The sequence below is a fragment of the Leptonotus elevatus genome, chromosome 1 (genome assembly GCF_054856555.1).
Source record: "Leptonotus elevatus isolate MCC_2025b chromosome 1, RoL_Lele_1.0, whole genome shotgun sequence".
Classification (NCBI taxonomy): domain Eukaryota; kingdom Metazoa; phylum Chordata; class Actinopteri; order Syngnathiformes; family Syngnathidae; genus Leptonotus; species Leptonotus elevatus.
In genome coordinates, this window is record NC_141239.1 from 16,618,692 (window position 1) to 16,762,870 (window position 144,179).

Genomic DNA, 144,179 nt, shown 5'->3' on the forward strand with positions numbered 1-144,179 from the left:
TGAAACCCTAACCCTAGTTTAAACCACTACTTTGCAACCCTAACCCTAGTTTAAACCCCTACTTTGCAACCCTAACCCTAGTTTAAAACCCTACTTTGAAACCCTAACCCTAGTTTAAACCCCTACTTTAGAACCCTAACCCTAGTTTAAACCCCTACTTTGCAACCCTAACCCTAGTTTAAAACATTACTTTGAAACCCTAACCCTAGTTTAAACCCCTACTTTAGAACCCTAACCCTAGGTTAAACCCTTTTTTGAAACCCTAACCCTAGTTTAAAACCCTACTTTGAAACCCTAACCCTAGTTTAAACCCCTACTTAGAAACCCTAACCCTAGGTTAAACCCCTACTTTGAAACCCTAACCCTAGTTTAATACCCTACTTTGAAACCCTAACCCTAGTTTAAAACCCTACTTTGAAACCCTAACCCTAGTTTAAACCCCTACTTAGAAACCCTAACCCTAGGTTAAACCCCTACTTTGAAACCCTAACCCTAGTTTAATACCCTACTTTGAAACCCTAACCCTAGTTTAAAACGCTTTTTTGAAACCCTAACCCTAGTTTAAAACCGTACTTTGAAACTCTAACCCTAGTTTAAAACCCTACTTTGAAACCCTAACCCTAGTTTAAACCCCTACTTTGAAACCCTAACCCTAGTTTAAAACCCTACTTTGAAACCCTAACCCTAGTTTAAAACCCTACTTTGAAACCATAACCCTAGTTTAAACCCCTACTTTGAAACCCTAACCTTAGTTTTAACCCCTACTTTGAAACCCTAACCCGAGTTTAAAACCCTACTTTGAAACCCTAACCCTAGTTTAAACCCCTACTTTGAAACCCTAACCCTAGGTTAAACCCCTACTTTGAAACCCTAACCCTAGTTTAAAACCCTACTTTGAAACCCTAATCCTAGTTTAAACCCCTACTTTGAAACCCTAACCCTAGTTTGAACCCCTACTTTGAAACCCTAACCCTAGTTTAAAACCCTACTTTGAAACCCTAACCCTAGTTTAAACCACTACTTTGAAACCCTAACCCTAGTTTAAACCACTACTTTGCAACCCTAACCCTAGTTTAAACCCCTACTTTGCAACCCTAACCCTAGTTTAAAACCCTACTTTGAAACCCTAACCCTAGTTTAAACCCCTACTTTAGAACCCTAACCCTAGGTTAAACCCCTTTTTTGAAACCCTAACCCTAGTTTAAAACCCTACTTTGAAACCCTAACCCTAGTTTAAACCCCTACTTAGAAACCCTAACCCTAGGTTAAACCCCTACTTTGAAACCCTAACCCTAGTTTAAAACCCTACTTTGAAACCCTAACCCTAGTTTAAAACCCTACTTTGAAACCCTAACCCTAGTTTAAACCCCTACTTTAGAACCCTAACCCTAGGTAAACCCCTTTTTTGAAACCGTAACCCTAGTTTAAAACCCTACTTTGAAACCCTAACCCTAGTTTAAACCCCTACTTTGAAACCCTAACCCTAGTGTAAACCACTACTTTGCAACCCTAACCCTAGTTTAAAACCCTACTTTGAAACCCAAACCCTAGTTTAAAACCCTACTTTGAAACTCTAACCCTAGTTTAAACCCCCTCTTTGAAACCCTAACCATAGTTTAAACCCCTACTTTGAAACCCTAACCCTAGTTTAAACCACTACTTTGCAACCCTAACCCTAGTTTAAAACCCTACTTTGCAACCCTAACCCTAGTTTAAAACCCTACTTTGAAACCCTAACCCTAGTTTGAAACCCAAACCCTAGTTTAAACCCCTACTTTAAAACCCTAACCCTAGTTTAAACCCCTACTTTGAAACCCTAACCCTAGTTTAAAACCCTACTTTTTAACTCTAACCCTAGTTTAAACCCCTACATTGAAACCCTAACCCTAGTTTAAACCCCTACTTTGAAACCCTAACCCGAGTTTAAACCACTACTTTGCAACCCTAACCCTAGTTTAAAACCCTACTTTGAAACCCTTACCCTAGTTTAAACCCCTACTTTGAAACCCTAACCCTAGTTTAAAACCCTTCTTTGAAACCCTTACCCTAGTTTAAACCTCTACTTTGAAACCCTAACCCTAGTTTTAATTCCTACTTTGAAACCCTAACCCTAGTTTAAACCCCTACTTTGAAACCCTAACCCTAGGTTAAACCCTTACTTTGAAACCCTAACATTAGTTTAAAACCCTACTTTGAAACCCTTACCCTAGTTTAAAACCCTACTTTGAAAACCTCACCCTAGTTTAAACCCCTACTTTGAAACCCTAACCCTAGTTTAAACCCCTACTTTGAAACCCTAACCCGAGTTTAAACCACTACTTTGCAACCATAACCCTAGTTTAAAACCCTACTTTGAAACCCTTACCCTAGTTTAAACCCCTACTTTGAAACCCTAACCCTAGTTTAAAACCCTTCTTTGAAACCTTTACCCTAGTTTAAAACCCTACTTTGAAACCCTTACCCTAGTTTAAAACCCTACTTTGAAACCCTAACCCTAGTTTGAAACCCTAACCCTAGTTTAAACCCCTACTTTAAAACCCTAACCCTAGTTTAAACCCCTACTTTGAAACCCTAACCCTAGTTTAAAACCCTACTTTGAAACCCTTACCCTAGTTTAAAACCCTACTTTGAAACCCAAACCCTAGTTTAAATTCCTACTTTGAAACCCTAACCCTAGTTTAAACCCCTACTTTGAAACCCTAACCCTAGGTTAAACCCCTACTTTGAAACCCTAACTCTAGTTTAAAACCCTACTTTGAAACCCTAACCCTAGTTTAAACCCCTACTTTGAAACCCTAACATTAGTTTAAAACCCTACTTTGAAACCCTTACCCTAGTTTAAATCCCTACTTTGAAACCCTAACCCTAGTTTGAAACCCTAACCCTAGTTTAAAACCCTACTTTGAAACCCTTAACCTAGTTTAAAATCCTACTTTAAAACCCTAACCCGAGTTTAAACCCCTACTTTGAAATCCTAACCCTAGTTTAAATCCCTACTTTGAAACCCTAACCCTAGTTTAAAACCCTACTTTGAATCCCTAACCCTAGTTTAAAACCCTACTTTGAAACCCTAATCCTAGTTTAAAACCCTACTTTGAAACCCTAACCCTAGTTTAAAACCCTACTTTTTAACTCTAACCCTAGTTTAAACCCCTACTTTGAAACCCTAACCCTAGTTTAAACCCCTACTTTGAAACCCTAACCCGAGTTTAAACCACTACTTTGCAACCCTAACCCTAGTTTAAAACCCTACTTTGAAACCCTTACCCTAGTTTAAACCCCTACTTTGAAACCCTAACCCTAGTTTAAAACCCTTCTTTGAAATCTTTACCCTAGTTTAAAACCCTACTTTGAAACCCTAACCCTAGTTTAAACCCCTACTTTAGAACCCTAACCCTAGGTTAAACCCCTACTTGGAAACCCTAACCCTAGGTTAAACCCCTACTTTGAAACCCTAACCCTAGTTTAAACCCCTACTTTGAAACCCTAACCCTAGTTTAAAGTTCTACTTTGAAACCCTAACCCTAGTTTAAACCCCTACTTTGAAACCCTAACCCTAGTTTAAAACCCTACTTTGAAACCATAACCCTAGTTTAAACCCCTACTTTGAAACCCTAACCTTAGTTTTAACCCCTACTTTGAAACCCTAACCTTAGGTTTAACCCCTACTTTGAAACCCTAACCCTAGTTTAAAACCCTACTTTGAAACCCTAACCCTGGTTTAAACCCCTACTTTGAAACCCTAACCCTAGGTTAAACCCCTACTTTGAAACCCTAACCCTAGTTTAAACCCCTACTTTGAAACCCTAATCCTGGTTTAAACCCCTACTTTGAAACCCTAACCCTAGTTTAAAGTTCTACTTTGAAACCCTAACCCTAGTTTAAACCCCTACTTTGAAACCCTAACCCTAGTTTAAAACCCTACTTTGAAACCATAACCCTAGTTTAAACCCCTACTTTGAAACCCTAACCTTAGTTTTAACCCCTACTTTGAAACCCTAACCTTAGGTTTAACCCCTACTTTGAAACCCTAACCCTAGTTTAAAACCCTACTTTGAAACCCTAACCCTTGTTTAAACCCCTACTTTGAAACCCTAACCCTAGGTTAAACCCCTACTTTGAAACCCTAACCTTAGTTTAAAACCCTCCTTTGAAACCCTAATCCTGGTTTAAACCCCTACTTTGAAACCCTAACCCTAGTTTAAAGTTCTACTTTGAAACCCTAACCCTAGTTTAAACCACTACTTTGAAACCCTAACCCGAGTTTAAAACCCTACTTTGAAACCCTAACCCTAGTTTAAACCACTACTTTGCAACCCTAACCCTAGTTTAAAACCCTACTTTGCAACCCTAACCCTAGTTTAAAACCCTACTTTGAAACCCTAACCCTAGTTTAAACCCCTACTTTAGAACCCTAACCCTAGTTTAAACCCCTACTTTGCAACCCTAACCCTAGTTTAAAACCCTACTTTGAAACCCTAACCCTAGTTTAAACCCCTACTTTAGAACCCTAACCCTAGGTTAAACCCCTTTTTTGAAACCCTAACCCTAGTTTAAAACCCTACTTTGAAACCCTAACCCTAGTTTAAACCCCTACTTAGAAACCCTAACCCTAGATTAAACCCCTACTTTGAAACCTTAACCCTAGTTTAATACCCTACTTTGAAACCCTAACCCTAGTTTAAAACGCTTTTTTGAAACCCTAACCCTAGTTTAAAACCGTACTTTGAAACTCTAACCCTAGTTTAAAACCCTACTTTGAATCCCTAACCCTAGTTTAAACCCCTACTTAGAAACCCTAACCCTAGTTTAAAACCCTACTTTGAAACCCTAACCCTAGTTTAAAACCCTACTTTGAAACCATAACCCTAGTTTAAACCCCTACTTTGAAACCCTAACCTTAGTTTTAACCCCTACTTTGAAACCCTAACCCGAGTTTAAAACCCTACTTTGAAACCCTAACCCTAGTTTAAACCCCTACTTTGAAACCCTAACCCTAGGTTAAACCCCTACTTTGAAACCCTAACCCTAGTTTAAAACCCTACTTTGAAACCCTAATCCTAGTTTAAACCCCTACTTTGAAACCCTAACCCTAGTTTAAACCCCTACTTTGCAACCCTAACCCTAGTTTAAAACCCTACTTTGAAACCCTAACCCTAGTTTAAACCCCTACTTTGAAACCCTAACCCTAGTTTAAACCACTACTTTGCAACCCTAACCCTAGTTTAAACCCCTACTTTGAAACCCTAACCCTAGTTTAAACCCCTACTTTAGAACCCTAACCCTAGGTTAAACCCCTTTTTTGAAACCCTGACCCTAGTTTAAAACCCTACTTTGAAACCCTAACCCTAGTTTAAACCCCTACTTAGAAACCCTAACCCTAGGTTAAACCCCTACTTTGAAACCCTAACCCTAGTTTAAAACCCTACTTTGAAACCCTAACCCTAGTTTAAAACCCTACTTTGAAACCCTAACCCTAGTTTAAACCCCTACTTTAGAACCCTAACCCTAGGTAAACCCCTTTTTTGAAACCCTAACCCTAGTTTAAAACCCTACTTTGAAACCCTAACCCTAGTTTAAACCCCTACTTTGAAACCCTAACCCTAGTGTAAACCACTACTTTGCAACCCTAACCCTAGTTTAAAACCCTACTTTGAAACCCAAACCCTAGTTTAAAACCCTTTTTTGAAACCCTAACCCTAGTTTAAAACCGTACTTTGAAACCCTAACCCAAGTTTAAAACCCTACTTTGAAACTCTAACCCTAGTTTAAACCCCCTCTTTGAAACCCTAACCATAGTTTAAACCCCTACTTTGAAACCCTAACCCTAGTTTAAACCACTACTTTGCAACCCTAACCCTAGTTTAAACCCCTACTTTGCAACCCTAACCCTAGTTTAAAACCCTACTTTGAAACCCTAACCCTAGTTTGAAACCCAAACCCTAGTTTAAACCCCTACTTTAAAACCCTAACCCTAGTTTGAACCCCTACTTTGAAACCCTAACCCTAGTTTAAAACCCTACTTTTTAACTCTAACCCTAGTTTAAACCCCTACTTTGAAACCCTAACCCTAGTTTAAACCCCTACTTTGAAACCCTAACCCGAGTTTAAACCACTACTTTGCAACCATAACCCTAGTTTAAAACCCTACTTTGAAACCCTTACCCTAGTTTAAACCCCTACTTTGAAACCCTAACCCTAGTTTAAAACCCTTCTTTGAAACCTTTACCCTAGTTTAAAACCCTACTTTGAAACCCTTACCCTAGTTTAAAACCCTACTTTGAAACCCTAACCCTAGTTTGAAACCCTAACCCTAGTTTAAACCCCTACTTTAAAACCCTAACCCTAGTTTAAACCCCTACTTTGAAACCCTAACCCTAGTTTAAAACCCTACTTTGAAACCCTTACCCTAGTTTAAAACCCTACTTTGAAAACCAAACCCTAGTTTAAATTCCTACTTTGAAACCCTAACCCTAGTTTAAACCCCTACTTTGAAACCCTAACCCTAGGTTAAACCCCTACTTTGAAACCCTAAACCTAGTTTAAACCCCTACTTTGAAACCCTAACATTAGTTTAAAACCCTACTTTGAAACCCTTACCCTAGTTTAAATCCCTACTTTGAAACCCTAACCCTAGTTTGAAACCCTAACCCTAGTTTAAAACCCTACTTTGAAACCCTTAACCTAGTTTAAAATCCTACTTTAAAACCCTAACCCGAGTTTAAACCCCTACTTTGAAACCCTAACCCTAGTTTAAATCCCTACTTTGAAACCCTAACCCTAGTTTAAAACCCTACTTTGAAACCCTAACCCTAGTTTAAAACCCTACTTTTTAACTCTAACCCTAGTTTAAACCCCTACTTTGAAACCCTAACCCTAGTTTAAACCCCTACTTTGAAACCCTAACCCGAGTTTAAACCACTACTTTGCAACCCTAACCCTAGTTTAAAACCCTACTTTGAAACCCTTACCCTAGTTTAAACCCCTACTTTGAAACCCTAACCCTAGTTTAAAACCCTTCTTTGAAATCTTTACCCTAGTTTAAAACCCCACTTTGAAACCCTAACCCTAGTTTAAACCCCTACTTTAGAACCCTAACCCTAGGTTAAACCCCTACTTAGAAACCTTAACCCTAGGTTAAACCCCTACTTTGAAACCCTAACCCTAGTTTAAACCCCTACTTTGAAACCCTAACCCTAGTTTAAAACCCTTTTTTGAAACCCTAACCCTAGTTTAAAACCGTACTTTGAAACCCTAACCCTAGTTTAAAACCCTACTTTGAAACTCTAACCCTAGATTAAACCCCTACTTTGAAACCCTAAACCTAGTTTAAACCCCTACTTTGAAACCCTAACCCTAGTTTGAACCCCTACTTTGCAACCCTAACCCTAGTTTAAAACCGTACTTTGAAACCCTAACCCTAGTTTAAAACCCTACTTTGAAACTCTAACCCTAGTTTAAACCCCTACTTTGTAACCCTTACCATAGTTTAAACCCCTACTTTGAAACCCTAACCCTATTTTAAACCACTACTTTGCAACCCTAACCCTAGTTTAAACCCCTACTTTGCAACCCTAACCCTAGTTTAAAATCCTACTTTGAAACCCTAACCCTAGTTTGAAACCCTAACCCTAGTTTAAACCCCTACTTTAAAACCCTTACCCTAGTTTAAACCCCTACTTTGAAACCCTAACCCTAGTTTAAAACCCTTCTTTGAAACCTTTACCCTAGTTTAAAACCCTACTTTGAAACCCTAACCCTAGTTTAAACCCCTACTTTAGAACCCTAACCCAAGTTTAAAACCCTACTTTGAAACCCTAACCCTAGTTTAAACCCCAACTTTGAAACCCTAACCCTAGTTTAAACCCCTACTTTAAAACCCTAACCCTAGTTTAAACCCCTACTTTAAAACCCTAACCCTAGTTTAAACCCCTACTTTGAAACCCTAACCCTAGTTTAAAACCCTACTTTGAAACCCTTACCCTAGTTTAAAACCCTACTTTGAAACCCTAACCCTAGTTTAAATTCCTACTTTGAAACCCTAACCATAGTTTAAACCCCTACTTTGAAACCCTAACCCTAGTTTAAACCCCTACTTTGAAACCCTAACATTAGTTTAAAACCCTACTTTGAAACCCTTACCCTAGTTTAAAACCCTACTTTGAAACCCTCACCCTAGTTTAAATCCCTACTTTGAAACCCTAACCCTAGTTTGAAACCCTAACCCTAGTTTAAAACCCTACTTTGAAACCCTAACCCTAGTTTAAATCCCTACTTTGAAACCCTAACCCTAGTTTAAAACCCTACTTTGAATCCCTAACCCTAGTTTAAAACCCTACTTTGAAACCCTAATCCTAGTTTAAAACCCTACTTTGAAACCCTAACCCTAGTTTAAAACCCTACTTTTTAACTCTCACCCTAGTTCAAACCCCTACTTTGAAACCCTAACCCTAGTTTAAAACCCTTCTTTGAAACCCTAACCCTACTTTAAAACCCTACTTTGAATCCCTAACCCTAGTTTAAAACCCTACTTTGAAACCCTAATCCTAGTTTAAAACCCTACTTTGAAACCCTAACCCTAGTTTAAAACCCTACTTTTTAACTCTCACCCTAGTTTAAACCCCTACTTTGAAACCCTAACCCTAGTTTAAAACCCTTCTTTGAAACCTTTACCCTAGTTTAAAACCCTACTTTGAAACCCTAAACCTAGTTTAAACCCCTACTTTAGAACCCTAACCCTAGGTTAAACCCCTTTTTTGAAACCCTAACCCTAGTTTAAAACCCTACTTTGAAACCCTAACCCTAGTTTAAACCCCTACTTAGAAACCCTAACCCTAGGTTAAACCCCTACTTTGAAACCCTAACCCTAGTTTAAAACCCTACTTTAAAACCCTAACCCTAGTTTAAAACCCTTTTTTGAACCCTAACCCTAGTTTAAAACCCTACTTTGAAACCCTAACCCTAGTTTAAACCCCTACTTTGAAACCCTAACCCTAGTTTAAACCACTACTTTGCAACCCTAACCCTAGTTTAAACCCCTACTTTGCAACCCTAACCCTAGTTTAAAACCCTACTTTGAAACCCTAACCCTAGTTTAAAACCCTTCCTTGAAACTTTTACCCTCGTTTAAAACCATACTTTGAAACCCTAACCCTAGTTTAAACCCCTACTTTAGGACCCTAACCCTAGGTTAAACCCCTACTTTGAAACCCTAACCCTAGTTTAAAACCCTACTTTGAAACCCTAACCCTAGTTTAAACCCCTACTTTGAAACCCTAACCCTAGTTTAAAGTTCTACTTTGAAACCCTAACCCTAGTTTAAACCCCTACTTTGAAACCCTAACCCTAGTTTAAAACCCTACTTTGAAACCATAACCCTAGTTTAAACCCCTACTTTGAGACCCTAACCCTAGTTTTAACCCCTACTTTGAAACCCTAACCTTAGGTTTAACCCCTACTTTGAAATCCTAACCCTAGTTTAAAACCCTACTTTGAAACCCTAACCCGAGTTTAAAACCCTACTTTGAAACCCTAACCCTAGTTTAAACCCCTACTTTGAAACCCTAACCCTAGGTTAAACCCTTACTTTGAAACCCTAACCCTAGTTTAAAACCCTACTTTGAAACCCTAATCCTAGTTTAAAACCCTACTTTGAAACCCTAACCATAGTTTAAACCCCTACTTTGAAACCCTAACCCTAGGTTAAACCCTTACTTTGAAACCCTAACACGAGTTTAAACCACTACTTTGCAACCCTAACCCTAGTTTAAAACCCTACTTTGAAACCCTTACCCTAGTTTAAACCCCTACTTTGAAACCCTAACCCTAGTTTAAAACCCTTCTTTGAAACCTTTACCCTAGTTTAAAACCCTACTTTGAAACCCTAACCCTAGTTTAAACCCCTACTTTAGAACCCTAACCCTAGGTTAAACCCCTTTTTTGAAACCCTAACCCTAGTTTAAAACCCTACTTTGAAACCCTAACCCTAGTTTAAACCCCTAATTAGAAACCCTAACCCTAGGTTAAACCCCTACTTTGAAACCCTAACCCTAGTTTAAAACCCTACTTTGAAACCCTAACCCTAGTTTAAAACCCTTTTTTGAAACCCTTACCCTAGTTTAAAACCGTACTTTGAAACCCTAACCCTAGTTTAAAACCCAACTTTGAAACTCTAACCCTAGTTTAAACCCCTACTTTGAAACCCTAACCCTAGTTTAAACCCCTACTTTGAAACACTAACCCAAGTTTAAACCATTACTTTGCAACCCTAACCCTAGTTTAAACCCCTACTTTGCAACCCTAACACTAGTTTAAAACCCTACTTTAAAACCCTAATCCTAGTTTAAAACCCTACTTTGAAACCCTAACCCTAGTTTAAAACCCTACTTTTTAACTCTCACCCTAGTTTAAACCCCTACTTTGAAACCCTAACCCTAGTTTAAAACCCTTCTTTGAAACCTTTACCCTGGTTTAAAACCCTACTTTGAAACCCTAAACCTAGTTTAAACCCCTACTTTAGAACCCTAACCCTAGGTTAAACCCCTTTTTTGAAACCCTAACCCTAGTTTAAAACCCTACTTTGAAACCCTAACCCTAGTTTAAACCCCTACTTAGAAACCCTAACCCTAGGTTAAACCCCTACTTTGAAATCCTAACCCTAGTTTAAAACCCTACTTTAAAACCCTAACCCTAGTTTAAAACCCTTTTTTGAACCCTAACCCTAGTTTAAAACCGTACTTTGAAACCCAAACCCTAGTTTAAAACCCTTCTTTGAAACTCTAACCCTAGTTTAAACCCCTACTTTGAAACCCTAACCCTAGTTTAAAACCCTTCTTTGAAACTTTTACCCTCGTTTAAAACCATACTTTGAAACCCTAACCCTAGTTTAAACCCCTACTTTAGGACCCTAACCCTAGGTTAAACCCCTACTTTGAAACCCTAACCCTAGTTTAAAACCCTACTTTGAAACCCTAACCCTAGGGTAAACCCTTACTTTGAAACCCTAACCCTAGTTTAAAACCCTACTTTGAAACCCTAACCCTAGGGTAAACCCTTACTTTGAAACCCTAACCCTAGTTTAAAACCCTACTTTGAAACCCTAATCCTAGTTTAAAACCCTACTTTGAAACCCTAACCCTAGGTTAAACCCTTACTTTAAAACCCTAACCCTAGGTTAAACCCTTACTTTGAAACCCTAACACGAGTTTAAACCACTACTTTGCAACCCTAACCCTAGTTTAAAACCCTACTTTGAAACCCTTACCCTAGTTTAAACCCCTACTTTGAAACCCTAACCCTAGTTTAAAACCCTTCTTTGAAACCTTTACCCTAGTTTAAAACCCTACTTTGAAACCCTAACCCTAGTTTAAACCCCTACTTTAGAACCCTAACCCTAGGTTAAACCCCTTTTTTGAAACCCTAACCCTAGTTTAAAACCCTACTTTGAAACCCTAACCCTAGTTTAAACCCCTAATTAGAAACCCTAACCCTAGGTTAAACCCCTACTTTGAAACCCTAACCCTAGTTTAAAACCCTACTTTGAAACCCTAACCCTAGTTTAAAACCCTTTTTTGAAACCCTTACCCTAGTTTAAAACCGTACTTTGAAACCCTAACCCTAGTTTAAAACCCAACTTTGAAACTCTAACCCTAGTTTAAACCCCTACTTTGAAACCCTAACCCTAGTTTAAACCCCTACTTTGAAACACTAACCCTAGTTTAAACCATTACTTTGCAACCCTAACCCTAGTTTAAACCCCTACTTTGCAACCCTAACACTAGTTTAAAACCCTACTTTGAAAACCTAACCCTAGTTTAAACCCCTACTTTAGAACCCTAACCCTAGGTTAAACCCCTTTTTTGAAACCCTAACCCTAGTTTAAAACCCTACTTTGAAACCCTTACCCTAGTTTAAACCCCTACTTTGAAACCCTAACCCTAGTTTAAACCCCTACTTTGAAACCCTAACCCGAGTTTAAACCACTACTTTGCAACCATAACCCTAGTTTAAAACCCTACTTTGAAACCCTTACCCTAGTTTAAACCCCTACTTTGAAACCCTAACCCTAGTTTAAAACCCTTCTTTGAAACCTTTACCCTAGTTTAAAACCCTACTTTGAAACCCTTACCCTAGTTTAAAACCCTACTTTGAAACCCTAACCCTAGTTTGAAACCCTAACCCTAGTTTAAACCCCTACTTTAAAACCCTAACCCTAGTTTAAACCCCTACTTTGAAACCCTAACCCTAGTTTAAAACCCTACTTTGAAAACCAAACCCTAGTTTAAATTCCTACTTTGAAACCCTAACCCTAGTTTAAACCCCTACTTTGAAACCCTAACCCTAGGTTAAACCCCTACTTTGAAACCCTAACCCTAGTTTAAACCCCTACTTTGAAACCCTAACATTAGTTTAAAACCCTACTTTGAAACCCTTACCCTAGTTTAAATCCCTACTTTGAAACCCTAACCCTAGTTTGAAACCCTAATCCTAGTTTAAAACCCTACTTTGAAACCCTTAACCTAGTTTAAAATACTACTTTAAAACCCTAACCCGAGTTTAAACCCCTACTTTGAAACCCTAACCCTAGTTTAAATCCCTACTTTGAAACCCTAACCCTAGTTTAAAACCCTACTTTGAATCCCTAACCCTAGTTTAAAACCCTACTTTGAAACCCTAATCCTAGTTTAAAACCCTACTTTGAAACCCTAACCCTAGTTTAAAACCCTACTTTTTAACTCTAACCCTAGTTTAAACCCCTACTTTGAAACCCTAACCCTAGTTTAAACCCCTACTTTGAAACCCTAACCCGAGTTTAAACCACTACTTTGCAACCCTAACCCTAGTTTAAAACCCTACTTTGAAACCCTTACCCTAGTTTAAACCCCTACTTTGAAACCCTAACCCTAGTTTAAAACCCTTCTTTGAAAACCTTTCCCTTGTTTAAAACCCTACTTTGAAACCCTAACCCTAGTTTAAACCCCTACTTTAGAACCCTAACCCTAGGTTAAACCCCTACTTAGAAACCCTAACCCTAGGTTAAACCCCTACTTTGAAACCCTAACCCTAGTTTAAACCCCTACTTTGAAACCCTAACCCTAGTTTAAAACCCTTTTTTGAAACCCTAACCCTAGTTTAAAACCGTACTTTGAAACCCTAACCCTAGTTTAAAACCCTACTTTGAAACTCTAACCCTAGATTAAACCCCTACTTTGAAACCCTAACCCTAGTTTAAACCCCTACTTTAAAACCCTAACCCTAGTTTGAACCCCTACTTTGCAACCCTAACCCTAGTTTAAAACCCTACTTTGAAACCCTAACCCTAGTTTAAACCCCTACTTTGAAACCCTAACCCTAGATTAAAACCCTTCTTTGAAACTTTTACCCTCGTTTAAAACCATACTTTGAAACCCTAACCCTAGTTTAAAACCCTACTTTGAAACCCTAACCCTAGTTTAAACCCCTACTTTGAAACCCTAACCCTAGTTTAAAGTTCTACTTTGAAACCCTAACCCTAGTTTAAACCCCTACTTTGAAACCCTAACCCTAGTTTAAAACCCTACTTTGAAACCATAACCCTAGTTTAAACCCCTACTTTGAAACCCTAACCTTAGTTTTAACCCCTACTTTGAAACCCTAACCTTAGGTTTAACCCCTACTTTGAAACCCTAACCCTAGTTTAAAACCCTACTTTGAAACCCTAACCCGAGTTTAAAACCCTACTTTGAAACCCTAACCCTGATTTAAACCCCTACTTTTAAACCCTAACCCTAGGTTAAACCCCTACTTTGAAACCCTAACCCTAGTTTAAAACCCTACTTTGAAACCCTAATCCTAGTTTAAACCCCTACTTTGAAACCCTAACCCTAGTTTAAAGTTCTACTTTGAAACCCTAACCCTAGTTTAAACCCCTACTTTGAAACCCTAACCCTAGTTTAAAACCCTACTTTGAAACCCTAACCCTAGTTTAAACCCCTACTTTGAAACCCTAACCCTAGTTTAAACCACTACTTTGCAACCCTAACCCTAGTTTAAACCCCTACTTTGCAACCCTAACCCTAGTTTAAAACCCTACTTTAAAACCCTAACCCTAGTTTAAAACCCTACTTTAGAACCCTAACCCTAGGTTAAACCCCTTTTTTGAAACCCTAACCCTAGTTTAAACCCCTACTTTAGAACCCTAACCCTAGTTTAAACCCCTACTTTGCAACCCTAACCCTAGTTTAAAACCCTACTTTAAAACCCTAACCCTAGTTTAAACCCCTACTTTAGAACCCTAACTCTAGTTTAAACCCCTACTTTGAAACCCTAACCCTAGTTTAAACCACTACTTTGCAACCCTAACCCTAGTTTAAACCCCTACTTTGCAACCCTAACCCTAGTTTAAAACCCTACTTTGAAACCCTAACCCTAGTTTAAACCCCTACTTTAGAACCCTAACCCTAGTTTAAACCCCTACTTTGCAACCCTAACCCTAGTTTAAACCCCTACTTTAGGACCCTAACCCTAGGTTAAACCCCTACTTTGAAACCCTAACCCTAGTTTAAAACCCTACTTTGAAACCCTAACCCTAGTTTAAACCCCTACTTTGAAACCCTAACCCTAGTTTAAACCCCTATTTAGAAACCCTAACCCTAGGTTAAACCCCTACTTTGAAACCCTAACCCTAGTTTAATACCCTACTTTGAAACCCTAACCCTAGTTTAAAACGCTTTATTGAAACCCTAACCCTAGTTTAAAACCGTACTTTGAAACTCTAACCCTAGTTTAAAACCCTACTTTGAAACCCTAACCCTAGTTTAAACCCCTACTTTGAAACCCTAACCCTAGTTTAAACCACTACTTTGCAACCCTAACCCTAGTTTAAAACCCTACTTTGAAACCCAAAACCCTAGTTTAAAACCCTTTTTTGAAACCCTAACCCTAGTTTAAAACCGTACTTTGAAACCCTAACCCTAGTTTAAAACCCTACTTTGAAACCCTAACCCTAATTTAAACCACTACTTTGCAACCCTAACCCTAGTTTAAACCCCTACTTTGCAACCCTAACCCTAGTTTAAAATCCTACTTTGAAACCCTAACCCTAGTTTGAAACCCTAACCCTAGTTTAAACCCCTACTTTAAAACCCTAACCCTAGTTTAAACCCCTACTTTGAAACCCTAACCCTAGTTTAAAACCCTACTTTTTAACTCTAACCCTAGTTTAAACCCCTACTTTGAAACCCTAACCCGAGTTTAAACCACTACTTTGCAACCCTAACCCTAGTTTAAAACCCTACTTTGAAACCCTTACCCTAGTTTAAACCCCTACTTTGAAACCCTAACCCTAGTTTAAAACCCTTCTTTGAAACCTTTACCCTAGTTTAAAACCCTACTTTGAAACCCTTACCCTAGTTTAAAACCCTACTTTGAAACCCTAACCCTAGTTTAAACCCCTACTTTAAAACCCTTATCCTAGTTTAAACCCCTACTTTGAAACCCTAACCCTAGTTTAAAACCCTACTTTGAAACCCTTACCCTAGTTTAAAACCCTACTTTGAAACCCTAACCCTAGTTTAAATTCCTACTTTGAAACCCTAACCCTAGTTTAAACCCCTACTTTGAAACCCTAACCCTAGGTTAAACCCCTACTTTGAAACCCTAACATTAGTTTAAAACCCTACTTTGAAACCCTTACCCTAGTTTAAAACCCTACTTTGAAACCCTCACCCTAGTTTAAATCCCTACTTTGAAACCCTAACCCTAGTTTGAAACCCTAACCCTAGTTTAAAACCCTACTTTGAAACCCTAACCCTAGTTTAAATCCCTACTTTGAAACCCTAACCCTAGTTTAAAACCCTACTTTGAATCCCTAACCCTAGTTTAAAACCGTACTTTGAAACCCTAATCCTAGTTTAAAACCCTACTTTGAAACCCTAACCCTAGTTTAAAACCCTACTTTTTAACTCTCACCCTAGTTTAAACCCCTACTTTGAAACCCTAACCCTAGTTTAAAACCCTTCTTTGAAACCCTAACCCTACTTTAAAACCCTACTTTGAATCCCTAACCCTAGTTTAAAACCCTACTTTGAAACCCTAATCCTAGTTTAAAACCCTACTTTGAAACCCTAACCCTAGTTTAAAACCCTACTTTTTAACTCTCACCCTAGTTTAAACCCCTACTTTGAAACCCTAACCCTAGTTTAAAACCCTTCTTTGAAACCTTTACCCTAGTTTAAAACCCTACTTTGAAACCCTAAACCTAGTTTAAACCCCTACTTTAGAACCCTAACCCTAGGTTAAACCCCTTTTTTGAAACCCTAACCCTAGTTTAAAACCCTACTTTGAAACCCTAACCCTAGTTTAAACCCCTACTTAGAAACCCTAACCCTAGGTTAAACCCCTACTTTGAAACCCTAACCCTAGTTTAAAACCCTACTTTAAAACCCTAACCCTAGTTTAAAACCCTTTTTTGAACCCTAACCCAAGTTTAAAACCGTACTTTGAAACCCTAACCCTAGTTTAAAACCCTTCTTTGAAACTCTAACCCTAGTTTAAACCCCTACTTTGAAACCCTAACCCTAGTTTAAAACCCTTCTTTGAAACTTTTACCCTCGTTTAAAACCATACTTTGAAACCCTAACCCTAGTTTAAACCCCTACTTTAGGACCCTAACCCTAGGTTAAACCCCTACTTTGAAACCCTAACCCTAGTTTAAAACCCTACTTTGAAACCCTAACCCTAGTTTAAACCCCTACTTTGAAACCCTAACCCTAGTTTAAAGTTCTACTTTGAAACCCTAACCCTAGTTTAAACCCCTACTTTGAAACCCTAACCCTAGTTTAAAACCCTACTTTGAAACCATAACCCTAGTTTAAACCCCTACTTTGAAACCCTAACCCTAGTTTTAACCCCTACTTTGAAACCCTAACCTTAGGTTTAACCCCTACTTTGAAATCCTAACCCTAGTTTAAAACCCTACTTTGAAACCCTAACCCGAGTTTAAAACCCTACTTTGAAACCCTAACCCTAGTTTAAACCCCTACTTTGAAACCCTAACCCTAGGTTAAACCCTTACTTTGAAACCCTAACCCTAGTTTAAAACCCTACTTTGAAACCCTAATCCTAGTTTAAAACCCTACTTTGAAACCCTAACCATAGTTTAAACCCCTACTTTGAAACCCTAACCCTAGGTTAAACCCTTACTTTGAAACCCTAACACGAGTTTAAACCACTACTTTGCAACCCTAACCCTAGTTTAAAACCCTACTTTGAAACCCTTACCCTAGTTTAAACCCCTACTTTGAAACCCTAACCCTAGTTTAAAACCCTTCTTTGAAACCTTTACCCTAGTTTAAAACCCTACTTTGAAACCCTAACCCTAGTTTAAACCCCTACTTTAGAACCCTAACCCTAGGTTAAACCCCTTTTTTGAAACCCTAACCCTAGTTTAAAACCCTACTTTGAAACCCTAACCATAGTTTAAACCCCTAATTAGAAACCCTAACCCTAGGTTAAACCCCTACTTTGAAACCCTAACCCTAGTTTAAAACCCTACTTTGAAACCCTAACCCTAGTTTAAAACCCTTTTTTGAAACCCTTACCCTAGTTTAAAACCGTACTTTGAAACCCTAACCCTAGTTTAAAACCCAACTTTGAAACTCTAACCCTAGTTTAAACCCCTACTTTGAAACCCTAACCCTAGTTTAAACCCCTACTTTGAAACACTAACCCTAGTTTAAACCATTACTTTGCAACCCTAACCCTAGTTTAAACCCCTACTTTGCAACCCTAACACTAGTTTAAAACCCTACTTTGAAAACCTAACCCTAGTTTAAACCCCTACTTTAGAACCCTAACCCAGGTTAAACCCCTTTTTTGAAACCCTAACCCTAGTTTAAAACCCTACTTTGAAACCCTTACCCTAGTTTAAACCCCTACTTTGAAACCCTAACCCTAGTTTAAACCCCTACTTTGAAACCCTAACCCGAGTTTAAACCACTACTTTGCAACCATAACCCTAGTTTAAAACCCTACTTTGAAACCCTTACCCTAGTTTAAACCCCTACTTTGAAACCCTAACCCTAGTTTAAAACCCTTCTTTGAAACCTTTACCCTAGTTTAAAACCCTACTTTGAAACCCTTACCCTAGTTTAAAACCCTACTTTGAAACCCTAACCCTAGTTTGAAACCCTAACCCTAGTTTAAACCCCTACTTTAAAACCCTAACCCTAGTTTAAACCCCTACTTTGAAACCCTAACCCTAGTTTAAAACCCTACTTTGAAACCCTTACCCTAGTTTAAAACCCTACTTTGAAAACCAAACCCTAGTTTAAATTCCTACTTTGAAACCCTAACCCTAGTTTAAACCCCTACTTTGAAACCCTAACCCTAGGTTAAACCCCTACTTTGAAACCCTAACCCTAGTTTAAACCCCTACTTTGAAACCCTAACATTAGTTTAAAACCCTACTTTGAAACCCTTACCCTAGTTTAAATCCCTACTTTGAAACCCTAACCCTAGTTTGAAACCCTAACCCTAGTTTAAAACCCTACTTTGAAACCCTTAACCTAGTTTAAAATCCTACTTTAAAACCCTAACCCGAGTTTAAACCCCTACTTTGAAACCCTAACCCTAGTTTAAATCCCTACTTTGAAACCCTAACCCTAGTTTAAAACCCTACTTTGAATCCCTAACCCTAGTTTAAAACCCTACTTTGAAACCCTAATCCTAGTTTAAAACCCTACTTTGAAACCCTAACCCTAGTTTAAAACCCTACTTTTTAACCCTAACCCTAGTTTAAACCCCTACTTTGAAACCCTAACCCTAGTTTAAACCCCTACTTTGAAACCCTAACCCGAGTTTAAACCACTACTTTGCAACCCTAACCCTAGTTTAAAACCCTACTTTGAAACCCTTACCCTAGTTTAAACCCCTACTTTGAAACCCTAACCCTAGTTTAAAACCCTTTTTTGAAACCCTAACCCTAGTTTAAAACCGTACTTTGAAACCCTAACCCTACTTTAAAACCCTACTTTGAAACCCTAATCCTAGTTTAAACCCCTACTTTGAAACCCTAACCCTAGTTTAAAGTTCTACTTTGAAACCCTAACCCTAGTTTAAACCCCTACTTTGAAACCCTAACCCTAGTTTAAAACCCTACTTTGAAACCCTAACCCTAGTTTAAACCCCTACTTTAAAACCCTAACCCTAGTTTAAACCACTACTTTGCAACCCTAACCCTAGTTTAAACCCCTACTTTGCAACCCTAACCCTAGTTTAAAACCCTACTTTAAAACCCTAACCCTAGTTTAAACCCCTACTTTAGAACCCTAACCCTAGGTTAAACCCCTTTTTTGAAACCCTAACCCTAGTTTAAACCCCTACTTTAGAACCCTAACCCTAGTTTAAACCCCTACTTTGCAACCCTAACCCTAGTTTAAAACCCTACTTTGAAACCCTAACCCTAGTTTAAACCCCTACTTTAGAACCCTAACTCTAGTTTAAACCCCTACTTTGAAACCCTAACCCTAGTTTAAACCACTACTTTGCAACCCTAACCCTAGTTTAAACCCCTACTTTGCAACCCTAACCCTAGTTTAAAACCCTACTTTGAAACCCTAACCCTAGTTTAAACCCCTACTTTAGAACCCTAACCCTAGTTTAAACCCCTACTTTGCAACCCTATCCCTAGTTTAAACCCCTACTTTAGGACCCTAACCCTAGGTTAAACCCCTACTTTGAAACCCTAACCCTAGTTTAAAACCCTACTTTGAAACCCTAACCCTAGTTTAAACCCCTACTTTGAAACCCTAACCCTAGTTTAAACCCCTATTTAGAAACCCTAACCCTAGGTTAAACCCCTACTTTGAAACCTTAACCCTAGTTTAATACCCTACTTTGAAACCCTAACCCTAGTTTAAAACGCTTTTTTGAAACCCTAACCCTAGTTTAAAACCGTACTTTGAAACTCTAACCCTAGTTTAAAACCCTACTTTGAAACCCTAACCCTAGTTTAAACCCCTACTTTGAAACCCTAACCCTAGTTTAAACCACTACTTTGCAACCCTAACCCTAGTTTAAAACCCTACTTTGAAACCCAAAACCCTAGTTTAAAACCCTTTTTTGAAACCCTAACCCTAGTTTAAAACCGTACTTTGAAACCCTAACCCTAGTTTAAAACCCTACTTTGAAACTCTAACCCTAGTTTAAACCCCTACTTTGTAACCCTAACCATAGTTTAAAACCCTACTTTGAAACCCTAACCCTAGTTTAAACCACTACTTTGCAACCCTAACCCTAGTTTAAACCCCTACTTTGCAACCCTAACCCTAGTTTAAAATCCTACTTTGAAACCCTAACCCTAGTTTGAAACCCTAACCCTAGTTTAAACCCCTACTTTAAAACCCTAACCCTAGTTTAAACCCCTACTTTGAAACCCTAACCCTAGTTTAAAACCCTACTTTTTAACTCTAACCCTAGTTTAAACCCCTACTTTGAAACCCTAACCCGAGTTTAAACCACTACTTTGCAACCCTAACCCTAGTTTAAAACCCTACTTTGAAACCCTTACCCTAGTTTAAACCCCTACTTTGAAACCCTAACCCTAGTTTAAAACCCTTCTTTGAAACCTTTACCCTAGTTTAAAACCCTACTTTGAAACCCTTACCCTAGTTTAAAACCCTACTTTGAAACCCTAACCCTAGTTTAAACCCCTACTTTAAAACCCTTATCCTAGTTTAAACCCCTACTTTGAAACCCTAACCCTAGTTTAAAACCCTACTTTGAAACCCTTACCCTAGTTTAAAACCCTACTTTGAAACCCTAACCCTAGTTTAAATTCCTACTTTGAAACCCTAACCCTAGTTTAAACCCCTACTTTGAAACCCTAACCCTAGGTTAAACCCCTACTTTGAAACCCTAACTTTAGTTTAAAACCCTACTTTGAAACCCTTACCCTAGTTTAAAACCCTACTTTGAAACCCTCACCCTAGTTTAAATCCCTACTTTGAAACCCTAACCCTAGTTTGAAACCCTAACCCTAGTTTAAAACCCTACTTTGAAACCCTAACCCTAGTTTAAATCCCTACTTTGAAACCCTAACCCTAGTTTAAAACCCTACTTTGAATCCCTAACCCTAGTTTAAAACCGTACTTTGAAACCCTAATCCTAGTTTAAAACCCTACTTTGAAACCCTAACCCTAGTTTAAAACCCTACTTTTTAACTCTCACCCTAGTTTAAACCCCTACTTTGAAACCCTAACCCTAGTTTAAAACCCTTCTTTGAAACCCTAACCCTACTTTAAAACCCTACTTTGAATCCCTAACCCTAGTTTAAAACCCTACTTTGAAACCCTAATCCTAGTTTAAAACCCTACTTTGAAACCCTAACCCTAGTTTAAAACCCTATTTTTAACTCTCACCCTAGTTTAAACCCCTACTTTGAAACCCAAACCCTAGTTTAAAACCCTTCTTTGAAACCTTTACCCTAGTTTAAAACCCTACTTTGAAACCCTAAACCTAGTTTAAACCCCTACTTTAGAACCCTAACCCTAGGTTAAACCCCTTTTTTGAAACCCTAACCCTAGTTTAAAACCCTACTTTGAAACCCTAACCCTAGTTTAAACCCCTACTTAGAAACCCTAACCCTAGGTTAAACCCCTACTTTGAAACCCTAACCCTAGTTTAAACCCCTACTTTGAAACCCTAACCCTAGTTTAAACCCCTACTTTGAAACCCTAACCCTAGTTTAAACCACTACTTTGCAACCCTAACCCTAGTTTAAACCCCTACTTTGCAACCCTAACCCTAGTTTAAACCCCTACTTTGCAACCCTAACCCTAGTTTAAAACCCTACTTTAAAACCCTAACCCTAGTTTAAACCCCTACTTTAGAACCCTAACCCTAGGTTAAACCCCTTTTTTGAAACCCTAACCCTAGTTTAAACCCCTACTTTAGAACCCTAACCCTAGTTTAAACCCCTACTTTGCAACCCTAACCCTAGTTTAAAACCCTACTTTGAAACCCTAACCCTAGTTTAAACCCCTACTTTAGAACCCTAACTCTAGTTTAAACCCCTACTTTGAAACCCTAACCCTAGTTTAAACCACTACTTTGCAACCCTAACCCTAGTTTAAACCCCTACTTTGCAACCCTAACCCTAGTTTAAAACCCTACTTTGAAACACTAACCCTAGTTTAAACCCCTACTTTAGAACCCTAACCCTAGTTTAAACCCCTACTTTGCAACCCTAACCCTAGTTTAAACCCCTACTTTAGGACCCTAACCCTAGGTTAAACCCCTACTTTGAAACCCTAACCCTAGTTTAAAACCCTACTTTGAAACCCTAACCCTAGTTTAAACCCCTACTTTGAAACCCTAACCCTAGTTTAAACCCCTATTTAGAAACCCTAACCCTAGGTTAAACCCCTACTTTGAAACCCTAACCCTAGTTTAATACCCTACTTTGAAACCCTAACCCTAGTTTAAAACGCTTTTTTGAAACCCTAACCCTAGTTTAAAACCGTACTTTGAAACTCTAACCCTAGTTTAAAACCCTACTTTGAAACCCTAACCCTAGTTTAAACCCCTACTTTGAAACCCTAACCCTAGTTTAAACCACTACTTTGCAACCCTAACCCTAGTTTAAAACCCTACTTTGAAACCCAAAACCCTAGTTTAAAACCCTTTTTTGAAACCCTAACCCTAGTTTAAACCCCTACTTTGTAACCCTAACCATAGTTTAAAACCCTACTTTGAAACCCTAACCCTAGTTTAAACCACTACTTTGCAACCCTAACCCTAGTTTAAACCCCTACTTTGCAACCCTAACCCTAGTTTAAAATCCTACTTTGAAACCCTAACCCTAGTTTGAAACCCTAACCATAGTTTAAACCCCTACTTTAAAACCCTAACCCTAGTTTAAACCCCTACTTTGAAACCCTAACCCTAGTTTAAAACCCTACTTTTTAACTCTAACCCTAGTTTAAACCCCTACTTTGAAACCCTAACCCGAGTTTAAACCACTACTTTGCAACCCTAACCCTAGTTTAAAACCCTTCTTTGAAACCTTTACCCTAGTTTAAAACCCTACTTTGAAACCCTTACCCTAGTTTAATACCCTACTTTGAAACCCTAACCCTAGTTTAAACCCCTACTTTAAAACCCTTATCCTAGTTTAAACCCCTACTTTGAAACCCTAACCCTAGTTTAAAACCCTACTTTGAAACCCTTACCCTAGTTTAAAACCCTACTTTGAAACCCTAACCCTAGTTTAAATTCCTACTTTGAAACCCTAACCCTAGTTTAAACCCCTACTTTGAAACCCTAACCCTAGGTTAAACCCCTACTTTGAAACCCTAACATTAGTTTAAAACCCTACTTTGAAACCCTTACCCTAGTTTAAAACCCTACTTTGAAACCCTCACCCTAGTTTAAATCCCTACTTTGAAACCCTAACCCTAGTTTGAAACCCTAACCCTAGTTTAAAACCCTACTTTGAAACCCTAACCCTAGTTTAAATCCCTACTTTGAAACCCTAACCCTAGTTTAAAACCCTACTTTGAATCCCTAACCCTAGTTTAAAACCGTACTTTGAAACCCTAATCCTAGTTTAAAACCCTACTTTGAAACCCTAACCCTAGTTTAAAACCCTACTTTTTAACTCTCACCCTAGTTTAAACCCCTACTTTGAAACCCTAACCCTAGTTTAAAACCCTTCTTTGAAACCCTAACCCTACTTTAAAACCCTACTTTGAATCCCTAACCCTAGTTTAAAACCCTACTTTGAAACCCTAATCCTAGTTTAAAACCCTACTTTGAAACCCTAACCCTAGTTTAAAACCCTACTTTTTAACTCTCACCCTAGTTTAAACCCCTACTTTGAAACCCTAACCCTAGTTTAAAACCCTAACCCTAGTTTAAAACCCTACTTTGAAACCCTAACCCTAGTTTAAATCCCTACTTTGAAACCCTAACCCTAGTTTAAAACCCTACTTTGAATCCCTAACCCTAGTTTAAAACCGTACTTTGAAACCCTAATCCTAGTTTAAAACCCTACTTTGAAACCCTAACCCTAGTTTAAAACCCTACTTTTTAACTCTCACCCTAGTTTAAACCCCTACTTTGAAACCCTAACCCTAGTTTAAAACCCTTCTTTGAAACCTTTACCCTAGTTTAAAACCCTACTTTGAAACCCTAAACCTAGTTTAAACCCCTACTTTAGAACCCTAACCCTAGGTTAAACCCCTTTTTTGAAACCCTAACCCTAGTTTAAAACCCTACTTTGAAACCCTAACCCTAGTTTAAACCCCTACTTAGAAACCCTAACCCTAGGTTAAACCCCTACTTTGAAACCCTAACCCTAGTTTAAAACCCTACTTTAAAACCCTGACCCTAGTTTAAAACCCTTTTTTGAACCCTAACCCTAGTTTAAAACCGTACTTTGAAACCCTAACCCTAGTTTAAAACCCTTCTTTGAAACTCTAACCCTAGTTTAAACTCCTACTTTGAAACCCTAACCCTAGTTTAAACCCCTACTTTGAAACCCTAACCCTAGTTTAAACCACTACTTTGCAACCCTAACCCTAGTTTAAACCCCTACTTTGCAACCCTAACCCTAGTTTAAAACCCTACTTTGAAACTCTAACCCTAGTTTAAACCCCTACTTTGAAACCCTAACCCTAGTTTAAAACCCTTCTTTGAAACTTTTACCCTCGTTTAAAACCATACTTTGAAACCCTAACCCTAGTTTAAACCCCTACTTTAGGACCCTAACCCTAGGTTAAACCCCTACTTTGAAACCCTAACCCTAGTTTAAAACCCTACTTTGAAACCCTAACCCTAGTTTAAACCCCTACTTTGAAACCCTAACCCTAGTTTAAAGTTCTACTTTGAAACCCTAACCCTAGTTTAAACCCCTACTTTGAAACCCTAACCCTAGTTTAAAACCCTACTTTGAAACCATAACCCTAGTTTAAACCCCTACTTTGAAACCCTAACCCTAGTTTTAACCCCTACTTTGAAACCCTAACCTTAGGTTTAACCCCTACTTTGAAATCCTAACCCTAGTTTAAAACCCTACTTTGAAACCCTAACCCGAGTTTAAAACCCTACTTTGAAACCCTAACCCTAGTTTAAACCCCTACTTTGAAACCCTAACCCTAGGTTAAACCCTTACTTTGAAACCCTAACCCTAGTTTAAAACCCTACTTTGAAACCCTAATCCTAGTTTAAAACCCTACTTTGAAACCCTAACCCTAGTTTAAATCCCTACTTTGAAACCCTAACCCTAGTTTAAAACCCTACTTTGAATCCCTAACCCTAGTTTAAAACCGTACTTTGAAACCCTAATCCTAGTTTAAAACCCTACTTTGAAACCCTAACCCTAGTTTAAAACCCTACTTTTTAACTCTCACCCTAGTTTAAACCCCTACTTTGAAACCCTAACCCTAGTTTAAAACCCTTCTTTGAAACCCTAACCCTACTTTAAAACCCTACTTTGAATCCCTAACCCTAGTTTAAAACCCTACTTTGAAACCCTAATCCTAGTTTAAAAATTTACTTTGAAACCCTAACCCTAGTTTAAAACCCTACTTTTTAACTCTCACCCTAGTTTAAACCCCTACTTTGAAACCCTAACCCTAGTTTAAAACCCTTCTTTGAAACCTTTACCCTAGTTTAAAACCCTACTTTGAAACCCTAAACCTAGTTTAAACCCCTACTTTAGAACCCTAACCCTAGGTTAAACCCCTTTTTTGAAACCCTAACCCTAGTTTAAAACCCTACTTTGAAACCCTAACCCTAGTTTAAACCCCTACTTAGAAACCCTAACCCTAGGTTAAACCCCTACTTTGAAACCCTAACCCTAGTTTAAAACCCTACTTTAAAACCCTAACCCTAGTTTAAAACCCTTTTTTGAACCCTAACCCTAGTTTAAAACCGTACTTTGAAACCCTAACCCTAGTTTAAAACCCTTCTTTGAAACTCTAACCCTAGTTTAAACTCCTACTTTGAAACCCTAACCCTAGTTTAAACCCCTACTTTGAAACCCTAACCCTAGTTTAAACCACTACTTTGCAACCCTAACCCTAGTTTAAACCCCTACTTTGCAACCCTAACCCTAGTTTAAAACCCTACTTTGAAACCCTAACCCTAGTTTAAACCCCTACTTTGAAACCCTAACCCTAGTTTAAAACCCTTCTTTGAAACTTTTACCCTCGTTTAAAACCATACTTTGAAACCCTAACCCTAGTTTAAACCCCTACTTTAGGACCCTAACCCTAGGTTAAACCCCTACTTTGAAACCCTAACCCTAGTTTAAAACCCTACTTTGAAACCCTAACCCTAGTTTAAACCCCTACTTTGAAACCCTAACCCTAGTTTAAAGTTCTACTTTGAAACCCTAACCCTAGTTTAAACCCCTACTTTGAAACCCTAACCCTAGTTTAAAACCCTACTTTGAAACCATAACCCTAGTTTAAACCCCTACTTTGAAACCCTAACCCTAGTTTTAACCCCTACTTTGAAACCCTAACCTTAGGTTTAACCCCTACTTTGAAATCCTAACCCTAGTTTAAAACCCTACTTTGAAACCCTAACCCGAGTTTAAAACCCTACTTTGAAACCCTAACCCTAGTTTAAACCCCTACTTTGAAACCCTAACCCTAGGTTAAACCCTTACTTTGAAACCCTAACACGAGTTTAAACCACTACTTTGCAACCCTAACCCTAGTTTAAAACCCTACTTTGAAACCCTTACCCTAGTTTAAACCCCTACTTTGAAACCCTAACCCTAGTTTAAAACCCTTCTTTGAAACCTTTACCCTAGTTTAAAACCCTACTTTGAAACCCTAACCCTAGTTTAAACCCCTACTTTAGAACCCTAACCCTAGGTTAAACCCCTTTTTTGAAACCCTAACCCTAGTTTAAAACCCTACTTTGAAACCCTAACCCTAGTTTAAACCCCTAATTAGAAACCCTAACCCTAGGTTAAACCCCTACTTTGAAACCCTAACCCTAGTTTAAAACCCTACTTTGAAACCCTAACCCTAGTTTAAAACCCTTTTTTGAAACCCTTACCCTAGTTTAAAACCGTACTTTGAAACCCTAACCCTAGTTTAAAACCCAACTTTGAAACTCTAACCCTAGTTTAAACCCCTACTTTGAAACCCTAACCCTAGTTTAAACCCCTACTTTGAAACACTAACCCTAGTTTAAACCATTACTTTGCAACCCTAACCCTAGTTTAAACCCCTACTTTGCAAACCTAACACTAGTTTAAAACCCTACTTTGAAAACCTAACCCTAGTTTAAACCCCTACTTTAGAACCCTAACCCTAGGTTAAACCCCTTTTTTGAAACCCTAACCCTAGTTTAAAACCCTACTTTGAAACCCTAACCCTAGTTTAAACCCCTACTTAGAAACCCTAACCCTAGGTTAAACCCCAACTTTGAAACCCTAACCCTAGTTTAAAACCCTACTTTGAAACCCTAACCCTAGTTTAAAACGCTTTTTTGAAACCCTAACCCTAGTTTAAAACCGTACTTTGAAACCCTAACCCTAGTTTAAAACCCTACTTTGAGACTCTAACCCTAGTTTAAACCCCTACTTTGAAACCCTAACCCTAGTTTAAACTTCTACTTTCAAACCCTAACCCTAGTTTAAACCACTACTTTGCAACCCTAACCCTAGTTTAAACCCCTACTTTGCAACCCTAACCCTAGTTTAAAACCCTACTTTGAAACCCTTACCCTAGTTTAAACCCCTACTTTGAAACCCTAACCCTAATTTAAAACCCTTCTTTGAAACTTTTACCCTCGTTTAAAACCATACTTTGAAACCCTAACCCTAGTTTAAACCCCTACTTTAGAACCCTAACCCTAGGTTAAACCCCTACTTTGAAACCCTAACCCTAGTTTAAAACCCTACTTTGAAACCCTAACCCTAGTTTAAACCCCTACTTAGAAACCCTAACCCTAGGTTAAACCCCTAATTTGAAACCCTAACCCTAGTTTAAAACCCTACTTTGAAACACTACTTTGAAACCCTAAGCCTACTTTAAAACGCTTTTTTGAAACCCTAACCCTAGTTTAAAACACTACTTTGAAACTCTAACCCTAGTTTAAACCCCTACTTTGAAACCCTAACCCTAGTTTAAAATTCTACTTTGAAACCCTAACCCTAGTTTAAACCACTACTTTGCAACCCTAACCCTAGTTTAAACCCCTACTTTGAAACCCTAACCCTAATTTAAAACCCTTCTTTGAAACTTTTACCCTCGTTTAAAACCATACTTTGAAACCCTAACCCTAGTTTAAACCCCTACTTTAGAACCCTAACCCTAGGTTAAACCCCTACTTTGAAACCCTAACCCTAGTTTAAAACCCTACTTTGAAACCCTAACCCTAGTTTAAACCCCTACTTAGAAACCCTAACCCTAGGTTAAACCCCTACTTTGAATCCCTAACCCTAGTTTAAAACCCTACTTTGAAACCCTAACCCTAGTTTAAAACCCTATTTTGAAACCCTAACCCTAGTTTAAAACCCTACTTTGAAACCCTAACCCTAGATTAAAACCCTACTTTGAAACCCTAACCCTAGTTTAAACCCCTACTTTGAAACCCTTACCCTAGTTTAAAACCCTACTTTGAAACCCTCACCCTAGATTAAATCCCTACTTTGAAACCCTAACCCTAGTTTGAAACCCTAACCCTAGTTTAAAACCCTACTTTGAAACCCTTAACCTAGTTTAAAATCCTACTTTGAAACCCTAACCCGAGTTTAAACCCCTACTTTGAAACCCTAACCCTAGTTTAAATCCCTACTTTGAAACCCTAACCCTAGTTTAAAACCCTACTTTGAAACCCTAACCCTAGTTTGAAACCCTAACCCTAGTTTAAAACCCTACTTTGAATCCCTAACCCTAGTTTAAAACCCTACTTTGAAACCCTAATCCTAGTTTAAAACCCTACTTTGAAACCCTAACCCTAGTTTAAAACCCTACTTTTTAACTCTAACCCTAGTTTAAACCCCTACTTTGAAACCCTAACCCTAGTTTAAAACCCTACTTTGAAACCCTAACCCGAGTTTAAACCACTACTTTGCAACCCTAAACCTAGTTTAAAACCCTACTTTGAAACCCTTACCCTAGTTTAAACCCCTACTTTGAAACCCTAACCCTAGTTTAAAACCCTTCTTTGAAACCTTTACCCTAGTTTAAAACCCTACTTTGAAACCCTAACCCTAGTTTAAACCCCTACTTTAGAACCCTAACCCTAGGTTAAAACCCTTTTTTGAAACCCTAACCCTAGTTTAAAACCCTACTTTGAAACCCTAACCCTAGTTTAAACCCCTACTTAGAAACCCTAACCCTAGGTTAAACCCCTACTTTGAAACCCTAACCCTAGTTTAAAACCCTACTTTGAAACCCAAACCCTAGTTTAAAACCCTACTTTGAAACCCTAACCCTAGTTTAAACCCCTACTTTGAAACCCTAACCCTAGTTTTAACCCCTACTTTGAAACCCTAACCTTAGGTTTAACCCCTACTTTGAAACCCTAACCCTAGTTTAAAACCCTACTTTGAAACCCTAACCCGAGTTTAAAGCCCTACTTTGAAACCCTAACCCTAGTTTAAACCCCTACTTTGAAACCTTAACCCTAGGTTAAACCCCTACTTTGAAACCCTAACCCTAGTTTAAAACCCTACTTTGAAACCCTAACCCTAGTTTAAAACCCTACTTTGAAACCCTAACCCTAGTTTAAAACCCTACTTTGAAACCCTTACCCTATTTTAAAACCCTACGTTGAAACCCTCACCCTAGTTTAAATCCTTACTTTGAAACCCTAACCCTAGATTAAAACCCTACTTTGAAACCCTCACCCTAGTTTGAAACCTTAACCCTAGTTTAAAACCCTACTTTGAAACCCTTAACCTAGTTTAAAATCCTACTTTGAAACCCTAACCCTAGTTTAAACCCCTACTTTGAAACCCTAACCCTAGTTTAAATCCCTACTTTGACACCCTAACCCTAGTTTAAAACCCTACTTTGAAAGCCTAGTTTGAAACCCTAACCCTAGTTTAAACCCCTACTTTGAAACCCTAACCCTAGTTTAAAACCCTACTTTGAAACCCTACTTTGAAACCCTACTTTGAAACCCTAACCCTAGTATAAACCCCTACTTTGAAACCCTAACCCTAGTTTAAAACCCTTCTTTGAAACCTTTACCGTAGTTTAAAACCCTACTTTGAAACCCTAACCCTAGTTTAAACCCCTACTTTGAAACCCTAACCCTCGTTTAAAACCCTACTTTGAAACCCTAACCCTAGTTTAAACCCCTACTTAGAAACCCTTACCCTAGGTTAAACCCCTACTTTGAAACCCTTACCCTAGTTTAAAACCCTACTTTGAATCCCTAACCCTAGTTTAAAACCCTACTTTGAAACCCTAATCCTAGTTTAAAACCCTACTTTGAAACCCTAACCCTAGTTTAAAACCCTACTTTTTAACTCTAACCCTAGTTTAAACCCCTACTTTGAAACCCTAACCCTAGTTTAAAACCCTACTTTGAAACCCTAACCCGAGTTTAAACCACTACTTTGCAACCCTAAACCTAGTTTAAAACCCTACTTTGAAACCCTTACCCTAGTTTAAACCCCTACTTTGAAACCCTAACCCTAGTTTAAAACCCTTCTTTGAAACCTTTACCCTAGTTTAAAACCCTACTTTGAAACCCTAACCCTAGTTTAAACCCCTACTTTAGAACCCTAACCCTAGGTTAAAACCCTTTTTTGAAACCCTAACCCTAGTTTAAAACCCTACTTTGAAACCCTAACCCTAGTTTAAACCCCTACTTAGAAACCCTAACCCTAGGTTAAACCCCTACTTTGAAACCCTAACCCTAGTTTAAAACCCTACTTTGAAACCCAAACCCTAGTTTAAAACCCTACTTTGAAACCCTAACCCTAGTTTAAACCCCTACTTTGAAACCCTAACCCTAGTTTTAACCCCTACTTTGAAACCCTAACCTTAGGTTTAACCCCTACTTTGAAACCCTAACCCTAGTTTAAAACCCTACTTTGAAACCCTAACCCGAGTTTAAAGCCCTACTTTGAAACCCTAACCCTAGTTTAAACCCCTACTTTGAAACCTTAACCCTAGGTTAAACCCCTACTTTGAAACCCTAACCCTAGTTTAAAACCCTACTTTGAAACCCTAACCCTAGTTTAAAACCCTACTTTGAAACCCTAACCCTAGTTTAAAACCCTACTTTGAAACCCTTACCCTATTTTAAAACCCTACGTTGAAACCCTCACCCTAGTTTAAATCCTTACTTTGAAACCCTAACCCTAGATTAAAACCCTACTTTGAAACCCTCACCCTAGTTTGAAACCTTAACCCTAGTTTAAAACCCTACTTTGAAACCCTTAACCTAGTTTAAAATCCTACTTTGAAACCCTAACCCTAGTTTAAACCCCTACTTTGAAACCCTAACCCTAGTTTAAATCCCTACTTTGACACCCTAACCCTAGTTTAAAACCCTACTTTGAAAGCCTAGTTTGAAACCCTAACCCTAGTTTAAACCCCTACTTTGAAACCCTAACCCTAGTTTAAAACCCTACTTTGAAACCCTACTTTGAAACCCTACTTTGAAACCCTAACCCTAGTATAAACCCCTACTTTGAAACCCTAACCCTAGTTTAAAACCCTTCTTTGAAACCATTACCGTAGTTTAAAACCCTACTTTGAAACCCTAACCCTAGTTTAAACCCCTACTTTGAAACCCTAACCCTCGTTTAAAACCCTACTTTGAAACCCTAATCCTAGTTTAAAACCCTACTTTGAAACCCTAACCCTAGTTTAAAACCCTACTTTTTAACTCTAACCCTAGTTTAAACCCCTACTTTGAAACCCTAACCCTAGTTTAAAACCCTACTTTGAAACCCTAACCCGAGTTTAAACCACTACTTTGCAACCCTAAACCTAGTTTAAAACCCTACTTTGAAACCCTTACCCTAGTTTAAACCCCTACTTTGAAACCCTAACCCTAGTTTAAAACCCTTCTTTGAAACCTTTACCCTAGTTTAAAACCCTACTTTGAAACCCTAACCCTAGTTTAAACCCCTACTTTAGAACCCTAACCCTAGGTTAAAACCCTTTTTTGAAACCCTAACCCTAGTTTAAAACCCTACTTTGAAACCCTAACCCTAGTTTAAACCCCTACTTAGAAACCCTAACCCTAGGTTAAACCCCTACTTTGAAACCCTAACCCTAGTTTAAAACCCTACTTTGAAACCCAAACCCTAGTTTAAAACCCTACTTTGAAACCCTAACCCTAGTTTAAACCCCTACTTTGAAACCCTAACCCTAGTTTTAACCCCTACTTTGAAACCCTAACCTTAGGTTTAACCCCTACTTTGAAACCCTAACCCTAGTTTAAAACCCTACTTTGAAACCCTAACCCGAGTTTAAAGCCCTACTTTGAAACCCTAACCCTAGTTTAAACCCCTACTTTGAAACCTTAACCCTAGGTTAAACCCCTACTTTGAAACCCTAACCCTAGTTTAAAACCCTACTTTGAAACCCTAACCCTAGTTTAAAACCCTACTTTGAAACCCTAACCCTAGTTTAAAACCCTACTTTGAAACCCTTACCCTATTTTAAAACCCTACGTTGAAACCCTCACCCTAGTTTAAATCCTTACTTTGAAACCCTAACCCTAGATTAAAACCCTACTTTGAAACCCTCACCCTAGTTTGAAACCTTAACCCTAGTTTAAAACCCTACTTTGAAACCCTTAACCTAGTTTAAAATCCTACTTTGAAACCCTAACCCTAGTTTAAACCCCTACTTTGAAACCCTAACCCTAGTTTAAATCCCTACTTTGACACCCTAACCCTAGTTTAAAACCCTACTTTGAAAGCCTAGTTTGAAACCCTAACCCTAGTTTAAACCCCTACTTTGAAACCCTAACCCTAGTTTAAAACCCTACTTTGAAACCCTACTTTGAAACCCTACTTTGAAACCCTAACCCTAGTATAAACCCCTACTTTGAAACCCTAACCCTAGTTTAAAACCCTTCTTTGAAACCATTACCGTAGTTTAAAACCCTACTTTGAAACCCTAACCCTAGTTTAAACCCCTACTTTGAAACCCTAACCCTCGTTTAAAACCCTACTTTGAAACCCTAACCCTAGTTTAAACCCCTACTTAGAAACCCTAACCCTAGGTTAAACCCCTACTTTGAAACCCTAACCCTAGTTTAAAACCCTACTTTGAAACCCTACTTTGAAAACCTAAGCCTAGTTTAAAACCCTACTTTGAATCCCTAACCCTAGTTCAAAACCCTACTTTGAAACCCTAACCCTAGTTTAAACCCCTACTTTGAAACCCTAACCTTAGGTTTAACCCCTACTTTGAAACCCTAACCCTAGTTTAAAACCCTACTTTGAAACCCTAACCCGAGTTTAAAACCCTACTTTGAAACCCTAACCCAAGTTTAAACCCCTACTTTGAAACCCTAACCCTAGGTTAAACCCCTACTTTGAAACCCTAACCCTAGTTTAAACCCCTACTTTGAAACCCTAACCCTAGTTTAAAACCCTACTTTGAAACCCTTACCCTATTTTAAAACCCTACTTTGAATCCCTAACCCTAGTTCAAAACCCTACTTTGAAACCCTAACCCTAGTTTAAACCCCTACTTTGAAACCCTAACCTTAGGTTTAACCCCTACTTTGAAACCCTAACCCTAGTTTAAAACCCTACTTTGAAACCCTAACCCGAGTTTAAAACCCTACTTTGAAACCCTAACCCAAGTTTAAACCCCTACTTTGAAACCCTAACCCTAGGTTAAACCCCTACTTAGAAACCCTTACCCTAGGTTAAACCCCTACTTTGAAACCCTTACCCTAGTTTAAAACCCTACTTTGAATCCCTAACCCTAGTTTAAAACCCTACTTTGAAACCCTAATCCTAGTTTAAAACCCTACTTTGAAACCCTAACCCTAGTTTAAAACCCTACTTTTTAACTCTAACCCTAGTTTAAACCCCTACTTTGAAACCCTAACCCTAGTTTAAAACCCTACTTTGAAACCCTAACCCGAGTTTAAACCACTACTTTGCAACCCTAAACCTAGTTTAAAACCCTACTTTGAAACCCTTACCCTAGTTTAAACCCCTACTTTGAAACCCTAACCCTAGTTTAAAACCCTTCTTTGAAACCTTTACCCTAGTTTAAAACCCTACTTTGAAACCCTAACCCTAGTTTAAACCCCTACTTTAGAACCCTAACCCTAGGTTAAAACCCTTTTTTGAAACCCTAACCCTAGTTTAAAACCCTACTTTGAAACCCTAACCCTAGTTTAAACCCCTACTTAGAAACCCTAACCCTAGGTTAAACCCCTACTTTGAAACCCTAACCCTAGTTTAAAACCCTACTTTGAAACCCAAACCCTAGTTTAAAACCCTACTTTGAAACCCTAACCCTAGTTTAAACCCCTACTTTGAAACCCTAACCCTAGTTTTAACCCCTACTTTGAAACCCTAACCTTAGGTTTAACCCCTACTTTGAAACCCTAACCCTAGTTTAAAACCCTACTTTGAAACCCTAACCCGAGTTTAAAGCCCTACTTTGAAACCCTAACCCTAGTTTAAACCCCTACTTTGAAACCTTAACCCTAGGTTAAACCCCTACTTTGAAACCCTAACCCTAGTTTAAAACCCTACTTTGAAACCCTAACCCTAGTTTAAAACCCTACTTTGAAACCCTAACCCTAGTTTAAAACCCTACTTTGAAACCCTTACCCTATTTTAAAACCCTACGTTGAAACCCTCACCCTAGTTTAAATCCTTACTTTGAAACCCTAACCCTAGATTAAAACCCTACTTTGAAACCCTCACCCTAGTTTGAAACCTTAACCCTAGTTTAAAACCCTACTTTGAAACCCTTAACCTAGTTTAAAATCCTACTTTGAAACCCTAACCCTAGTTTAAACCCCTACTTTGAAACCCTAACCCTAGTTTAAATCCCTACTTTGACACCCTAACCCTAGTTTAAAACCCTACTTTGAAAGCCTAGTTTGAAACCCTAACCCTAGTTTAAACCCCTACTTTGAAACCCTAACCCTAGTTTAAAACCCTACTTTGAAACCCTACTTTGAAACCCTACTTTGAAACCCTAACCCTAGTATAAACCCCTACTTTGAAACCCTAACCCTAGTTTAAAACCCTTCTTTGAAACCATTACCGTAGTTTAAAACCCTACTTTGAAACCCTAACCCTAGTTTAAACCCCTACTTTGAAACCCTAACCCTCGTTTAAAACCCTACTTTGAAACCCTAATCCTAGTTTAAAACCCTACTTTGAAACCCTAACCCTAGTTTAAAACCCTACTTTTTAACTCTAACCCTAGTTTAAACCCCTACTTTGAAACCCTAACCCTAGTTTAAAACCCTACTTTGAAACCCTAACCCGAGTTTAAACCACTACTTTGCAACCCTAAACCTAGTTTAAAACCCTACTTTGAAACCCTTACCCTAGTTTAAACCCCTACTTTGAAACCCTAACCCTAGTTTAAAACCCTTCTTTGAAACCTTTACCCTAGTTTAAAACCCTACTTTGAAACCCTAACCCTAGTTTAAACCCCTACTTTAGAACCCTAACCCTAGGTTAAAACCCTTTTTTGAAACCCTAACCCTAGTTTAAAACCCTACTTTGAAACCCTAACCCTAGTTTAAACCCCTACTTAGAAACCCTAACCCTAGGTTAAACCCCTACTTTGAAACCCTAACCCTAGTTTAAAACCCTACTTTGAAACCCAAACCCTAGTTTAAAACCCTACTTTGAAACCCTAACCCTAGTTTAAACCCCTACTTTGAAACCCTAACCCTAGTTTTAACCCCTACTTTGAAACCCTAACCTTAGGTTTAACCCCTACTTTGAAACCCTAACCCTAGTTTAAAACCCTACTTTGAAACCCTAACCCGAGTTTAAAGCCCTACTTTGAAACCCTAACCCTAGTTTAAACCCCTACTTTGAAACCTTAACCCTAGGTTAAACCCCTACTTTGAAACCCTAACCCTAGTTTAAAACCCTACTTTGAAACCCTAACCCTAGTTTAAAACCCTACTTTGAAACCCTAACCCTAGTTTAAAACCCTACTTTGAAACCCTTACCCTATTTTAAAACCCTACGTTGAAACCCTCACCCTAGTTTAAATCCTTACTTTGAAACCCTAACCCTAGATTAAAACCCTACTTTGAAACCCTCACCCTAGTTTGAAACCTTAACCCTAGTTTAAAACCCTACTTTGAAACCCTTAACCTAGTTTTAAATCCTACTTTGAAACCCTAACCCTAGTTTAAACCCCTACTTTGAAACCCTAACCCTAGTTTAAATCCCTACTTTGACACCCTAACCCTAGTTTAAAACCCTACTTTGAAAGCCTAGTTTGAAACCCTAACCCTAGTTTAAACCCCTACTTTGAAACCCTAACCCTAGTTTAAAACCCTACTTTGAAACCCTACTTTGAAACCCTACTTTGAAACCCTAACCCTAGTATAAACCCCTACTTTGAAACCCTAACCCTAGTTTAAAACCCTTCTTTGAAACCATTACCGTAGTTTAAAACCCTACTTTGAAACCCTAACCCTAGTTTAAACCCCTACTTTGAAACCCTAACCCTCGTTTAAAACCCTACTTTGAAACCCTAACCCTAGTTTAAACCCCTACTTAGAAACCCTAACCCTAGGTTAAACCCCTACTTTGAAACCCTAACCCTAGTTTAAAACCCTACTTTGAAACCCTACTTTGAAAACCTAAGCCTAGTTTAAAACCCTACTTTGAATCCCTAACCCTAGTTCAAAACCCTACTTTGAAACCCTAACCCTAGTTTAAACCCCTACTTTGAAACCCTAACCTTAGGTTTAACCCCTACTTTGAAACCCTAACCCTAGTTTAAAACCCTACTTTGAAACCCTAACCCGAGTTTAAAACCCTACTTTGAAACCCTAACCCAAGTTTAAACCCCTACTTTGAAACCCTAACCCTAGGTTAAACCCCTACTTTGAAACCCTAACCCTAGTTTAAACCCCTACTTTGAAACCCTAACCCTAGTTTAAAACCCTACTTTGAAACCCTTACCCTATTTTAAAACCCTACTTTGAAATCCTCACCCTAGTTTAAATCCTTACTTTGAAACCCTAACCCTAGTTTAAAACCCTACTATGAAACCCTAACCCTAGTTTGAAACCTTAACCCTAGTTTAAAACCCTACTTTGAAACCCTTAACCTAGTTTAAAATCCTACTTTGAAACCCTAACCCTAGTTTAAACCCCTACTTTAGAACCCTAACCCTAGTTTAAAACCCTACTTTAAAAGCCTAGTTTGAAACCCTAACCCTAGTTTAAACCCCTACTTTGAAACCCTAACCCTAGTTTAAACCCCTACTTTGAAACCCTAACCCGAGTTTAAACCACTACTTTGCAACCCTAAACCTAGTTTAAAACCCTACTTTGAAACCCTTACCCTAGTTTAAACCCCTACTTTGAAACCCTAACCCTAGTTTAAAACCCTTCTTTGAAACCTTTACCCTAGTTTAAAACCCTACTTTGAAACCCTAACCCTAGTTTAAACCCCTACTTTAGAACCCTAACCCTAGGTTAAACCCCTTTTTTGAAACCCTAACCCTAGTTTAAAACCCTACTTTGAAACCCAAACCCTAGTTTAAAACCCTACTTTGAAACCCTAACCCTAGTTTAAACCCCTACTTTGAAACCCTAACCCTAGTTTTAACCCCTACTTTGAAACCCTAACCTTAGGTTTAACCCCTACTTTGAAACCCTAACCCTAGTTTAAAACCCTACTTTGAAACCCTAACCCGAGTTTAAAGCCCTACTTTGAAACCCTAACCCTAGTTTAAACCCCTACTTTGAAACCTTAACCCTAGGTTAAACCCCTACTTTGAAACCCTAACCCTAGTTTAAAACCCTACTTTGAAACCCTAACCCTAGTTTAAAACCCTACTTTGAAACCCTAACCCTAGTTTAAAACCCTATTTTGAAACCCTTACCCTATTTTAAAACCCTACTTTGAAACCCTCACCCTAGTTTAAATCCTTACTTTGAAACCCTAACCCTAGATTAAAACCCTACTTTGAAACCCTCACCCTAGTTTGAAACCTTAACCCTAGTTTAAAACCCTACTTTGAAACCCTTAACCTAGTTTAAAATCCTACTTTGAAACCCTAACCCTAGTTTAAACCCCTACTTTGAAACCCTAACCCTAGTTTAAATCCCTACTTTGACACCCTAACCCTAGTGTAAAACGCTACTTTGAAAGCCTAGTTTGAAACCCTAACCCTAGTTTAAACCCCTACTTTGAAACCCTAACCCTAGTTTAAAACCCTACTTTGAAACCCTACTTTGAAACCCTAACCCTAGTATAAACCCCTACTTTGAAACCCTAACCCTAGTTTAAAACCCTTCTTTGAAACCTTTACCCTAGTTTAAAACCCTACTTTGAAACCCTAACCCTAGTTTAAACCCCTACTTTGAAACCCTAACCCTCGTTTAAAACCCTACTTTGAAACCCTAACCCTAGTTTAAACCCCTACTTAGAAACCCTAACCCTAGGTTAAACCCCTACTTTGAAACCCTAACCCTAGTTTAAAACCCTACTTTGAAACCCTACTTTGAAAACCTAAGCCTAGTTTAAAACCCTACTTTGAATCCCTAACCCTAGTTTAAAACCCTACTTTGAAACCCTAACCCTAGTTTAAACCCCTACTTTGAAACCCTAACCTTAGGTTTAACCCCTACTTTGAAACCCTAACCCTAGTTTAAAACCCTACTTTGAAACCCTAACCCGAGTTTAAAACCCTACTTTGAAACCCTAACCCAAGTTTAAACCCCTACTTTGAAACCCTAACCCTAGGTTAAACCCCTACTTTGAAACCCTAACCCTAGTTTAAAACCCTACTTTGAAACCCTAACCCTAGTTTAAACCCCTACTTTGAAACCCTAACCCTAGTTTAAAACCCTACTTTGAAACCCTTACCCTATTTTAAAACCCTACTTTGAAATCCTCACCCTAGTTTAAATCCTTACTTTGAAACCCTAACCCTAGTTTAAAACCCTACTATGAAACCCTAACCCTAGTTTGAAACCTTAACCCTAGTTTAAAACCCTACTTTGAAACCCTTAACCTAGTTTAAAATCGTACTTTGAAACCCTAACCCTAGTTTAAACCCCTACTTTAGAACCCTAACCCTAGTTTAAAACCCTACTTTGAAAGCCTAGTTTGAAACCCTAACCCTAGTTTAAACCCCTACTTTGAAACCCTAACCCTAGTTTAAACCCCTACTTTGAAACCCTAACCCTAGTTTAAATCCCTACTTTGAAACCCTAACCCTAGTTTAAAACCCTACTTTGAAAGCCTAGTTTGAAACCCTAACCCTAGTTTAAACCCCTACTTTGAAACCCTAACCCTAGTTTAAAACCCTACTTTGAAACCCTACTTTGAAACCCTAACCCTAGTATAAACCCCTACTTTGAAACCCTAACCCTAGTTTAAAACCCTTCTTTGAAACCTTTACCCTAGTTTAAAACCCTACTTTGAAACCCTAACCCTAGTTTAAACCCCTACTTTGAAACCCTAACCCTCGTTTAAAACCCTACTTTGAAACCCTAACCTTAGTTTAAAACCCTACTTTGAAACCCTAACCCTAGTTTAAACCCCTACTTAGAAACCCTAACCCTAGGTTAAACCCCTACTTTGAAACCCTAACCCTAGTTTAAAACCCTACTTTGAAACCCTACTTTGAAAACCTAAGCCTAGTTTAAAACCCTACTTTGAATCAATAACCCTAGTTTAAAACCCTACTTTGAAACCCTAACCCGAGTTTAAAACCCTACTTTGAAACCCTAACCCAAGTTTAAACCCCTACTTTGAAACCCTAACCCTAGGTTAAACCCCTACTTTGAAACCCTAACCCTAGTTTAAAACCCTACTTTGAAACCCTAACCCTAGTTTAAACCCCTACTTTGAAACCCTAACCCTAGTTTAAAACCCTACTTTGAAACCCTTACCCTATTTTAAAACCCTACTTTGAAATCCTCACCCTAGTTTAAATCCTTACTTTGAAACCCTAACCCTAGTTTAAAACCCTACTATGAAACCCTAACCCTAGTTTGAAACCTTAACCCTAGTTTAAAACCCTACTTTGAAACCCTTAACCTAGTTTAAAATCCTACTTTGAAACCCTAACCCTAGTTTAAACCCCTACTTTAGAACCCTAACCCTAGTTTAAAACCCTACTTTGAAAGCCTAGTTTGAAACCCTAACCCTAGTTTAAACCCCTACTTTGAAACCCTAACCCTAGTTTAAACCCCTACTTTGAAACCCTTACCCTAGTTTAAAACCCTACTTTGAAACCCTCACCCTAGATTAAATCCCTACTTTGAAACCCTATACCTAGTTTGAAACCCTAACCCTAGTTTAAAACCCTACTTTGAAACCCTTAACCTAGTTTAAAATCCTACTTTGAAACCCTAACCCGAGTTTAAACCCCTACTTTGAAACCCTAACCCTAGTTTAAATCCCTACTTTGAAACCCTAACCCTAGTTTAAAACCCTACTTTGAAACCCTAACCCTAGTTTGAAACCCTAACCCTAGTTTAAAACCCTACTTTGAATCCCTAACCCTAGTTTAAAACCCTACTTTGAAACCCTAATCCTAGTTTAAAACCCTACTTTGAAACCCTAACCCTAGTTTAAAACCCTACTTTGAAACCCTAACCCGAGTTTAAAACCCTACTTTGAAACCCTAACCCGAGTTTAAACCACTACTTTGCAACCCTAAACCTAGTTTAAAACCCTACTTTGAAACCCTTACCCTAGTTTAAACCCCTACTTTGAAACCCTAACCCTAGTTTAAAACCCTTCTTTGAAACCTTTACCCTAGTTTAAAACCCTACTTTGAAACCCTAACCCTAGTTTAAACCCCTACTTTAGAACCCTAACCCTAGGTTAAAACCCTTTTTTGAAACCCTAACCCTAGTTTAAAACCCTACTTTGAAACCCTAACCCTAGTTTAAACCCCTACTTAGAAACCCTAACCCTAGGTTAAACCCCTACTTTGAAACCCTAACCCTAGTTTAAAACCCTACTTTGAAACCCAAACCCTAGTTTAAAACCCTACTTTGAAACCCTAACCCTAGTTTAAACCCCTACTTTGAAACCCTAACCCTAGTTTTAACCCCTACTTTGAAACCCTAACCTTAGGTTTAACCCCTACTTTGAAACCCTAACCCTAGTTTAAAACCCTACTTTGAAACCCTAACCCGAGTTTAAAGCCCTACTTTGAAACCCTAACCCTAGTTTAAACCCCTACTTTGAAACCTTAACCCTAGGTTAAACCCCTACTTTGAAACCCTAACCCTAGTTTAAAACCCTACTTTGAAACCCTAACCCTAGTTTAAAACCCTACTTTGAAACCCTAACCCTAGTTTAAAACCCTACTTTGAAACCCTTACCCTATTTTAAAACCCTACTTTGAAACCCTCACCCTAGTTTAAATCCTTACTTTGAAACCCTAACCCTAGATTAAAACTCTACTTTGAAACCCTCACCCTAGTTTGAAACCTTAACCCTAGTTTAAAACCCTACTTTGAAACCCTTAACCTAGTTTAAAATCCTACTTTGAAACCCTAACCCTAGTTTAAACCCCTACTTTGAAACCCTAACACTAGTTTAAATCCCTACTTTGACACCCTAACCCTAGTTTAAAACCCTACTTTGAAAGCCTAGTTTGAAACCCTAACCCTAGTTTAAACCCCTACTTTGAAACCCTAACCCTAGTTTAAAACCCTACTTTGAAACCCTACTTTGAAACCCTAACCCTAGTATAAACCCCTACTTTGAAACCCTAACCCTAGTTTAAAACCCTTCTTTGAAACCTTTACCGTAGTTTAAAACCCTACTTTGAAACCCTAACCCTAGTTTAAACCCCTACTTTGAAACCCTAACCCTCGTTTAAAACCCTACTTTGAAACCCTAACCCTAGTTTAAACCCCTACTTAGAAACCCTAACCCTAGGTTAAACCCCTACTTTGAAACCCTAACCCTAGTTTAAAACCCTACTTTGAAACCCTACTTTGAAAACCTAAGCCTAGTTTAAAACCCTACTTTGAATCCCTAACCCTAGTTTAAAACCCTACTTTGAAACCCTAACCCTAGTTTAAACCCCTACTTTGAAACCCTAACCTTAGGTTTAACCCCTACTTTGAAACCCTAACCCTAGTTTTAAACCCTACTTTGAAACCCTAACCCGAGTTTAAAACCCTACTTTGAAACCCTAACCCAAGTTTAAACCCCTACTTTGAAACCCTAACCCTAGGTTAAACCCCTACTTTGAAACCCTAACCCTAGTTTAAACCCCTACTTTGAAACCCTAACCCTAGTTTAAAACCCTACTTTGAAACCCTTACCCTATTTTAAAACCCTACTTTGAAATCCTCACCCTAGTTTAAATCCTTACTTTGAAACCCTAACCCTAGTTTAAAACCCTACTATGAAACCCTAACCCTAGTTTGAAACCTTAACCCTAGTTTAAAACCCTACTTTGAAACCCTTAACCTAGTTTAAAATCCTACTTTGAAACCCTAACCCTACTTTAAACCCCTACTTTAGAACCCTAACCCTAGTTTAAAACCCTACTTTAAAAGCCTAGTTTGAAACCCTAACCCTAGTTTAAACCCCTACTTTGAAACCCTAACCCTAGTTTAAACCCCTACTTTGAAACCCTAACCCGAGTTTAAACCACTACTTTGCAACCCTAAACCTAGTTTAAAACCCTACTTTGAAACCCTTACCCTAGTTTAAACCCCTACTTTGAAACCCTAACCCTAGTTTAAAACCCTTCTTTGAAACCTTTACCCTAGTTTAAAACCCTACTTTGAAACCCTAACCCTAGTTTAAACCCCTACTTTAGAACCCTAACCCTAGGTTAAACCCCTTTTTTGAAACCCTAACCCTAGTTTAAAACCCTACTTTGAAACCCTAACCCTAGTTTAAACCCCTACTTAGAAACCCTAACCCTAGGTTAAACCCCTACTTTGAAACCCTAACCCTAGTTTAAAACCCTACTTTGAAACCCAAACCCTAGTTTAAAACCCTACTTTGAAACCCTAACCCTAGTTTAAACCCCTACTTTGAAACCCTAACCCTAGTTTTAACCCCTACTTTGAAACCCTAACCTTAGGTTTAACCCCTACTTTGAAACCCTAACCCTAGTTTAAAACCCTACTTTGAAACCCTAACCCGAGTTTAAAGCCCTACTTTGAAACCCTAACCCTAGTTTAAACCCCTACTTTGAAACCTTAACCCTAGGTTAAACCCCTACTTTGAAACCCTAACCCTAGTTTAAAACCCTACTTTGAAACCCTAACCCTAGTTTAAAACCCTACTTTGAAACCCTAACCCTAGTTTAAAACCCTATTTTGAAACCCTTACCCTATTTTAAAACCCTACTTTGAAACCCTCACCCTAGTTTAAATCCTTACTTTGAAACCCTAACCCTAGATTAAAACCCTACTTTGAAACCCTCACCCTAGTTTGAAACCTTAACCCTAGTTTAAAACCCTACTTTGAAACCCTTAACCTAGTTTAAAATCCTACTTTGAAACCCTAACCCTAGTTTAAACCCCTACTTTGAAACCCTAACCCTAGTTTAAATCCCTACTTTGACACCCTAACCCTAGTGTAAAACCCTACTTTGAAAGCCTAGTTTGAAACCCTAACCCTAGTTTAAACCCCTACTTTGAAACCCTAACCCTAGTTTAAAACCCTACTTTGAAACCCTACTTTGAAACCCTAACCCTAGTATAAACCCCTACTTTGAAACCCTAACCCTAGTTTAAAACCCTTCTTTGAAACCTTTACCCTAGTTTAAAACCCTACTTTGAAACCCTAACCCTAGTTTAAACCCCTACTTTGAAACCCTAACCCTCGTTTAAAACCCTACTTTGAAACCCTAACCCTAGTTTAAACCCCTACTTAGAAACCCTAACCCTAGGTTAAACCCCTACTTTGAAACCCTAACCCTAGTTTAAAACCCTACTTTGAAACCCTACTTTGAAAACCTAAGCCTAGTTTAAAACCCTACTTTGAATCCCTAACCCTAGTTTAAAACCCTACTTTGAAACCCTAACCCTAGTTTAAACCCCTACTTTGAAACCCTAACCTTAGGTTTAACCCCTACTTTGAAACCCTAACCCTAGTTTAAAACCCTACTTTGAAACCCTAACCCGAGTTTAAAACCCTACTTTGAAACCCTAACCCAAGTTTAAACCCCTACTTTGAAACCCTAACCCTAGGTTAAACCCCTACTTTGAAACCCTAACCCTAGTTTAAAACCCTACTTTGAAACCCTAACCCTAGTTTAAACCCCTACTTTGAAACCCTAACCCTAGTTTAAAACCCTACTTTGAAACCCTTACCCTATTTTAAAACCCTACTTTGAAATCCTCACCCTAGTTTAAATCCTTACTTTGAAACCCTAACCCTAGTTTAAAACCCTACTATGAAACCCTAACCCTAGTTTGAAACCTTAACCCTAGTTTAAAACCCTACTTTGAAACCCTTAACCTAGTTTAAAATCGTACTTTGAAACCCTAACCCTAGTTTAAACCCCTACTTTAGAACCCTAACCCTAGTTTAAAACCCTACTTTGAAAGCCTAGTTTGAAACCCTAACCCTAGTTTAAACCCCTACTTTGAAACCCTAACCCTAGTTTAAACCCCTACTTTGAAACCCTAACCCTAGTTTAAATCCCTACTTTGAAACCCTAACCCTAGTTTAAAACCCTACTTTGAAAGCCTAGTTTGAAACCCTAACCCTAGTTTAAACCCCTACTTTGAAACCCTAACCCTAGTTTAAAACCCTACTTTGAAACCCTACTTTGAAACCCTAACCCTAGTATAAACCCCTACTTTGAAACCCTAACCCTAGTTTAAAACCCTACTTTAAAAGCCTAGTTTGAAACCCTAACCCTAGTTTAAACCCCTACTTTGAAACCCTAACCCTAGTTTAAACCCCTACTTTGAAACCCTAACCCGAGTTTAAACCACTACTTTGCAACCCTAAACCTAGTTTAAAACCCTACTTTGAAACCCTTACCCTAGTTTAAACCCCTACTTTGAAACCCTAACCCTAGTTTAAAACCCTTCTTTGAAACCTTTACCCTAGTTTAAAACCCTACTTTGAAACCCTAACCCTAGTTTAAACCCCTACTTTAGAACCCTAACCCTAGGTTAAACCCCTTTTTTGAAACCCTAACCCTAGTTTAAAACCCTACTTTGAAACCCTAACCCTAGTTTAAACCCCTACTTAGAAACCCTAACCCTAGGTTAAACCCCTACTTTGAAACCCTAACCCTAGTTTAAAACCCTACTTTGAAACCCAAACCCTAGTTTAAAACCCTACTTTGAAACCCTAACCCTAGTTTAAACCCCTACTTTGAAACCCTAACCCTAGTTTTAACCCCTACTTTGAAACCCTAACCTTAGGTTTAACCCCTACTTTGAAACCCTAACCCTAGTTTAAAACCCTACTTTGAAACCCTAACCCGAGTTTAAAGCCCTACTTTGAAACCCTAACCCTAGTTTAAACCCCTACTTTGAAACCTTAACCCTAGGTTAAACCCCTACTTTGAAACCCTAACCCTAGTTTAAAACCCTACTTTGAAACCCTAACCCTAGTTTAAAACCCTACTTTGAAACCCTAACCCTAGTTTAAAACCCTATTTTGAAACCCTTACCCTATTTTAAAACCCTACTTTGAAACCCTCACCCTAGTTTAAATCCTTACTTTGAAACCCTAACCCTAGATTAAAACCCTACTTTGAAACCCTCACCCTAGTTTGAAACCTTAACCCTAGTTTAAAACCCTACTTTGAAACCCTTAACCTAGTTTAAAATCCTACTTTGAAACCCTAACCCTAGTTTAAACCCCTACTTTGAAACCCTAACCCTAGTTTAAATCCCTACTTTGACACCCTAACCCTAGTGTAAAACCCTACTTTGAAAGCCTAGTTTGAAACCCTAACCCTAGTTTAAACCCCTACTTTGAAACCCTAACCCTAGTTTAAAACCCTACTTTGAAACCCTACTTTGAAACCCTAACCCTAGTATAAACCCCTACTTTGAAACCCTAACCCTAGTTTAAAACCCTTCTTTGAAACCTTTACCCTAGTTTAAAACCCTACTTTGAAACCCTAACCCTAGTTTAAACCCCTACTTTGAAACCCTAACCCTCGTTTAAAACCCTACTTTGAAACCCTAACCCTAGTTTAAACCCCTACTTAGAAACCCTAACCCTAGGTTAAACCCCTACTTTGAAACCCTAACCCTAGTTTAAAACCCTACTTTGAAACCCTACTTTGAAAACCTAAGCCTAGTTTAAAACCCTACTTTGAATCCCTAACCCTAGTTTAAAACCCTACTTTGAAACCCTAACCCTAGTTTAAACCCCTACTTTGAAACCCTAACCTTAGGTTTAACCCCTACTTTGAAACCCTAACCCTAGTTTAAAACCCTACTTTGAAACCCTAACCCGAGTTTAAAACCCTACTTTGAAACCCTAACCCAAGTTTAAACCCCTACTTTGAAACCCTAACCCTAGGTTAAACCCCTACTTTGAAACCCTAACCCTAGTTTAAAACCCTACTTTGAAACCCTAACCCTAGTTTAAACCCCTACTTTGAAACCCTAACCCTAGTTTAAAACCCTACTTTGAAACCCTTACCCTATTTTAAAACCCTACTTTGAAATCCTCACCCTAGTTTAAATCCTTACTTTGAAACCCTAACCCTAGTTTAAAACCCTACTATGAAACCCTAACCCTAGTTTGAAACCTTAACCCTAGTTTAAAACCCTACTTTGAAACCCTTAACCTAGTTTAAAATCGTACTTTGAAACCCTAACCCTAGTTTAAACCCCTACTTTAGAACCCTAACCCTAGTTTAAAACCCTACTTTGAAAGCCTAGTTTGAAACCCTAACCCTAGTTTAAACCCCTACTTTGAAACCCTAACCCTAGTTTAAACCCCTACTTTGAAACCCTAACCCTAGTTTAAATCCCTACTTTGAAACCCTAACCCTAGTTTAAAACCCTACTTTGAAAGCCTAGTTTGAAACCCTAACCCTAGTTTAAACCCCTACTTTGAAACCCTACTTTGAAACCCTAACCCTAGTATAAACCCCTACTTTGAAACCCTAACCCTAGTTTAAAACCCTTCTTTGAAACCTTTACCCTAGTTTAAAACCCTACTTTGAAACCCTAACCCTAGTTTAAACCCCTACTTTGAAACCCTAACCCTCGTTTAAAACCCTACTTTGAAACCCTAACCTTAGTTTAAAACCCTACTTTGAAACCCTAACCCTAGTTTAAACCCCTACTTAGAAACCCTAACCCTAGGTTAAACCCCTACTTTGAAACCCTAACCCTAGTTTAAAACCCTACTTTGAAACCCTACTTTGAAAACCTAAGCCTAGTTTAAAACCCTACTTTGAATCAATAACCCTAGTTTAAAACCCTACTTTGAAACCCTAACCCGAGTTTAAAACCCTACTTTGAAACCCTAACCCAAGTTTAAACCCCTACTTTGAAACCCTAACCCTAGGTTAAACCCCTACTTTGAAACCCTAACCCTAGTTTAAAACCCTACTTTGAAACCCTAACCCTAGTTTAAACCCCTACTTTGAAACCCTAACCCTAGTTTAAAACCCTACTTTGAAACCCTTACCCTATTTTAAAACCCTACTTTGAAATCCTCACCCTAGTTTAAATCCTTACTTTGAAACCCTAACCCTAGTTTAAAACCCTACTATGAAACCCTAACCCTAGTTTGAAACCTTAACCCTAGTTTAAAACCCTACTTTGAAACCCTTAACCTAGTTTAAAATCCTACTTTGAAACCCTAACCCTAGTTTAAACCCCTACTTTAGAACCCTAACCCTAGTTTAAAACCCTACTTTGAAAGCCTAGTTTGAAACCCTAACCCTAGTTTAAACCCCTACTTTGAAACCCTAACCCTAGTTTAAACCCCTACTTTGAAACCCTTACCCTAGTTTAAAACCCTACTTTGAAACCCTCACCCTAGATTAAATCCCTACTTTGAAACCCTAACCCTAGTTTGAAACCCTAACCCTAGTTTAAAACCCTACTTTGAAACCCTTAACCTAGTTTAAAATCCTACTTTGAAACCCTAACCCGAGTTTAAACCCCTACTTTGAAACCCTAACCCTAGTTTAAATCCCTACTTTGAAACCCTAACCCTAGTTTAAAACCCTACTTTGAAACCCTAACCCTAGTTTGAAACCCTAACCCTAGTTTAAAACCCTACTTTGAATCCCTAACCCTAGTTTAAAACCCTACTTTGAATCCCTAATCCTAGTTTAAAACCCTACTTTGAAACCCTAACCCTAGTTTAAAACCCTACTTTTTAACTCTAACCCTAGTTTAAACCCCTACTTTGAAACCCTAACCCTAGTTTAAAACCCTACTTTGAAACCCTAACCCGAGTTTAAACCACTACTTTGCAACCCTAAACCTAGTTTAAAACCCTACTTTGAAACCCTTACCCTAGTTTAAACCCCTACTTTGAAACCCTAACCCTAGTTTAAAACCCTTCTTTGAAACCTTTACCCTAGTTTAAAACCCTACTTTGAAACCCTAACCCTAGTTTAAACCCCTACTTTAGAACCCTAACCCTAGGTTAAAACCCTTTTTTGAAACCCTAACCCTAGTTTAAAACCCTACTTTGAAACCCTAACCCTAGTTTAAACCCCTACTTAGAAACCCTAACCCTAGGTTAAACCCCTACTTTGAAACCCTAACCCTAGTTTAAAACCCTACTTTGAAACCCAAACCCTAGTTTAAAACCCTACTTTGAAACCCTAACCCTAGTTTAAACCCCTACTTTGAAACCCTAACCCTAGTTTTAACCCCTACTTTGAAACCCTAACCTTAGGTTTAACCCCTACTTTGAAACCCTAACCCTAGTTTAAAACCCTACTTTGAAACCCTAACCCGAGTTTAAAGCCCTACTTTGAAACCCTAACCCTAGTTTAAACCCCTACTTTGAAACCTTAACCCTAGGTTAAACCCCTACTTTGAAACCCTAACCCTAGTTTAAAACCCTACTTTGAAACCCTAACCCTAGTTTAAAACCCTACTTTGAAACCCTAACCCTAGTTTAAAACCCTACTTTGAAACCCTTACCCTATTTTAAAACCCTACTTTGAAACCCTCACCCTAGTTTAAATCCTTACTTTGAAACCCTAACCCTAGATTAAAACCCTACTTTGAAACCCTCACCCTAGTTTGAAACCTTAACCCTAGTTTAAACCCCTACTTTGAAACCCTTAACCTAGTTTTAACCCCTACTTTGAAACCCTAACCTTAGGTTTAACCCCTACTTTGAAACCCTAACCCTAGTTTAAAACCCTACTTTGAAACCCTAACCCGAGTTTAAAGCCCTACTTTGAAACCCTAACCCTAGTTTAAACCCCTACTTTGAAACCTTAACCCTAGGTTAAACCCCTACTTTGAAACCCTAACCCTAGTTTAAAACCCTACTTTGAAACCCTAACCCTAGTTTAAAACCCTACTTTGAAACCCTAAACCTAGTTTAAAACCCTACTTTGAAACCCTTACCCTATTTTAAAACCCTACTTTGAAACCCTCACCCTAGTTTAAATCCTTACTTTGAAACCCTAACCCTAGATTAAAACCCTACTTTGAAACCCTCACCCTAGTTTGAAACCTTAACCCTAGTTTAAAACCCTACTTTGAAACCCTTAACCTAGTTTAAAATCCTACTTTGAAACCCTAACCCTAGTTTAAACCCCTACTTTGAAACCCTAACCCTAGTTTAAATCCCTACTTTGACACCCTAACCCTAGTTTAAAACCCTACTTTGAAAGCCTAGTTTGAAACCCTAACCCTAGTTTAAACCCCTACTTTGAAACCCTAACCCTAGTTTAAAACCCTACTTTGAAACCCTACTTTGAAACCCTAACCCTAGTATAAACCCCTACTTTGAAACCCTAACCCTAGTTTAAAACCCTTCTTTGAAACCTTTACCGTAGTTTAAAACCCTACTTTGAAACCCTAACCCTAGTTTAAACCCCTACTTTGAAACCCTAACCCTCGTTTAAAACCCTACTTTGAAACCCTAACCCTAGTTTAAACCCCTACTTAGAAACCCTAACCCTAGGTTAAACCCCTACTTTGAAACCCTAACCCTAGTTTAAAACCCTACTTTGAAACCCTACTTTGAAAACCTAAGCCTAGTTTAAAACCCTACTTTGAATCCCTAACCCTAGTTTAAAACCCTACTTTGAAACCCTAACCCTAGTTTAAACCCCTACTTTGAAACCCTAACCTTAGGTTTAACCCCTACTTTGAAACCCTAACCCTAGTTTTAAACCCTACTTTGAAACCCTAACCCGAGTTTAAAACCCTACTTTGAAACCCTAACCCAAGTTTAAACCCCTACTTTGAAACCCTAACCCTAGGTTAAACCCCTACTTTGAAACCCTAACCCTAGTTTAAACCCCTACTTTGAAACCCTAACCCTAGTTTAAAACCCTACTTTGAAACCCTTACCCTATTTTAAAACCCTACTTTGAAATCCTCACCCTAGTTTAAATCCTTACTTTGAAACCCTAACCCTAGTTTAAAACCCTACTATGAAACCCTAACCCTAGTTTGAAACCTTAACCCTAGTTTAAAACCCTACTTTGAAACCCTTAACCTAGTTTAAAATCCTACTTTGAAACCCTAACCCTAGTTTAAACCCCTACTTTAGAACCCTAACCCTAGTTTAAAACCCTACTTTAAAAGCCTAGTTTGAAACCCTAACCCTAGTTTAAACCCCTACTTTGAAACCCTAACCCTAGTTTAAACCCCTACTTTGAAACCCTAACCCGAGTTTAAACCACTACTTTGCAACCCTAAACCTAGTTTAAAACCCTACTTTGAAACCCTTACCCTAGTTTAAACCCCTACTTTGAAACCCTAACCCTAGTTTAAAACCCTACTTTGAAACCCTAACCCTAGTTTAAACCCCTACTTAGAAACCCTAACCCTAGGTTAAACCCCTACTTTGAAACCCTAACCCTAGTTTAAAACCCTACTTTGAAACCCAAACCCTAGTTTAAAACCCTACTTTGAAACCCTAACCCTAGTTTAAACCCCTACTTTGAAACCCTAACCCTAGTTTTAACCCCTACTTTGAAACCCTAACCTTAGGTTTAACCCCTACTTTGAAACCCTAACCCTAGTTTAAAACCCTACTTTGAAACCCTAACCCGAGTTTAAAGCCCTACTTTGAAACCCTAACCCTAGTTTAAACCCCTACTTTGAAACCTTAACCCTAGGTTAAACCCCTACTTTGAAACCCTAACCCTAGTTTAAAACCCTACTTTGAAACCCTAACCCTAGTTTAAAACCCTACTTTGAAACCCTAACCCTAGTTTAAAACCCTATTTTGAAACCCTTACCCTATTTTAAAACCCTACTTTGAAACCCTCACCCTAGTTTAAATCCTTACTTTGAAACCCTAACCCTAGATTAAAACCCTACTTTGAAACCCTCACCCTAGTTTGAAACCTTAACCCTAGTTTAAAACCCTACTTTGAAACCCTTAACCTAGTTTAAAATCCTACTTTGAAACCCTAACCCTAGTTTAAACCCCTACTTTGAAACCCTAACCCTAGTTTAAATCCCTACTTTGACACCCTAACCCTAGTGTAAAACCCTACTTTGAAAGCCTAGTTTGAAACCCTAACCCTAGTTTAAACCCCTACTTTGAAACCCTAACCCTAGTTTAAAACCCTACTTTGAAACCCTACTTTGAAACCCTAACCCTAGTATAAACCCCTACTTTGAAACCCTAACCCTAGTTTAAAACCCTTCTTTGAAACCTTTACCCTAGTTTAAAACCCTACTTTGAAACCCTAACCCTAGTTTAAACCCCTACTTTGAAACCCTAACCCTCGTTTAAAACCCTACTTTGAAACCCTAACCCTAGTTTAAACCCCTACTTAGAAACCCTAACCCTAGGTTAAACCCCTACTTTGAAACCCTAACCCTAGTTTAAAACCCTACTTTGAAACCCTACTTTGAAAACCTAAGCCTAGTTTAAAACCCTACTTTGAATCCCTAACCCTAGTTTAAAACCCTACTTTGAAACCCTAACCCTAGTTTAAACCCCTACTTTGAAACCCTAACCTTAGGTTTAACCCCTACTTTGAAACCCTAACCCTAGTTTAAAACCCTACTTTGAAACCCTAACCCGAGTTTAAAACCCTACTTTGAAACCCTAACCCAAGTTTAAACCCCTACTTTGAAACCCTAACCCTAGGTTAAACCCCTACTTTGAAACCCTAACCCTAGTTTAAAACCCTACTTTGAAACCCTAACCCTAGTTTAAACCCCTACTTTGAAACCCTAACCCTAGTTTAAAACCCTACTTTGAAACCCTTACCCTATTTTAAAACCCTACTTTGAAATCCTCACCCTAGTTTAAATCCTTACTTTGAAACCCTAACCCTAGTTTAAAACCCTACTATGAAACCCTAACCCTAGTTTGAAACCTTAACCCTAGTTTAAAACCCTACTTTGAAACCCTTAACCTAGTTTAAAATCGTACTTTGAAACCCTAACCCTAGTTTAAACCCCTACTTTAGAACCCTAACCCTAGTTTAAAACCCTACTTTGAAAGCCTAGTTTGAAACCCTAACCCTAGTTTAAACCCCTACTTTGAAACCCTAACCCTAGTTTAAACCCCTACTTTGAAACCCTAACCCTAGTTTAAATCCCTACTTTGAAACCCTAACCCTAGTTTAAAACCCTACTTTGAAAGCCTAGTTTGAAACCCTAACCCTAGTTTAAACCCCTACTTTGAAACCCTAACCCTAGTTTAAAACCCTACTTTGAAACCCTACTTTGAAACCCTAACCCTAGTATAAACCCCTACTTTGAAACCCTAACCCTAGTTTAAAACCCTTCTTTGAGACCTTTACCCTAGTTTAAAACCCTACTTTGAAACCCTAACCCTAGTTTAAACCCCTACTTTGAAACCCTAACCCTCGTTTAAAACCCTACTTTGAAACCCTAACCTTAGTTTAAAACCCTACTTTGAAACCCTAACCCTAGTTTAAACCCCTACTTAGAAACCCTAACCCTAGGTTAAACCCCTACTTTGAAACCCTAACCCTAGTTTAAAACCCTACTTTGAAACCCTACTTTGAAAACCTAAGCCTAGTTTAAAACCCTACTTTGAATCAATAACCCTAGTTTAAAACCCTACTTTGAAACCCTAACCCGAGTTTAAAACCCTACTTTGAAACCCTAACCCTAGTTTAAACCCCTACTTTGAAACCCTAACCCTAGTTTAAAACCCTACTTTGAAACCCTTACCCTATTTTAAAACCCTACTTTGAAATCCTCACCCTAGTTTAAATCCTTACTTTGAAACCCTAACCCTAGTTTAAAACCCTACTATGAAACCCTAACCCTAGTTTGAAACCTTAACCCTAGTTTAAAACCCTACTTTGAAACCCTTAACCTAGTTTAAAATCCTACTTTGAAACCCTAACCCTAGTTTAAACCCCTACTTTAGAACCCTAACCCTAGTTTAAAACCCTACTTTGAAAGCCTAGTTTGAAACCCTAACCCTAGTTTAAACCCCTACTTTGAAACCCTAACCCTAGTTTAAAACCCTACTTTGAAACCCTAACCCTAGTTTAAACCACTACTTTGCAACCCTAACCCTAGTTTAAACCCCTACTTTGCAACCCTAACCCTAGTTTAAACCTCTTCTTTGAAACCTCTACCCTAGTTTAAAACCCTACTTTGAAACCCTAACCCTAGTTTAAACCCCTACTTTAGAACCGTAACCCTAGGTTAAACCCCTACTTTGAAACCCTAACCCTAGTTTAAAACCCTACTTTGAAACCCTTACCCTAGTTTAAACCCCTACTTTGAAACCCTAACCCTAGTTTAAACCCCTACTTTGAAACCCTAACCCTAGTTTAAAACCCTACTTTAAAACCCTTACCCTAGTTTAAAACCCTACTTTGAAACCCTCACCCTAGTTTAAATCCCTACTTTGAAACCCTAACCCTAGTTTGAAACCCTAACCCTAGTTTAAAACCCTACTTTGAAACCCTTAACCTAGTTTAAAATCCTTCTTTGAAACCCTAACCCGAGTTTAAACCCCTACTTTGAAACCCTAACTCTAGTTTAAATCCCTACTTTAAAACCCTAACCCTAGTTTAAAACCCTACTTTGAAACCCTAACCCTAGTTTGAAACCCTAACCCTAGTCTAAAACCCTACTTTGAATCCCTAACCCTAGTTTAAAACCCTACTTTGAAACCCTAATCCTAGTTTAAAACCCTACTTTGAAACCCTAACCCTAGTTTAAAACCCTACTTTTTAACTCTAACCCTAGTTTAAACCACTACTTTGCAACCCTAACCCTAGTTTAAACCCCTACTTTGCAACCCTAACCCTAGTTTAAAACCCTACTTTGAAACCCTAACCCTAGTTTAAACCCCTACTTTGAAACCCTAACCCTAATTTAAAACCCTTCTTTGAAACGTTTACCCTCGTTTAAAACCCTACTTTGAAACCCTAACCCTAGTTTAAACCCCTACTTTAGAACCGTAACCCTAGGTTAAACCCCTACTTTGAAACCCTAACCCTAGTTTAAAACCCTACTTTGAAACCCTTACCCTAGTTTAAAACCCTACTTTGAAACCCTAACCCTAGTTTAAAACCCTACTTTGAAACTCTAACCCTAGTTTAAACCCCTACTTTGAAACCCTAACCCTAGTTTAAACCCCTACTTTGAAACCCTAACCCTAGTTTAAACCACTACTTTGCAACCCTAACCCTAGTTTAAACCCCTACTTTGCAACCCTAACCCTAGTTTAAACCTCTTCTTTGAAACCTCTACCCTAGTTTAAAACCCTACTTTGAAACCCTAACCCTAGTTTAAACCCCTACTTTAGAACCGTAACCCTAGGTTAAACCCCTACTTTGAAACCCTAACCCTAGTTTAAAACCCTACTTTGAAACCCTTACCCTAGTTTAAACCCCTACTTTGAAACCCTAACCCTAGTTTAAACCCCTACTTTGAAACCCTAAACCTAGTTTAAAACCCTACTTTAAAACCCTTACCCTAGTTTAAAACCCTACTTTGAAACCCTCACCCTAGTTTAAATCCCTACTTTGAAACCCTAACCCTAGTTTGAAACCCTAACCCTAGTTTAAAACCCTACTTTGAAACCCTTAACCTAGTTTAAAATCCTTCTTTGAAACCCTAACCCGAGTTTAAACCCCTACTTTGAAACCCTAACTCTAGTTTAAATCCCTACTTTGAAACCCTAACCCTAGTTTAAAACCCTACTTTGAAACCCTAACCCTAGTTTGAAACCCTAACCCTAGTCTAAAACCCTACTTTGAATCCCTAACCCTAGTTTAAAACCCTACTTTGAAACCCTAATCCTAGTTTAAAACCCTACTTTGAAACCCTAACCCTAGTTTAAAACCCTACTTTTTAACTCTAACCCTAGTTTAAACCACTACTTTGCAACCCTAACCCTAGTTTAAACCCCTACTTTGCAACCCTAACCCTAGTTTAAAACCCTACTTTGAAACCCTAACCCTAGTTTAAACCCCTACTTTGAAACCCTAACCCTAATTTAAAACCCTTCTTTGAAACGTTTACCCTCGTTTAAAACCATACTTTGAAACCCTAACCCTAGTTTAAACCCCTACTTTAGAACCCTAACCCTAGGTTAAACCCCTACTTTGAAACCCTAACCCTAGTTTAAAACCCTACTTTGAAACTCTAACCCTAGTTTAAACCCCTACTTTGAAACCCTAACCCTAGTTTAAACCCCTACTTTGAAACCCTAACCCTAGTTTAAACCACTACTTTGCAACCCTAACCCTAGTTTAAACCCCTACTTTGCAACCCTAACCCTAGTTTAAACCTCTTCTTTGAAACCTCTACCCTAGTTTAAAACCCTACTTTGAAACCCTAACCCTAGTTTAAACCCCTACTTTAGAACCGTAACCCTAGGTTAAACCCCTACTTTGAAACCCTAACCCTAGTTTAAAACCCTACTTTGAAACCCTTACCCTAGTTTAAACCCCTACTTTGAAACCCTAACCCTAGTTTAAACCCCTACTTTGAAACCCTAACCCTAGTTTAAAACCCTACTTTAAAACCCTTACCCTAGTTTAAAACCCTACTTTGAAACCCTCACCCTAGTTTAAATCCCTACTTTGAAACCCTAATCCTAGTTTGAAACCCTAACCCTAGTTTAAAACCAAACTTTGAAACCCTTAACCTAGTTTAAAATCCTTCTTTGAAACCCTAACCCGAGTTTAAACCCCTACTTTGAAACCCTAACTCTAGTTTAAATCCCTACTTTGAAACCCTAACCCTAGTTTAAAACCCTACTTTGAAACCCTAACCCTAGTTTGAAACCCTAACCCTAGTCTAAAACCCTACTTTGAATCCCTAACCCTAGTTTAAAACCCTACTTTGAAACCCTAATCCTAGTTTAAAACCCTACTTTGAAACCCTAACCCTAGTTTAAAACCCTACTTTTTAACTCTAACCTTAGTTTAAACCACTACTTTGCAACCCTAACCCTAGTTTAAACCCCTACTTTGCAACCCTAACCCTAGTTTAAAACCCTACTTTGAAACCCTAACCCTAGTTTAAACCCCTACTTTGAAACCCTAACCCTAATTTAAAACCCTTCTTTGAAACGTTTACCCTCGTTTAAAACCATACTTTGAAACCCTAACCCTAGTTTAAACCCCTACTTTAGAACCCTAACCCTAGGTTAAACCCCTACTTTGAAACCCTAACCCTAGTTTAAAACCCTACTTTGAAACCCTAACCCTAGTTTAAACCCCTACTTTGAAACCCTAACCCTAATTTAAAGTTCTACTTTGAAACCCTAACCCTAGTTTAAACCCCTACTTTGAAACCCTAACCCTAGTTTAAAACCCTACTTTGAAACCATTACCCTAGTTTAAACCCCTACTTTGAAACCCTAACCCTAGTTTTAACCCCTACTTTGAAATCCTAACCTTAGGTTTAACCCCTACTTTGAAACCCTAACCCTAGTTTAAAACCCTACTTTGAAACCCTAACCCGAGTTTAAAACCCTACTTTGAAACCCTAACCCTAGTTTAAACCCCTACTTTGAAACCCTAACCCTAGTTTAAAACCCTTCTTTGAAACCCTAACCCTAGTTTAAAACCCTACTTTGAAACCCTAACCCTAGTTTAAACCCCTACTTTGAAACCCTAACCCTAGTTTAAAGTTCTACTTTGAAACCCTAACCCTAGTTTAAACCCCTACTTTGAAACCCTAACCCTAGTTTAAAACCCTACTTTGAAACCATAACCCTAGTTTAAACCCCTACTTTGAAACCCTAACCCTAGTTTTAACCCCTACTTTGAAACCCTAACCCTAGTTTAAAACGCTTTTTTGAAACTCTAACCCTAGTTTAAACCCCTACTTTGAAACCCTAACCCTAATTTAAAACCCTTCTTTGAAACTTTTACCCTCGTTTAAAACCATACTTTGAAACCCTAACCCTAGTTTAAACCCCTACTTTAGAACCCTAACCCTAGGTTAAACCCCTACTTTGAAACCCTAACCCTAGTTTAAAACCCTAATTTGAAACCCTAACCCTAGTTTAAACCCCTACTTTGAAACCCTAACCCTAGTTTAAAGTTCTACTTTGAAACCCTAACCCTAGTTTAAACCCCTACTTTGAAACCCTAACCCTAGTTTAAAACCCTACTTTGAAACCATTACCCTAGTTTAAAATCCTACTTTGAAACCCTAACCCTAGTTTAAACCCCTACTTTAGAACCCTAACCCTAGTTTAAAACCCTACTTTGAAAGCCTAGTTTGAAACCCTAACCCTAGTTTTAACCCCTACTTTGAAACCCTAACCTTAGGTTTAACCCCTACTTTGAAACCCTAACCCTAGTTTAAAACCCTACTTTGAAACCCTAACCCGAGTTTAAAGCCCTACTTTGAAACCCTAACCCTAGTTTAAACCCCTACTTTGAAACCTTAACCCTAGGTTAAACCCCTACTTTGAAACCCTAACCCTAGTTTAAAACCCTACTTTGAAACCCTAACCCTAGTTTAAAACCCTACTTTGAAACCCTAACCCTAGTTTAAAACCCTATTTTGAAACCCTTACCCTATTTTAAAACCCTACTTTGAAACCCTCACCCTAGTTTAAATCCTTACTTTGAAACCCTAACCCTAGATTAAAACCCTACTTTGAAACCCTCACCCTAGTTTGAAACCTTAACCCTAGTTTAAAACCCTACTTTGAAACCCTTAACCTAGTTTAAAATCCTACTTTGAAACCCTAACCCTAGTTTAAACCCCTACTTTGAAACCCTAACCCTAGTTTAAATCCCTACTTTGACACCCTAACCCTAGTGTAAAACCCTACTTTGAAAGCCTAGTTTGAAACCCTAACCCTAGTTTAAACCCCTACTTTGAAACCCTAACCCTAGTTTAAAACCCTACTTTGAAACCCTACTTTGAAACCCTAACCCTAGTATAAACCCCTACTTTGAAACCCTAACCCTAGTTTAAAACCCTTCTTTGAAACCTTTACCCTAGTTTAAAACCCTACTTTGAAACCCTAACCCTAGTTTAAACCCCTACTTTGAAACCCTAACCCTCGTTTAAAACCCTACTTTGAAACCCTAACCCTAGTTTAAACCCCTACTTAGAAACCCTAACCCTAGGTTAAACCCCTACTTTGAAACCCTAACCCTAGTTTAAAACCCTACTTTGAAACCCTACTTTGAAAACCTAAGCCTAGTTTAAAACCCTACTTTGAATCCCTAACCCTAGTTTAAAACCCTACTTTGAAACCCTAACCCTAGTTTAAACCCCTACTTTGAAACCCTAACCTTAGGTTTAACCCCTACTTTGAAACCCTAACCCTAGTTTAAAACCCTACTTTGAAACCCTAACCCGAGTTTAAAACCCTACTTTGAAACCCTAACCCAAGTTTAAACCCCTACTTTGAAACCCTAACCCTAGGTTAAACCCCTACTTTGAAACCCTAACCCTAGTTTAAAACCCTACTTTGAAACCCTAACCCTAGTTTAAACCCCTACTTTGAAACCCTAACCCTAGTTTAAAACCCTACTTTGAAACCCTTACCCTATTTTAAAACCCTACTTTGAAATCCTCACCCTAGTTTAAATCCTTACTTTGAAACCCTAACCCTAGTTTAAAACCCTACTATGAAACCCTAACCCTAGTTTGAAACCTTAACCCTAGTTTAAAACCCTACTTTGAAACCCTTAACCTAGTTTAAAATCGTACTTTGAAACCCTAACCCTAGTTTAAACCCCTACTTTAGAACCCTAACCCTAGTTTAAAACCCTACTTTGAAAGCCTAGTTTGAAACCCTAACCCTAGTTTAAACCCCTACTTTGAAACCCTAACCCTAGTTTAAACCCCTACTTTGAAACCCTAACCCTAGTTTAAATCCCTACTTTGAAACCCTAACCCTAGTTTAAAACCCTACTTTGAAAGCCTAGTTTGAAACCCTAACCCTAGTTTAAACCCCTACTTTGAAACCCTAACCCTAGTTTAAAACCCTACTTTGAAACCCTACTTTGAAACCCTAACCCTAGTATAAACCCCTACTTTGAAACCCTAACCCTAGTTTAAAACCCTTCTTTGAAACCTTTACCCTAGTTTAAAACCCTACTTTGAAACCCTAACCCTAGTTTAAACCCCTACTTTGAAACCCTAACCCTCGTTTAAAACCCTACTTTGAAACCCTAACCTTAGTTTAAAACCCTACTTTGAAACCCTAACCCTAGTTTAAACCCCTACTTAGAAACCCTAACCCTAGGTTAAACCCCTACTTTGAAACCCTAACCCTAGTTTAAAACCCTACTTTGAAACCCTACTTTGAAAACCTAAGCCTAGTTTAAAACCCTACTTTGAATCAATAACCCTAGTTTAAAACCCTACTTTGAAACCCTAACCCGAGTTTAAAACCCTACTTTGAAACCCTAACCCAAGTTTAAACCCCTACTTTGAAACCCTAACCCTAGGTTAAACCCCTACTTTGAAACCCTAACCCTAGTTTAAAACCCTACTTTGAAACCCTAACCCTAGTTTAAACCCCTACTTTGAAACCCTAACCCTAGTTTAAAACCCTACTTTGAAACCCTTACCCTATTTTAAAACCCTACTTTGAAATCCTCACCCTAGTTTAAATCCTTACTTTGAAACCCTAACCCTAGTTTAAAACCCTACTATGAAACCCTAACCTTAGTTTGAAACCTTAACCCTAGTTTAAAACCCTACTTTGAAACCCTTAACCTAGTTTAAAATCCTACTTTGAAACCCTAACCCTAGTTTAAACCCCTACTTTAGAACCCTAACCCTAGTTTAAAACCCTACTTTGAAAGCCTAGTTTGAAACCCTAACCCTAGTTTAAACCCCTACTTTGAAACCCTAACCCTAGTTTAAAACCCTACTTTGAAACCCTAACCCTAGTTTAAATCCCTACTTTGAAACCCTAACCCTAGTTTAAAACCCTACTTTGAAAGCCTAGTTTGAAACCCTAACCCTAGTTTAAACCCCTACTTTGAAACCCTAACCCTAGTTTAAAACCCTACTTTGAAACCCTACTTTGAAACCCTAACCCTAGTATAAACCCCTACTTTGAAACCCTAACCCTAGTTTAAAACCCTTCTTTGAAACCTTTACCCTAGTTTAAAACCCTACTTTGAAACCCTAACCCTAGTTTAAACCCCTACTTTGAAACCCTAACCCTCGTTTAAAACCCTATTTGAAACCCTAACCTTAGTTTAAAACCCTACTTTGAAACCCTAACCCTAGTTTAAACCCCTACTTAGAAACCCTAACCCTAGGTTAAACCCCTACTTTGAAACCCTAACCCTAGTTTAAAACCCTACTTTGAAACCCTACTTTGAAAACCTAAGCCTAGTTTAAAACCCTACTTTGAATCAATAAGCCTAGTTTAAAACCCTACTTTGAAACCCTTACCCTAGTTTAAAACCCTACTTTGAAACCCTAACCCTAGTTTAAAACCCTACTTTGAAACTCTAACCCTAGTTTAAACCCCTACTTTGAAACCCTAACCCTAGTTTAAACCCCTACTTTGAAACCCTAACCCTAGTTTAAACCACTACTTTGCAACCCTAACCCTAGTTTAAACCCCTACTTTGCAACCCTAACCCTAGTTTAAACCTCTTCTTTGAAACCTCTACCCTAGTTTAAAACCCTACTTTGAAACCCTAACCCTAGTTTAAACCCCTACTTTAGAACCGTAACCCTAGGTTAAACCCCTACTTTGAAACCCTAACCCTAGTTTAAAACCCTACTTTGAAACCCTTACCCTAGTTTAAACCCCTACTTTGAAACCCTAACCCTAGTTTAAACCCCTACTTTGAAACCCTAACCCTAGTTTAAAACCCTACTTTAAAACCCTTACCCTAGTTTAAAACCCTACTTTGAAACCCTCACCCTAGTTTAAATCCCTACTTTGAAACCCTAACCCTAGTTTGAAACCCTAACCCTAGTTTAAAACCCTACTTTGAAACCCTTAACCTAGTTTAAAATCCTTCTTTGAAACCCTAACCCGAGTTTAAACCCCTACTTTGAAACCCTAACTCTAGTTTAAATCCCTACTTTGAAACCCTAACCCTAGTTTAAAACCCTACTTTGAAACCCTAACCCTAGTTTGAAACCCTAACCCTAGTCTAAAACCCTACTTTGAATCCCTAACCCTAGTTTAAAACCCTACTTTGAAACCCTAATCCTAGTTTAAAACCCTACTTTGAAACCCTAACCCTAGTTTAAAACCCTATTTTTTAACTCTAACCCTAGTTTAAACCACTACTTTGCAACCCTAACCCTAGTTTAAACCCCTACTTTGCAACCCTAACCCTAGTTTAAAACCCTACTTTGAAACCCTAACCCTAGTTTAAACCCCTACTTTGAAACCCTAACCCTAATTTAAAACCCTTCTTTGAAACGTTTACCCTCGTTTAAAACCATACTTTGAAACCCTAACCCTAGTTTAAACCCCTACTTTAGAACCCTAACCCTAGGTTAAACCCCTACTTTGAAACCCTAACCCTAGTTTAAAACCCTACTTTGAAACCCTAACCCTAGTTTAAACCCCTACTTTGAAACCCTAACCCTAGTTTAAACCCCTACTTTGAAACCCTAACCCTAGTTTAAACCACTACTTTGCAACCCTAACCCTAGTTTAAACCCCTACTTTGCAACCCTAACCCTAGTTTAAACCTCTTCTTTGAAACCTCTACCCTAGTTTAAAACCCTACTTTGAAACCCTAACCCTAGTTTAAACCCCTACTTTAGAACCGTAACCCTAGGTTAAACCCCTACTTTGAAACCCTAACCCTAGTTTAAAACCCTACTTTGAAACCCTTACCCTAGTTTAAAACCCTACTTTGAAACCCTAACCCTAGTTTAAAACCCTACTTTGAAACTCTAACCCTAGTTTAAACCCCTACTTTGAAACCCTAACCCTAGTTTAAACCCCTACTTTGAAACCCTAACCCTAGTTTAAACCACTACTTTGCAACCCTAACCCTAGTTTAAACCCCTACTTTGCAACCCTAACCCTAGTTTAAACCTCTTCTTTGAAACCTCTACCCTAGTTTAAAACCCTACTTTGAAACCCTAACCCTAGTTTAAACCCCTACTTTAGAACCGTAACCCTAGGTTAAACCCCTACTTTGAAACCCTAACCCTAGTTTAAAACCCTACTTTGAAACCCTCACCCTAGTTTAAATCCCTACTTTGAAACCCTAACCCTAGTTTGAAACCCTAACCCTAGTTTAAAACCCTACTTTGAAACCCTTAACCTAGTTTAAAATCCTTCTTTGAAACCCTAACCCGAGTTTAAACCCCTACTTTGAAACCCTAACTCTAGTTTAAATCCCTACTTTGAAACCCTAACCCTAGTTTAAAACCCTACTTTGAAACCCTAACCCTAGTTTGAAACCCTAACCCTAGTCTAAAACCCTACTTTGAATCCCTAACCCTAGTTTAAAACCCTACTTTGAAACCCTAATCCTAGTTTAAAACCCTACTTTGAAACCCTAACCCTAGTTTAAAACCCTACTTTTTAACTCTAACCCTAGTTTAAACCACTACTTTGCAACCCTAACCCTAGTTTAAACCCCTACTTTGCAACCCTAACCCTAGTTTAAAACCCTACTTTGAAACCCTAACCCTAGTTTAAACCCCTACTTTGAAACCCTAACCCTAATTTAAAACCCTTCTTTGAAACGTTTACCCTCGTTTAAAACCATACTTTGAAACCCTAACCCTAGTTTAAACCCCTACTTTAGAACCCTAACCCTAGGTTAAACCCCTACTTTGAAACCCTAACCCTAGTTTAAAACCCTACTTTGAAACCCTAACCCTAGTTTAAACCCCTACTTTGAAACCCTAACCCTAGTTTAAACCCCTACTTTGAAACCCTAACCCTAGTTTAAACCACTACTTTGCAACCCTAACCCTAGTTTAAACCCCTACTTTGCAACCCTAACCCTACTTTAAACCTCTTCTTTGAAACCTCTACCCTAGTTTAAAACCCTACTTTGAAACCCTAACCCTAGTTTAAACCCCTACTTTAGAACCGTAACCCTAGGTTAAACCCCTACTTTGAAACCCTAACCCTAGTTTAAAACCCTACTTTGAAACCCTTACCCTAGTTTAAAACCCTACTTTGAAACCCTAACCCTAGTTTAAAACCCTACTTTGAAACTCTAACCCTAGTTTAAACCCCTACTTTGAAACCCTAACCCTAGTTTAAACCCCTACTTTGAAACCCTAACCCTAGTTTAAACCACTACTTTGCAACCCTAACCCTAGTTTAAACCCCTACTTTGCAACCCTAACCCTAGTTTAAACCTCTTCTTTGAAACCTCTACCCTAGTTTAAAACCCTACTTTGAAACCCTAACCCTAGTTTAAACCCCTACTTTAGAACCGTAACCCTAGGTTAAACCCCTACTTTGAAACCCTAACCCTAGTTTAAAACCCTACTTTGAAACCCTTACCCTAGTTTAAACCCCTACTTTGAAACCCTAACCCTAGTTTAAACCCCTACTTTGAAACCCTAAACCTAGTTTAAAACCCTACTTTAAAACCCTTACCCTAGTTTAAAACCCTACTTTGAAACCCTCACCCTAGTTTAAATCCCTACTTTGAAACCCTAACCCTAGTTTGAAACCCTAACCCTAGTTTAAAACCCTACTTTGAAACCCTTAACCTAGTTTAAAATCCTTCTTTGAAACCCTAACCCGAGTTTAAACCCCTACTTTGAAACCCTAACTCTAGTTTAAATCCCTACTTTGAAACCCTAACCCTAGTTTAAAACCCTACTTTGAAACCCTAACCCTAGTTTGAAACCCTAACCCTAGTCTAAAACCCTACTTTGAATCCCTAACCCTAGTTTAAAACCCTACTTTGAAACCCTAATCCTAGTTTAAAACCCTACTTTGAAACCCTAACCCTAGTTTAAAACCCTACTTTTTAACTCTAACCCTAGTTTAAACCACTACTTTGCAACCCTAACCCTAGTTTAAACCCCTACTTTGCAACCCTAACCCTAGTTTAAAACCCTACTTTGAAACTCTAACCCTAGTTTAAACCCCTACTTTGAAACCCTAACCCTAATTTAAAACCCTTCTTTGAAACGTTTACCCTCGTTTAAAACCATACTTTGAAACCCTAACCCTAGTTTAAACCCCTACTTTAGAACCCTAACCCTAGGTTAAACCCCTACTTTGAAACCCTAACCCTAGTTTAAAACCCTACTTTGAAACTCTAACCCTAGTTTAAACCCCTACTTTGAAACCCTAACCCTAGTTTAAACCCCTACTTTGAAACCCTAACCCTAGTTTAAACCACTACTTTGCAACCCTAACCCTAGTTTAAACCCCTACTTTGCAACCCTAACCCTAGTTTAAACCTCTTCTTTGAAACCTCTACCCTAGTTTAAAACCCTACTTTGAAACCCTAACCCTAGTTTAAACCCCTACTTTAGAACCGTAACCCTAGGTTAAACCCCTACTTTGAAACCCTAACCCTAGTTTAAAACCCTACTTTGAAACCCTTACCCTAGTTTAAACCCCTACTTTGAAACCCTAACCCTAGTTTAAACCCCTACTTTGAAACCCTAAACCTAGTTTAAAACCCTACTTTAAAACCCTTACCCTAGTTTAAAACCCTACTTTGAAACCCTCACCCTAGTTTAAATCCCTACTTTGAAACCCTAACCCTAGTTTGAAACCCTAACCCTAGTTTAAAACCCTACTTTGAAACCCTTAACCTAGTTTAAAATCCTTCTTTGAAACCCTAACCCGAGTTTAAACCCCTACTTTGAAACCCTAACTCTAGTTTAAATCCCTACTTTGAAACCCTAACCCTAGTTTAAAACCCTACTTTGAAACCCTAACCCTAGTTTGAAACCCTAACCCTAGTCTAAAACCCTACTTTGAATCCCTAACCCTAGTTTAAAACCCTACTTTGAAACCCTAATCCTAGTTTAAAACCCTACTTTGAAACCCTAACCCTAGTTTAAAACCCTACTTTTTAACTCTAACCCTAGTTTAAACCACTACTTTGCAACCCTAACCCTAGTTTAAACCCCTACTTTGCAACCCTAACCCTAGTTTAAAACCCTACTTTGAAACTCTAACCCTAGTTTAAACCCCTACTTTGAAACCCTAACCCTAATTTAAAACCCTTCTTTGAAACGTTTACCCTCGTTTAAAACCATACTTTGAAACCCTAACCCTAGTTTAAACCCCTACTTTAGAACCCTAACCCTAGGTTAAACCCTACTTTGAAACCCTAACCCTAGTTTAAAACCCTACTTTGAAACTCTAACCCTAGTTTAAACCCCTACTTTGAAACCCTAACCCTAGTTTAAACCCCTACTTTGAAACCCTAACCCTAGTTTAAACCACTACTTTGCAACCCTAACCCTAGTTTAAACCCCTACTTTGCAACCCTAACCCTAGTTTAAACCTCTTCTTTGAAACCTCTACCCTAGTTTAAAACCCTACTTTGAAACCCTAACCCTAGTTTAAACCCCTACTTTAGAACCGTAACCCTAGGTTAAACCCCTACTTTGAAACCCTAACCCTAGTTTAAAACCCTACTTTAAAACCCTTACCCTAGTTTAAAACCCTACTTTGAAACCCTCACCCTAGTTTAAATCCCTACTTTGAAACCCTAATCCTAGTTTGAAACCCTAACCCTAGTTTAAAACCAAACTTTGAAACCCTTAACCTAGTTTAAAATCCTTCTTTGAAACCCTAACCCGAGTTTAAACCCCTACTTTGAAACCCTAACTCTAGTTTAAATCCCTACTTTGAAACCCTAACCCTAGTTTAAAACCCTACTTTGAAACCCTAACCCTAGTTTGAAACCCTAACCCTAGTCTAAAACCCTACTTTGAATCCCTAACCCTAGTTTAAAACCCTACTTTGAAACCCTAATCCTAGTTTAAAACCCTACTTTGAAACCCTAACCCTAGTTTAAAACCCTACTTTTTAACTCTAACCCTAGTTTAAACCACTACTTTGCAACCCTAACCCTAGTTTAAACCCCTACTTTGCAACCCTAACCCTAGTTTAAAACCCTACTTTGAAACCCTAACCCTAGTTTAAACCCCTACTTTGAAACCCTAACCCTAATTTAAAACCCTTCTTTGAAACGTTTACCCTCGTTTAAAACCATACTTTGAAACCCTAACCCTAGTTTAAACCCCTACTTTAGAACCCTAACCCTAGGTTAAACCCCTACTTTGAAACCCTAACCCTAGTTTAAAACCCTACTTTGAAACCCTAACCCTAGTTTAAACCCCTACTTTGAAACCCTAACCCTAATTTAAAGTTCTACTTTGAAACCCTAACCCTAGTTTAAACCCCTACTTTGAAACCCTAACCCTAGTTTAAAACCCTACTTTGAAACCATTACCCTAGTTTAAACCCCTACTTTGAAACCCTAACCCTAGTTTTAACCCCTACTTTGAAATCCTAACCTTAGGTTTAACCCCTACTTTGAAACCCTAACCCTAGTTTAAAACCCTACTTTGAAACCCTAACCCGAGTTTAAAACCCTACTTTGAAACCCTAACCCTAGTTTAAACCCCTACTTTGAAACCCTAACCCTAGTTTAAAACCCTTCTTTGAAACCCTAACCCTAGTTTAAAACCCTACTTTGAAACCCTAACCCTAGTTTAAACCCCTACTTTGAAACCCTAACCCTAGTTTAAAGTTCTACTTTGAAACCCTAACCCTAGTTTAAACCCCTACTTTGAAACCCTAACCCTAGTTTAAAACCCTACTTTGAAACCATAACCCTAGTTTAAACCCCTACTTTGAAACCCTAACCCTAGTTTTAACCCCTACTTTGAAACCCTAACCCTAGTTTAAAACCCTACTTTGAAACTCTAACCCTAGTTTAAACCCCTACTTTGAAACCCTAACCCTAGTTTAAACCCCTACTTTGAAACCCTAACCCTAGTTTAAACCACTACTTTGCAACCCTAACCCTAGTTTAAACCCCTACTTTGCAACCCTAACCCTAGTTTAAACCTCTTCTTTGAAACCTCTACCCTAGTTTAAAACCCTACTTTGAAACCCTAACCCTAGTTTAAACCCCTACTTTAGAACCGTAACCCTAGGTTAAACCCCTACTTTGAAACCCTAACCCTAGTTTAAAACCCTACTTTGAAACCCTTACCCTAGTTTAAACCCCTACTTTGAAACCCTAACCCTAGTTTAAACCCCTACTTTGAAACCCTAAACCTAGTTTAAAACCCTACTTTAAAACCCTTACCCTAGTTTAAAACCCTACTTTGAAACCCTCACCCTAGTTTAAATCCCTACTTTGAAACCCTAACCCTAGTTTGAAACCCTAACCCTAGTTTAAAACCCTACTTTGAAACCCTTAACCTAGTTTAAAATCCTTCTTTGAAACCCTAACCCGAGTTTAAACCCCTACTTTGAAACCCTAACTCTAGTTTAAATCCCTACTTTGAAACCCTAACCCTAGTTTAAAACCCTACTTTGAAACCCTAACCCTAGTTTGAAACCCTAACCCTAGTCTAAAACCCTACTTTGAATCCCTAACCCTAGTTTAAAACCCTACTTTGAAACCCTAATCCTAGTTTAAAACCCTACTTTGAAACCCTAACCCTAGTTTAAAACCCTACTTTTTAACTCTAACCCTAGTTTAAACCACTACTTTGCAACCCTAACCCTAGTTTAAACCCCTACTTTGCAACCCTAACCCTAGTTTAAAACCCTACTTTGAAACTCTAACCCTAGTTTAAACCCCTACTTTGAAACCCTAACCCTAATTTAAAACCCTTCTTTGAAACGTTTACCCTCGTTTAAAACCATACTTTGAAACCCTAACCCTAGTTTAAACCCCTACTTTAGAACCCTAACCCTAGGTTAAACCCCTACTTTGAAACCCTAACCCTAGTTTAAAACCCTACTTTGAAACTCTAACCCTAGTTTAAACCCCTACTTTGAAACCCTAACCCTAGTTTAAACCCCTACTTTGAAACCCTAACCCTAGTTTAAACCACTACTTTGCAACCCTAACCCTAGTTTAAACCCCTACTTTGCAACCCTAACCCTAGTTTAAACCTCTTCTTTGAAACCTCTACCCTAGTTTAAAACCCTACTTTGAAACCCTAACCCTAGTTTAAACCCCTACTTTAGAACCGTAACCCTAGGTTAAACCCCTACTTTGAAACCCTAACCCTAGTTTAAAACCCTACTTTGAAACCCTTACCCTAGTTTAAACCCCTACTTTGAAACCCTAACCCTAGTTTAAACCCCTACTTTGAAACCCTAAACCTAGTTTAAAACCCTACTTTAAAACCCTTACCCTAGTTTAAAACCCTACTTTGAAACCCTCACCCTAGTTTAAATCCCTACTTTGAAACCCTAACCCTAGTTTGAAACCCTAACCCTAGTTTAAAACCCTACTTTGAAACCCTTAACCTAGTTTAAAATCCTTCTTTGAAACCCTAACCCGAGTTTAAACCCCTACTTTGAAACCCTAACTCTAGTTTAAATCCCTACTTTGAAACCCTAACCCTAGTTTAAAACCCTACTTTGAAACCCTAACCCTAGTTTGAAACCCTAACCCTAGTCTAAAACCCTACTTTGAATCCCTAACCCTAGTTTAAAACCCTACTTTGAAACCCTAATCCTAGTTTAAAACCCTACTTTGAAACCCTAACCCTAGTTTAAAACCCTACTTTTTAACTCTAACCCTAGTTTAAACCACTACTTTGCAACCCTAACCCTAGTTTAAACCCCTACTTTGCAACCCTAACCCTAGTTTAAAACCCTACTTTGAAACTCTAACCCTAGTTTAAACCCCTACTTTGAAACCCTAACCCTAATTTAAAACCCTTCTTTGAAACGTTTACCCTCGTTTAAAACCATACTTTGAAACCCTAACCCTAGTTTAAACCCCTACTTTAGAACCCTAACCCTAGGTTAAACCCTACTTTGAAACCCTAACCCTAGTTTAAAACCCTACTTTGAAACTCTAACCCTAGTTTAAACCCCTACTTTGAAACCCTAACCCTAGTTTAAACCCCTACTTTGAAACCCTAACCCTAGTTTAAACCACTACTTTGCAACCCTAACCCTAGTTTAAACCCCTACTTTGCAACCCTAACCCTAGTTTAAACCTCTTCTTTGAAACCTCTACCCTAGTTTAAAACCCTACTTTGAAACCCTAACCCTAGTTTAAACCCCTACTTTAGAACCGTAACCCTAGGTTAAACCCCTACTTTGAAACCCTAACCCTAGTTTAAAACCCTACTTTAAAACCCTTACCCTAGTTTAAAACCCTACTTTGAAACCCTCACCCTAGTTTAAATCCCTACTTTGAAACCCTAATCCTAGTTTGAAACCCTAACCCTAGTTTAAAACCAAACTTTGAAACCCTTAACCTAGTTTAAAATCCTTCTTTGAAACCCTAACCCGAGTTTAAACCCCTACTTTGAAACCCTAACTCTAGTTTAAATCCCTACTTTGAAACCCTAACCCTAGTTTAAAACCCTACTTTGAAACCCTAACCCTAGTTTGAAACCCTAACCCTAGTCTAAAACCCTACTTTGAATCCCTAACCCTAGTTTAAAACCCTACTTTGAAACCCTAATCCTAGTTTAAAACCCTACTTTGAAACCCTAACCCTAGTTTAAAACCCTACTTTTTAACTCTAACCCTAGTTTAAACCACTACTTTGCAACCCTAACCCTAGTTTAAACCCCTACTTTGCAACCCTAACCCTAGTTTAAAACCCTACTTTGAAACCCTAACCCTAGTTTAAACCCCTACTTTGAAACCCTAACCCTAATTTAAAACCCTTCTTTGAAACGTTTACCCTCGTTTAAAACCATACTTTGAAACCCTAACCCTAGTTTAAACCCCTACTTTAGAACCCTAACCCTAGGTTAAACCCCTACTTTGAAACCCTAACCCTAGTTTAAAACCCTACTTTGAAACCCTAACCCTAGTTTAAACCCCTACTTTGAAACCCTAACCCTAATTTAAAGTTCTACTTTGAAACCCTAACCCTAGTTTAAACCCCTACTTTGAAACCCTAACCCTAGTTTAAAACCCTACTTTGAAACCATTACCCTAGTTTAAACCCCTACTTTGAAACCCTAACCCTAGTTTTAACCCCTACTTTGAAATCCTAACCTTAGGTTTAACCCCTACTTTGAAACCCTAACCCTAGTTTAAAACCCTACTTTGAAACCCTAACCCGAGTTTAAAACCCTACTTTGAAACCCTAACCCTAGTTTAAACCCCTACTTTGAAACCCTAACCCTAGTTTAAAACCCTTCTTTGAAACCCTAACCCTAGTTTAAAACCCTACTTTGAAACCCTAACCCTAGTTTAAACCCCTACTTTGAAACCCTAACCCTAGTTTAAAGTTCTACTTTGAAACCCTAACCCTAGTTTAAACCCCTACTTTGAAACCCTAACCCTAGTTTAAAACCCTACTTTGAAACCATAACCCTAGTTTAAACCCCTACTTTGAAACCCTAACCCTAGTTTTAACCCCTACTTTGAAACCCTAACCCTAGTTTAAAACGCTTTTTTGAAACTCTAACCCTAGTTTAAACCCCTACTTTGAAACCCTAACCCTAATTTAAAACCCTTCTTTGAAACTTTTACCCTCGTTTAAAACCATACTTTGAAACCCTAACCCTAGTTTAAACCCCTACTTTAGAACCCTAACCCTAGGTTAAACCCCTACTTTGAAACCCTAACCCTAGTTTAAAACCCTAATTTGAAACCCTAACCCTAGTTTAAACCCCTACTTTGAAACCCTAACCCTAGTTTAAAGTTCTACTTTGAAACCCTAACCCTAGTTTAAACCCCTACTTTGAAACCCTAACCCTAGTTTAAAACCCTACTTTGAAACCATTACCCTAGTTTAAAATCCTACTTTGAAACCCTAACCCTAGTTTAAACCCCTACTTTAGAACCCTAACCCTAGTTTAAAACCCTACTTTGAAAGCCTAGTTTGAAACCCTAACCCTAGTTTAAACCCCTTCTTTGAAACCCTAACCCTAGTTTAAAACCCTACTTTGAAACCCTAACCCTAGTTTAAATCCCTACTTTGAAACCCTAACCCTAGTTTAAAACCCTACTTTGAAAGCCTAGTTTGAAACCCTAACCCTAGTTTAAACCCCTACTTTGAAACCCTAACCCTAGTTTAAAACCCTACTTTGAAACCCTACTTTGAAACCCTAACCCTAGTATAAACCCCTACTTTGAAACCCTAACCCTAGTTTAAAACCCTTCTTTGAAACCTTTACCCTAGTTTAAAACCCTACTTTGAAACCCTAACCCTAGTTTAAACCCCTACTTTGAAATCCTAAATCTCGTTTAAAACCCTACTTTGAAACACTAACCTTAGTTTAAAACCCTACTTTGAAACCCTAACCCTAGTTTAAACCCCTACTTAGAAACCCTAACCCTAGGTTAAACCCCTACTTTGAAACCCTAACCCTAGTTTAAAACCCTACTTTGAAACCCTACTTTGAAAACCTAAGCCTAGTTTAAAACCCTACTTTGAATCAATAACCCTAGTTAAAAACCCTACTTTGAAACCCTTACCCTAGTTTAAAACCCTACTTTGAAACCCTAACCCTAGTTTAAAACCCTACTTTGAAACTCTAACCCTAGTTTAAACCCCTACTTTGAAACCCTAACCCTAGTTTAAACCCCTACTTTGAAACCCTAACCCTAGTTTAAACCACTACTTTGCAACCCTAACCCTAGTTTAAACCCCTACTTTGCAACCCTAACCCTAGTTTAAACCTCTTCTTTGAAACCTCTACCCTAGTTTAAAACCCTACTTTGAAACCCTAACCCTAGTTTAAACCCCTACTTTAGAACCGTAACCCTAGGTTAAACCCCTACTTTGAAACCCTAACCCTAGTTTAAAACCCTACTTTGAAACCCTTACCCTAGTTTAAACCCCTACTTTGAAACCCTAACCCTAGTTTAAACCCCTACTTTGAAACCCTAACCCTAGTTTAAAACCCTACTTTAAAACCCTTACCCTAGTTTAAAACCCTACTTTGAAACCCTCACCCTAGTTTAAATCCCTACTTTGAAACCCTAACCCTAGTTTGAAACCCTAACCCTAGTTTAAAACCCTACTTTGAAACCCTTAACCTAGTTTAAAATCCTTCTTTGAAACCCTAACCCGAGTTTAAACCCCTACTTTGAAACCCTAACTCTAGTTTAAATCCCTACTTTGAAACCCTAACCCTAGTTTAAAACCCTACTTTGAAACCCTAACCCTAGTTTGAAACCCTAACCCTAGTCTAAAACCCTACTTTGAATCCCTAACCCTAGTTTAAAACCCTACTTTGAAACCCTAATCCTAGTTTAAAACCCTACTTTGAAACCCTAACCCTAGTTTAAAACCCTACTTTTTAACCCTAACCCTAGTTTAAACCCCTACTTTAGAACCCTAACCCTAGGTTAAACCCCTACTTTGAAACCCTAACCCTAGTTTAAAACCCTACTTTGAAACCCTAACCCTAGTTTAAACCCCTACTTTGAAACCCTAACCCTAGTTTAAAGTTCTACTTTGAAACCCTAACCCTAGTTTAAACCCCTACTTTGAAACCCTAACCCTAGTTTAAAACCCTACTTTGAAACCATTACCCTAGTTTAAACCCCTACTTTGAAACCCTAACCCTAGTTTTAACCCCTACTTTGAAACCCTAACCTTAGGTTTAACCCCTACTTTGAAACCCTAACCCTAGTTTAAAACCCTACTTTGAAACCCTAACCCTAGTTTAAAACCCTTCTTTGAAACTTTTACCCTCGTTTAAAACCATACTTTGAAACCCTAACCCTAGTTTAAACCCCTACTTTAGAACCCTAACCCTAGGTTAAACCCCTACTTTGAAACCCTAACCCTAGTTTAAAGTTCTACTTTGAAACCCTAACCCTAGTTTAAACCCCTACTTTGAAACCCTAACCCTAGTTTAAAACCCTACTTTGAAACCATAACCCTAGTTTAAACCCCTACTTTGAAACCCTAACCCTAGTTTTAACCCCTATTTTGAAACCCTAACCCTAGTTTAAAACGCTTTTTTGAAACTCTAACCCTAGTTCAAACCCCTACTTTGAAACCCTAACCCTAATTTAAAACCCTTCTTTGAAACTTTTACCCTCGTTTAAAACCATACTTTGAAACCCTAACCCTAGTTTAAACCCCTACTTTAGAACCCTAACCCTAGGTTAAACCCCTACTTTGAAACCCTAACCCTAGTTTAAAACCCTACTTTGAAACCCTAACCCTAGTTTAAACCCCTACTTTGAAACCCTAACCCTAGTTTAAAGTTCTACTTTGAAACCCTAACCCTAGTTTAAACCCCTACTTTGAAACCCTAACCCTAGTTTAAAACCCTACTTTGAAACCATTACCCTAGTTTAAACCCCTACTTTGAAACCCTAACCCTAGTTTTAACCCCTACTTTGAAACCCTAACCTTAGGTTTAACCCCTACTTTGAAACCCTAACCCTAGTTTAAACCCCTACTTTGAAACCCTAACCCGAGTTTAAAACCCTACTTTGAAACCCTAACCCTAGTTTAAACCCCTACTTTGAAACCCTAACCCTAGGTTAAACCCCTACTTTGAAACCCTAACCCTAGTTTAAAACCCTACTTTGAAACCCTAACCCTAGTTTAAAACCCTACTTTGAAACCCTAACCCTAGTTTAAAACCCTACTTTGAAACCCTTACCCTATTTTAAAACCCTACTTTGAAACCCTCACCCTAGTTTAAATCCCTACTTTGAAACTCTAACCCTAGTTTAAAACCCTACTTTGAAACCCTAACCCTAGTTTGAAACCTTAACCCTAGTTTAAAACCCTACTTTGAAACCCTTAACCTAGTTTAAAATCCTACTTTGAAACCCTACCCTAGTTTAAACCCCTACTTTGAAACCCTAACCCTAGTTTAAATCCCTACTTTGAAACCCTAACCCTAGTTTAAACCCCTACTTTAGAACCCTAACCCTAGGTTAAACCCCTACTTTGAAACCCTAACCCTAGTTTAAAGTTCTACTTTGAAACCCTAACCCTAGTTTAAACCCCTACTTTGAAACCCTAACCCTAGTTTAAAACCCTACTTTGAAACCATAACCCTAGTTTAAACCCCTACTTTGAAACCCTAACCCTAGTTTTAACCCCTACTTTGAAACCCTAACCCTAGTTTAAAACGCTTTTTTGAAACTCTAACCCTAGTTTAACCCCCTACTTTGAAACCCTAACCCTAATTTAAAACCCTTCTTTGAAACTTTTACCCTCATTTAAAACCATACTTTGAAACCCTAACCCTAGTTTAAACCCCTACTTTAGAACCCTAACCCTAGGTTAAACCCCTACTTTGAAACCCTAACCCTAGTTTAAAACCCTACTTTGAAACCCTAACCCTAGTTTAAACCCCTACTTTGAAACCCTAACCCTAGTTTAAAGTTCTACTTTGAAACCCTAACCCTAGTTTAAACCCCTACTTTGAAACCCTAAACCTAGTTTAAAACCCTACTTTGAAACCATTACCCTAGTTTAAACCCCTACTTTGAAACCCTAACCCTAGTTTTAACCCCTACTTTGAAACCCTAACCTTAGGTTTAACCCCTACTTTGAAACCCTAACCCTAGTTTAAACCCCTACTTTGAAACCCTAACCCGAGTTTAAAACCCTACTTTGAAACCCTAACCCTAGTTTAAACCCCTACTTTGAAACCCTAACCCTAGGTTAAACCCCTACTTTGAAACCCTAACCCTAGTTTAAAACCCTACTTTGAAACCCTAACCCTAGTTTAAAACCCTACTTTGAAACCCTAACCCTAGTTTAAAACCCTACTTTGAAACCCTTACCCTATTTTAAAACCCTACTTTGAAACCCTTACCCTAGTTTAAATCCCTACTTTGAAACTCTAACCCTAGTTTAAAACCCTACTTTGAAACCCTAACCCTAGTTTGAAACCTTAACCCTAGTTTAAAACCCTACTTTGAAACCCTTAACCTAGTTTAAAATCCTACTTTGAAACCCTACCCTAGTTTAAACCCCTTCTTTGAAACCCTAACCCTAGTTTAAATCCCTACTTTGAAACCCTAACCCTAGTTTAAAACCCTACTTTGAAAGCCTAGTTTGAAACCCTAACCCTAGTTTAAACCCCTACTTTGAAACCCTAACCCTAGTTTAAAACCCTACTTTGAAACCCTAACCCTAGTTTAAACCCCTACTTTGAAACCCTAACCCTCGTTTAAAACCCTACTTTGAAACCCTAACCTTAGTTTAAAACCCTACTTTGAAACCCTAACCCTAGTTTAAACCCCTACTTAGAAACCCTAACCCTAGTATAAACCTCTACTTTTAAACCCTAACCCTAGTTTAAAACCCTTCTTTGAAACCTTTACCCTAGTTTAAAACCCTACTTTGAAACCCTAACCCTAGTTTAAACCCCTACTTTGAAACCCTAACCCTCGTTTAAAACCCTACTTTGAAACCCTAACCTTAGTTTAAAACCCTACTTTGAAACCCTAACCCTAGTTTAAACCCCTACTTAGAAACCCTAACCCTAGGTTAAACCCCTACTTTGAAACCCTAACCCTAGTTTAAAACCCTACTTTGAAACCCTACTTTGAAAACCTAAGCCTAGTTTAAAACCCTACTTTGAATCCCTAACCCTAGTTTAAAACCCTACTTTGAAACCCTAACCCTAGTTTAAAACCCTACTTTGAAACCCTAACCCTAGTTTAAAACCCTACTTTGAAACTCTAACCCTAGTTTAAACCCCTACTTTGAAACCCTAACCATAGTTTAAACCCCTACTTTGAAACCCTAACCCTAGTTTAAACCACTACTTTGCAACCCTAACCCTAGTTTAAACCCCTACTTTGCAACCCTAACCCTAGTTTAAACCCCTTCTTTGAAACCTCTACCCTACTTTAAAACCCTACTTTGAAACCCTAACCCTAGTTTAAACCCCTACTTTAAAACCCTAACCCTAGTTTAAACCCCTACTTTGAAACTCTAACCTTAGTTTAAAACCCTACTTTGAAACCCTTACCCTAGTTTAAATCCCTACTTTGAAACCCTAACCCTAGTTTAAAACCCTACTTTGAAACCCTAATCTGAGTTTAAAACCCTACTTTGAAACCCTAACCCTAGTTTACACCCCTACTTTGAAACCCTAACCCTAGGTTAAACCCCTACTTTGAAACCCTAACCCTAGTTTAAAACCCTACTTTGAAACCCTAACCCGAGTTTAAATTCCTACTTTGAAACCCTAACCCTAGTTTAAACCCCTACTTTGAAACCTTAACCCTAGGTTAAACCCCTACTTTGAAACCCTAACCCTAATTTAAAACCCTACTTTGAAACCCTAACCCTCGTTTAAACCCTTACTTTGAAACCCAAACCTAGTTTAAAACCCTACTTTGAAACCCTTACCCTAGTTTAAAACCCTACTTTGAAACCCTCACCCTAGTTTAAATCCCTACTTTGAAACCCTAACCCTAGTTTAAAACCCTACTTTGAAACCCTAACCCTAGTTTGAAACCCTAACCCTAGTTTAAAACCCTACTTTGAATCCCTAACCCTAGTTTAAAACCCTACTTTGAAACCCTAATTCTAGTTTAAAACCCTACTTTGAAACCCTTACCCTAGTTTAAAACCCTACTTTTTAACTCTAACCCTAGTTTAAACCCCTACTTCGAAACCCTATTCCTAGTTTAAATCCCTACTTTGAAACCCTAACCCTAGTTTAAAACCCTACTTTGAAACCCTAACCCTAGTTTGAAACCCTAACCCTAGTTTAAACTCCTACTTTGAAACCCTAACCCTAGTTTAAAACCCTACTTTGAAACCCTAACCTTAGTATAAACCCCTACTTTGAAACCCTAACCCTAGTTTAAAACCCTTCTTTGAAACCTTTACCCTAGTTTAAAACCCTACTTTGAAACCCTAACCCTAGTTTAAACCCCTACTTTGAAACCCTAACCCTCGTTTAAAACCCAACTTTGAAACCCTAACCTTAGTTTAAAACCCTACTTTGAAACCCTAACCCTAGTTTAAACCATTACTTAGAAACCCTAACCCTAGGTTAAACCCCTACTTTGAAACCCTAACCCTAGTTTAAAACCCTAATTTGAAACCCTACTTTGAAAACCTAAGCCTAGTTTAAAACCCTACTTTGAATCCCTAACCCTAGTTTAAAACCCTACTTTGAAACCCTAACCCTAGTTTAAACCCCTACTTTGAAACCCTAACCTTAGGTTTAACCCCTACTTTGAAACCCTAACCCTAGTTTAAAACCCTACTTTGAAACCCTAACCCGAGTTTAAAACCCTACTTTGAAACCCTAACCCTAGTTTAAACCCCTACTTTGAAACCCTAACCCTAGGTTAAACCCCTACTTTGAAACCCTAACCCTAGTTTAAAACCCTACTTTGAAACCCTAACCCTAGTTTAAACCCCTACTTTGAAACCCTAACCCTAGTTTAAAACCCTACTTTGAAACCCTTACCCTATTTTAAAACCCTACTTTGAAACCCTCACCCTAGTTTAAATCCTTACTTTGAAACCCTAACCCTAGTTTAAAACCCTACTTTGAAAGCCTAGTTTGAAACCCTAACCCTAGTTTAAACCCCTACTTTGAAACCCTAACCCTAGTTTAAAACCCTACTTTGAAACCCTACTTTGAAACCCTAACCATAGTATAAACCCCTACTTTGAAACCCTAACCCTAGTTTAAAACCCTTCTTTGAAACCTTTACCCTAGTTTAAAACCCTACTTTGAAACCCTAACCCTAGTTTAAACCCCTACTTTGAAACCCTAACCCTAGTTTAAAACCCTAATTTGAAACCCTACTTTGAAAACCTAAGCCTAGTTTAAAACCCTACTTTGAATCCCTAACCCTAGTTTAAAACCCTACTTTGAAACCCTAACCCTAGTTTAAACCCCTACTTTGAAACCCTAACCTTAGGTTTAACCCCTACTTTGAAACCCTAACCCTAGTTTAAAACCCTACTTTGAAACCCTAACCCGAGTTTAAAACCCTACTTTGAAACCCTAACCCTAGTTTAAACCCCTACTTTGAAACCCTAACCCTAGGTTAAACCCCTACTTTGAAACCCTAACCCTAGTTTAAAACCCTACTTTGAAACCCTAACCCTAGTTTAAACCCCTACTTTGAAACCCTAACCCTAGTTTAAAACCCTACTTTGAAACCCTTACCCTATTTTAAAACCCTACTTTGAAACCCTCACCCTAGTTTAAATCCTTACTTTGAAACCCTAACCCTAGTTTAAAACCCTACTTTGAAAGCCTAGTTTGAAACCCTAACCCTAGTTTAAAACCCTACTTTGAAACCCTACTTTGAAACCCTAACCCTAGTATAAACCCCTACTTTGAAACCCTAACCCTAGTTTAAAACCCTTCTTTGAAACCTTTACCCTAGTTTAAAACCCTACTTTGAAACCCTAACCCTAGTTTAAACCCCTACTTTGAAACCCTAACCCTCGTTTAAAACCCTACTTTGAAACTCTAACCTTAGTTTAAAACCCTACTTTGAAACCCTAACCCTAGTTTAAACCCCTACTTAGAAACCCTAACCCTAGGTTAAACCCCTACTTTGAAACCCTAACCCTAGTTTAAAACCCTACTTTGAAACCCTACTTTGAAAACCTAAGCCTAGTTTAAAACCCTACTTTGAATCCCTAACCCTAGTTTAAAACCCTACTTTGAAACCCTAACCCTATTTTAAAACCCTACTTTGAAACCCTAACCCTAGTTTAAAACCCTACTTTGAAACTCTAACCCTAGTTTAAACGCCTACTTTGAAACCCTAACCCTAGTTTAAACCCCTACTTTGAAACCCTAACCCTAGTTTAAACCACTACTTTGCAACCCTAACCCTAGTTTAAACCCCTACTTTGCAACCCTAACCCTAGTTTAAACCCCTTCTTTGAAACCTCTACCCTAGTTTAAAACCCTACTTTGAAACCCTAACCCTAGTTTAAACCCCTACTTTAGAACCCTAACCCTAGGTTAAACCCCTACTTTGAAACCCTAACCCTAGTTTAAAACCCTACTTTGAAACCCTAACCCTAGTTTAAACCCCTACTTTGAAACCCTAACCCTAGTTTAAAACCCTACTTTAAAACCCTTACCCTAGTTTAAAACCCTACTTTGAAACCCTCACCCTAGTTTAAATCCCTACTTTGAAACCCTAACCCTAGTTTGAAACCCTAACCCTAGTTTAAAACCCTACTTTGAAACCCTTAACCTAGTTTAAAATCCTACTTTTAAACCCTAACCCGAGTTTAAACCCCTACTTTGAAACCCTAACCCTAGTTTAAATCCCTACTTTGAAACCCTAACCCTAGTTTAAAACCCTACTTTGAAACCCTAACCCTAGTTTGAAACCCTAACCCTAGTCTAAAACCCTACTTTGAATCCCTAACCCTAGTTTAAAACCCTACTTTGAAACCCTAATCCTAGTTTAAAACCCTACTTTGAAACCCTAACCCTAGTTTAAAACCCTACTTTGAAACCCTAACCCTAGTTTAAAACCCTACTTTTTAACTCTAACCCTAGTTTAAACCCCTACTTTGCAACCCTAACCCTAGTTTAAAACCCTACTTTGAAACCCTAACCCTAGTTTAAACCCCTACTTTGAAACCCTAACCCTAGTTTAAAACCCTACTTTGAAACTTTTACCCTCGTTTAAAACCATACTTTGAAACCCTAACCCTAGTTTAAACCCCTACTTTAGAACCCTAACCCTAGTTTAAACCCCTACTTTGAAACCCTAACCCTAGTTTAAAACCCTACTTTGAAACCATAACCCTAGTTTAAACCCCTACTTTGAAACCCTAACCCTAGTTTTAACCCCTACTTTGAAACCCTAACCCTAGTTTAAAACGCTTTTTTGAAACTCTAACCCTAGTTTAAAACCGTACTTTGAAACCCTAACCCTAGTTTAAAACCCTACTTTGAAACTCTATCCCTAGTTTAAACCCCTACTTTGAAACCCTAACCCTAGTTTAAACCACTACTTTGAAACCCTAACCCTAGTTTAAACCACTACTTTGCAACCCTAACCCTAGTTTAAACCCCTACTTTGCAACCCTAACCCTAGTTTAAAACCCTACTTTGAAACCCTAACCCTAGTTTAAACCCCTACTTTGAAACCCTAACACTAATTTAAAACCCTTCTTTGAAACTTTTACCCTCGTTTAAAACCATACTTTGAAACCCTAACCCTAGTTTAAACCCCTACTTTAGACCCCTAACCCTAGGTTAAACCCCTACTTTGAAACCCTAACCCTAGTTTAAAACCCTACTTTGAAACCCTAACCCCAGTTTAAACCCCTACTTTGAAACCCTAACCCTAGTTTAAAGTTCTACTTTGAAACCCTAACCCTAGTTTAAACCCCTACTTTGAAACCCTAACCTTAGTTTAAAACCCTACTTTGAAACCCTAACCCTAGTTTAAACCCCTACTTTGAAACCCTAACCCTAGTTTAAAGTTCTACTTTGAAACCCTAACCCTAGTTTAAACCCCTACTTTGAAACCCTAACCCTAGTTTAAAACCCTACTTTGAAACCATAACCCTAGTTTAAACCCCTACTTTGAAACCCTAACCCTAGTTTTAACCCCTACTTTGAAACCATAACCCTAGTTTAAAACCCTACTTTGAAACCCTAACCCTAGTTTTAACCCATACTTTGAAACCCTCACCCTAGTTTAAATCCTTACTTTGAAACCCTAACCCTATTTTAAAACCCTACTTTGAATCCCTAACCCTAGTTTGAAACCTTAACCCTAGTTTAAAACCCTACTTTGAAACCCTAACCCTAGTTTAAACCCCTACTTTAGAACCCTAACCCTAGTTTAAAACCCTACTTTGAAAGCCTAGTTTGAAACCCTAACCCTAGTTTAAACCCCTACTTTGAAACCCTAACCCTAGTTTAAAACCCTACATTGAAAGCCTAGTTTGAAACCCTAACCCTAGTTTAAACCCCTACTTTGAAACCCTAACCCTAGTTTTAACCCCTACTTTGAAACCCTCACACTAGTTTAAATCCTTACTTTGAAACCCTAACCCTATTTTAAAACCCTACTTTGAAACCCTAACCCTAGTTTGAAACCTTAACCCTAGTTTAAAATCCTACTTTGAAACCCTAACCCTAGTTTAAACCCCTACTTTAGAACCCTAACCCTAGTTTAAAACCCTACTTTGAAAGCCTAGTTTGAAACCCTAACCCTAGTTTAAACCCCTACTTTGAAACCCTAACCCTAGTTTAAAACCCTACTTTGAAACCCTAACCCTAGTTTAAATCCCTACTTTGAAACCCTAACCCTAGTTTAAAACCCTACTTTGAAAGCCTAGTTTGAAACCCTAACCCTAGTTTAAACCCCTACTTTGAAACCCTAACCCTAGTTTAAAACCCTACTTTGAAACCCTACTTTGAAACCCTAACCCTAGTATAAACCCCTACTTTGAAACCCTAACCCTAGTTTAAAACCCTTCTTTGAAACCTTTACCCTAGTTTAAAACCCTACTTTGAAACCCTAACCCTAGTTTAAACCCCTACTTTGAAACCTTAACCCTCGTTTAAAACCCTACTTTGAAACCCTAACCTTAGTTTAAAACCCTACTTTGAAACCCTAACCCTAGTTTAAACCCCTACTTAGAAACCCTAACCCTAGGTTAAACCCCTACTTTGAAACCCTAACCCTAGTTTAAAACCCTACTTTGAAACCCTACTTTGAAAACCTAAGCCTAGTTTAAAACCCTACTTTGAATCAATAACCCTAGTTAAAAACCCTACTTTGAAACCCTTACCCTAGTTTAAAACCCTACTTTGAAACCCTAACCTTAGTTTAAAACCCTACTTTGAAACTCTAACCCTAGTTTAAACCCCTACTTTGAAACCCTAACCCTAGTTTAAACCCCTACTTTGAAACCCTAACCCTAGTTTAAACCACTACTTTGCAACCCTAACCCTAGTTTAAACCCCTTACTTTGCAACCCAAACCCTAGTTTAAACCTCTTCTTTGAAACCTCTACCCTAGTTTAAAACCCTACTTTGAAACCCTAACCCTAGTTTAAACCCCTACTTTAGAACCGTAACCCTAGGTTAAACCCCTACTTTGAAACCCTAACCCTAGTTTAAAACCCTACTTTGAAACCCTTACCCTAGTTTAAACCCCTACTTTGAAACCCTAACCCTAGTTTAAACCCCTACTTTGAAACCCTAACCCTAGTTTAAAACCCTACTTTAAAACCCTTACCCTAGTTTAAAACCCTACTTTGAAACCCTCACCCTAGTTTAAATCCCTACTTTGAAACCCTAACACTAGTTTAAACCCCTACTTTGAAACCCTAACTCTAGTTTAAATCCCTACTTTGAAAGCCTAACCCTAGTTTAAAACCCTACTTTGAAACCCTAACCCTAGTTTGAAACCCTAACCCTAGTCTAAAACCCTACTTTGAATCCCTAACCCTAGTTTAAAACCCTACATTGAAACCCTAATCCTAGTTTAAAACCCTACTTTGAAACCCTAACCCTAGTTTAAAACCCTACTTTTTAACTCTAACCCTAGTTTAAACCACTACTTTGCAACCCTAACCCTAGTTTAAACCCCTACTTTGCAACCCTAACCCTAGTTTAAAACCCTACTTTGAAACCCTAACCCTAGTTTAAACCCCTACTTTGAAACCCTAACCCTAATTTAAAACCCTTCTTTGAAACTTTTACCCTCGTTTAAAACCATACTTTGAAACCCTAACCCTAGTTTAAACCCCTACTTTAGAACCCTAACCCTAGGTTAAACCCCTACTTTGAAACCCTAACCCTAGTTTAAAACCCTACTTTGAAACCCTAACCCTAGTTTAAACCCCTACTTTGAAACCCTAACCCTAGTTTAAAGTTCTACTTTGAAACCCTAACCCTAGTTTAAACCCCTACTTTGAAACCCTAACCCTAGTTTAAAACCCTACTTTGAAACCATTACCCTAGTTTAAACCCCTACTTTGAAACCCTAACCCTAGTTTTAACCCCTACTTTGAAACCCTAACCTTAGGTTTAACCCCTACTTTGAAACCCTAACCCTAGTTTAAAACCCTACTTTGAAACCCTAACCCGAGTTTAAAACCCTACTTTGAAACCCTAACCCTAGTTTAAACCCCTACTTTGAAACCCTAACCCTAGTTTAAAACCCTTCTTTGAAACTTTTACCCTCGTTTAAAACCATACTTTGAAACCCTAACCCTAGTTTAAACCCCTACTTTAGAACCCTAACCCTAGGTTAAACCCCTACTTTGAAACCCTAACCCTAGTTTAAAACCCTACTTTGAAACCCTAACCCTAGTTTAAACCCCTACTTTGAAACCCTAACCCTAGTTTAAAACCCTACTTTGAAACCCTTACCCTATTTTAAAACCCTACTTTGAAACCCTCACCCTAGTTTAAATCCTTACTTTGAAACCCTAACCCTAGTTTAAAACCCTACTTTGAAACCCTAACCCTAGTTTGAAACCTTAACCCTAGTTTAAAACCCTACTTTGAAACCCTTAACCTAGTTTAAAATCCTACTTTTAAACCCTAACCCTAGTTTAAACCCCTACTTTGAAACCCTAACCCTAGTTTAAATCCCTACTTTGAAACCCTAACCCTAGTTTAAAACCCTACTTTGAAACCCTACTTTGAAACCCTAACCCTAGTATAAACCCCTACTTTGAAACCCTAACCCTAGTTTAAAACCCTTCTTTGAAACCTTTACCCTAGTTTAAAACCCTACTTTGAAACCCTAACCCTAGTTTAAACCCCTACTTTGAAACCCTAACCCTCGTTTAAAACCCTACTTTGAAACCCTAACCTTAGTTTAAAACCCTACTTTGAAACCCTAACCCTAGTTTAAACCCCTACTTAGAAACCCTAACCCTAGGTTAAACCCCTACTTTGAAACCCTAACCCTAGTTTAAAACCCTACTTTGAAACCCTACTTTGAAAACCTAAGCCTAGTTTAAAACCCTACTTTGAATCCCTAACCCTAGTTTAAAACCCTACTTAGAAACACTAACCCTAGTTTAAAACCCTACTTTGAAACCCTAACCCTAGTTTTAAACCCTACTTTGAAACCCTAACCCTAGTTTAAAACCCTACTTTGAAACCATTACCCTAGTTTAAACCCCTACTTTGAAACCCTAACCCTAGTTTTAACCCCTACTTTGAAACCCTAACCTTAGGTTTAACCCCTACTTTGAAACCCTAACCCTAGTTTAAAACCCTACTTTGAAACCCTAACCCGAGTTTAAAACCCTACTTTGAAACCCTAACCCTAGTTTAAACCCCTACTTTGAAACCCTAACCCTAGTTTAAAACCCTTCTTTGAAACTTTTACCCTCGTTTAAAACCATACTTTGAAACCCTAACCCTAGTTTAAACCCCTACTTTAGAACCCTAACCCTAGGTTAAACCCCTACTTTGAAACCCTAACCCTAGTTTAAAACCCTACTTTGAAACCCTAACCCTAGTTTAAACCCCTACTTTGAAACCCTAACCCTAGTTTAAAGTTCTACTTTGAAACCCTAACCCTAGTTTAAACCCCTACTTTGAAACCCTAACCCTAGTTTAAAACCCTACTTTGAAACCATAACCCTAGTTTAAACCCCTACTTTGAAACCCTAACCCTAGTTTTAACCCCTACTTTGAAACCCTAACCCTAGTTTAAAACGCTTTTTTGTAACTCTAACCCTAGTTTAAACCCCTACTTTGAAACCCTAACCCTAATTTAAAACCCTTCTTTGAAACTTTTACCCTCGTTTAAAACCATACTTTGAAACCCTAACCCTAGTTTAAACCCCTACTTTAGAACCCTAACCCTAGGTTAAACCCCTACTTTGAAACCCTAACCCTAGTTTAAAACCCTACTTTGAAACCCTAACCCTAGTTTAAACCCCTACTTTGAAACCCTAACCCTAGTTTAAAGTTCTACTTTGAAACCCTAACCCTAGTTTAAACCCCTACTTTGAAACCCTAACCCTAGTTTAAAACCCTACTTTGAAACCATTACCCTAGTTTAAACCCCTACTTTGAAACCCTAACCCTAGTTTTAACCCCTACTTTGAAACCCTAACCTTAGGTTTAACCCCTACTTTGAAACCCTAACCCTAGTTTAAAACCCTACTTTGAAACCCTAACCCGAGTTTAAAACCCTACTTTGAAACGCTAACCCTAGTTTAAACCCCTACTTTGAAACCCTAACCCTAGGTTAAACCCCTACTTTGAAACCCTAATCCTAGTTTAAAACCCTACTTTGAAACCCTAACCCTAGTTTAAACCCCTACTTTGAAACCCTAATCCTAGTTTAAAACCCTACTTTGAAACCCTTACCCTATTTTAAAACCCTACTTTGAAACCCTCACCCTAGTTTAAAACCTTAACCCTAGTTTAAAACCCTACTTTGAAACCCTTAACCTAGTTTAAAACCCTACTTTGAAACCCTAACCCTAGTTTAAATCCCTACTTTGAAACCCTAACCCTAGTTTAAAACCCTACTTTGAAAGCCTAGTTTGAAACCCTAACCCTAGTTTAAACCCCTACTTTGAAACCCTAACCCTAGTTTAAAACCCTACTTTGAAACCCTACTTTGAAACCCTAACCCTAGTATAAACCCCTACTTTGAAACCCTAACCCTAGTTTAAAACCCTTCTTTGAAACCTTTACCCTAGTTTAAAACCCTACTTTGAAACCCTAACCCTAGTTTAAACCCCTACTTTGAAACCCTAACCCTCGTTTAAAACCCTACTTTGAAACCCTAACCTTAGTTTAAAACCCTACTTTGAAACCCTAACCCTAGTTTAAACCCCTACTTAGAAACCCTAACCCTAGGTTAAACCCCTACTTTGAAACCCTAACCCTAGTTTAAAACCCTACTTTGAAACCCTACTTTGAAAACCTAAGCCTAGTTTAAAACCCTACTTTGAATCAATAACCCTAGTTAAAAACCCTACTTTGAAACCCTTACCCTAGTTTAAAACCCTACTTTGAAACCCTAACCCTAGTTTAAAACCCTACTTTGAAACTCTAACCCTAGTTTAAACCCCTACTTTGAAACCCTAACCCTAGTTTAAACCCCTACTTTGAAACCCTAACCCTAGTTTAAACCACTACTTTGCAACCCTAACCCTAGTTTAAACCCCTACTTTGCAACCCTAACCCTAGTTTAAACCTCTTCTTTGAAACCTCTACCCTAGTTTAAAACCCTACTTTGAAACCCTAACCCTAGTTTAAACCCCTACTTTATAACCGTAACCCTAGGTTAAACCCCTACTTTGAAACCCTAACCCTAGTTTAAACCCCTACTTTGAAACCCTAACCCTAGTTTAAACCACTACTTTGCAACCCTAACCCTAGTTTAAACCCCTACTTTCAAACCCTAACCCTAGTTTAAACCTCTTCTTTGAAACCTCTACCCTAGTTTAAAACCCTACTTTGAAACCCTAACCCTAGTTTAAACCCCTACTTTAGAACCGTAACCCTAGGTTAAACCCCTACTTTGAAACCCTAACCCTAGTTTAAAACCCTACTTTGAAACCCTTACCCTAGTTTAAACCCCTACTTTGAAACCCTAACCCTAGTTTAAACCCCTACTTTGAAACCCTAACCCTAGTTTAAAACCCTACTTTAAAACCCTTACCCTAGTTTAAAACCCTACTTTGAAACCCTCACCCTAGTTTAAATCCCTACTTTGAAACCCTAACCCTAGTTTGAAACCCTAACCCTAGTTTAAAACCCTACTTTGAAACCCTTAACCTAGTTTAAAATCCTTCTTTGAAACCCTAACCCGAGTTTAAACCCCTACTTTGAAACCCTAACTCTAGTTTAAATCCCTACTTTGAAACCCTAACCCTAGTTTAAAACCCTACTTTGAAACCCTAACCCTAGTTTGAAACCCTAACCCTAGTCTAAAACCCTACTTTGAATCCCTAACCCTAGTTTAAAACCCTACTTTGAAACCCTAATCCTAGTTTAAAACCCTACTTTGAAACCCTAACCCTAGTTTAAAACCCTACTTTTTAACTCTAACCCTAGTTTAAACCACTACTTTGCAACCCTAACCCTAGTTTAAACCCCTACTTTGCAACCCTAACCCTAGTTTAAAACCCTACTTTGAAACCCTAACCCTAGTTTAAACCCCTACTTTGAAACCCTAACCCTAATTTAAAACCCTTCTTTGAAACTTTTACCCTCGTTTAAAACCATACTTTGAAACCCTAACCCTAGTTTAAACCCCTACTTTAGAACCCTAACCCTAGGTTAAACCCCTACTTTGAAACCCTAACCCTAGTTTAAAACCCTACTTTGAAACCCTAACCCTAGTTTAAACCCCTACTTTGAAACCCTAACCCTAGTTTAAAGTTCTACTTTGAAACCCTAACCCTAGTTTAAACCCCTACTTTGAAACCCTAACCCTAGTTTAAAACCCTACTTTGAAACCATTACCCTAGTTTAAACCCCTACTTTGAAACCCTAACCCTAGTTTTAACCCCTACTTTGAAACCCTAACCTTAGGTTTAACCCCTACTTTGAAACCCTAACCCTAGTTTAAAACCCTACTTTGAAACCCTAACCCGAGTTTAAAACCCTACTTTGAAACCCTAACCCTAGTTTAAACCCCTACTTTGAAACCCTAACCCTAGTTTAAAACCCTTCTTTGAAACTTTTACCCTCGTTTAAAACCATACTTTGAAACCCTAACCCTAGTTTAAACCCCTACTTTAGAACCCTAACCCTAGGTTAAACCCCTACTTTGAAACCCTAACCCTAGTTTAAAACCCTACTTTGAAACCCTAACCCTAGTTTAAACCCCTACTTTGAAACCCTAACCCTAGTTTAAAGTTCTACTTTGAAACCCTAACCCTAGTTTAAACCCCTTTTTTGAAACCCTAACCCTAGTTTAAAACCCTACTTTGAAACCATAACCCTAGTTTAAACCCCTACTTTGAAACCCTAACCCTAGTTTTAACCCCTACTTTGAAACCCTAACCCTAGTTTAAAACGCTTTTTTGAAACTCTAACCCTAGTTTAAACCCCTACTTTGAAACCCTAACCCTAATTTAAAACCCTTCTTTGAAACTTTTACCCTCGTTTAAAACCATACTTTGAAACCCTAACCCTAGTTTAAACCCCTACTTTAGAACCCTAACCCTAGGTTAAACCCCTACTTTGAAACCCTAACCCTAGTTTAAAACCCTACTTTAAAATCCTAACCCTAGTTTAAACCCCTACTTTGAAACCCTAACCCGAGTTTAAAACCCTACTTTGAAACCATTACCCTAGTTTAAACCCCTACTTTGAAACCCTAACCCTAGTTTTAACCCCTACTTTGAAACCCTAACCTTAGGTTTAACCCCTACTTTGAAACCCTAACCCTAGTTTAAAACCCTACTTTGAAACCCTAACCCGAGTTTAAAACCCTACTTTGAAACCCTAACCCTAGTTTAAACCCCTACTTTGAAACCCTAACCCTAGGTTAAACCCCTACTTTGAAACCCTAACCCTAGTTTAAAACCCTACTTTGAAACCCTAACCCTAGTTTAAAACCCTACTTTAAAACCCTAACCCTAGTTTAAAACCCTACTTTGAAACCCTTACCCTATTTTAAAACCCTACTTTGAAACCCTCACCCTAGTTTAAATCCCTACTTTGAAACTCTAACCCTAGTTTAAAACCCTACTTTGAAACCCTAACCCTAGTTTGAAACCTTAACCCTAGTTTAAAACCCTACTTTGAAACCCTAACCTGAGTTTAAAACCCTACTTTGAAACCCTAACCCTAGTTTAAACCCCTACTTTGAAACCCTTACCCTAGGTTAAACCCCTACTTTGAAACCCTAACCCTAGTTTAAAACCCTACTTTGAAACCCTAACCCTAGTTTAAAACCCTACTTTGAAACCCTAACCCTAGTTTAAAACCCTACTTTGAAACCCTTACCCTATTTTAAAACCCTACTTTGAAACCCTCACCCTAGTTTAAATCCCTACTTTGAAACTCTAACCCTAGTTTAAAACCCTACTTTGAAACCCTAACCCTAGTTTGAAACCTTAACCCTAGTTTAAAACCCTACTTTGAAACCCTTAACCGAGTTTAAAATCCTACTTTGAAACCCTACCCTAGTTTAAACCCCTACTTTGAAACCCTAACCCTAGTTTAAATCCCTACTTTGAAACCCTAACCCTAGTTTAAAACCCTACTTTAAAAGCCTAGTTTGAAACCCTAACCCTAGTTAAAACCCCTACTTTGAAACCCTAACCCTAGTTTAAAACCCTACTTTGAAACCCTACTTTGAAACCCTAACCCTAGTATAAACCTCTACTTTGAAACCCTAACCCTAGTTTAAAACCCTTCTTTGAAACCTTTACCCTAGTTTAAAACCCTACTTTGAAACCCTAACCCTAGTTTAAACCCCTACTTTGAAACCCTAACCCTCGTTTAAAACCCTACTTTGAAACCCTAACCTTAGTTTAAAACCCTACTTTGAAACCCTAACCCTAGTTTAAACCCCTACTTAGAAACCCTAACCCTAGGGTAAACCCCTACTTTGAAACCCTAACCCTAGTTTAAAACCCTACTTTGAAACCCTACTTTGAAAACCTAAGCCTAGTTTAAAACCCTACTTTGAATCCCTAACCCTAGTTTAAAACCCTACTTTGAAACCCTAACCCTAGTTTAAAACCCTACTTTGAAACCCTAACCCTAGTTTAAAACCCTACTTTGAAACTCTAACCCTAGTTTAAACCCCTACTTTGAAACCCTAACCATAGTTTAAACCACTACTTTGCAACCCTAACCCTAGTTTAAACCCCTACTTTGCAACCCTAACCCTAGTTTAAACCCCTTCTTTGAAATCTCTACCCTAGTTTAAAACCCTACTTTGAAACCCTAACCCTAGTTTAAACCCCTACTTTAAAACCCTAACCCTAGTTTAAACCCCTACTTTGAAACCCTAACCCTAGTTTAAAACCCTACTTTGAAACCCTTACCCTAGTTTAAATCCCTACTTTGAAACTCTAACCCTAGTTTAAAACCCTACTTTGAAACCCTAATCTGAGTTTAAAACCCTACTTTGAAACCCTAACCCTAGTTTACACCCCTACTTTGAAACCCTAACCCTAGTTTAAACCCCTACTTTGAAACCCTAACCCTAGGTTAAACCCCTACTTTGAAACCCTAACCCTAGTTTAAAACCCTACTTTGAAACCCTAACCCGAGTTTAAATTCCTACTTTGAAACCCTAACCCTAGTTTAAACCCCTACTTTGAAACCTTAACCCTAGGTTAAACCCCTACTTTGAAACCCTAACCCTAATTTAAAACCCTACTTTGAAACCCTTACCCTCGTTTAAACCCTTACTTTGAAACCCTAACCCTAGTTTAAAACCCTACTTTGAAACCCTTACCCTAGTTTAAAACCCTACTTTGAAACCCTCACCCTAGTTTAAATCCCTACTTTGAAACCCTAACCCTAGTTTAAAACCCTACTTTGAAACCCTAACCCTAGTTTGAAACCCTAACCCTAGTTTAAAACCCTACTTTGAATCCCTAACCCTAGTTTAAAACCCTACTTTGAAACCCTAATCCTAGTTTAAAACCCTACTTTGAAACCCTAACCCTAGTTTAAAACCCTACTTTTTAACTCTAACCCTAGTTTAAACCCCTACTTCGAAACCCTATTCCTAGTTTAAATCCCTACTTTGAAACCCTAACCCTAGTTTAAAACCCTACTTTGAAACCCTAACCCTAGTTTGAAACCCTAACCCTAGTTTAAACCCCTACTTTGAAACCCTAACCCTAGTTTAAAACCCTACTTTGAAACCCTAACCCTAGTATAAACCCCTACTTTGAAACCCTAACCCTAGTTTAAAACCCTTCTTTGAAACCTTTACCCTAGTTTAAAACCCTACTTTGAAACCCTAACCCTAGTTTAAACCCCTACTTTGAAACCCTAACCCTCGTTTAAAACCCAACTTTGAAACCCTAACCTTAGTTTAAAACCCCACTTTGAAACCCTAACCCTAGTTTAAAACCCTAATTTGAAACCCTACTTTGAAAACCTAAGCCTAGTTTAAAACCCTACTTTGAATCCCTAACCCTAGTTTAAAACCCTACTTTGAAACCCTAACCCTAGTTTAAACCCCTACTTTGAAACCCTAACCTTAGGTTTAACCCCTACTTTGAAACCCTAACCCTAGTTTAAAACCCTACTTTGAAACCCTAACCCGAGTTTAAAACCCTACTTTGAAACCCTAACCCTAGTTTAAACCCCTACTTTGAAACCCTAACCCTAGGTTAAACCCCTACTTTGAAACCCTAACCCTAGTTTAAAACCCTACTTTGAAACCCTAACCCTAGTTTAAACCCCTACTTTGAAACCCTAACCCTAGTTTAAAACCCTACTTTGAAACCCTTACCCTATTTTAAAACCCTACTTTGAAACCCTCACCCTTGTTTAAATTCTTACTTTGAAACCCTAACCCTAGTTTAAAACCCTACTTTGAAAGCCTAGTTTGAAACACTAACCCTAGTTTAAACCCCTACTTTGAAACCCTAACCCTAGTTTAAAACCCTACTTTGAAACCCTACTTTGAAACCCTAACCCTAGTATAAACCCCTACTTTGAAGCCCTAACCCTAGTTTAAAACCCTTCTTTGAAACCTTTACCCTAGTTTAAAACCCTACTTTGAAACCCTAACCCTAGTTTAAACCCCTAATTTGAAACCCTAACCCTCGTTTAAAACCCTACTTTGAAACTCTAACCTTAGTTTAAAACCCTACTTTGAAACCCTAACCCTAGTTTAAACCCCTACTTAGAAATTCTAACCCTAGGTTAAACCTCTACTTTGAAACCCTAACCCTAGTTTAAAACCCTACTTTGAAACCCTACTTTGAAAACCTAAGCCTAGTTTAAAACCCTACTTTGAATCCCTAACCCTAGTTTAAAACCCTACTTTGAAACCCTAACCCTATTTTAAAACCCTACTTTGAAACCCTAACCCTAGATAAAACCCTACTTTGAAACTCTAACCCTAGTTTAAACCCCTACTTTGAAACCCTAACCCTAGTTTAAACCCCTACTTTGAAACCCTAACCCTAGTTTAAACCACTACTTTGCAACCCTAACCCTAGTTTAAAACCCTACTTTGAAACCCTAACCCTAGTTTAAACCCCTACTTTAGAACCCTAACCCTAAGTTAAACCCCTACTTTGAAACCCTAACCCTAGTTTAAAACCCTAATTTGAAACCCTAACCCTAGTTTAAACCCCTACTTTGAAACCCTAACCCTAGTTTAAAACCCTACTTTAAAACCCTTACCCTAGTTTAAAACCCTACTTTGAAACCCTCACCCTAGTTTAAATCCCTACTTTGAAACCCTAACCCTAGTTTGAAACCCTAACCCTAGTTTAAAACCCTACTTTGAAACCCTTAACCTAGTTTAAACCCCTACTTTGAAACCCTAACCCTAGTTTAAATCCCTACTTTGAAACCCTAACCCTAGTTTAAAACCCTACTTTGAAACCCTAACCCTAGTTTGAAACCCTAACCCTAGTCTAAAACCCTACTTTGAATCCCTAACCCTAGTTTAAAACCCTACTTTGAAACCCTAATCCTAGTTTAAAACCCTACTTTGAAACCCTAACCCTAGTTTAAAACCCTACTTTGAAACCCTAACCCTAGTTTAAAACCCTACTTTTTAACTTTAACCCTAGTTTAAACCCCTACTTTGCAACCCTAACCCTAGTTTAAAACCCTACTTTGAAACCCTAACCCTAGTTTAAACCCCTACTTTGAAACCCTAAACCTAGTTTAAAACCCTTCTTTGAAACTTTTACCCTCGTTTAAAACCATACTTTGAAACCCTAACCCTAGTTTAAACCCCTACTTTAGAACCCTAACCCTAGGTTAAACCCCTACTTTGAAACCCTAACCCTAGTTTAAAACCCTACTTTGAAACCCTAACCTTAGTTTAAACCCCTACTTTGAAACCCTAACCCTAGTTTAAAACCCTACTTTGAAACCATAACCCTAGTTTAAACCCCTACTTTGAAACCCTAACCCTAGTTTTAACCCCTACTTTGAAACCCTAACCCTAGTTTAAAACGCTTTTTTGAAACTCTAACCCTAGTTTAAAACCGTACTTTGAAACCCTAACCCTAGTTTAAAACCCTACTTTGAAACTCTATCCCTAGTTTAAACCCCTACTTTGAAACCCTAACCCTAGTTTAAACCCCTACTTTGAAACCCTAACCCTAGTTTAAACCACTACTTTGCAACCCTAACCCTAGTTTAAACCCCTACTTTGCAACCCTAACCCTAGTTTAAAACCCTACTTTGAAACCCTAACCCTAGTTTAAACCCCTACTTTGAAACCCTAACCCTAATTTAAAAGCCTTCTTTGAAACTTTTACCCTCGTTTAAAACCATACTTTGAAACCCTAACCCTAGTTTAAACCCCTACTTTAGAACCCTAACCCTAGTTTAAACCCCTACTTTGCAACCCTAACCCTAGTTTAAAACCCTACTTTGAAACCATTACCCTAGTTTAAACCCCTACTTTGAAACCCTAACCCTAGTTTAAAACCCTACTTTGAATCCCTAACCCTAGTTTAAAACCCTACTTTGAAACCCTAATCCTAGTTTAAAACCCTACTTTGAAACCCTAACCCTAGTTTAAAACACTACTTTTTAACTCTAACCCTAGTTTAAACCCCTACTTTGAAACCCTAACCCTAGTTTAAACCCCTACTTTGAAACCCTAACCCGAGTTTAAACCACTACTTTGCAACCCTAACCCTAGTTTAAAACCCTACTTTGAAACCCTTACCCTAGTTTAAACCCCTACTTTGAAACCCTAACCCTAGTTTAAAACCCTTCTTTGAAACCTTTATCCTAGTTTAAAACCCTAACCCTAGTTTGAAACCCTAACCCTAGTTTAAACCCCTACTTTGAAACCCTAACCCTAGTTTAAAACCCTACTTTGAAACCCTTACCCTAGTTTAAACCCCTACTTTTAAACCCTAACCCTAGTTTAAACCCCTACTTTGAAACCCTAACACTAGTTTAAAACCCTACTTTGAAACCCTTACCCTAGTTTAAACCCCTACTTTGAAACCCTAACCCTAGGTTAAACCCCTACTTTGAAACCCTAACCCTATTTTAAAACCCTACTTTGAAACCCTTACCCTAGTTTAAACCCCTACTTTGAAACCCTAACATTAGTTTAAAACCCTACTTTGAAACCCTTACCCTAGTTTAAAACCCTACTTTGAAACCCTCACCCTAGTTTAAATCCCTACTTTGAAACCCTAACCCTAGTTTGAAACCCTAACCCTAGTTTAAAACCCTACTTTGAAACCCTTAACCTAGTTTAAAATCCTACTTTGAAACCCTAACCCGAGTTTAAACCCCTACTTTGAAACCCTAACCCTAGTTTAAATCCCTACTTTGAAACCCTAACCCTAGTTTAAAACCCTACTTTGAAACCCTAACCCTAGTTTGAAACCCTAACCCTAGTTTAAAACCCTACTTTGAATCCCTAACCCTAGTTTAAAACCCTACTTTGAAACCCTTACCCTAGTTTAAAACCCTACTTTGAAACCCTAACCCTAGTTTGAAACCCTAACCCTAGTTTAAACCCCTACTTTGAAACCCTAACCCTAGTTTAAAACCCTACTTTGAAACCCTTACCCTAGTTTAAACCCCTACTTTAAAACCCTAACCCTAGTTTAAACCCCTACTTTGAAACCCTAACACTAGTTTAAAACCCTACTTTGAAACCCTTACCCTAGTTTAAACCCCTACTTTGAAACCCTAACCCTAGGTTAAACCCCTACTTTGAAACCCTAACCCTAGTTTAAAACCCTACTTTGAAACCCTAACCCTAGTTTAAACCCCTACTTTGAAACCCTAACATTAGTTTAAAACCCTACTTTGAAACCCTTACCCTAGTTTAAAAACCTACTTTGAAACCCTCACCCTAGTTTAAATCCCTACTTTGAAACCCTAACCCTAGTTTGAAACCCTAACCCTAGTTTAGAACCCTAATTTGAAACCCTTAAACTAGTTTAAAATCCTACTTTGAAACCCTAACCCGAGTTTAAACCCCTACTTTGAAACCCTAACCCTAGTTTAAATCCCTACTTTGAAACCCTAACCCTAGTTTAAAACCCTACTTTGAAACCCTAACCCTAGTTTGAAACCCTAACCCTAGTTTAAACCCCTACTTTAGAACCCTAACCCTAGTTTAAACCCCTACTTTGCAACCCTAACCCTAGTTTAAAACCCTACTTTGAAACCATTACCCTAGTTTAAACCCCTACTTTGAAACCCTAACCCTAGTTTAAAACCCTACTTTGAATCCCTAACCCTAGTTTAAAACCCTACTTTGAAACCCTAATCCTAGTTTAAAACCCTACTTTGAAACCCTAACCCTAGTTTAAAACACTACTTTTTAACTCTAACCCTAGTTTAAACCCCTACTTTGAAACCCTAACCCTAGTTTAAACCCCTACTTTGAAACCCTAACCCGAGTTTAAACCACTACTTTGCAACCCTAACCCTAGTTTAAAACCCTACTTTGAAACCCTTACCCTAGTTTAAACCCCTACTTTGAAACCCTAACCCTAGTTTAAAACCCTTCTTTGAAACCTTTATCCTAGTTTAAAACCCTAACCCTAGTTTGAAACCCTAACCCTAGTTTAAACCCCTACTTTGAAACCCTAACCCTAGTTTAAAACCCTACTTTGAAACCCTTACCCTAGTTTAAACCCCTACTTTTAAACCCTAACCCTAGTTTAAACCCCTACTTTGAAACCCTAACACTAGTTTAAAACCCTACTTTGAAACCCTTACCCTAGTTTAAACCCCTACTTTGAAACCCTAACCCTAGGTTAAACCCCTACTTTGAAACCCTAACCCTATTTTAAAACCCTACTTTGAAACCCTTACCCTAGTTTAAACCCCTACTTTGAAACCCTAACATTAGTTTAAAACCCTACTTTGAAACCCTTACCCTAGTTTAAAACCCTACTTTGAAACCCTCACCCTAGTTTAAATCCCTACTTTGAAACCCTAACCCTAGTTTGAAACCCTAACCCTAGTTTAAAACCCTACTTTGAAACCCTTAACCTAGTTTAAAATCCTACTTTGAAACCCTAACCCGAGTTTAAACCCCTACTTTGAAACCCTAACCCTAGTTTAAATCCCTACTTTGAAACCCTAACCCTAGTTTAAAACCCTACTTTGAAACCCTAACCCTAGTTTGAAACCCTAACCCTAGTTTAAAACCCTACTTTGAATCCCTAACCCTAGTTTAAAACCCTACTTTGAAACCCTTACCCTAGTTTAAAACCCTACTTTGAAACCCTAACCCTAGTTTGAAACCCTAACCCTAGTTTAAACCCCTACTTTGAAACCCTAACCCTAGTTTAAAACCCTACTTTGAAACCCTTACCCTAGTTTAAACCCCTACTTTAAAACCCTAACCCTAGTTTAAACCCCTACTTTGAAACCCTAACACTAGTTTAAAACCCTACTTTGAAACCCTTACCCTAGTTTAAACCCCTACTTTGAAACCCTAACCCTAGGTTAAACCCCTACTTTGAAACCCTAACCCTAGTTTAAAACCCTACTTTGAAACCCTAACCCTAGTTTAAACCCCTACTTTGAAACCCTAACATTAGTTTAAAACCCTACTTTGAAACCCTTACCCTAGTTTAAAAACCTACTTTGAAACCCTCACCCTAGTTTAAATCCCTACTTTGAAACCCTAACCCTAGTTTGAAACCCTAACCCTAGTTTAGAACCCTAATTTGAAACCCTTAAACTATTTTAAAATCCTACTTTGAAACCCTAACCCGAGTTTAAACCCCTACTTTGAAACCCTAACCCTAGTTTAAATCCCTACTTTGAAACCCTAACCCTAGTTTAAAACCCTACTTTGAAACCCTAACCCTAGTTTGAAACCCTAACCCTAGTTTAAACCCCTACTTTAAAACCCTAACCCTAGTTTAAAACCCTACTTTCAAACACTAACCCTAGTTTAAAACCCTACTTTGAAACCCTAAACCTAGTTTGAAACCCTAACTCCAGTTTAAACCCCTACTTTGAAACCCTAACCCTAGTTTAAAACCCTACTTTGAAACCCTTACCCTAGTTTAAAACCCTTCATTGAAACCCTAACCCTAGTTTAAACCCCTAATTTGAAACCCTAACCCTAGTTTAAAACCCTACTTTGAAACCCTAACCCTAGTTTAAACCCCTACTTTGAAACCCTAACCCTAGTTTGAAACCCTAACCCTAGTTTTGAAACTTTAACCCTAGTTTGAAACCCTAACCCTAGTATAAACCCCTACTTTAAAACCCTAACCCTAGTTTAAACCCCTACTTTGAAACCCTAACCCTAGTTTAAAAACCTACTTTGAAACCCTAACCCTAGTTTGAAACCCTAACCCTAGTTTAAAACCCTACTTTGAAACCCTAACCCTAGTTTAAATTCCTACTTTGAAACCCTAACCCTAGGTTAAACCCCTACTTTGAAACCCTAACATTAGTTTAAAACCCTACTTTGAAACCCTCAACCTAGTTTAAATCCCTACTTTGAAACCCTAACCCTAGTTTGAAACCCTATCCCTAGTTTAAAACCCTACTTTGAAACCCTTAACCTAGTTTAAAATCCTACTTTGAAACCCTAACCCGAGTTTAACCCCCTACTTTGAAACCCTAACCCTAGTTTAAATCCCTACTTTGAAACCCTAACCCTAGTTTCAAACCCTACTTTGAAACCCTCACCCTAGTTTAAATCCCTACTTTGAAACCCTAACCCTAGTTTGAAACCCTAACCCTAGTTTAAAACCCTACTTTGAAACCCTTAACCTAGTTTAAAATCCTACTTTGAAACCCTAACCCGAGTTTAAACCCCTACTTTGAAACCCTAACCCTAGTTTAAATCCCTACTTTGAAACCCTAACCCTAGTTTAAAACCCTACTTTGAAACCCTAACCCTAGTTTGAAACCCTAACCCTAGTTTAAAACCCTACTTTGAAACCCTCACCCTAGTTTAAATCCCTACTTTGAAACCCTAACCCTAGTTTGAAACCCTAACCCTAGTTGAAAACCCTACTTTGAAACCCTTAACCTAGTTTAAAATCCTACTTTGAAACCCTAACCCGAGTTTAAACCCCTACTTTGAAACCCTAACCCTAGTTTAAATCCCTACTTTGAAACCCTAACCCTAGTTTAAAACCCTACTTTGAAACCCTAACCCTAGTTTGAAACCCTAACCCTAGTTTAAAACCCTACTTTGAATCCCTAACCCTAGTTTAAAACCCTACTTTGAAACCCTAATCCTAGTTTAAAACCCTACTTTGAAACCCTAACCCTAGTTTAAAACCCTACTTTTTAACTCTAACCCTAGTTTAAACCCCTACTTTGAAACCCTAACCCTAGTTTAAACCCCTACTTTGAAACCCTAACCCGAGTTTAAACCACTACTTTGCAACCCTAACCCTAGTTTAAAACCCTACTTTGAAACCCTTACCCTCGTTTAAACCCCTACTTTGAAACCCTAACCCTAGTTTAAAACCCTTCTTTGAAACCTTTATCCTAGTTTAAAAACCTACTTTGAAACCCTAACCCTAGTTTGAAACCCTAACCCTAGTTTAAACCCCTACTTTGAAACCCTAACCCTAGTTTAAAACCCTACTTTGAAACCCTTACCCTAGTTTAAACCCCTACTTTAAAACCCTAACCCTAGTTTAAACCCCTACTTTGAAACCCTAACACTAGTTTAAAACCCTACTTTGAAACCCTTACCCTAGTTTAAACCCCTACTTTGAAACCCTAACCCTAGGTTAAACCCCTACTTTGAAACCCTAACCCTAGTTTAAAACCCTACTTTGAAACCCTAACCCTAGTTTAAACCCCTACTTTGAAACCCTAACATTAGTTTAAAACCCTACTTTGAAACCCTTACCCTAGTTTAAAACCCTACTTTGAAACCCTCACCCTAGTTTAAATCCCTACTTTGAAACCCTAACCCTAGTTTGAAACCCTAACCCTAGTTTAAAACCCTACTTTGAAACCCTTAACCTAGTTTAAAATCTTACTTTGAAACCCTAACCCTAGTTTAAAACCCTACTTTGAATCCCTAACCCTAGTTTAAAACCCTACTTTGAAACCCTTACCCTAGTTTAAAACCCTACTTTGAAACCCTAACCCTAGTTTGAAACCCTAACCCTAGTTTAAACCCCTACTTTGAAACCCTAACCCTAGTTTAAAACCCTACTTTGAAACCCTTACCCTAGTTTAAACCCCTACTTTAAAACCCTAACCCTAGTTTAAACCCCTACTTTGAAACCCTAACACTAGTTTAAAACCCTACTTTGAAACCCTTACCCTAGTTTAAACCCCTACTTTGAAACCCTAACCCTAGGTTAAACCCCTACTTTGAAACCCTAACCCTAGTTTAAAACCCTACTTTGAAACCCTAACCCTAGTTTAAACCCCTACTTTGAAACCCTAACCCTAGTTTCAAACCCTACTTTGAAACCCTAACCCTAGTTTGAAACCCTAACCCTAGTTTAAAACCCTACTTTGAATCCCTAACCCTAGTTTAAAACCCTACTTTGAAACTCTAATCCTAGTTTAAAACCCTACTTTGAAACCCTAACCCTAGTTTAAAACCCTACTTTTTAACTCTAACCCTAGTTTAAACCCCTACTTTGAAAAACCCTAACCCTAGTTTAAACCCCTACTTTGAAACCCTAACCCGAGTTTAAACCACTACTTTGCAACCCTAACCCTAGTTTAAAACCCTACTTTGAAACCCTTACCCTAGTTTAAACCCCTACTTTGAAACCCTAACCCTAGTTTAAAACCCTTCTTTGAAACCTTTATCCTAGTTTAAAACCCTACTTTGAAACCCTAACCCTAGTTTGAAACCCTACTTTGAAACCCTTACCCTAGTTTAAACTCCTACTTTAAAACCCTAACCCTAGTTTAAACCCCTACTTTGAAACCCTAACACTAGTTTAAAACCCTACTTTGAAACCCTTACCCTAGTTTAAACCCCTACTTTGAAACCCTAACCCTAGGCTAAACCCCTACTTTGAAACCCTAACCCTAGTTTAAAACCCTACTTTGAAACCCTAACCCTAGTTTAAACCCCTACTTTGAAACCCTAACATTAGTTTAAAACCCTACTTTGAAACCCTTACCCTAGTTTAAAACCCTACTTTGAAACCCTCACCCTAGTTTAAATCCCTACTTTGAAACCCTAACCATAGTTTGAAACCCTAACCCTAGTTTAAAACCCTACTTTGAAACCCTTAACCTAGTTTAAAATCCTACTTTGAAACCCTAACCCGAGTTTAAACCCCTACTTTGAAACCCTAACCCTAGTTTAAATCCCTACTTTGAAACCCTAACCCTAGTTTAAAACCCTACTTTGAAACCCTAACCCTAGTTTGAAACCCTAACCCTAGTTTAAAACCCTACTTTGAATCCCTAACCCTAGTTTAAAACCCTACTTTGAAACCCTTACCCTAGTTTAAAACCCTACTTTGAAACCCTAACCCTAGTTTGAAACCCTAACCCTAGTTTAAACCCCTACTTTGAAACCCTAACCCTAGTTTAAAACCCTACTTTGAAACCCTTACCCTAGTTTAAACCCCTACTTTAAAACCCTAACCCTAGTTTAAACCCCTACTTTGAAACCCTAACACTAGTTTAAAACCCTACTTTGAAACCCTTACCCTAGTTTAAACCCCTACTTTGAAACCCTAACCCTAGGTTAAACCCCTACTTTGAAACCCTAACCCTAGTTTAAAACCCTACTTTGAAACCCTAACCCTAGTTTAAACCCCTACTTTGAAACCCTAACATTAGTTTAAAACCCTACTTTGAAAACCTTACCCTAGTTTAAAAACCTACTTTGAAACCCTCACCCTAGTTTAAATCCCTACTTTGAAACCCTAACCCTAGTTTGAAACCCTAACCCTAGTTTAGAACCCTACTTTGAAACCCTTAAACTAGTTTAAAATCCTACTTTGAAACCCTAACCCGAGTTTAAACCCCTACTTTGAAACCCTAACCCTAGTTTAAATCCCTACTTTGAAACCCTAACCCTAGTTTAAAACCCTACTTTGAAACCCTAACCCTAGTTTGAAACCCTAACCCTAGTTTACAACCCTACTTTGAATCCCTAACCATAGTTTAAAACCCTACTTTGAAACCCTAATCCTAGTTTAAAACCCTACTTTGAAACCCTAACCCTAGTTTAAAACCCTACTTTTTAACTCTAACCCTAGTTTAAACCCCTACTTTGAAACCCTAACCCTAGTTTAAACCCCTACTTTGAAACCCTAACCCGAGTTTAAACCACTACTTTGCAACCCTAACCCTAGTTTAAAACCCTACTTTGAAACCCTTACCCTAGTTTAAACCCCTACTTTGAAACCCTAACCCTAGTTTAAAACCCTTCTTTGAAACCTTTATCCTAGTTTAAAACCCTACTTTGAAACCCTAACCCTAGTTTAAACCCCTACTTTAGAACCCTAACCCTAGGTTAAACCCCTTTTTTGAAACCCTAACCCTAATTTAAAACCCTACTTTGAAACCCTAACCCTAGTTTAAACCCCTACTTAGAAACCCTAACCCTAGGTTAAACCCCTACTTTGAAACCCTAACCCTAGTTTAAAACCCTACTTTGAAACCCTAACCCTAGTTTAAAACCCTTTTTTGAAACCCTAACCCTAGTTTAAAACCGTACTTTGAAACCCTAACCCTAATTTAAAACCCTACTTTGAAACTCTAACCCTAGTTTAAACCCCTACTTTGAAACCCTAACCCTAGTTTAAACCACTACTTTGCAACCCTAACCCTAGTTTAAACCCCTACTTTGCAACCCTAACCCTAGTTTAAAATCCTACTTTGAAACCCTAACCCGAGTTTAAACCCCTACTTTGAAACCCTAACCCTAGTTTAAATCCCTACTTTGAAACCCTAACCCTAGTTTAAAACCCTACTTTGAAACCCTAACCCTAGTTTGAAACCCTAACCCTAGTTTAAAACCCTACTTTGAATCCCTAACCCTAGTTTAAAACCCTACTTTGAAACCTTTACCCTAGTTTAAAACCCTACTTTGAAACCCTAACCCTAGTTTGAAACCCTAACCCTAGTTTAAACCCCTACTTTGAAACCCTAACCCTAGTTTAAAACCCTACTTTGAAACCCTTACCCTAGTTTAAACCCCTACTTTAAAACCCTAACCCTAGTTTAAACCCCTACTTTGAAACCCTAACACTAGTTTAAAACCCTACTTTGAAACCCTTACCCTAGTTTAAACCCCTACTTTGAAACCCTAACCCTAGGTTAAACCCCTACTTTGAAACCCTAACCCTAGTTTAAAACCCTACTTTGAAACCCTAACCCTAGTTTAAACCCCTACTTTGAAACCCTAACATTAGTTTAAAACCCTACTTTGAAAACCTTACCCTAGTTTTTAAAACCTACTTTGAAACCCTCACCCTAGTTTAAATCCCTACTTTGAAACCCTAACCCTAGTTTGAAACCCTAACCCTAGTTTAGAACCCTACTTTGAAACCCTTAAACTAGTTTAAAATCCTACTTTGAAACCCTAACCCGAGTTTAAACCCCTACTTTGAAACCCTAACCCTAGTTTAAATCCCTACTTTGAAACCCTAACCCTAGTTTAAAACCCTACTTTGAAACCCTAACCCTAGTTTGAAACCCTAACCCTAGTTTACAACCCTACTTTGAATCCCTAACCATAGTTTAAAACCCTACTTTGAAACCCTAATCCTAGTTTAAAACCCTACTTTGAAACCCTAACCCTAGTTTAAAACCCTACTTTTTAACTCTAACCCTAGTTTAAACCCCTACTTTGAAACCCTAACCCTAGTTTAAACCCCTACTTTGAAACCCTAACCCGAGTTTAAACCACTACTTTGCAACCCTAACCCTAGTTTAAAACCCTACTTTGAAACCCTTACCCTAGTTTAAACCCCTACTTTGAAACCCTAACCCTAGTTTAAAACCCTTCTTTGAAACCTTTATCCTAGTTTAAAACCCTACTTTGAAACCCTAACCCTAGTTTAAACCCCTACTTTAGAACCCTAACCCTAGGTTAAACCCCTTTTTTGAAACCCTAACCCTAATTTAAAACCCTACTTTGAAACCCTAACCCTAGTTTAAACCCCTACTTAGAAACCCTAACCCTAGGTTAAACCCCTACTTTGAAACCCTAACCCTAGTTTAAAACCCTACTTTGAAACCCTAACCCTAGTTTAAAACCCTTTTTTGAAACCCTAACCCTAGTTTAAAACCGTACTTTGAAACCCTAACCCTAATTTAAAACCCTACTTTGAAACTCTAACCCTAGTTTAAACCCCTACTTTGAAACCCTAACCCTAGTTTAAACCACTACTTTGCAACCCTAACCCTAGTTTAAACCCCTACTTTGCAACCCTAACCCTAGTTTAAAACCCTACTTTGAAACCCTAACCCTAGTTTTAACCCCTACTTTGAAACCCTAACCCTAGTTTAAAACCCTTTTTTGAAACCCTAACCCTAGTTTAAAACCGTACTTTGAAACCCTAACCCTAATTTAAAACCCTACTTTTAAACTCTAACCCTAGTTTAAACCCCTACTTTGAAACCCTAACCCTAGTTTAAAACCCTACTTTGAAACCCTAACCCTAGTTTAAACCCCTACTTTAGAACCCTAACCCTAGGTTAAACCCCTACTTTGAAACCCTAACCCTAGTTTAAAACCCTATTTTGAAACCCTAATCCTAGTTTAAACCCCTACTTTGAAACCCTAACCCTAGTTTAAAGTTCTACTTTGAAACCCTAACCCTAGTTTAAACCCCTACTTTGAAACCCTAACCCTAGTTTAAAACCCTACTTTGAAACCATAACCCTAGTATAAACCCCTACTTTGAAACCCTAACCCTAGTTTTAACCCCTACTTTGAAACCCTAACCTTAGGTTTAACCCCTACTTTGAAACCCTAACCATAGTTTAAAACCCTACTTTGAAACCCTAACCCGAGTTTAAAACCCTACTTTGAAACCCTAACCTTAGTTTAAACCCCTACTTTGAAACCCTAACCCTAGGTTAAACCCCTACTTTGAGACACTAACCCTAGTTTAAAACCCTACTTTGAAACCCTAATCCTAGTTTAAAACCCTACTTTGAAACCCTAACCCTAGTTTAAAACCCTACTTTGAAACCCTAACCCTAGTTTGAAACCCTAACCCTAGTTTAAAACCCTACTTTGAATCCCTAACCCTAGTTTAAAACCCTACTTTGAAACCCTAATCCTAGTTTAAAACCCTACTTTGAAACCCTAACCCTAGTTTAAAACCCTACTTTTTAACTCTTACCCTAGTTTAAACCCCTACTTGGAAACCCTAACCCTAGTTTAAACCCCTACTTTGAAACCCTAACCCGAGTTTAAACCACTACTTTGCAACCCTAACCCTAGTTTAAAACCCTACTTTGAAACCCTTACCCTAATTTAAACCCCTACTTTGAAACCCTAACCCTAGTTTAAAACCCTTCTTTGAAACCTTTATCCTAGTTTAAAACCCTACTTTGAAACCCTAACCCTAGTTTAAACCCCTACTTTAGAACCCTAACCCTAGGTTAAACCCCTTTTTTGAAACCCTAACCCTAGTTTAAACCCCTACTTAGAAACCCTAACCCTAGGTTAAACCCCTACTTTGAAACCCTAACCCTAGTTTAAAACCCTACTTTGAAACCCTAACCCTAGTTTAAAACCCTTTTTTGAAACCCTAACCCTAGTTTAAAACCGTACTTTGAAACCCTAACCCTAATTTAAAACCCTACTTTGAAACTCTAACCCTAGTTTACACCCCTACTTTGAAACCCTAACCCTAGTTTAAACCACTACTTTGCAACCCTAACCCTAGTTTAAACCCCTACTTTGCAACCCTAACCCTAGTTTAAAACCCTACTTTGAAACCCTAACCCTAGTTTTAACCCCTACTTTGAAACCCTAACCCTAGTTTAAAACCCTTCTTTGAAACTTTTACCCTCGTTTAAAACCATACTTTGAAACCCTAACCCTAGTTTAAAACCCTATTTTGAAACCCTAATCCTAGTTTAAACCCCTACTTTGAAACCCTAACCCTAGTTTAAAGTTCTACTTTGAAACCCTAACCCTAGTTTAAACCCCTACTTTGAAACCCTAACCCTAGTTTAAAACCCTACTTTGAAACCATAACCCTAGTATAAACCCCTACTTTGAAACCCTAACCCTAGTTTTAACCCCTACTTTGAAACCCTAACCTTAGGTTTAACCCCTACTTTGAAACCCTAACCATAGTTTAAAACTCTACATTGAAACCCTAACCCGAGTTTAAAACCCTACTTTGAAACCCTAACCTTAGTTTAAACCCCTACTTTTAAACCCTAACCCTAGGTTAAACCCCTACTTTGAAACCCTAACCCTAGTTTAAAACCCTACTTTGAAACCCTAATCCTAGTTTAAAACCCTACTTTGAAACCCTAACCCTAGTTTAAAACCCTACTTTTTAACTCTAACCCTAGTTTAAACCCCTACTTTGAAACCCTAACCCTAGTTTAAACCCCTACTTTAAAACCCTAACCCGAGTTTAAACCACTACTTTGCAACCCTAACCCTAGTTTAAAACCCTACTTTGAAACCCTTACCCTAGTTTAAACCCTTACTTTGAAACCCTAACCCTAGTTTAAAACCCTTCTTTGAAACCTTTACCCTAGTTTAAAACCCTACTTTGAAACCCTAACCCTAGTTTAAACCCCTACTTAGAAACCCTAACCCTAGGTTAAACCCCTACATTGAAACCCTAACCCTAGTTTAAAACCCTACTTTGAAACCATAACCCTAGTTTAAAACCCTTTTTTGAAACCCTAACCCTAGTTTAAAACCGTACTTTGAAACCCAAACCCTAGTTTAAAACCCTACTTTGAAACTCTAACCCTAGTTTAAACCCCTACTTTGAAACCCTAACCCTAGTTTAAACCCCTACTTTGCAACCCTAACCCTAGTTTAAATGCCTACTTTGCAACCCTAACCCTAGTTTAAAACCCTACTTTGAAACCCTAACCCTAGTTTAAACCCCTACTTTAGAACCCTAGGTTAAACCCCTACTTTGAAACCCTAACCCTAGTTTAAAACCCTATTTTGAAACCCTAATCCTAGTTTAAACCCCTACTTTGAAACCCTAACCCTAGTTTAAAGTTCTACTTTGAAACCCTAACCCTAGTTTAAACCCCTACTTTGAAACCCTAACCCTAGTTTAAAACCCTACTTTGAAACCATAACCCTAGTATAAACCCCTACTTTGAAACCCTAACCCTAGTTTTAACCCCTACTTTGAAACCCTAACCTTAGGTTTAACCCCTACTTTGAAACCCTAACCATAGTTTAAAACCCTACTTTGAAACCCTAACCCGAGTTTAAAACCCTACTTTGAAACCCTAACCCTAGTTTAAACCCCTACTTTGAAACCCTAACCCTAGGTTAAACCCCTACTTTGAAACCCTAACCCTAGTTTAAAGCCCTACTTTGAAACCCTAATCCTAGTTTAAAACCCTACATTGAAACCCTAACCCTAGTTTAAAACCCTACTTTTTAACTCTAACCCTAGTTTAAACCCCTACTTTAAAACCCTAACCCTAGTTTAAACCCCTACTTTAAAACCCTAACCCGAGTTTAAACCACTACTTTGCAACCCTAACCCTAGTTTAAAACCCTACTTTGAAACCCTTACCCTAGTTTAAACCCTTACTTTGAAACCCTAACCCTAGTTTAAAACCCTTCTTTGAAACCTTTACCCTAGTTTAAAACCCTACTTTGAAACCCTAACCCTAGTTTAAACCCCTACTTTTAAACCCTAACCCTAGTTTAAACCACTACTTTGCAACCCTAACCCTAGTTTAAACCCCTACTTTGCAACCCTAACCCTAGTTTAAAACCCTACTTTAAAACCCTAACCCTAGTTTAAACCCCTACTTTAGAACCCTAACCTAGTTTAAAACCCTACTTTGAAACCTTAACCCTAGTTTAAAACCCTACTTTGAAACCCTAACCCTAGTTTAAAACCCTACTTTGAAACCCTAACCCTAGTTTAAAACCCTACTTTGAAACCCTCATCCGAGTTTGAAACCCTAACCCTAGTTTAAACCCCTACTTTGAAACCCTAATCCTAGTTTAAATCCCTACTTTGAAACCCTAACCCGAGTTTAAACCCCTACTTTGAAACCCTAACCCTAGTTTAAATCCCTAGTTTAAATCCCTACTTTGAAACCCTAACCCTAGTTTAAACCCCTAATTGAAACCTTATCCCGAGTTTAAACCCCTACTTTGAAACCCTAACGCTAGTTTAAACCCCTACTTTGAAACACTAACCTTAGTTTAAAACCCTACTTTGAAACCCTAACCCTAGTTTGAAACCCTAACCCCAGTTTAAACCCCTACTTTGAAACCCTAACCCTAGTTTTAACCCCTACTTTGAAACCCTAACCCTAGTTTAAACCCCTACTTTGAAACCCTAACCCTAGTTTAAACCCCTACTTTGAAACCCTAACCCTAGTTTAAAACCCTACTTTGAAACCCTAACCCTAGTTCAAACCCCTATTTTGAATTTTTAACCCTAGTTTAAAACCCTTCTTTGAAACCCTAACCCTAGTTTGAAACCCTAACCTAGTTTAAACTCCTACTTTAAAACCCTAACCCTAGTTTAAACCCCTACTTTGAATACCTAACCCTAGTTTACAACCCTACTTTTAAACCCTAACCCTAGTTTAAAGCCCTACTTTGAAACTCTAACCCTAGTTTAAACCCCTAATTTGAAACCCTAACCCTAGTTTAAACCCCTACTTTGAAACCCTAACCCTAGTTTAAAACCCTACTTTGAAACCCTAACCCTAGTTTAAACCCCTACTTTGAAACTTTAACCCTAGTTTAAAACCCTACTTTTAAACCGTAACCCTAGTTTGAAACCCTAACCCTAGTTTAATCCCCTACTTTAAAACCCTAACCCTAGTTTAAAACCCTACTTTGAAACCATAACCCTAGTATAAACCCCTACTTTGAAACCCTAACCCTAGTTTTAACCCCTACTTTGAAACCCTAACCTTAGGTTTAACCCCTACTTTGAAACCCTAACCATAGTTTAAAACCCTACTTTGAAACCCTAACCCGAGTTTAAAACCCTACTTTGAAACCCTAACCCTAGTTTAAACCCCTACTTTGAAACCCTAACCCTAGGTTAAACCCCTACTTTGAAACCCTAACCCTAGTTTAAAGCCCTACTTTGAAACCCTAATCCTAGTTTAAAACCCTACATTGAAACCCTAACCCTAGTTTAAAACCCTACTTTTTAACTCTAACCCTAGTTTAAACCCCTACTTTAAAACCCTAACCCTAGTTTAAACCCCTACTTTAAAACCCTAACCCGAGTTTAAACCACTACTTTGCAACCCTAACCCTAGTTTAAAACCCTACTTTGAAACCCTTACCCTAGTTTAAACCCTTACTTTGAAACCCTAACCCTAGTTTAAAACCCTTCTTTGAAACCTTTACCCTAGTTTAAAACCCTACTTTGAAACCCTAACCCTAGTTTAAACCCCTACTTTTAAACCCTAACCCTAGTTTAAACCACTACTTTGCAACCCTAACCCTAGTTTAAACCCCTACTTTGCAACCCTAACCCTAGTTTAAAACCCTACTTTAAAACCCTAACCCTAGTTTAAACCCCTACTTTAGAACCCTAACCTAGTTTAAAACCCTACTTTGAAACCTTAACCCTAGTTTAAAACCCTACTTTGAAACCCTAACCCTAGTTTAAAACCCTACTTTGAAACCCTAACCCTAGTTTAAAACCCTACTTTGAAACCCTCATCCGAGTTTGAAACCCTAACCCTAGTTTAAACCCCTACTTTGAAACCCTAATCCTAGTTTAAATCCCTACTTTGAAACCCTAACCCGAGTTTAAACCCCTACTTTGAAACCCTAACCCTAGTTTAAATCCCTAGTTTAAATCCCTACTTTGAAACCCTAACCCTAGTTTAAACCCCTAATTGAAACCTTATCCCGAGTTTAAACCCCTACTTTGAAACCCTAACGCTAGTTTAAACCCCTACTTTGAAACACTAACCTTAGTTTAAAACCCTACTTTGAAACCCTAACCCTAGTTTGAAACCCTAACCCCAGTTTAAACCCCTACTTTGAAACCCTAACCCTAGTTTTAACCCCTACTTTGAAACCCTAACCCTAGTTTAAACCCCTACTTTGAAACCCTAACCCTAGTTTAAACCCCTACTTTGAAACCCTAACCCTAGTTTAAAACCCTACTTTGAAACCCTAACCCTAGTTCAAACCCCTATTTTGAATTTTTAACCCTAGTTTAAAACCCTACTTTGAAACCCTAACCCTAGTTTGAAACCCTAACCTAGTTTAAACTCCTACTTTAAAACCCTAACCCTAGTTTAAACCCCTACTTTGAATACCTAACCCTAGTTTACAACCCTACTTTTAAACCCTAACCCTAGTTTAAAGCCCTACTTTGAAACTCTAACCCTAGTTTAAACCCCTAATTTGAAACCCTAACCCTAGTTTAAACCCCTACTTTGAAACCCTAACCCTAGTTTAAAACCCTACTTTGAAACCCTAACCCTAGTTTAAACCCCTACTTTGAAACTTTAACCCTAGTTTAAAACCCTACTTTTAAACCGTAACCCTAGTTTGAAACCCTAACCCTAGTTTAATCCCCTACTTTAAAACCCTAACCCTAGTTTAAACCCCTACTTTGAAACCCTAACCCTAGTTTAAAACCCTACTTTGAAACCCTTACCCTAGTTTAAATCCCTACTTTGAAACCCTAACCCTAGTTTAAACCCCTACTTTGAAACCCTAACCCGAGTTTAAAACCATACTTTGAAACCTTAACCCTAGTTTAAACCCCTACTTTGAAACCCTAAGCCTAGGTTAAACCCCTACTTTGAAACCCTAACCCTAGTTTAAAACCCTACTTTGAAACTCTAACCCTAGGTTAAACCCCTACTTTGAAACCCTAACCCTATTTTAAACTTCTACTTTGAAACCATAACACTAGTTTAAAACCCTACTTTGAAACCCTAACCCTAGTTTAAACCCCTACTTTGAAACCCTAACCCTAGTTTGAAACCCTAACCCTAGTTTAAAATCCTACTTTGAAACCCTAACCCGAGTTTAAACCCTGACTTTGAAACCCTAACCCTAGTTTAAATCCCTACTGTGAAACCCTAACCCTAGTTTAAAACCCTACTTTGAAACCCTAACCCTAGTTTAAACCCCTACTTTGAAACCCTAACCCTAGTTTAAATCCCTACTTTGAAACCCTAACCCGAGTTTAAACCCCTACTTTGAAACCCTAACCCTAGTTTAAATCCCTAGTTTAAATCCCTACATTGAAACCCTAACCCTAGTTTAAACCCCTAATTGAAACCTTATCCCGAGTTTAAACCCCTACTTTGAAACCCTAACCCTAGTTTAAACCCCTACTTTAGAACCCTAACCCAAGTTTAAAACCCTACTTTGAAACCCTAACCCTAGTTTAAACCCCTACTTTGAAACCCTAACCCTATTTTAAACTTCTACTTTGAAACCCTAACCCTAGTTCAAACCCCTACTTTGAAACCCTAACCCTAGTTTGAAACCCTAACCCTAGTTTAAACCCCTACTTTAAAACCCTAACCCTAGTTTAAACCCCTACTTTGAATACCTAACCCTAGTTTAAAACCCTACTTTGAAACCCTAACCCTAGTTTAAACCCCTACTTTGAAACCCTAACCCTAGTTTAAACCCCTAATTTGAAACCCTAACCCTAGTTTAAACCCCTACTTTGAAACCCTAACCCTAGTTTAAAACCGTAGTTTGAAACCCTAACCCTAGTTTAAACCCCTACTTTGAAACTTTAACCCTAGTTTAAAACCCTACTTTGAAACCGTAACCGTAATTTGAAACCCTAACCCTAGTTTGAACTCCTACTTTGAAACCCTAACCCTAGTTTAAAACCCTACTTTGAAATCCTTACCCTAGTTTAAAACCCTACTTTGAAACCCTAACCCTAGTTTAAAGCCCTACTTTGAAACCCTAACCCTAGTTTAAACCCCTAATTTGAAACCCTAACCCTAGTTTAAACCCCTACTTTGAAACCCTAACCCTAGTTTAAAACCCTACTTTGAAACCCTAACCCTAGTTTAAACCCCTACTTTGAAACTTTAACCCTAGTTTAAAAACCTACTTTTAAACCGTAACCCTAGTTTGAAACCCTAACCCTAGTTTAATCCCCTACTTTAAAACCCTAACCCTAGTTTAAACCCCTACTTTGAAACCCTAACCCTAGTTTAAAACCCTACTTTGAAACACTTACCCTAGTTTAAATCCCTACTTTGAAACCCTAACCCTAGTTTAAACCCCTACTTTGAAACCCTAACCCGAGTTTAAACCCCTACTTTGAAACCCTAACCCTAGTTTAAAACCCTACTTTGAAACCCTAACCCTAGTTTAAACCCCTACTTTGAAACCCTAACCCTAGTTTAAAACCCTACTTTGAAACCCTAACCCTAGTTCAAACCCCTATTTTGAATTTTTAACCCTAGTTTAAAACCCTACTTTGAAACCCTAACCCTAGTTTGAAACCCTAACCTAGTTTAAACCCCTACTTTAAAACCCTAACCCTAGTTTAAACCCCTACTTTGAATACCTAACCCTAGTTTAAAACCCTACTTTTAAACCCTAACCCTAGTTTAAACCCCTACTTTGAAATCCTAACCCTAGTTTAAACCCCTAATTTGAAACCCTAACCCTAGTTTAAAACCCTACTTTGAAACCCTAACCCTAGTTTAAACCCCTACTTTGAAACTTTAACCCTAGTTTAAAACACTACTTTGAAACCGTAACCCTAGTTTGAAACCCTAACCCTAGTTTAAACCCCTACTTTAAAACCCTAACCCTAGTTTAAACCCTTATTTTGAAACCCTAACCCTAGTTTAAAACCCTACTTTGAAACCCTTACCCTAGTTTAAATCCTCACTTTGAAACCCTAACCCTAGTTTAAACCCCTACTTTGAAACCCTAACCCGAGTTTAAAACCATACTTTGAAACCCTAACCCTAGTTTAAACCCCTACTTTTAAACCCTAAGACTAGGTTAAACCCCTACTTTGAAACCCTAACCCTAGTTTAAAACCCTATTTTGAAACCCTAACCCAAGTTTAAAACCCTACTTTGAAACCCTAATCCTAGTTTAAACCCCTACTTTGAAACCCTAACCCTAGTTTAAAACCCTACTTTGAAACCCTAACCCTAGTTCAAACCCCTATTTTGAATTTTTAACCCTAGTTTAAAACCCTACTTTGAAACCCTAACCCTAGTTTGAAACCCTAACCTAGTTTAAACCCCTACTTTAAAACCCTAACCCTAGTTTAAACCCCTACTTTGAATACCTAACCCTAGTTTACAACCCTACTTTTAAACCCTAACCCTAGTTTAAAGCCCTACTTTGAAACCCTAACCCTAGTTTAAACCCCTAATTTGAAACCCTAACCCTAGTTTAAACCCCTACTTTGAAACCCTAACCCTAGTTTAAAACCCTACTTTGAAACCCTAACCCTAGTTTAAACCCCTACTTTGAAACTTTAACCCTAGTTTAAAACCCTACTTTTAAACCGTAACCCTAGTTTGAAACCCTAACCCTAGTTTAATCCCCTACTTTAAAACCCTAACCCTAGTTTAAACCCCTACTTTGAAACCCTAACCCTAGTTTAAAACCCTACTTTGAAACCCTTACCCTAGTTTAAATCCCTACTTTGAAACCCTAACCCTAGTTTAAACCCCTACTTTGAAACCCTAACCCGAGTTTAAAACCATACTTTGAAACCCTAACCCTAGTTTAAACCCCTACTTTGAAACCCTAAGCCTAGGTTAAACCCCTACTTTGAAACCCTAACCCTAGTTTAAAACCCTACTTTGAAACCCTAACCCTAGGTTAAACCCCTACTTTGAAACCATAACCCTAGTTTAAAACCCTACTTTGAAACCCTAACCCTAGTTTAAACCCCTACTTTGAAACCCTAACCCTAGTTTGAAACCCTAACCCTAGTTTAAAATCCTACTTTGAAACCCTAACCCTAGTTTTAAACCCTAACCCTAGTTTAAACCCCTACTTTGAAACCCTAACCCTAGTTTAAATCCCTACTTTGAAACCCTAACCCGAGTTTAAACCCCTACTTTGAAACCCTAACCCTAGTTTAAATCCCTAGTTTAAATCCCTACATTGAAACCCTAACCCTAGTTTAAACCCCTAATTGAAACCTTATCCCGAGTTTAAACCCCTACTTTGAAACCCTAACCCTAGTTTAAACCCCTACTTTAGAACCCTAACCCAAGTTTAAAACCTTACTTTGAAACCCTAACCCTAGTTTAAACCCCTACTTTGAAACCTTAACCCTATTTTAAACTTCTACTTTGAAACCCTAACCCTAATTTAAACCCCTACTTTAAAACCCTAACCCTAGTTTGAAACCCTAACCCTAGTTTAAACCCCTACTTTAAAACCCTAACCCTAGTTTAAACCCCTACTTTGAATACCTAACCCTAGTTTAAAACCCTACTTTGAAACCCTAACCCTAGTTTAAACCCCTACTTTGAAACCCTTACCCTAGTTTAAACCCCTAATTTGAAACCCTAACCCTAGTTTAAAACCGTAGTTTGAAACCCTAACCCTAGTTTAAACCCCTACTTTGAAACTTTAACCCTAGTTTAAAACCCTACTTTGAAACCGTAACCGTAATTTGAAACCCTAACCCTAGTTTGAACTCCTACTTTGAAACCCTAACCCTAGTTTAAAACCCTACTTTGAAATCCTTACCCTAGTTTAAAACCCTACTTTGAAACCCTAACCCTAGTTTAAACCCCTACTTTGAAACCCTAACCCTAGTTTAAAACCCTACTTTGAAACCCTTAACCTAGTTTAAAACCCTACTTTGAAACCCTAACCCTAGTTTAAACCCCTACTTTGAAACCCTAACCCTAGTTTAAAACCCTACTTTGAAACCCTAACCCTAGTTTAAACCCCTACTTTGAAACCCTAACCCTAGTTTAAAACCCTACTTTGAAACCCTAACCCTAGTTCAAACCCCTATTTAGAATTTTTAACCCTAGTTTAAAACCCTACTTTGAAACCCTAACCCTAGTTTGAAACCCTAACCTAGTTTAAACCCCTACTTTAAAACCCTAACCCTAGTTTAAACCCCTACTTTGAATACCTAACCCTAGTTTAAAACCCTACTTTTAAACCCTAACCCTAGTTTAAACCCCTACTTTGAAATCCTAACCCTAGTTTAAACCCCTAATTTGAAACCCTAACCCTAGTTTAAACCCCTACTTTGAAACCCTAACCCTAATTTAAAACCCTACTTTGAAACCCTAACCCTAGTTTAAACCCCTACTTTGAAACCCTAACCCTAGTTTAAAACCCTACTTTGAAACCCTTAACCTAGTTTAAAATCCTACTTTGAAACCCTAACCCGAGTTTAAACCCCTACATTGAAACCCTAACCCTAGTTTAAAACCCTACTTTGAAACCCTAACCCTAGTTTAAACCCCTACTTTGAAACCCTAACCCTAGTTTAAAACCCTACTTTGAAACCCTAACCCTAGTTTAAACCCCTACTTTGAAACCCTAACCCTAGTTTAAAACCCTACTTTGAAACCCTAACCCTAGTTCAAACCCCTATTTAGAATTTTTAACCCTAGTTTAAAACCCTACTTTGAAACCCTAACCCTAGTTTGAAACCCTAACCTAGTTTAAACCCCTACTTTAAAACCCTAACCCTAGTTTAAACCCCTACTTTGAATACCTAACCCTAGTTTAAAACCCTACTTTTAAACCCTAACCCTAGTTTAAACCCCTACTTTGAAATCCTAACCCTAGTTTAAACCCCTAATTTGAAACCCTAACCCTAGTTTAAACCCCTACTTTGAAACCCTAACCCTAGTTTAAAACCCTACTTTGAAACCCTAACCCTAGTTTAAACCCCTACTTTGAAACTTTAACCCTAGTTTAAAACCCTACTTTGAAACCGTAACCCTAGTTTGAAACCCTAACCCTAGTTTAAACCCCTACTTTAAAACCCTAACCCTAGTTTAAACCCTTACTTTGAAACCCTAACCCTAGTTTAAAACCCTACTTTGAAACCCTTACCCTAGTTTAAATCCCTACTTTGAAACCCTAACCCTAGTTTAAACCCCTACTTTGAAACCCTAACCCGAGTTTAAAACCATACTTTGAAACCCTAACCCTAGTTTAAACCCCTACTTTGAAACCCTAAGCCTAGGTTAAACCCCTACTTTGAAACCCTAACCCTAGTTTAAAACCCTACTTTGAAACCCTAACCCAAGTTTAAAACCCTACTTTGAAACCCTAACCCTAGGTTAAACCCTTACTTTTAAACCATAACCCTAGTTTAAATCCCTACTTTGAAACCCTAACCCTAGTTTAAAACCCTACTTTGAAACCCTAACCCAAGTTTAAAACCCTACTTTGAAACCCTAACCCTAGGTTAAACCCTTACTTTTAAACCATAACCCTAGTTTAAATCCCTACTTTGAAACCCTAACCCTAGTTTAAATCCCTACTTTGAAACCCTAACCCGAGTTTAAACCCCTACTTTGAAACCCTAACCCTAGTTTAAATACCTACTTTGAAACCCTAACCCTAGTTTAAACCCCTAATTGAAACCTTATCCCGAGTTTAAACCCCTACTTTGAAACCCTAACCCTAGTTTAAACCCCTACTTTGAAACACTAACCCTAGTTTAAACCCCTACTTTGAAACCCTTACCCTAGTTTAAAACCCTACTTTGAAACCCTAACCCTAGTTCAAACCCCTATTTTGAATTTTTAACCCTAGTTTAAAACCCTACTTTGAAACCCTAACCCTAGTTTGAAACCCTAACCTAGTTTAAACCCCTACTTTAAAACCTTAACCCTAGTTTAAACCCCTACTTTGAAACCCTAACCCTAGTTTAAAACCCTACTTTGAAATCCTAACCCTAGTTTAAACCCCTAATTTGAAACCCTAACCCTAGTTTAACACCCTACTTTGAAACCCTAACCCTAGTTTAAAACCCTACTTTGAAACCCTAACCCTAGTTTAAACCCCTACTTTGAAACTTTAACCCTAGTTTAAAACCCTACTTTGAAACCGTAACCCTAGTTTGAAACCCTAACCCTAGTTTAAACCCCTACTTTAAAACCCTAACCCTAGTTTAAACCCCTACTTTGAAACCCTAACCCTAGTTTAAAACCCTACTTTGAAACCCTTACCCTAGTTTAAATCCCTACTTTGAAACCCTAACCCTAGTTTAAACCCCTACTTTGAAACCCTAACCCGAGTTTAAAACCATACTTTGAAACCCTAACCCTAGTTTGATCCCCTACTTTGAAACCCTAAGCCTAGGTTAAACCCCTACTTTGAAACCCTAACCCTAGTTTAAAACCCTACTTTGAAACCCTAACCCAAGTTTAAAACCCTTTGAAACCCTAACCCTAGGTTAAACCCTTACTTTGAAACCATAACCCTAGTTTAAAACCCTACTTTGAAACCCTAACCCTAGTTTAAACCCCTACTTTGAAACCCTAACCCTAGTTTGAAACCCTAACCCTAGTTTAAAACCCTACTTTGAAACCCTTAACCCAGTTTAAAATCCTACTTTGAAACCCTAACCCTAGTTTGAAACCCTAACCCTAGTTTAAACCCCTACTTTGAAACCCTAACCCTAGTTTAAACCCTGACTTTGAAACCCTAACCCTAGTTTATATCCCTACTTTGAAACCCTAACCCTAGTTTAAAACCCTACTTTGAAACCCTAACCCTAGTTTGAAACCCTAACCCTAGTTTAAACCCCTACTTTGAAACCCTAACCCTAGTTTAAATCCCTACTTTGAAACCCTAACCCGAGTTTAAACCCCTACTTTGAAACCCTAACCCTAGTTTAAATCCCTAGTTTAAATACCTACTTTGAAACCCTAACCCTAGTTTAAACCCCTAATTGAAACCTTATCCCGAGTTTAAACCCCTACTTTGAAACCCTAACCCTAGTTTAAACCCCTACTTTGAAACACTAACCCTAGTTTAAAACCCTACTTTGAAACCCTAACCCTAGTTTGAAACCCTAACCCCAGTTTAAACCCCTTCTTTGAAACCCTAACCCTAGTTTAAAACCCTACTTTGAAACCCTAACCCTAGTTCAAACCCCTATTTTGAATTTTTAACCCTAGTTTAAAACCCTACTTTGAAACCCTAACCCCAGTTTGAAACCCTAACCTAGTTTAAACCCCTACTTTAAAACCTTAACCCTAGTTTAAACCCCTACTTTGAATACCTAACCCTAGTTTAAAACCCTACTTTTAAACCCTAACCCTAGTTTAAACCCCTACTTTGAAACCCTAACCCTAGTTTAAACCCCTAATTTGAAACCCTAACCCTAGTTTAAACCCCTACTTTGAAACCCTAAGCCTAGGTTAAACCCCTACTTTGAAACCCTAACCCTAGTTTAAAACCCTACTTTGAAACCCTAACCCAAGTTTAAAACCCTACTTTGAAACCCTAACCCTAGGTTAAAACCTTCTTTGAAACCATAACCCTAGTTTAAATCCCTACTTTGAAACCCTAACCCTAGTTTAAAACCCTACTTTGAAACCCTAACCCTAGTTTGAAACCCTAACCCTAGTTTAAACCCCTACTTTGAAACCCTAACCCTAGTTTAAATCCCTACTTTGAAACCCTAACCCGAGTTTAAACCCCTACTTTGAAACCCTAACCCTAGTTTAAATACCTACTTTGAAACCCTAACCCTAGTTTAAACCCCTAATTGAAACCTTATCCCGAGTTTAAACCCCTACTTTGAAACCCTAACCCTAGTTTAAACCCCTACTTTGAAACACTAACCCTAGTTTAAAACCCTACTTTGAAACCCTAACCCTAGTTTGAAACACTAACCCCAGTTTAAACCCCTACTTTGAAACCCTAACCCTAGTTTTAACCCCTACTTTGAAACCCTAACCCTAGTTTAAACCCCTACTTTGAAACCCTAACCCTAGTTTAAACCCCTACTTTGAAACCCTTACCCTAGTTTAAAACCCTACTTTGAAACCCTAACCCTAGTTCAAACCCCTATTTTGAATTTTTAACCCCAGTTTAAAACCCTACTTTGAAACCCTAACCCTACTTTGAAACCCTAACCTAGTTTAAACCCCTACTTTAAAACCTTAACCCTAGTTTAAACCCCTACTTTGAAACCCTAACCCTAGTTTAAAACCCTACTTTGAAATCCTAACCCTAGTTTAAACCCCTAATTTGAAACCCTAACCCTTGTTTAAACCCCTACTTTGAAACCCTAACCCTAGTTTAAAACCCTACTTTGAAACCCTAACCCTAGTTTAAACCCCTACTTTGAAACTTTAACCCTAGTTTAAAACCCTACTTTGAAACCGTAACCCTAGTTTGAAACCCTAACCCTAGTTTAAACCCCTACTTTAAAACCCTAACCCTAGTTTAAACCCCTACTTTGAAACCCTAACCCTAGTTTAAAACCCTACTTTGAAACCCTTACCCTAGTTTAAATCCCTACTTTGAAACCCTAACCCTAGTTTAAACCCCTACTTTGAAACCCTAACCCGAGTTTAAAACCATACTTTGAAACCCTAACCCTAGTTTGATCCCCTACTTTGAAACCCTAAGCCTAGGTTAAACCCCTACTTTGAAACCCTAACCCTAGTTTAAAACCCTACTTTGAAACCCTAACCCAAGTTTAAAACCCTTTGAAACCCTAACCCTAGGTTAAACCCTTACTTTGAAACCATAACCCTAGTTTAAAACCCTACTTTGAAACCCTAACCCTAGTTTAAACCCCTACTTTGAAACCCTAACCCTAGTTTGAAACCCTAACCCTAGTTTAAAACCCTACTTTGAAACCCTTAACCCAGTTTAAAATCCTACTTTGAAACCCTAACCCTAGTTTGAAACCCTAACCCTAGTTTAAACCCCTACTTTGAAACCCTAACCCTAGTGTAAACCCTGACTTTGAAACCCTAACCCTAGTTTATATCCCTACTTTGAAACCCTAACCCTAGTTTAAAACCCTACTTTGAAACCCTAACCCTAGTTTGAAACCCTAACCCTAGTTTAAACCCCTACTTTGAAACCCTAACCCTAGTTTAAATCCCTACTTTGAAACCCTAACCCGAGTTTAAACCCCTACTTTGAAACCCTAACCCTAGTTTAAATCCCTAGTTTAAATACCTACTTTGAAACCCTAACCCTAGTTTAAACCCCTAATTGAAACCTTATCCCGAGTTTAAACCCCTACTTTGAAACCCTAACCCTAGTTTAAACCCCTACTTTGAAACACTAACCCTAGTTTAAAACCCTACTTTGAAACCCTAACCCTAGTTTGAAACCCTAACCCCAGTTTAAACCCCTACTTTGAAACCCTAACCCTAGTTTTAACCCCTACTTTGAAACCCTAACCCTAGTTTAAACCCCTACTTTGAAACCCTAACCCTAGTTTAAACCCCTACTTTGAAACCCTAACCCTAGTTTAAAACCCTACTTTGAAACCCTAACCCTAGTTCAAACCCCTATTTTGAATTTTTAACCCTAGTTTAAAACCCTACTTTGAAACCCTAACCCTAGTTTGAAACCCTAACCTAGTTTAAACCCCTACTTTAAAACCTTAACCCTAGTTTAAACCCCTACTTTGAATACCTAACCCTAGTTTAAAACCCTACTTTTAAACCCTAACCCTAGTTTAAACCCCTACTTTGAAACCCTAACCCTAGTTTAAACCCCTAATTTGAAACCCTAACCCTAGTTTAAACCCCTACTTTGAAACCCTAACCCTAGTTTAAAACCCTACTTTCAAACCCTAACCCTAGTTTAAACCCCTACTTTGAAACTTTAACCCTAGTTTAAAACCCTACTTTGAAACCGTAACCCTAGTTTGAAACCCTAACCCTAGTTTAAACCCCTACTTTGAAACCCTAACCCTAGTTTAAACCCCTACTTTGAAACCCTAACCCTAGTTTAAAACCCTACTTTGAAACCCTTACCCTAGTTTAAAACCCTACTTTGAAACCCTCACCCTAGTTTAAATCCCTACTTTGAATCCCTAACCCTAGTTTAAACCCCTACTTTGAAACCCTGACCCTAGTTTGAAACCCTAACCCTAGTTTAAAACCCTACTTTGAAACCCTAAACCTAGTTTAAAATCCTACTTTGAAACCCTAACCCTAGTTTAAACCCCTATTTATAAACCCTAACCCTAGTTTAAATCCCTACTTTGAAACCCTAACCCTAGTTTAAATCCCTACTTTGAAACCCTAACCCTAGTTTAAAACCCTTCTTTGAAAACTTTACCCTAGTTTAAAACCCTACTTTGAAACCCTAACCCTAGTTTAAACCCCTACTTTAGAACCCTAACCCAAGTTTAAAACCCTACTTTGAAACCCTAACCCTAGTTTAAACCCCTACTTTGAAACCCTAACCCTAGTTTAAACCCCTACTTTAAAACCCTAACCCTAGTTCAAACCCCTACTTTGAAACCCTAACCCTAGTTTAAAACCCTACTTTGAAACCCTAACCCTAGTTTGAAACCCTACTTTGAATCCCTAACCCTAGTTTAAACCCCTACTTTGAAACCCTAACCCTAGTTTAAATCCCTACTTTGAAACCCTAACCCTAGTTTAAACCCCTACTTTGAAACCCTAACCCTAGTTTAAAACCCTTCTTTGAAACCTTTACCCTCGTTTAAAACCCTACTTTGAAACCCTATCCCTATTTTAAACCCCTACTTTAGAACCCTAACCCTAGGTTAAACCCCTACTTTGACACCCTAACCCTAGTTTAAAACCCTACTTTGAAACCCTAACCCTAGTTTAAACCCCTACTTTGAAACCCTAACCCTAGTTTAAAACCCTACTTTGAAACCCTAACCCTAGTTTAAACCCCTACTTTGAAACCCTAACCCTAGTTTAAACCCCTACTTTGAAACCCTAACCCTAATTTTAACCCCTACTTTAAAACCCTAACCCTAGGTTTAACCCCTACTTTGAAACCCTAACCCTAGTTTAAAACCCTACTTTGAAACCCTAACCCTAGTTTAAACCCCTACTTTGAAACCCTAACCCTAGGTTAAATCCCTACTTTGAAACCCTAACCCTAGATTAAAACCCTACTTTGAAACCCTAACCCTAGTTTAAACCCCTCCTTTGAAACCCTAACCCTAGTTTAAAACCCTACTTTGAAACCCTTACCCTAGTTTAAAACCCTACTTTGAAACCCTCACCCTAGTTTAAATCCCTACTTTGAAACCTTAACCCTAGTTTAAAACCCTACTTTGAAACCCTAACCCTAGTTTGAAACCCTAACCCTAGTTTAAAACCCTACTTTGAAACCCTTAACCTAGTTTAAAATCCTACTTTGAAACCCTAACCCTAGTTTACACCCCTACTTTGAAACCCTAACCCTAGTTTAAATCCCTACTTAGAAACCCTAACACTAATTTAAACCCCTACTTTGAAACCCTAACCCTAGTTTAAAACCCTTCTTTGAAACCTTTACCCTAGTTTAAAACCCTACTTTGAAACCCTAACCCTAGTTTAAACCCCTACTTTAGAACCCTAACCCAAGTTTAAAACCCTACTTTGAAACCCTAACCCTAGTTTAAACCCCTACTTTGAAACCCTAACCCTAGTTTAAACCCCTACTTTAAAACCCTAACCCTAGTTTAAACCCCTACTTTAAAACCCTAACCCTAGTTTAAACCCCTACTTTGAAACCCTAACCCTAGTTTAAAACCCTACTTTGAAACCCTAACCCTAGTTTAAACCCCTACTTTGAAACCATAACCCTAGTTTAAACCCCTACATTGAAACCCTAACCCTAGTTTAAAACCCTACTTTGAAACCCTAACCCTAGTTTAAACCCCTACTTTAGAACCCTAACCCTAGTTTAAAACCCTACTTTGAAACCCTAACCCCAGTTTAAATCCCTACTTAGAAACCCTAACCCTAATTTAAACCCCTACTTTGAAACCCTAACCCTAGTTTAAAACCCTTCTTTGAAACCTTTACCCTAGTTTAAAACCCTACTTTGAAACCCTAACCCTAGTTTAAACCCCTACTTTAGAACCCTAACCCAAGTTTAAAACCCTACTTTGAAACCCTAACCCTAGTTTAAACCCCAACTTTGAAACCCTAACCCTAGTTTAAACCCCTACTTTAAAACCCTAACCCTAGTTTAAACCCCTACTTTAAAACCCTAACCCTAGTTTAAACCCCTACTTTGAAACCCTAACCCTAGTTTAAAACCCTACTTTGAAACCCTAACCCTAGTTTAAACCCCTACTTTGAAACCCTAACCCTAGTTTAAACCCCTACATTGAAACCTTAACCCTAGTTTAAAACCCTACTTTGAAACCCTAACCCTAGTTTAAACCCCTACTTTAGAACCCTAACCCTAGTTTAAAACCCTACTTTGAAACCCTAACCCCAGTTTAAAACCTAATTTGAAACCCTAACCCTAGTTTAAAACCCTACTTTGAAACCCTAACCCTAATTTAAAACCCTACTTTGAAACCCTCATCCGAGTTTGAAACCCTAACCCTAGTTTAAACCCCTACTTTGAAACCCTAACCCTAGTTTAAATCCCTACTTTGAAATCCTAACCCGAGTTTAAACCCCTACTTTATAACCCTAACCCTAGGTTAAACCCCTACTTTGAAACCCTAATCCTAGTTTAAAACCCTACTTTGAAACCCTAACCCTAGTTTTAACCCCTACTTTGAAACCCTAACCCTAGGTTTAACCCCTACTTTGAAACCCTAACCCGAGTTTAAAACCCTACTTTGAAACCCTAACCCGAGTTTAAAACCCTACTTTGAAACCCTAACCCTAGTTTAAAACCCTACTTTGAAACCCTAACCCTAGTTTAAACCCCTACTTTGAAACTTTAACCCTAGTTTAAAACCCTACTTTTAAACCGTAACCCTAGTTTGAAACCCTAACCCTAGTTTAAACCCCTACTTTAAAACCCTAACCCTAGTTTAAACCCCTACTTTGAAACCCTAACCCTAGTTTAAACCCCTACTTTGAAACCCTAACCCGAGTTTAAAACCATACTTTGAAACCCTAACCCTAGTTTGATCCCCTACTTTGAAACCCTAAGCCTAGGTTAAACCCCTACTTTGAAACCCTAACCCTAGTTTAAAACCCTACTTTGAAACCCTAACCCAAGTTTAAAACCCTTTGAAACCCTAACCCTAGGTTAAACCCTTACTTTGAAACCATAACCCTAGTTTAAAACCCTACTTTGAAACCCTAACCCTAGTTTAAACCCCTACTTTGAAACCCTAACCCTAGTTTGAAACCCTAACCCTAGTTTAAAACCCTACTTTGAAACCCTTAACCCAGTTTAAAATCCTACTTTGAAACCCTAACCCGAGTTTAAACCCTGACTTTGAAACCCTAACCCTAGTTTATATCCCTACTTTGAAACCCTAACCCTAGTTTAAAACCCTACTTTGAAACCCTAACCCTAGTTTGAAACCCTAACCCTAGTTTAAACCCCTACTTTGAAACCCTAACCCTAGTTTAAATCCCTACTTTGAAACCCTAACCCGAGTTTAAACCCCTACTTTGAAACCCTAACCCTAATTTAAATCCCTAGTTTAAATACCTACTTTGAAACCCTAACCCTAGTTTAAACCCCTAATTGAAACCTTATCCCGAGTTTAAACCCCTACTTTGAAACCCTAACCCTAGTTTAAACCCCTACTTTGAAACACTAACCCTAGTTTAAAACCCTACTTTGAAACCCTAACCCTAGTTTGAAACCCTAACCCCAGTTTAAACCCCTACTTTGAAACCCTAACCCTAGTTTTAACCCCTACTTTGAAACCCTAACCCTAGTTTAAACCCCTACTTTGAAACCCTAACCCTAGTTTAAAACCCTACTTTGAAACCCTAACCCTAGTTCAAACCCCTATTTTGAATTTTTAACCCTAGTTTAAAACCCTACTTTGAAACCCTAACCCTAGTTTGAAACCCTAACCTAGTTTAAACCCCTACTTTAAAACCTTAACCATAGTTTAAACCCCTACTTTGAATACCTAACCCTAGTTTAAAACCCTACTTTTAAACCCTAACCCTAGTTTAAACCCCTACTTTGAAACCTTAACCCTAGTTTAAACCCCTAATTTGAAACCCTAACCCTAGTTTAAACCCCTACTTTGAAACCCTAACCCTAGTTTAAAACCCTACTTTCAAACCCTAACCCTAGTTTAAACCCCTACTTTGAAACTTTAACTCTAGTTTAAAACCCTACTTTGAAACCGTAACCCTAGTTTGAAACCCTAACCCTAGTTTAAACCCCTACTTTAAAACCCTAACCCTAGTTTAAACCCCTACTTTGAAACCCTAACCCTAGTTTAAAACCCTACTTTGAAACCCTTACCCTAGTTTAAATCCCTACTTTGAAACCCTAACCCTAGTTTAAACCCCTACTTTGAAACCCTAACCCGAGTTTAAAACCATACTTTGAAACCCTAACCCTAGTTTAAAATCCTACTTTGAAACCCTAAGACTAGGTTAAACCCCTACTTTGAAACCCTAACCCTAGTTTAAAACCCTACTTTGAAACCCTAACCCAAGTTTAAAACTCTACTTTGAAACCCTAACCCTAGGTTAAACCCCTACTTTGAAACCATAACCCTAGTTTAAAACCCTACTTTGAAACCCTAACCCTAGTTTAAACCCCTACTTTGAAACCCTAACCCTAGTTTAAAACCCTACTTTGAAACCCTTACCCTAGTTTAAAACCCTACTTTGAAACCCTCACCCTAGTTTAAATCCCTACTTTGAATCCCTAACCCTAGTTTAAACCCCTACTTTGAAACCCTGACCCTAGTTTGAAACCCTAACCCTAGTTTAAAACCCTACTTTGAAACCCTAAACCTAGTTTAAAATCCTACTTTGAAACCCTAACCCTAGTTTAAACCCCTATTTATAAACCCTAACCCTAGTTTAAATCCCTACTTTGAAACCCTAACCCTAGTTTAAATCCCTACTTTGAAACCCTAACCCTAGTTTAAAACCCTTCTTTGAAAACTTTACCCTAGTTTAAAACCCTACTTTGAAACCCTAACCCTAGTTTAAACCCCTACTTTAGAACCCTAACCCAAGTTTAAAACCCTACTTTGAAACCCTAACCCTAGTTTAAACCCCTACTTTGAAACCCTAACCCTAGTTTAAACCCCTACTTTAAAACCCTAACCCTAGTTTAAACCCCTACTTTAAAACCCTAACCCTAGTTCAAACCCCTACTTTGAAACCCTAACCCTAGTTTAAAACCCTACTTTGAAACCCTAACCCTAGTTTGAAACCCTACTTTGAAACCCTAACCCTAGTTTAAAACCCTACTTTGAATCCCTAACCCTAGTTTAAACCCCTACTTTGAAACCCTAACCCTAGTTTAAATCCCTACTTTGAAACCCGAACCCTAGTTTAAACTACTACTTTGAAACCCTAACCCTAGTTTAAAACCCTTCTTTGAAACCTTTACCCTCGTTTAAAACCCTACTTTAAAACCCTATCCCTATTTTAAACCCCTACTTTAGAACCCTAACCCTAGGTTAAACCCCTACTTTGACACCCTAACCCTAGTTTAAAACCCTACTTTGAAACCCTAACCCTAGTTTAAACCCCTACTTTGAAACCCTAACCCTAGTTTAAAACCCTACTTTGAAACCCTAACCCTAGTTTAAACCCCTACTTTGAAACCCTAACCCTAGTTTAAACCCCTACTTTGAAACCCTAACCCTAATTTTAACCCCTACTTTAAAACCCTAACCCTAGGTTTAACCCCTACTTTGAAACCCTAACCCTAGTTTAAAACCCTACTTTGAAACCCTAACCCTAGTTTAAACCCCTACTTTGAAACCCTAACCCTAGGTTAAATCCCTACTTTGAAACCCTAACCCTAGATTAAAACCCTACTTTGAAACCCTAACCCTAGTTTAAACCCCTACTTTGAAACCCTAACCCTAGTTTAAAACCCTACTTTGAAACCCTAACCCTAGTTTAAACCCCTACTTTGAAACCATAACCCTAGTTTAAACCCCTAAATTGAAACCCTAACCCTAGTTTAAAACCCTACTTTGAAACCCTAACCCTAGTTTAAACCCCTACTTTAGAACCCTAACCCTAGTTTAAAACCCTACTTTGAAACCCTAACCCCAGTTTAAATCCCTACTTAGAAACCCTAACCCTAATTTAAACCCCTACTTTGAAACCCTAACCCTAGTTTAAAACCCTTCTTTGAAACCTTTACCCTAGTTTAAAACCCTACTTTGAAACCCTAACCCTAGTTTAAACCCCTACTTTAGAACCCTAACCCAAGTTTAAAACCCTACTTTGAAACCCTAACCCTAGTTTAAACCCCAACTTTGAAACCCTAACCCTAGTTTAAACCCCTACTTTAAAACCCTAACCCTAGTTTAAACCCCTACTTTAAAACCCTAACCCTAGTTTAAACCCCTACTTTGAAACCCTAACCCTAGTTTAAAACCCTACTTTGAAACCCTAACCCTAGTTTAAACCCCTACTTTGAAACCCTAACCCTAGTTTAAACCCCTACATTGAAACCCTAACCCTAGTTTAAAACCCTACTTTGAAACCGTAACCCTAGTTTAAACCCCTACTTTAGAACCCTAACCCTAGTTTAAAACCCTACTTTGAAACCCTAACCCCAGTTTAAAACCTAATTTGAAACCCTAACCCTAGTTTAAAACCCTACTTTGAAACCCTAACCCTAGTTTAAAACCCTACTTTGAAACCCTCATCCGAGTTTGAAACCCTAACCCTAGTTTAAACCCCTACTTTGAAACCCTAACCCTAGTTTAAATCCCTACTTTGAAATCCTAACCCGAGTTTAAACCCCTACTTTATAACCCTAACCCTAGGTTAAACCCCTACTTTGAAACCCTAATCCTAGTTTAAAAACCCTACTTTGAAACCCTAACCCTAGTTTAAACCCCTACTTTAGAACCCTAACCCTAGTTTAAAACCCTACTTTGAAACCCTAACCCCAGTTTAAATCCCTACTTAGAAACCCTAACCCTAATTTAAACCCCTACTTTGAAACCCTAACCCTAGTTTAAAACCCTTCTTTGAAACCTTTACCCTAGTTTAAACCCCTACTTTAGAACCCTAACCCAAGTTTAAAACCCTACTTTGAAACCCTAACCCTAGTTTAAACCCCAACTTTGAAACCCTAACCCTAGTTTAAACCCCTACTTTAAAACCCTAACCCTAGTTTAAACCCCTACTTTAAAACCCTAACCCTAGTTTAAACCCCTACTTTGAAACCCTAACCCTAGTTTAAAACCCTACTTTGAAACCCTAACCCTAGTTTAAACCCCTACTTTGAAACCCTAACCCTAGTTTAAACCCCTACATTGAAACCCTAACCCTAGTTTAAAACCCTACTTTGAAACCGTAACCCTAGTTTAAACCCCTACTTTAGAACCCTAACCCTAGTTTAAAACCCTACTTTGAAACCCTAACCCCAGTTTAAAACCTAATTTGAAACCCTAACCCTAGTTTAAAACCCTACTTTGAAACCCTAACCCTAGTTTAAAACCCTACTTTGAAACCCTCATCCGAGTTTGAAACCCTAACCCTAGTTTAAACCCCTACTTTGAAACCCTAACCCTAGTTTAAATCCCTACTTTGAAATCCTAACCCGAGTTTAAACCCCTACTTTATAACCCTAACCCTAGGTTAAACCCCTACTTTGAAACCCTAATCCTAGTTTAAAACCCTACTTTGAAACCCTAACCCTAGTTTAAACCCCTACTTTGAAACCCTAACCCTAGTTTAAACCCCTACTTTGAAACCCTAACCCTAGTTTTAACCCCTACTTTGAAACCCTAACCCTAGGTTTAACCCCTACTTTGAAACCCTAACCCTAGTTTAAAACCCTACTTTGAAACCCTAACCCGAGTTTAAAACCCTACTTTGAAACCCTAACCCTAGTTTAAAACCCTACTTTGAAACCCTAACCCTAGGTTAAACCCCTACTTTGAAACCCTAACCCTAGATTAAAACCCTACTTTGAAACCCTAAGCCTAGGTTAAAACCCTACCTATAAACCCTCACCCTAGTTTAAATCCCTACTTTGAAACCCTTAACCTAGTTTAAAATCCTACTTTGAAACCCTAACCCTAGTTTAAACCCCTACTTTGAAACCCTAACCCTAGTTTAAATCCCTACTTTGAAACCCTAACCCTAGTTTAAACCCCTACTTTGAAACCCTAACCCTAATTTAAAACCCTTCTTTGAAAACTTTACCCTTGTTTAAAACCCTACTTTGAAACCCTAACCCTAGTTTAAACCCCTACTTTAGAACCCTAACCCAAGTTTAAAACCCTACTTTGAAAACCTAACCCTAGTTTAAACCCCTAGTTTAAACCCCTACTTTGAAACCCTAACCCTAGTTTAAACCCCTACTTTAAAACCCTAACCCTAGTTTAAACCCCTACTTTAAAACCCTAACCCTAGTTCAAACCCCTACTTTAAAACCCTAACCCTAGTTTAAAACCCTACTTTGAATCCCTAACCCTAGTTTAAACCCCTACTTTGAAACCCTAACCCTAGTTTAAACCCCTACATTGAAACCCTAACCCTAGTTTAAACCCCTACTTTGAAACCCTAACCCTAGTTTAAACCCCTACTTTAAAACCCTAACCCTATTTTAAACCCCTACTTTGAAACCCTAACCCTAGTTTAAACCCCTACTTTTAAAACCTAACCCTAGTTTAAACCACTACTTTGCAACACTAACCCTTGTTTAAAAACCTTCTTTGAAACCTTTACCCTAGTTTAAAACCCTACTTTCAAACCCTAACCCTAGTTTAAACCCCTACTTTAGAACCCTAACCCAAGTTTAAAACCCTACTTTGAAACCCTAACCCTAGTTTAAACCCCTACTTTGAAACCCTAACCCAAGTTTAAATCCCTACTTTGAAACCCTAACCCCAGTTTAAACCCCTACTTTGAAACCCTAACCCTAGTTTTAACCCCTACTTTGAAACCCTAACCCTAGTTTAAACCCCTACTTTGAAACCCTAACCCTAGTTTAAACCCCTACTTTGAAACCTTAACCCTAGTTTAAAACCCTACTTTGAAACCCTAACCCTAGTTTAAACCCCTACTTTGAATTTTTAACCCTAGTTTAAAACCCTACTTTGAAACCCTAACCCTAGTTTGAAACCCTAACCCTAGTTTAAACCCCTACTTTAAAACCCTAACCCTAGTTTAAAACCCTACTTTCAAACACTAACCCTAGTTTAAAACCCTACTTTGAAACCCTAAACCTAGTTTGAAACCCTAACTCCAGTTTAAACCCCTACTTTGAAACCCTAACCCTAGTTTTAACCCCTACTTTGAAACTCTAACCCTAGTTTAAACCCCTACTTTGAAACCCTAACTCTAGTTTAAACCCCTACTTTGAAACCCTAACCCTAGTTTAAAACCCTACTTTGAAACCCTAACCCTAGTTTAAACCCCTACTTTGAATTTTTAACCCTAGTTTAAAACCCTACTTTGAAACCCTAACCCTAGTTTGAAACCCTAACCCTAGTTTAAACCCCTACTTTAAAACCCTAACCCTAGTTTAAACCCCTACTTTGAATACCTAACCCTAGTTTAAAACCCTACTTTGAAACCCTTACCCTAGTTTAAAATCCTACTTTGAAACCCTAACCCTAGTTTAAACAACCTACTTTGAAACCCTAACCCTAGTTTAAAACCCTACTTTGAAAACTTAACCCGAGTTTAAAACCCTACTTTGAAACCCTAACCCTAGTTTAAACCCCTACTTTAAAACCCTAACCCTAGTTCAAACCCCTACTTTAAAACCCTAACCCTAGTTTAAAACCCTACTTTGAATCCCTAACCCTAGTTTAAACCCCTACTTTGAAACCCTAACCCTAGTTTAAACCCCTACATTGAAACCCTAACCCTAGTTTAAACCCCTACTTTGAAACCCTAACCCTAGTTTAAACCCCTACTTTAAAACCCTAACCCTATTTTAAACCCCTACTTTGAAACCCTAACCCTAGTTTAAACCCCTACTTTTAAAACCTAACCCTAGTTTAAACCACTACTTTGCAACACTAACCCTTGTTTAAAAACCTTCTTTGAAACCTTTACCCTAGTTTAAAACCCTACTTTCAAACCCTAACCCTAGTTTAAACCCCTACTTTAGAACCCTAACCCAAGTTTAAAACCCTACTTTGAAACCCTAACCCTAGTTTAAACCCCTACTTTGAAACCCTAACCCAAGTTTAAATCCCTACTTTGAAACCCTAACCCCAGTTTAAACCCCTACTTTGAAACCCTAACCCTAGTTTTAACCCCTACTTTGAAACCCTAACCCTAGTTTAAACCCCTACTTTGAAACCCTAACCCTAGTTTAAACCCCTACTTTGAAACCTTAACCCTAGTTTAAAACCCTACTTTGAAACCCTAACCCTAGTTTAAACCCCTACTTTGAATTTTTAACCCTAGTTTAAAACCCTACTTTGAAACCCTAACCCTAGTTTGAAACCCTAACCCTAGTTTAAACCCCTACTTTAAAACCCTAACCCTAGTTTAAAACCCTACTTTCAAACACTAACCCTAGTTTAAAACCCTACTTTGAAACCCTAAACCTAGTTTGAAACCCTAACTCCAGTTTAAACCCCTACTTTGAAACCCTAACCCCAGTTTAAAACCTAATTTGAAACCCTAACCCTAGTTTAAAACCCTACTTTGAAACCCTAACCCTAGTTTAAAACCCTACTTTGAAACCCTCATCCGAGTTTGAAACCCTAACCCTAGTTTAAACCCCTACTTTGAAACCCTAACCCTAGTTTAAATCCCTACTTTGAAATCCTAACCCGAGTTTAAACCCCTACTTTATAACCCTAACCCTAGGTTAAACCCCTACTTTGAAACCCTAATCCTAGTTTAAAAACCCTACTTTGAAACCCTAACCCTAGTTTAAACCCCTACTTTAGAACCCTAACCCTAGTTTAAAACCCTACTTTGAAACCCTAACCCCAGTTTAAATCCCTACTTAGAAACCCTAACCCTAATTTAAACCCCTACTTTGAAACCCTAACCCTAGTTTAAAACCCTTCTTTGAAACCTTTACCCTAGTTTAAAACCCTACTTTGAAACCCTAACCCTAGTTTAAACCCCTACTTTAGAACCCTAACCCAAGTTTAAAACCCTACTTTGAAACCCTAACCCTAGTTTAAACCCCAACTTTGAAACCCTAACCCTAGTTTAAACCCCTACTTTAAAACCCTAACCCTAGTTTAAACCCCTACTTTAAAACCCTAACCCTAGTTTAAACCCCTACTTTGAAACCCTAACCCTAGTTTAAAACCCTACTTTGAAACCCTAACCCTAGTTTAAACCCCTACTTTGAAACCCTAACCCTAGTTTAAACCCCTACATTGAAACCCTAACCCTAGTTTAAAACCCTACTTTGAAACCGTAACCCTAGTTTAAACCCCTACTTTAGAACCCTAACCCTAGTTTAAAACCCTACTTTGAAACCCTAACCCCAGTTTAAAACCTAATTTGAAACCCTAACCCTAGTTTAAAACCCTACTTTGAAACCCTAACCCTAGTTTAAAACCCTACTTTGAAACCCTCATCCGAGTTTGAAACCCTAACCCTAGTTTAAACCCCTACTTTGAAACCCTAACCCTAGTTTAAATCCCTACTTTGAAATCCTAACCCGAGTTTAAACCCCTACTTTATAACCCTAACCCTAGGTTAAACCCCTACTTTGAAACCCTAATCCTAGTTTAAAACCCTACTTTGAAACCCTAACCCTAGTTTAAACCCCTACTTTAGAACCCTAACCCTAGTTTAAAACCCTACTTTGAAACCCTAACCCCAGTTTAAAACCTAATTTGAAACCCTAACCCTAGTTTAAAACCCTACTTTGAAACCCTAACCCTAGTTTAAAACCCTACTTTGAAACCCTCATCCGAGTTTGAAACCCTAACCCTAGTTTAAACCCCTACTTTGAAACCCTAACCCTAGTTTAAATCCCTACTTTGAAATCCTAACCCGAGTTTAAACCCCTACTTTATAACCCTAACCCTAGGTTAAACCCCTACTTTGAAACCCTAATCCTAGTTTAAAAACCCTACTTTGAAACCCTAACCCTAGTTTAAACCCCTACTTTAGAACCCTAACCCTAGTTTAAAACCCTACTTTGAAACCCTAACCCCAGTTTAAATCCCTACTTAGAAACCCTAACCCTAATTTAAACCCCTACTTTGAAACCCTAACCCTAGTTTAAAACCCTTCTTTGAAACCTTTACCCTAGTTTAAAACCCTACTTTGAAACCCTAACCCTAGTTTAAACCCCTACTTTAGAACCCTAACCCAAGTTTAAAACCCTACTTTGAAACCCTAACCCTAGTTTAAACCCCAACTTTGAAACCCTAACCCTAGTTTAAACCCCTACTTTAAAACCCTAACCCTAGTTTAAACCCCTACTTTAAAACCCTAACCCTAGTTTAAACCCCTACTTTGAAACCCTAACCCTAGTTTAAAACCCTACTTTGAAACCCTAACCCTAGTTTAAACCCCTACTTTGAAACCCTAACCCTAGTTTAAACCCCTACATTGAAACCCTAACCCTAGTTTAAAACCCTACTTTGAAACCGTAACCCTAGTTTAAACCCCTACTTTAGAACCCTAACCCTAGTTTAAAACCCTACTTTGAAACCCTAACCCCAGTTTAAAACCTAATTTGAAACCCTAACCCTAGTTTAAAACCCTACTTTGAAACCCTAACCCTAGTTTAAAACCCTACTTTGAAACCCTCATCCGAGTTTGAAACCCTAACCCTAGTTTAAACCCCTACTTTGAAACCCTAACCCTAGTTTAAATCCCTACTTTGAAATCCTAACCCGAGTTTAAACCCCTACTTTATAACCCTAACCCTAGGTTAAACCCCTACTTTGAAACCCTAATCCTAGTTTAAAACCCTACTTTGAAACCCTAACCCTAGTTTAAACCCCTACTTTGAAACCCTAACCCTAGTTTAAACCCCTACTTTGAAACCCTAACCCTAGTTTTAACCCCTACTTTGAAACCCTAACCCTAGGTTTAACCCCTACTTTGAAACCCTAACCCTAGTTTAAAACCCTACTTTGAAACCCTAACCCGAGTTTAAAACCCTACTTTGAAACCCTAACCCTAGTTTAAAACCCTACTTTGAAACCCTAACCCTAGGTTAAACCCCTACTTTGAAACCCTAACCCTAGATTAAAACCCTACTTTGAAACCCTAAGCCTAGGTTAAAACCCTACTTTGAAACCCTCACCCTAGTTTAAATCCCTACTTTGAAACCCTTAACCTAGTTTAAAATCCTACTTTGAAACCCTAACCCTAGTTTAAACCCCTACTTTGAAACCCTAACCCTAGTTTAAATCCCTACTTTGAAACCCTAACCCTAGTTTAAACCCCTACTTTGAAACCCTAACCCTAATTTAAAACCCTTCTTTGAAAACTTTACCCTTGTTTAAAACCCTACTTTGAAACCCTAACCCTAGTTTAAACCCCTACTTTAGAACCCTAACCCAAGTTTAAAACCCTACTTTGAAAACCTAACCCTAGTTTAAACCCCTAGTTTAAACCCCTACTTTGAAACCCTAACCCTAGTTTAAACCCCTACTTTAAAACCCTAACCCTAGTTTAAACCCCTACTTTAAAACCCTAACCCTAGTTCAAACCCCTACTTTAAAACCCTAACCCTAGTTTAAAACCCTACTTTGAATCCCTAACCCTAGTTTAAACCCCTACTTTGAAACCCTAACCCTAGTTTAAACCCCTACATTGAAACCCTAACCCTAGTTTAAACCCCTACTTTGAAACCCTAACCCTAGTTTAAACCCCTACTTTAAAACCCTAACCCTATTTTAAACCCCTACTTTGAAACCCTAACCCTAGTTTAAACCCCTACTTTTAAAACCTAACCCTAGTTTAAACCACTACTTTGCAACACTAACCCTTGTTTAAAAACCTTCTTTGAAACCTTTACCCTAGTTTAAAACCCTACTTTCAAACCCTAACCCTAGTTTAAACCCCTACTTTAGAACCCTAACCCAAGTTTAAAACCCTACTTTGAAACCCTAACCCTAGTTTAAACCCCTACTTTGAAACCCTAACCCAAGTTTAAATCCCTACTTTGAAACCCTAACCCCAGTTTAAACCCCTACTTTGAAACCCTAACCCTAGTTTTAACCCCTACTTTGAAACCCTAACCCTAGTTTAAACCCCTACTTTGAAACCCTAACCCTAGTTTAAACCCCTACTTTGAAACCTTAACCCTAGTTTAAAACCCTACTTTGAAACCCTAACCCTAGTTTAAACCCCTACTTTGAATTTTTAACCCTAGTTTAAAACCCTACTTTGAAACCCTAACCCTAGTTTGAAACCCTAACCCTAGTTTAAACCCCTACTTTAAAACCCTAACCCTAGTTTAAAACCCTACTTTCAAACACTAACCCTAGTTTAAAACCCTACTTTGAAACCCTAAACCTAGTTTGAAACCCTAACTCCAGTTTAAACCCCTACTTTGAAACCCTAACCCTAGTTTTAACCCCTACTTTGAAACTCTAACCCTAGTTTAAACCCCTACTTTGAAACCCTAACTCTAGTTTAAACCCCTACTTTGAAACCCTAACCCTAGTTTAAAACCCTACTTTGAAACCCTAACCCTAGTTTAAACCCCTACTTTGAATTTTTAACCCTAGTTTAAAACCCTACTTTGAAACCCTAACCCTAGTTTGAAACCCTAACCCTAGTTTAAACCCCTACTTTAAAACCCTAACCCTAGTTTAAACCCCTACTTTGAATACCTAACCCTAGTTTAAAACCCTACTTTGAAACCCTTACCCTAGTTTAAAATCCTACTTTGAAACCCTAACCCTAGTTTAAACAACCTACTTTGAAACCCTAACCCTAGTTTAAAACCCTACTTTGAAAACTTAACCCGAGTTTAAAACCCTACTTTGAAACCCTAACCCTAGTTTAAACCCCTACTTTAAAACCCTAACCCTAGTTCAAACCCCTACTTTAAAACCCTAACCCTAGTTTAAAACCCTACTTTGAATCCCTAACCCTAGTTTAAACCCCTACTTTGAAACCCTAACCCTAGTTTAAACCCCTACATTGAAACCCTAACCCTAGTTTAAACCCCTACTTTGAAACCCTAACCCTAGTTTAAACCCCTACTTTAAAACCCTAACCCTATTTTAAACCCCTACTTTGAAACCCTAACCCTAGTTTAAACCCCTACTTTTAAAACCTAACCCTAGTTTAAACCACTACTTTGCAACACTAACCCTTGTTTAAAAACCTTCTTTGAAACCTTTACCCTAGTTTAAAACCCTACTTTCAAACCCTAACCCTAGTTTAAACCCCTACTTTAGAACCCTAACCCAAGTTTAAAACCCTACTTTGAAACCCTAACCCTAGTTTAAACCCCTACTTTGAAACCCTAACCCAAGTTTAAATCCCTACTTTGAAACCCTAACCCCAGTTTAAACCCCTACTTTGAAACCCTAACCCTAGTTTTAACCCCTACTTTGAAACCCTAACCCTAGTTTAAACCCCTACTTTGAAACCCTAACCCTAGTTTAAACCCCTACTTTGAAACCTTAACCCTAGTTTAAAACCCTACTTTGAAACCCTAACCCTAGTTTAAACCCCTACTTTGAATTTTTAACCCTAGTTTAAAACCCTACTTTGAAACCCTAACCCTAGTTTGAAACCCTAACCCTAGTTTAAACCCCTACTTTAAAACCCTAACCCTAGTTTAAAACCCTACTTTCAAACACTAACCCTAGTTTAAAACCCTACTTTGAAACCCTAAACCTAGTTTGAAACCCTAACTCCAGTTTAAACCCCTACTTTGAAACCCTAACCCTAGTTTTAACCCCTACTTTGAAACTCTAACCCTAGTTTAAACCCCTACTTTGAAACCCTAACTCTAGTTTAAACCCCTACTTTGAAACCCTAACCCTAGTTTAAAACCCTACTTTGAAACCCTAACCCTAGTTTAAACCCCTACTTTGAATTTTTAACCCTAGTTTAAAACCCTACTTTGAAACCCTAACCCTAGTTTGAAACCCTAACCCTAGTTTAAACCCCTACTTTAAAACCCTAACCCTAGTTTAAACCCCTACTTTGAATACCTAACCCTAGTTTAAAACCCTACTTTGAAACCCTTACCCTAGTTTAAAATCCTACTTTGAAACCCTAACCCTAGTTTAAACAACCTACTTTGAAACCCTAACCCTAGTTTAAAACCCTACTTTGAAAACTTAACCCGAGTTTAAAACCCTACTTTGAAACCCTAACCCTAGTTTAAACCCCTACTTTGAATTTTTAACCCTAGTTTAAAACCCTACTTTGAAACCCTAACCCTAGTTTGAAACCCTAACCCTGGTTTAAACCCCTACTTTAAAACACTAACCCTAGTTTAAACCCCTACTTTGAATACCTAACCCTAGTTTAAAACCCTACTTTGAAACCCTAACCTTAGTTTAAACCCCTACTTTGAAACCCTAACCCTAGTTTAAACCCCTAATTTGAAACCCTAACCCTAGTTTAAAACCCTACTTTGAATCCCTAACCCTAGTTTAAACCCCTACTTTGAAACCCTAACCCTAGTTTAAACCCCTACATTGAAACCCTAACCCTAGTTTAAACCCCTACTTTGAAACCCTAACCCTAGTTTAAACCCCTACTTTAAAACCCTAACCCTATTTTAAACCCCTACTTTGAAACCCTAACCCTAGTTTAAACCCCTACTTTTAAAACCTAACCCTAGTTTAAACCCCTACTTTAGAACCCTAACCCAAGTTTAAAACCCTTTTTTGAAACCCTAACCCTAGTTTAAACCCCTACTTTGAAACCCTAACCCTAGTTTAAACCCCTACTTTGAAACCTTAACCCTAGTTTAAAACCCTACTTTGAAACCCTAACCCTAGTTTAAACCCCTACTTTGAATTTTTAACCCTAGTTTAAAACCCTACTTTGAAACCCTAACCCTAGTTTAAACCCCTACTTTAAAACCCTAACCCTAGTTTAAAACCCTACTTTCAAACACTAACCCTAGTTTAAAACCCTACTTTGAAACCCTAAACCTAGTTTGAAACCCTAACTCCAGTTTAAACCCCTACTTTGAAACCCTAACCCTAGTTTTAAGCCCTACTTTGAAACCCTAACCCTAGTTTAAACCCCTACTTTGAAACCCTAACTCTAGTTTAAACCCCTACTTTGAAACCCTAACCCTAGTTTAAAACCCTACTTTGAAACCCTAACCCTAGTTTAAACCCCTACTTTGAATTTTTAACCCTAGTTTAAAACCCTACTTTGAAACCCTAACCCTAGTTTAAACCCCTACTTTAAAACCCTAACCCTAGTTTAAACCCCTACTTTGAATACCTAACCCTAGTTTAAAACCCTACTTTGAAACCCTTACCCTAGTTTAAAATCCTACTTTTAAACCCTAACCCTAGTTTAAACCCCTACTTTGAAACCCTAACCCTAGTTTAAAACTCTACTTTGAAAACTTAACCCGAGTTTAAAACCCTACTTTGAAACCCTAACCCTAGTTTAAACCCCTACTTTGAATTTTTAACCCTAGTTTAAAACCCTACTTTGAAACCCTAACCCTAGTTTGAAACCCTAACCCTAGTTTAAACCCCTACTTTAAAACCCTAACCCTAGTTTAAACCCCTACTTTGAATACCTAACCCTAGTTTAAAACCCTACTTTGAAACCCTAACCTTAGTTTAAACCCCTACTTTGAAACCCTAACCCTAGTTTAAACCCCTAATTTGAAACCCTAACCCTAGTTTAAACCCCTACTTTGAAACCCTAACCCTAGTTTAAACCCCTACTTTGAAACCCTAACTCTAGTTTAAACCCCTACTTTGAAACCCTAACCCTAGTTTAAAACCCTACTTTGAAACCCTAACCCTAGTTTAAACCCCTACTTTGAATTTTTAACCCTAGTTTAAAACCCTACTTTGAAACCCTAACCCTAGTTTGAAACCCTAACCCTAGTTTAAACCCCTACTTTAAAACCCTAACCCTAGTTTAAACCCCTACTTTGAATACCTAACCCTAGTTTAAAACCCTACTTTGAAACCCTTACCCTAGTTTAAAATCCTACTTTGAAACCCTAACCCTAGTTTAAACCCCTACTTTGAAACCCTAACCCTAGTTTAAAACTCTACTTTGAAAACTTAACCCGAGTTTAAAACCCTACTTTGAAACCCTAACCCTAGTTTAAACCCCTACTTTGAATTTTTAACCCTAGTTTAAAACCCTACTTTGAAACCCTAACCCTAGTTTGAAACCCTAACCCTAGTTTAAACCCCTACTTTAAAACCCTAACCCTAGTTTAAACCCCTACTTTGAATACCTAACCCTAGTTTAAAACCCTACTTTGAAACCCTAACCTTAGTTTAAACCCCTACTTTGAAACCCTAACCCTAGTTTAAACCCCTAATTTGAAACCCTAACCCTAGTTTAAACCCCTACTTTGAAACCCTAATTCTAGTTTAAAACCCTACTTTGAAACCCTAACCCTAGTTTAAACCCCTACTTTGAAACTTTAACCCTAGTTTAAAACCCTACTTTGAAACCGTAACCGTAGTTTGAAACCCTAACCCTAGTTTAAACCCCTACTTTAAAACCCTAACCCTAGTTTAAACCCCTACTTTGAAACCCTAACCCTAGTTTAAAACCCTACTTTGAAATCCTTACCCTAGTTTAAAACCCTACTTTGAAACCCTAACCCTAGTTTAAACCCCTACTTTTAAACCTTAACCCTAGTTTAAAACCCTACTTTGAAACCCTAACCCGAGTTTAAAACCCTACTTTGAAACCCTAACCCTAGTTTAAAACCCTACTTTGAAACCCTTAACCTAGTTTAAAATCCTACTTTGAAACCCTAACCCTAGTTTAAAACCCTTCTTTGAAACCTTTACCCTAGTTTAAAACCCTACTTTGAAACCCTAACCCTAGTTTAAACCCCTACTTTGAAACCCTAACCCTAGTTTAAAACCCTACTTTGAAACCCTAACCCTAGTTTAAACCCCTACTTTGAAACCCTAACCCTATTTTAAACTTCTACTTTGAAACCCTAACCCTAGTTTAAACCCCTACTTTGAAACCCTAACCCTAATTTAAACCCCTACTTTGAAACCCTAACCCTAGTTTAAACCCCTACTTTGCAACCCTAACCCTAGTTTAAAACCCTACTTTGAAACCCTAACCCTAGTTTAAACCCCTACTTTAAAACCCTAACCCTAGTTTAAAACCCTACTTTGAAACCCTAACCTTAGTTTAAAACCCTACTTTGAAACCCTAACCCTAGTTTAAAACCCTACTTTGAAACCCTCACCCATCGACACATTTTTCTTGTTACAAGATATCTAAGTAAAATGATCTTGCTGCACTGGCAGATCATTTCACTAGTTTATAGTAAATTTACACAAATAAATGTTTTTGCAGTGTGGCAACATAACTGTGCTGCTCTTCTATAATACTGTTAAAAAGAACTAGTGTTAAAAACATTTAGGATTTAAAAATACAAATTTGCCAATTTTTGCCATCTGCCTTAACAACTCATGTTTTATCATGGAGCTTTTTTTCCCTGGTGTGGCAGCATTACTGTACAATTCTGGCCGCTCCCTTCACTGGCTACCCGTGACACGGATTTTTCAAAATGGTTGAAACAATTTCTCCCCCAATTTTTTTCTGCAGATTTAATGATGTGCCGTCTGTTGTGGAGTAGATATTTTCCTCCGCGTGTTCGTTTTCTTTCGTGTAGTGAGAATGTTGGTTATCTGAATACAGGCTGGAGATCGATGAACAGTTCCTTCAAAGCTTTTATTTCTACAGAATATTCCGGGCACAAGCGAGTTACAGGCAATGGATTACAGAGGATTTACAATATTCTTATACTATCTTGACGGGCGGTACCACACAGTTTCCAGTAAACAGTTCAACCGGAGTTGACCGGACATGAGATAAAACTCAAGGACATCATTCAAACACAGACCAAAGCCCATTTGAGAAATAGAGGAGGTTATTCAGTCATGACAGCATCTGGCAGAAATTGCGATAACACTCACAAAGATACATCCGCAGAACAAAGCTCTACTGAGGAAATGAGGAAATGAAAACAGTTATGACTAAATCTGGGCAGAACATACACTTCAATCCCCCTTTCGGACTCGAAAGAGTCCGACACATGAAATGAACAAAATAAAAAAAATTAAACTAGAAAAATTTCCGCGGAAATTTTGAATGGGCCTGCTGACTCTTTTAAATGAGCTGAACAGTTTAAAATTTAAACCATTGAAATCGGTCAAGAAATGTGGAAGTTAACCATAATCAACAGTATCTTACTGCCCCTTTACGAAACATGCACATTCACGCACACACATTTGATTTTAAGTTGTTAGGAGACGTCACGCACCAACATTCCATTGATTTTGTATAGGATTACGCTCACCTCAAACAAAAGCCTCTCACGACTTAACGGTTGAAGATGCAGATTCCAAATGGCTTGTTGGAACGGCAAGGGTTTGGGGAACGCGAGCATGTTCTCAGTTTTTTAATCGGCTGAAAAATGACCAAATGAGAGCAGGTTGAAAACTTATGATTGATCGAAAATGAAGAGGGAAAAACGGCGAAATTAACATGGAAAAAGAGGCGAAATAGTCCGACTTCTCCTCGCTTAAAGTGAAAATAAAGGTACTAAATGACACCTTAGCCAAATAAAAATAGTTTTTTCAGAAACTAGACACTTGTGGCTACAAAATGTGCGAATTTGATGTCTAGTGAGCAAAGATTGTGGCCATGGTGACGAGTTGAAGTGAAACTTGAAATAATTGTTTTCCCTGTCTACACTCTGATTCTTAATTGGTCCGCTCAAGCCCATGCAATACAAACCAATGTGATAAAGGCTATTTCACTCACTGTCTTTGAACCCGCACAGGGGGGAGGGCTTTCATTCCTTAAATTTTTTTTGGACACTGAGCTAAAGATGACAAAAATTCCAACAAAATGAGCTAAAATTCATACCGGTTGGTTAACGTATGCGCGCGCAGCGTGTCTTGGAAAAAGGTGCTTGATTGGAGTTGATCTCTTTCGGTTTCCCATTCATTCCTATGGGACTTTTTTGGGGGACTTTTTTGGGAATAGCGTCGCCATGGTAACTGGGAATTCTTATAAAAATAATAGCGCAGCGAGTCAGATCGAGCCGCATCGTTTGATACCTCATTTGTGCCGGTGCGATCTACGGTACGGGCCGCATTTTTGCGGAAAATAATAAACCCTTTTTCCCTTTTTCTAGGATAGTAATATGTGCCTTCTGCTTCGCAGCAGGCCCATAAAAATACAAAAACAGGTACTAGCGGCGTCATCGTGGCAGACGGCTGGCGCAACATTAAGCAAGGGTTGTGTGGAAAGATTGGATATTATCATCTCATCAGTAGAATAAGAAGAAAAAGCATGCAACAATGAAACATCCCTTTAGTAGTGAGAGAAGGTTGTTTAGCAGTATGTGGCATTAAAGAACAATTTGATTCATTGAAAGATTTTGCAGTGGAGTAAGCATATGTGTTCCACATGTTGATAGTTAAGGGATGTCCCCTGTCCATGGGGTGCCAGGGAGTTTGTGGAGAATCAATACTTCGCTTAGTACGATGTGTTGTGGTTATGTTCAAGGTTGTACTGAGGGGCTTCCAGAGATACCAGATTGGCATAAAAGTCGATATGAGAAAGAGTGTCGTGATGTAGCAGCAGATGGAGATGCGTTCCCACTTCAAAGCCATCTCGAGATGATGTTCTTGGGTTGCTGCTGGAGGGCGCTGTCAGCGTCTTCAGGACCTTAGGGTAGACTGCCTGGTCCCAGGATGAGTCACTGGGATTATTCTGCCCGTATACCGTGAACACAACTTTAATAGAACGATGTCAGTGGGAGCCGGGTTGCTTCTCGGTGTTGTTGGGTGATTGCCTGGTGCAGGGACAATGGCTCCAGCCGGTGTCCTTGCCGGTCGGGTGGAGGAGATGTGATACCACGTATCATCTTTTCAGTGCAGGCGAACTGCAGAAGATGTCCTCTCCGTCAACTTGTGGGGTCCTGTCCACCTCGGCTCAGACCATTTTCTATTAATCACTTTCAACCATACATATTCACAATCATTTATTTCTGAAGGACCATCTGGTTGTTTTTTTGTTAGCTGGGAGAAAGTAAATGTTAGTTGTTTAAGTTCTGGAGGTCCTGGAACGTGCGTCTCTTCCAATGGAGCTGTTGGAGCCGGAAATGGTCTGTTGGTGTGACATTCAAACGGAGTCCAGCCTTTGGCTGAGTATAGTGACATTCGCACATTCATTAGTGCAGCAAGAAGAGCTTGTAGCCAATTCAAATTTGATGAGGCCAGTGCTTTAGCCAATTTTTCTTTAATATTTCTATTCATTCGCTCAACCTGTCCTTGGGATTGGGGATGATACACTGAACCAAATGTGTGTTTTAGCCCCGATGCCTTTTCTACTGCTTGTAGATGTTTGTTTTTGAAATGTTGGGCTGTAGCCCGCCGCTTCCTTTGCCGCTTTATCCGCCGAATCATTTCCTGCTGACACAAAATCTTTTTTTTTTTGAGTGTCCTTTACATTTTATCACAGCTACTGCTTTAGGCAGTAGTAAGGCGTCTTTTAACGCAAAGATGTATTGATGGTGTTTAATGGGTGTCCATGTTGCAGTCATGAAGTCATTTCTTTGCCATTCTGCCATGGCGGTGTGCACAACTACATGTGCATACGCAGAGTCAGTGTAGATGTTTACAGTCTTTCCTTGTGCTAACTTCAGTGCAGTTGTTACGGCCACTATTTCTGCTCGTTGAGCTGACTGTGGCCCTGTGAGTCTCTCTGCCACTATCGTGTCAAAGTTTGTTCCTGTCATTTGTGTTACATCAAAACCTGATTGGAGTCCTTTGTCGCCTTTAAAACACGAGCCGTCCGTAAATAACGTCAAGTCTGGGTCGTCCAGTGGTGTGTCGTAAAGGTCTTTTCTCAGTGAGTTTTCTTCCAGAATTCGCTGAGTGCAGCAATGGGGTTGTCCTTCTAACAGGCCTGCT